The sequence below is a fragment of the Oncorhynchus mykiss genome, chromosome 20 (genome assembly GCF_057628025.1).
Source record: "Oncorhynchus mykiss isolate SJ-2025 chromosome 20, ASM5762802v1, whole genome shotgun sequence".
Lineage (NCBI taxonomy): Eukaryota > Metazoa > Chordata > Actinopteri > Salmoniformes > Salmonidae > Oncorhynchus > Oncorhynchus mykiss.
In genome coordinates this window covers 4938952-5083130 of record NC_143041.1, presented here as the reverse complement: position 1 = coordinate 5083130, position 144179 = coordinate 4938952, and the positions used below count along the sequence as shown (strand labels likewise).

The 144179-nt window shown below is 41.7% G+C and overlaps 1 protein-coding gene and 1 long non-coding RNA gene across 2 annotated transcripts; both read left to right on the top strand.

Moving 5' to 3' along the window:
• Window positions 1-2055: 2055 nt before the first annotated feature.
• Window positions 2056-2542, top strand: LOC149973630 (uncharacterized). The gene is made up of 2 exons (XR_016489284.1): window positions 2056-2286; window positions 2410-2542. It is a non-coding gene; the product is annotated as an uncharacterized LOC149973630 (long non-coding RNA).
• Window positions 2543-57151: 54609 nt separating this feature from the next.
• ablim1b (actin binding LIM protein 1b) lies at window positions 57152-133681 on the top strand. Its single transcript, XM_090212037.1, has 9 exons — window positions 57152-57580; window positions 77542-77667; window positions 85232-85415; window positions 85530-85639; window positions 97540-97666; window positions 106739-106832; window positions 121786-121873; window positions 122326-122384; window positions 133335-133681. The coding sequence occupies exons 1-9, from the start codon at window positions 57262-57264 to the stop codon at window positions 133443-133445; spliced, it is 1218 nt and encodes a 405-aa protein (XP_090068163.1). The 5' UTR covers window positions 57152-57261; the 3' UTR covers window positions 133446-133681.
• Window positions 133682-144179: the final 10498 nt, after the last annotated feature.

Sequence of the window (144179 nt, the reverse complement as noted above, 5' to 3'; positions counted from 1 at the left end):
TGTGAATGCATCTGCACGCACAGTGAGGCGAAGACTTTTGGAGGATGTCCTGGTGTCAAGAAGGGCAGTAAAGAAGCCACTTCTTTCCAGGAAAAACATCAGGGACAGACTGATATTCTTCAAAAGGTACAGGGATTGGACTGCTGAGGCCCAGGGGAAAGGTTATTTTCTCTGATGAATCCCCTTTCCTATTGTTTGAGGCATCCAGAAAAAAGCTTCTCCGGAGAAGACAAGGTGAGTGCTACCATCAGTCCTGTGTCATGCCAACAGTAACGCATCCTGAGACCATTCATGTGTGGGGTTGCTTCTCAGCCAAGGGAGTGGGCTCACTCACAATTTTACCTAAGAACACAGCCATGAAAAAAGAATGGTACCAACACATCCTCCGAGAGCAACTTCTCCCAACCATCCAAGAACAGTTTGGTGACAAACAATGTCTTTTCCAGCATTATGGATCACCTTGCCATAAGGCAAAAGTGATAACTAAGTGGCTAGTGGAACAAAACATTTATATTTTGTGTACATGGCCAGGAAATTCCCCAGACCTTAATCCCATTGAGAATTTGTGGTCAATCCTCAAGAGGCAGGTGGACAAACAAAAACCCACAAATTCTGACAAACAAATGGGCTGCCATCAGTCAGGATGTGGCCCAGAAGTGAATTGACAGCTTGCCAGGGCGGATTGCAGAGGTCTTGAAAAAGAAGGGTCAACACTGCAAATACTGACTCTTTGCATCAACTTCATGTAATTGTCAATAAAAGCTTTTGACACTTATGAAATGCTTGTAATCATACTTCAGTATTCCATAGTAACATCTGACAAAAATATCTAAAGACACAGAAGCAGCAAACTTTGTGGAAATTAATATTTGTGACATTCTCGAAACTTTTGGCCACGACTTTAGGCATGTCTGACTATTTTGCCAAAAATTGCGCAATGTGTGTATTTTGGGTTTTTAATCATGAGAATCTACGCTTTCTAATTATCTAAGCCTGCTAGCTCGGTTGTCATCAAATGCTAGCCCCAAAATACTTTTTGCTCTTGGAACACTGAGCTCCCCCATTGTTTTCCTATGTGGAGAGATGCATGCCGGTGTATTTCGCCAAATATCTCACTGTGTATATATATATTCAAGTCAGGTATAACCAGTGTGAAATGGCCAGCTAGTTAGCGGGGTGCGCGCTAATAGCGTTTCAATCGGTGACGTCAATTGCTCTGAGACCATGAAGAAGTTATTCCCCTTGCTCTGTAAGGGCCGTGGCTTTTGTGGAGCGATGGATAATGATGCTTCGAGGGTGGCTGTTGTCTGTGTGCAGAGGGTCCCTGGTTCGAGCCCAGGTAGGGACGAGGAGAGGGACGGAATCAAAACTGTTACACGGGCAACATTTAATCAGGAGAATCTCCTCTTTGTAAGTCTGGGCAGAGAACTTGTTTGTCATCGAAATAGTCAGAAGTTTATATTTTTTCCCTACTTTTTCATTACGCAGACATAAGCACAGTTGACACCATCGAGGTGCCTAAGTTTACAAGTTATTTTTTTCTCGTCTCGTCCAACAAACAGATTGTAGTCGTAAAATAAAAAGGGATACATTTTTCATGGAATTCTAAGCAATAATAATAATAATAATAACTCCAGTCAAAACAGGCTCTGCGAATGTTCAATTCCATTACTTTGCTATGGGCTCACGCTAGTGTTCCAGTTCAGCCAACGTTCTGAAAGCCATTTTTCAGCCTTGGGGGTCATTTTGACTTGTTCTATTGTCCAGCCTATAGATAGCCAGAGTGAATTTATGAAAACACCCGAATGTCCATTGAGAAAGCAAAAACAACTATACCATTTAGGGCAAATCTGGTCTGTGATAGGAGGGGGGATTTTCACACTTAGCTCAGCTATTAGACTATTCTTTAGTAAAGGTTGAATAGTCTATTGTTCAGCTATTAACCCCCTTCCCAAACTTACAACAATTGTTGTTTTGAAAAGTCATTACTTTATTACATTGAATAGGTCGTTAGGGCAAATCCGGTCTGTGTTAGGGGGGGGGGGGGGGGGGGGGGGTCACACCTTGCCCGGCTATTAGACTATTCTTTAGTATCTCTTTCCTTTCCTTCTTACACGTTTGTATGAAGGTGTGGTTATTCACAGGCAAATTGTTATATGCTATGGAGGTAAATTTGTCTTTTTGAGCAAAACTTTTTTATTCTCAATCAAAATGAATTGTTCTGAAAGCTACTTTTTTCAGATACAAAGGAAGTCAAAGCGGACATCTACGAAGATGGCATCTCAGGTAAGCAGCACTGGGCTGTAATGACATATCTTAAAAATGACATCTGCTGCTTTAGATTGAACGATCATATCTCAGTTATTTTTTTCATATCTAGAAAAAATAAGATGTTTTCTTTACTTTCAGAAAGTGAGTTGATCAAGGGGTCGAAAATGTAGATATTGCCAGATGTTCACTGTTCGAGGACCAGGCCGTGGAAGATTTATTGCTGGCAAAAGTGTCCATAACCAGTGGTAATTAAACTGTTCTGTGATCTTTTTCTCCGTCTCTGCCTGTCTTGTTGTACATGGAACCTCTCTCATGCATTATTTAAAAAACCCTTAAGATGTCAGCTGCTAATTTTCAGATTTACACCCACATAAACACAGCCATTTTCACTGGACTATCTGTTGCTATCTGTTGCTGCCATGTCTGGATTTCCCTGGGGCTAGCCTTTCAATAACCAAGTGCTGAGACATACAGTGGGGCAAAAAAGTATTTAGTCAGCCACCAATTGTGCAAGTTCTCCCACTTAAAAAGATGAGAGAGGCCAGTAATTTTCATCATAGGTACACTTCAACTATGACAGACAAAATGAGAAAAAAAATCCAGAAAATCACATTGTAGGATTTTTAATGAATTAATGGAGTTTGATGTGACTGAAAAATAATGTCGCAAAGAGATTCATACCTGAACCACACCTTTATTTGCCAAGGAAGAGTAGATGATCAGTGAATATATTCAATGTACAGGCTACAATATGGGGATCTCATGCGTGGTAATAACTACAAAACATGTATATAGGACTTGCGTCCTTAGCACAATAAAATGATTATATTCTACTCAATCCATAGGCTTCATTAATGCCACTCAGTCTTGAAGTTTGTTGATGCAACAACTTTGATAGCTGAGGTTCATAGATAGGTTTGAATATTCGTACAGAACCTAACGTTTTAGTGTCCATTCACAGATCGGCTACATACTGTAGCTAGCTACACATCCATAGGCATACAGTTATTTTTATCCTCCACTACACAATAAGCAAGTAAATAGTTAGCTAGCTATGTTACTTCAGCTGCATTGCAAGGCAAGCTTACACAATTGCACATTCAATTTGCTGTAAATGCTTTAGCTAGCTAGATTCTTTACATCCACTGTTTCACAAGACGACAGCCTGGTTTACTGGTTTTCTCAGTAGTCCCTAAAACATTAAACACAAATGACAAATTCATTCTCCTAACACTAGCTAGCTGGCTAATGTTAGCTAGTCAGATAATTTACCAAAATCGCTATTTAGCAAGTGAACTTTGACAGAAAAATATGCACAAACGTTTGTCTCAACATATTCCTCTCAATTGTAAATGTTTTGCTTGACTTGTTAAGACGTAATGTTTTGTCAGCCATCGTTGTTGAAGAACTCCAACAGGCACGGGTGGCTCGCATCAAAATTCGTCATTGGAACAACTCAATATGATTGGTCATATAAAAACCTTGAGACCCAAATGCATAATAAGTGCTCCTTCTACCCCTTGTGTTGGTCTGGAGCAATGAAGCCATGATGCTGGGTACCTCTAAGTCCCGCTGTGTAAGCTCACAACTGTTAAAGGAGGGACCACTGTACACTACCGTTCACAAGTTTGGGGTCATCTAGAGAAGTCCTTGTTTTCCATGAAAACATGCATGAAATGATTTGCAAAATGAATAGGAAATATAGTCAAGATGATGACAAGGTTGTAAGTAATGATATTTTCATTTAAATAATAATAGTGTCCTTCAAACTTTGCTTTCATCAAAGAATCAATTTGCAGCAATTACAGCCTTGCAGACCTTTGGCATTCTAGTTGTCAATTTGTTGAGGTAATCTGAAGAGATTTCACCCCATGCTTCCTGAAGCACCTCCCACGGTCAAGCTGCTCCCACAACAGCTCAATAGGGTTGAGATCTGGTGACTGTGGTGGCCACTCCATTATAGACAGAATACCAGCTGACTGCTAAATAGTTATTGCATAAATAGTTATTGTATAGTTTGGAGCTGTGCTTTGGGTCATTGTCCTGTTGTTGGAGGAAATTGGCTCCAATTAAACACCATCCACATGGTATGGCATGGCTTTGCAAAATGGAGTGATAGCCTTCCTTCTTCATGATCCCTTTTACCCTGTACACATCTCCCACTTTACCACCACCAAAGCACCCCCAGACCATCACATTGCCTCCACCATGCTTGACATATGCCGTAAAGAACTCCTCCAGCATCTTTTAATTTTTTCTGCGTCTAACGAATGTTCTTCTTTGTGATCCAAATACCTCAAACTTAGATTCATCTGTCCATAACACTTTTTTCCAATCTTCCTCTGTCCAGTGTTTTGCACATCTTAATATTTTATTTTTATTGGCCAGTCTGAGATATGGCTTTTTCTTTGCAACTCTGCCTAGAAGGCCAGCATCCCGGAGTCGCCTCTTCACTGTTGACGTTGAGACTGGTGTTTTGCAAGTAATATTTAATGAAGCTCCCAGTTGAGGACTTGTGGTGTCTGTTTCTCAAACTAGACACTAATGTACTTGCTCGCTTGCTCAGTTGTGCACCGGGGCCTCCCAATCCTCTTTCTATTGTGGTTAGGGCCAGTTTGCTCTGTTCTGTGAAGGGAGTAGTACACAGCATTGTACGAGATCTTCAGTTTCTTGGCAATTTCTCGCATGGAATAGCCTTCATTTCTCAGAACAAGAATAGACTGACAAGTTTCAGAAGAAAGGCTTTGTTTCTGGCCAATTTAAGCCTGTAATCAAACCCACAAATACTGATGCTCCAGATACTAAACTAGTCTAAATAAGGCCAGTTTTAAATCAGAACAACAGTTTTCAGCTGTGCTAACATACTTACAAAAGGGTTTTCTAATGATCAATTAGCCTTTTAAAATGATAAACTTGGATTAGCTAACACAACGTGCCATTGGAACACAGGAGTGATGGTTGCTGATAATGGGCCTCTGTACTTCTATGTAAATATTCCATTAAAAAATCTGCCGTTTCCAGCTACAATAGTTATTTACAACATTAACAATGTCTACACTGTATGTCTGATCAATTCAAAGTTATTTTAATGGACAAAAAATATGCTTTTCATTCAAAAACAAGGCCTTTTCTAAGTGACCCCAAACTTTTGAACGGAAGAGTACATATTGTATGCTACAGTACAAATGACAACAGTATATACAGAAATAGGCACTTACATTGATGTTGCAAAGTTATTATTTGTAAGGAAAACAACAACGAAGGCAATGCAGGTGCAAGCCAGAAAATGTGCCAAGGGGAAAAAGTTTGTGCAAGCCTGTACAAATGTCTGCATACTTGATCTGCGAAAACACTGGGGAAGTGCTTGGGCTCTCTTCAAAGAGGTAAGTTTGTCCGAAACAGTGAAGTGGGCTACTTCTATGTGAATTAATAAGGAGGCAGAACACAACTCAATTCAAACTGTTAGAAAATGATTTGAAAGTTGATACATAGACAACTAGCAGGCAGCATGTCTTGGTTTGAAGGCAGTGTGGGTTCATATCAAATCAAATTTTATTGGTCACTTACTCATGGTTAGCAGGTGTTATTGCGAGTGTAGCGAAATGCTTTTGCTTCTAGTGCTTCTAGATCCTCACTGAATTTCTGGAGAGAGTTTGCTGCACTGAAAGTAAAGGGGCTGAATAATTTTGCACGCCCAATTTTTCAGTTTTTGATTTGTTAAAATATTTTGAAATATCCAATAAATGTCGTTCCACTTCATGATTGTGTCCCACTTGTTGTTGATTCTTCACAATTAAATACAGTTTTATATCTTTATGTTTGAAGCCTGAAATGTGGCAAAAGGTCACAAAGTTCAAGGGGGCCGAATACTTTCGCAAGGCACTGTATGTGGATGAGAATGACAGAGCGACATAGACAAGATGCAATAGATGGTATACAATACAGAATATACATATGAGATGAATGATGCAAGACATGTAAACATTTCTTGTTATGGCTGCAATCCTGCTAACGGGATCAATATGACATCTACCAGTGAAAATAGAGGGCGCCAAATTCAAACCACAGAAATCTCATAATTACAATTCCCAAAATATACATGTGTTTTACAGTATATCATTTTAAAGTTAATCTTGTTGATAATCCAACCAAAGTGTCCGATTTCAAATATGTTTTTCAGCAAAAGCACTACAAACGATTATGTTAGGTCTACACCAAACCACAATAAGCACAGCCATTTTCCAGCTAAATATAAAATTCACAAAAAACTGAAATAAAGAGAATTAATCACTAACCTTGAATTATCTCCATCAGATGATACTCATAGGACTTCATGTTACACAATACATGCATGTTTTGTTTGATAAAGTTAATATCTATATAAAAAAATCTGAGTTTACATTGGCTTATTAGATTCACTAGTTCCAAAAACATCAAGTGATTTTGCACAGCCACATCGTTTCAACATAAATACTCATCGTAAATGTAGATGATAATACAAGTTCTACACATGTATTTCTAGATATACCTCTCCTTAATGCAACCGCTGTCAGATTTCAAAAAAACTTTACGGAAAAAGCAACCCATGCAATAATCTGAGACGGCGCTCAGAAATATAATAAAATTAGAAAAATACATGATAAATGTTTTCTTACCTTTGATGAACTTCATCAGAATGCAGTCCTAGGAATCCCAGGTCCACAATAAATGCTTGATTTGTTCGAAAATGTCCATTATTTATGTCCAATTAGCTACCTTGGTTAGCGCGTTTGTTAAACAATTCCAAAGGCACATAAGCGCGTCCACTATAACGTGACGAAACGTCCAAAAGTTCCGTAATAGCCAGTAGAAACATGTCAAATGATGTACTGAATCAATCTTTAGAATGTTGTTTACATATATCTTGAATAATGTTCCAACCAGAGAATTAGAATGACTTCAGATGACCAGTGGAACGCAGGTCCTTCCCCTGTGAACGCGCTTGGTGAAAGCATGGTCAACTTGTGGCAGTCGTGACTATTTCCTGTCTCATTCGACCCCCCTTCACATTAGAGTCATCAAACAAAGTTCTATTGACTGTTGACATCTAGCGGAAGGCGTAGGAAGTGAAAACTCATCCATATCTCGCTGTAATTTCAATTAGAGCTTGGTTGAAAATCTGTCACCCCCAGAAAAAATACAAACAGGAAGTGGAATTTCTCAGGTTTTTGCCTGCAATATGAGTTCTGTTATACTCACAGACATAATTCAAACAGTTTTAGAAACTTCAGAGTGTTTTATATCAAATACTAATAATAATATGCATATATTAGCAACTGAGACTGAGGAGCTGGCCGTTTACAATCGGCACCTTTTCATCCAAGCTACTCAATACTGCCCCTGCAGCCATAAAAGTTCAAGTGGAATTACTGAAGTGTCTAGTGATCCATTTATTAAAGTGGCCAATAATTTCAAGTCTGTATGTAGGCAGCAGCCTCTCTATGTTGGTGATGGCTGTTTAACAGTCTGATGGCCTTGAGATAGAAGCTGTTTTTCAGTCTCTCTGTCCCAGCTTTGATACGGGCTGAACAAGCAGTGGTTCGTGTGGTTGTTGTCCTTGATGATCTTTTTGGCCTTCCTGTCATATCGGGTGTTGTAGTTGTCCTGGAGGGCAGGTAGTTTGCCCCCGGTGATGCATTGTGCAGACTCCACCACCCTCTGTGCAGTTCCTTTACTAGGAGGTGATACAGCCAGATAGGATGCTCTCAATTGTGCATCTTTAAAAGTTTGAGGGTTTTAGGTGAAAAGCCACATTTCTTCAGACTCCTGGCGCCATTTTCACCACACTGTCTGTGTGGGTGGACCATTTCAGTTTGTCTGTGATGAGTACGCCGAGGAACTTAAAACTTTCCACCTTCTCTACTACTGTCCCGTCGATGTGGATAGGGTGGGGTGCTCCCTCTGCTGTTTCCTGAAGTCCACGATCATTTCCTTTGTTTTGTTGATGTTGAATGAGAGGTTGTTTTCCTCACACCACACTCCAAATGCCCTCACCTCCTCCCTGTAGGCTGTCTCGTCATTGTTGGTAATTAAGCCCACTACTGTTGTGTCATCTGCAAACTTGATGATTGAGTTGGAGGTGTGCCTGGCCACGCAGTCATGGGTGAACAGGGAATAGAGCAGGTGGCTGAGCATGCACCCTTCTAGGGCCCCTGTGGTGAGGATCAGAAAAGTGGACGTCTTGTTTCCTACTGTGACCACCTGGGGGTGGCCCGTCACGAAGTCCAGGACACAATTGAACAGGGCGGGGTTGAAACCCAGGGCCTCAAGCTTAATGATGAGCTTGGAGGGTACTATGAGGTTGAATGCTAAGCTATATTCAATAAACAGCATTCTTACATAGGTATTCCTCCTGTCCAGATGGGATAGGGCAGTGTGCTGTGTGATGACAGAAGTGAGTGTAGCCAATATAATTAGAGGTTTACTCTATTAATCTAAGGCAAATATACTTAATTAAAGGTTTTTGCTTTCATCTGTGTCTGATGTTAGCTAGTAACTGGCTATGGAATAAATGCAGAAGAATGGTGGCTCAAAAGGCAAATGCAGTTGTCATGTCATTACATCAAGAGACATGCCAAACTGTATTTTTTTTTTTGTGTCAAATCGTAGTGTCGTCGAATGAGAGTAGGTAGGGGACATATAGCCTGTAAAATGGCAGAACGGAGGAAAGTTTAAGGAGCTTTGAGTGAATATGGATTAGAGGAGGACACAAAACTGTTGGAAGAGCTACAGGAGGAAATTGAATGTGCCTAGATTCAGTATTAATTCAATTCTGGTGGTGACTGCCGAAAAGGAGCTGTATATAGAGAAGCAGTGTGGTGAGGAAGGTTAGTGTTAAGTGCAAGAAGAGGGATTGTGCTCCAGTAGCTCAGAGATGGAACCTGAAGAGAGTGAGAATGAAGTACCTGCGATGACGACCGCTGAGATTGAGCTTCGTCTCGAAGAGGACAAAGATGATTCTGGCCCAGTGGGAGTGAGATTTGTGGAAAGAATGGATCCTTGTATTCTGGCTAATCCACATGTGGTGTCAGGTTGGGTGGAGAAGAGGTTGGGACTGTTTAGTTGTTGAAAGTAACTTGAAGTGGACTTGTGATGATTTATTGTGTTTCTTTGGTCCCAAGGGAGTGGGCGCTCTCTAACACGCGACTAGGGACAAGAACTGTGACTTGCTTTGCTCTTTGAAGTAGGGTGCCATTGAAAGGAGTGATAATAGGGGTGGGATTAAGTGTTGAGGAAGATCATCTTAAATGGAATAATCCTGGTGCCTGTGACGCCCACCATTTGGTGCGACTTTTTCAAAATTTTGAAATGTTACAGCCTTATTCTAAAATTGATTAAAATATATATTTTGATATGAATCAACACCCAATACCCCATAATGACAAGGTGAAAACAGGTGTTTAGAAGTGTTTGTACATTTTTGTTTAAAAAATACAGAAATACCTTATTTATTTAAGTATTCAGACCCTTTGCTATGAGACTCTAAATTAAACTCAGGTGCATCCTGTTTCCATTGATCATTCTTGAGATGTTTCTACAACATGATTTGGAAAGGCACACAAACTGTCTTTCTAAGGTCCCACATTTGACAGTGCATGTCTGAGCGAAAACTAAGCCATGAGGTCAATGGAATTGTCCGTAGAGCTCCGAGACAGGATTGTGTCGAGGCACAGATCTGGGGAAGGGTACCAAAAAATGACTGCAGCACTGACGGTCCCCAAGAACACCGTGGCCTCAGTCATTCATAAACGGAAGAAGTTTGGAACCACCAAGACTCTTCGAAGAGCTAGCTGCCCGGCTTTGGTCAGGGAGGTGAACCAGATGGTCACTCTGACAGAGCTCCAGAGTTCCTATGTGGAAATAGGGGAAGGACAACCATCTCTGCAGCACTCCACCAATCAGGCCTTTATGGTTTTGGCCAGACAGAAGCCTCTCCTCAGTAAAAGGCACATGACAGTCCGCTTGGAGTTTTCCAAAAGGAACCTAAAGACTCTCAGACCATGAGAAACTAGATTCTCTGGTCTGATGAACCAAGATTGTACTCTTTGGCCTGAATGCCAATTGTCATGTCTGGAGGAAACATGGAACCATCCCTACGGTGAAGCTTGGTGGTGGCAGCAGCATCATGCTGTGGTGATGTTGTTCAGCAGCAGGGATTGGGAGACAAGCCAGGGTCGAGGCAAAGATGAACGGAGCAAAGTACAGAGAGATCCTTAATGAAAACCTGCTCCAGAGCACTCAGGACCTCAGGCTGTGGTGAAGGTTCACCTTTCAACAGGACAAAGACCCTAAGCACACAGCCAAGACAACACAGGAGTGGCTTCGGGACAAGTCTCTGAATGTCCTTGAAAAGCCCAGCCAGAGCCCGGACTTGAACCCAGTCGAACACCTCTGGAGAGACCTGAAAGTAGCTGTGCAGCGATGCTCCCCATCCAACCTGAAATAGCTTGAGAGGATCTGCAGAAAAGAATGGGAGAAACTCCCCAAATACAGGTGTGCCAAGATTGATGACTCAAGATGACTTAAGGCTGCAATTGCTGTAAAAGGTGCTTTAACAAAGTATTGAGTAAAGGGTCTGAATACTATTTCATTCATTTTAGAAGAAGGCTGTAACGCAACAAAATGTGGAAAAAGTCAAGTGGTCTGAATATTTTCTGAATGCACTGTATGAACACTGTCTGGCACTCAATATGTATATTTAATTAAGTGTACCCAGATCTCACCCTGTAAAGTTTCAACTTGTCCAAGGTGAACTAGCTAACTTGCTTCATCAACATTGGATGTTGCATACAATTTCAATGTTTTTTGAGTTGCTTTGTGTCAGCAAATTTGCATGAGATAATCTCACTTGCTCACTGTGTCCACTTTGCTTGACAGAAGCATTTTCAAAGAACCACCAGTCATGGTGCTCTCCCCGCCCACTCAGCCTACTAGCTACCATCACAGTCAGTCTTTTCAGACTTCCTGGTAGTTTGACATAAGATACAAATATTTCAAGCAATTTTTATCAGGACAAAATATTATGGCTGAAAATACTATTTTACATGGAAATCAGACTGTTCGGGACCTTTAAATTAGCTCATGTTTGGGTAATTCCAACAACCCAACACGTTGGGTTATTCATGCAACCCAACTGGCTGGGTCAAAATAAAACAGTGTGTTTTGTCCAATATTTACCAAAGAACCCACATTGGATTGTTTGTAACCCAGACTTTAGAGTGTATCTTAGTATCAGACATAACGAATGTATTGAAGAGGGTTGATTTCCTTGGACAGATTTGGCTGCTATGAATCACAGAAAATGGACTTGACAAATAGAGAGAGACACAGCAGGATCCACTCCCAAAGAGACACCTCCAAATGCAGACACATTTATTGTTCTGTGGCGTCTTTCTGCTGCAGCTGCGCCGCCGTGTGTGAGGAATACTGATGTGTCAGAAGCTAGTGTTCCACTCGAACAGCCACTATGTCTGTTGCCTTTGAAGCAGTGGAGGTTCCTCAAAGGAACTTACTAAATGCAGCTAATTTAGCCTACTCAACAACCTGATGCAAACAGAGAGGAAATGCTTTTTATGTTACCTAGCTGGCTAAGGCTATCCAACATGTCAACTCTTCCAAGCCAAGGGAAGCTTTTGGTTTAATTAATTTATTCCCACTGGGTGTAACTACTAAACTGCTTGCTGTACACTGTACCGTGTGATTTTACACATTGATTGGATTGTGGGTTTACTAACATGTTAATTCTATACTGAACAAAAATATAAACACAACATGTAAAGTGTTGGTCTCATATTTCATGAGCTGAAATAAAAGATCCCAGAAATGTTTCATATGCACAAAAAGCTCATGTCTTTCCAATTTTGTGCACAAATTTGTTTACATCTCTGTTAGTGAGCATTACTCTTCTGTCAAGATATTCCATCGACCTGACAGGTGTGGCATATCAAGCAGCTAATTAAACAGCATGATCATTACAGTTACACCTTGTGCTGGGAACAATAAAAGGCCACTCTAAAATGTGCAATTTTGTTACATAACACAATGCCACAGATGTTTCAAGTTTTAAAGGAGTGTGCAATTGGCATGCAGCCTACAGGAATGTCCACTAGAGCTGTTGCCAGATAATTGTATGTTAATTTCTCTACCATAAGCCGCCACTAATGTTGTTTTAGAGAATTTGGCGGTACACGCCAACTGGCCTCGCAACCACACACCACGTGTAACCACACCAGCACAGGACCTCCACATCCAGCTTCTTCAGCTGTGGGATCGTCTGAGACAAGCTACCCGGACAGATGGAGTATTTGTCTGGAATAAAGCCCTTTTGTGGGGCAAAACACATACTGATTGACTGGGCCTGGCCCCCTAGTGGGTGGTGCTGGCCCCCAAGTGGGTGGGCTTATGCCCTCCCATGCCCACCCATGGCTGTGCCCCTGCCCAATCTTGTGGAATCCATAGATTAGGGCCTAATGAATAATTTCAATTGACTGATTTCCTTATATGAACTGTAACATTTTTGAACTTGTTACATTGTTGCGTTTGTATTTTTGTTCAGTACAGTTTGTTAACTATAATATTAACACGGTGACAATGACGTAGGCTGTGTAGCTGTTAGCGGTTATGGTATGAAGATTTGGCTTGGAGAGGTTATTGCGCCCGGTCACATACAGATGTTGTGTTGTGCGCTGAAGTCCACAAGCAAGGGAAAAGGTGAGAGGAGGAGAGCACTAGGATGAGAGGAGGAATTATACAATGAGCAAAGTGATGATGCTGTGTATGTGACTGCTATGAAAGTGAACTGTGTGTGTGGGTGATCAAGAGTGTATTCATTCAGTTGATTCTGTTGCAAAATGTTTCTTAAACAGAAGCAAACAGAATGAAACGGGGAGGGATCCACCTGAATTTGCCCATTATAAACTCTTGTTTTACTGTTTGGACTAATGACCCAGATCAGTCTGTTCAACTATGTTTTAAACATTCATTTGTAGGCTAGGTTGTAGCAACCTCATGATGGTTATAGTGTTCATTTGAGTATCATGTTGTTGCCTATACCTATCGATGTTACATTGTGCTGGGTAAATGGAATATGAATGACAGTCATCCAATATGCTGTAGTAGAAATAAGGCCATGCTCATTAAAAAAAATTGTCCTCCCTAATCTTAAACGGCCCTGATCGCCACAACTTTGAAGTGAGGCTTGTCGAGAGAGCCAGTGACAGAGTGACGTATCCAGTCTGGCAGTGTATCATCAACCCTCAAATAACCCCCTACTCGGCATGAATGAGGAGTAGGGATAAGGTATGCTTCAGTGAGCGGCTCGGCAGGAGACAAGGCCAAAAATAAATAATAAATTCAAATTTTCACTTCTCACATTTCCCCTGTATCCCAGATAATGTCAAAAGAAATAGCAGAAGGCGGCAAACCCATCAAAGATTGAAGAAAACGGTTGGTTTTCCAAACAAGCCGGTGAAAGGGAAACATTATGAGACGTCACTGGAGAATTTGGAAATAAATATTGCATTTTGATACAGATCATGTTAAGTGCATATCCCGAATCCATAACTGTGAACAGTGGTTTAACTGAAACTGTCATTCACTTTAATGTCCACATTGTGAGTTCAGCAAACCATAGCCACAAATAAAGCAGTCGAAGAAAGCTTCAATGTCCTTGCTGTTTCCCCCCAAACAATTGCTCGGCCTCATTTGATATCTGCTGACATAGTCTCTCCACTTCCAGAGTAAGGCCTGACAGCCATCAGTAGTGTTTTGAGACTCATCTCGCTAAAGTGCCTCCTTACAGAAATCCAAGGGCTCGTTCATTTCTCAAGTAAGTTCAAAAATGCACAAGGACTACCTCAGAGACAACAGAGTGTACAGTATGTGTCATTGAGTTTATATAAAAATTGCAGTCTGACTGTCTTTCTGTGTTAGTTAATTTCCTTTTCTGGGAACAGGTCTGGTGAAACTATGGCATGTCATTCAGCGAAAGAGCTCAAAGTATAGTACAGTCGTGGCCAAAAGTTTTTAGAATGACACAAATATGAATTTCCACAAAGTCTGCTGCCTCAGTGTCTTTAAATATTTTTGTCAGATGTTACTTTGGAATACTGAAGTGTAATTACAAGCATTTCTTGTGTCGAAGGCTTTTATTGACAATTACATTAAGTTTTTATTTTACCTTTATTTAACTAGGCAATTCAGTTAAGAGCACGTTCTTATTTTCAATGACAGCCTAGGAACAGTGGGCCTGTTCAGGGGCTGAACGACAGATTTGTACCTAGTCAGCTCGGGGATTTGAATTTGCAACCTTTCGGTTACTAGTCCAACGCTCTAACCACTAGGCTACCCTGCCGCCCCAAGTTGATGCAAAGAGTTAATATTTGCAGTGTTGACCCTTCTTTTTCAAGACCTCTTGTCTTGGAAAATTGCGAGATTATGTTATAGTGCTTGAAATATTATATTATAATCTTTGTATTGCATTAGAATGGTTGTTTTATTTGACAGAATATTGTGTGTTCAGTGTTCCACTGAGGATGGGCCTCTATGAGATAGCACTGACAAAGGAGATTTACAATGTCTTTGGCCAAAGAGCACTCCAGATACTGAGGTAATGTTTTTGTACTATGAAGTACCTGGGATGAGATTATAATCTCGTTTTAGAGACCAAACTGAATGATAAATTATAGTGAATGCAATCTGGCTATGGGATACTCCTCTCTCAAGTAAAAGTATTTGTGAACAGTTCCTCTTATCTGTGGTTTGTCATGTCGACTAGGGGTGGATCTTTGCTATAAAAGATCTCAGTTGCCATTATGTTGACCACTATCAACTTTTCATTAGAGATACTGAAATGTTGAAAGTAAAATGCTATTGCAGAAGCTCATATAATTAAAGATGAAGTTTAAGTATAACTCTGACTGGTGCGTGGTTTGTAAACTCTCCTCATTTAGTAATACAGGAAATTACCACGGCACTGCAATCCACTGAAGCATGCTGTCAATTAACTTCTGGGCCACATCCTGACTGATGGCAGCACATTCTTGCATAATCAATGCTTGAAGTTTGTTAGAATGTGGGTTTTTGTTTGTCCACCCGCCTCTTAAAGATTGACCACAAGTTCTCAATGGGATTACGGTCTGGGGAGTAACTTGGCCATGGACCCAAAATATCGATGTTTTGTTCTCCGAGCCACTTAGATATTACTTTTGCCTTATGTCTAGGCGCTCCATCATGCTGGAAAAGGCATTGTTCATCACCAAACTGTTCATGGATGGTTGGGAGAAGTTGCTCTCGGAGGATGTGTTGGTACCATTCTTTATTCATGGCTGTGTTCTTAGGAAAAATTGTGAGTGAGCCCATTCCCTTGGCTAAAAAACAACCCCACACATGAATGGTCACAGGCGCTCACCTCGTCTTCTCCGGAGAAGCTTTTTTCCGGATGCCCCAAACAATCGGAAAGGGGACTCATCAGAGAAAATTACTTTACCCCAGTTCTCAGCAGTCCAATCCCTGTACCGTTTGCAGAATATCAGTCTGTCCCTGATGTTTTTCCTGGAAAGAAGTGGCTTCTTTGCTGCCCTTCTTGACACCAGGCCATCCTCCAAAAGTCTTCGTCTCACTGTGCGTGCAGATGCACTCACATCTGCCTGCTGCCATTCCTGAGCAAGCTCTGTACTGGTAGTGCCCCGATCCCGCAGCTGAATCAACTTTAGGAGACGGTCCTGGCACTCGCTGGACTTTCTTGGGCATCCTGAAGCCTTCTCCACAACAATTGAACCGCTCTCCTTGAAGTTCTTGATAATCCAATAAATGGTTGATTTAGGTGCAATCTTACTGGCAGCAATATTCTTTCCTGTGAAGCACTTTTTGTGCAAAGCAATGATGACGGCACATGTTTCCTTGCAGGTAACCATGGTTGACAGAAGAAGAACAATGATTCCAAGCACCACCCTCCTTTTGAAGCTTCCAGTCTGTTATTCGAACTCAATCAGCATGACAGAGTGATCTCCAGCCTTGTCCTCGTCAACACTCACACCTGTGTTAACGAGAGAATCACTGACATGATGTCAGCTGGTCCTTTTGTGGCAGGGCTGAAATGCAGTGTAAAATGTTTTTTGGGATTCAATGTCACGCCTTGACCTGAGTATTCTTTGTTTTCTTTATTATTTTGGTTAGGTCAGGGTGTGACATGGGTGATGTTTGTGTTTTTGTACTGTCTAGTGGTTTTGTTTGTTTTTTGGGGTTGGTTTACTATCTAGGTGTTTATATATGTCTATGGTTGCCTAGATTGGATCTCAATTAGAGGCAGGTGTGTATCGTTGTCTCTGATTGGGAACCATATTTAGGCAGCCATCTTCTTTGGGTATTTCGTGGGTTATTGTCTATGTCTATTCTTGCCTGTACTAGTATTATTATAGCTTCACGGTCGGGTTGTTGTTTTGTATAGTTTGTTAAGTGTTCTTCGTCTTCATTAAAGTATGTATTCATCTTACGGTGCGCCTTGGTCTCCTCCGTACGTCGAATGTGACATTCAGTTCATTTGCATGGCAAAGAGGGACTTTGCAATTCATTGCAATTCATCTGATCACTCTTCAAAACATTCTGGAGTATATGCAAATTGCCATCATGCAAACTGAGGCAGCAGACTTTGTAAAAATTTATATTTGTGTCATTCTCAAAACTTTTGGCCACGACTGTATGCTAAGCAGTAATATTAATGCTAGGCAATTGTAACATTTTCACTAATCATTATTGCGTGCTATGAATATGTGACCAAATACTTAACTTTTTACTACTTTTATGTGAATTTGTCGCAATACTTTTGGTCCCCTAAAATGGGGAGACTACAGTATGTACAAAAATTAAAGCTGTTAGTCTGCACTTTAACCTCATAGTCATTGTATCATTTCAAATCCAAAGTGCTGGAGTACAGAGCCCCCCCCAAAAAAATTGTCACTGTTCCAATACTTTTGGAGCTCACTGTATGTGGTCATTAAGGACGTGTCAATCAGATACAAACATCTTCTTATATCACTTGGTGGTTGTACGAGCGCATGCCACAAAGCTGTTTATCATGTCCGCCTTATCCACTGCCCCCATTTTGCAATTATAGTCAAGAACACAGTCTGGTTTTATCTTTCTCTCTCCCGTCAGGTGGCCCTGTGGATCTCTCTCCTCCTGTAACACCAAGGCATAGCTATTGGTCTCCTGCACCGTCTCCCACCAGCTCCTCTGTCAGAAACAGATTGAAATACTCTGCCTCAGAGGGAAATGGCAAGGGGCTTTGCACTCCAGACAGGGACTCATCAAAGCAAACAGCAGCGCCAGGAGGGGTGAAATGGCTAGAGGCCTTACAGCTACCACAGGCCTCCATCAGCATCTTCAGAGGGACCTGGGAATTCGTTGGTGAGCAAACAGTCCTCAGATTCTGGGTTCTCCATGGCCACATGGTTAGAAGGCAGATCCTCACTGTCACTGTCAGAATCTTTTTCCTCACTGTCATACTCAGAATCATTGTCTGAATTGACAAAAATCTCCAGAATTTCTTCACTTGTGAGTTGGCTCCTTTTGAAATAAATTGCTAATGCTACAGCTTATCCCACGAGTTACATACATAAACAACAGCACTGAATGGCTCCAAGTGAGTGTCAGGGGAAATTATCGGCTGTCGGTGTGGTGATGATGCTGATTTGTCTCCAAAGATAGTTTGTTTACATAGCAGTTTAGGATAATTAATGTTGCAGGTTAGGATAATTAACACAGCAGGTTAGGTGAATTAACATTGGAGGTCAAGAGAATTTTGAATTTGTATTTATTATGGATCCACATTAGTCAAGGAAGTAGCTACTCTTCCTGGGGTTCGGCAGAATTAAGGCAGTTACACAATTTAAAAAACATTACAATACATTCATTACAGAATTCACAACACACTAAGTGTATGCCCTCAGACCCATACTACACTACCACACAAAATCCATGTGTACAAGTGTGTATAGTGCGTATGTTATCATGTGTGTATGCATGTGTCTGTGCCTATGTTTGTGTTACTTCACAGTCCCTGCTGTTCCATAATGTGTATTTATACCTGCTTTTTAAATCTCATTCTACTGCTTGCATCAGTTACCGGATGTACTTTGCGCCTCCCATAGTCTGTTCTGGACATGGGGACTGTGACCTTTGGTGGCATGTCTTGTGGGGTATGCATGGGTGTCCGAGCTGTGTGCTAGTATTTTTTAAACAGACAGCTCAGTACCTTCAGCTTGTCAATACCTCTTGCGATAACAAGTATTGATGATGTCTCTTCCACTTTGAGCCATGAGAGATTGACATGCATGTCGTTAATGTTAGCTCTCCATGTACTTTTAACTTATTAAGGTATAGGGGGCAGCATTTTCACTTTTGGATAAATAGCGTCCCCAATTTCAACTTCCTGCTACTCATGCCAAGAATATAAGATATGCACATTATTAGTAGATTTGGATAGAAAACACATAACATAACTTATGTAGCAGGCAAAACCCTGAGGACTAACAGTTAAGCATTTTCTTTTTTGAGGTCTCTGTCTGTTCAGTGAATTCTCATTGGGAAATTGTATATCTTAGGCAGGTGTTTTCAGTTCCTACTGCTTCCACTGGATGTCACCCGTCTTTGGAATATGGTTGAGGTTATTCCTTTGTGCAATGAAGAAGTACGGCCATCTAGGAACTGGGTAACAATGTTGAGAGTTGCGCAAGACTTGAAAAGTAGCGTTGGTTTGTTGTCTTCCTGTATTGAACACAGATAGACCCGTCTTCAATTTGATCGATTATTAACGTTTAAAAATACCTAAAGTTGTATTACAAAAGTAGTTTGAAATGTTTTGGAAAAGTTGACAGGCAACTTTTGAGATATTTTGTAGTGATGTTGCGCAAATTTTAAGCTGTTTTTTTCTGGATCAAACGCGCCAAATAAATTGACATTTTGGATATATATGGATGAAATTAATCGAACAAAAGGACCAATTGTTATGTTTATGGGACATATTGGAGTGCCAACAAAAAAAGCTTCTTATGCTTTCGCCGAAAAGCCTTTTTTAAATCTGACATGTTGGCTGGATTCACAACGAGTGTTGCTTTAATTTAGTATCTTACATGTGTGATTTAATGAAAGTTGGATTTTTATATAATTTGATTGGAATTTGCCGTGCTGCATTTTCCCTGGCTTTTGGCCAAGTGGGATGCAAGCGTCCCTTATCCTAGAGAGGTTAACCTCTTGAAGCTTTAACCTATTTTTATGTTTGGAAAAATAACCTTCCAAAGTAAACTGCCTATTTCTCAGGAACAGATGCTAGAATATGCAAATAATTGACAGATTAGGATAAATGCTCTAAAGTTTCCAAAACTGTCAAGATATTGTCTGTGAGGGCCTCCCGGGTGGCGCAGTGGTTAAGGGTGCTGTACGGCAGCGCCAGCTGTTTCACCAGAGACTCTGGGTTCGCGCCCAGGCTCTGTCGTAACCGGCTGTGACCGGGAGGTCTGTGGGGCGACGCACAATTGGCCTAGCATCGTCCGGGTTAGGGAGGGTTTGGCCGGTAGGGATATCCTTGTCTCACTGCTCACCAGCAACTCCTATGGCAGGCCGGGTGCAGTGCGCGCTAACCAAGGTTGCCAGGTGCACGGTGTTTCCTCCGACACATTGGTGCAGCTTGCAATTCATGCGCGCTGTGTTAAGAAGCAGTGCGGCTTGGTTGGGTTGTGTATCGGAGGACGCATGACTTTCAACCTGTCTCTCCCGAGCCCGTACTGGAGTTGTAGTGATGAGAACTGATATTGAAGGTGAAAGGAAGATTAAACCAGGAAGTGGCTTCTATTTTGAAAACTTCATGTTCCATTTAATGCCTTTGCTCCATTTAAAGGGATTTCAACCATATTCCTTTTCCTATCGCTTCCTCAAGGTGTCAACAGTCTTTAGACATAGTTTCAGGCTTTTATTTAGAAAAATTTGCCAGAAAGATAACATCGCGTCATTGTATGGCCGGGTGCCAGCAACGTTTTGCTTGGCGCAACAGAGTTTGGGCAGCCATTGCCTTTCCCTCTCCTACTGCAAAAGACAGTTGCGGTTGATATGTTATTGATTATATATTTTAAAAACAACCTGAGGATTGATTATAAAAAACGTTTGATATGTTTCTGTGGACATTTCGGATACTATTTGGAATTTGTCTGCGTTGTCGTGATCGCTCTTTCCTGTGGATTTCTGAACATAACACGCCAAACAACCGGAGGTATTTTGGATATAAAATCATCTTTATGGAACAAAAGGAACATTTATTGTGTAACTGGGAGTCTCGTGAGTGAAAACATCCGAAGATCATCAAAGGTAAACAATTAATTTGATTGCTTTTCTCAGTCTCGTGACCAAGCTACTTGATGCTAGGTGTTCATATTGTTTTGTCGAGCGATCGATAAACTTACACAAACGCTTGGATTGCTTTCGCTGTAAAGCATATTTTCAAAATCTGACACGACAGGTGGATTAACAAAAGGCTAAAATGTGTTTTGCTATATTGCACTTGTGATTTAATGAATATAAATATTTTTTGTAATATTATTTGAATGTGGCGCTATGCAATTCAGCGGTTGTTGATGACAATTATCCCACTAAAGGGATGGGTAGCATCAAGAAGTAAAAAAATGCCAACAAAACCCTGAATGCCCGATTGGAAATGCTCGAGTCGCATTCAAGATGCCAGAACATCCAAATATTTGGGATCCAGGAGGATACTGAGAAAGGGGAACCCACTGAATTTGTCTCGGAGCTGATACTGACATTGCTGGGAACACTTCAAAACGGCCATCCTGATCAACCATGCACACAGATCACAGGCAACGAAGCTGGCCAAGGGCGTGCCACCAAGGCCATTCATTATACGGCTGCACTATCCCCAGACCAGGGATCTCATCCTCAAGCTGGCTAGTCAAAAGTTCCCCTTTACCTTATTGACGCTACCCATCCCGTTAGCGGGATAATTTTCGTCAGCAACCGCTGAATAGCATAGAGCCACAGTCAAATGATATTACTAAAAAGTATTCATATTCACAAAATCACAAGTACAGCATTGCAAAACACAGTTTAGCCTTTTGTTAATCCACCTGTCTACTCAGATTTTGAAATTATGCTTTACAGCGAATGCAATCCAAGCGTTTGTGTAAGTTTATCGATAGCGTTACAAAACATTATGTACACTAAGAATTAAGTAGCTATGTCACGAACATCAGAAAAGCAATCAAATTAATCATTTACCTTTGATGATCTTCAGATGTTTTCACTCACGAGACTCCCAGTTACACAACAAATGTTCCTATCAATAACCTAGCATTGCATTTTGTCCAGCTAGCAGCAGGTAACTTGGTCACGGAAATCATTAAAGCAATCAGATTAAATCGTTTACCTTTGATGAGCTTCGGATGTTTTCACTCACGAGACTCCCAGTTAGCCAATGTTCCTTTTTACCAAAAATATAATTTTTGTAGGCGAAATAGCTCCGTTTCTTCTTCACGTTTGGCTGAGAAATCGCCCGGAAATTGCAGTCACGAAAACTGCAAAAATATTCCAAATTAGCTCCATAATATCGACAGAAACATGGCAAACGTTGTTTATAATCATATAATATTGTTTTTTCAGTAGGACCGATTGGAATAATGGCTACCTCTGTATTTACGCGAGAATCACTCTGAGAGCCATCAGGTGACCACTTGCGCAATGTAGCCGCTTACGGGTATTCTTCAACATAAATGCGTAAAACTATGTCACAATGCAGTAGACACCTTGGGGAATACGGAGAAAAGTAATCTGGTTGATAGCCCATTCACAGCTCAATAGGGACGCATTGGAACGCAGAGCTTTCAAAAGATGAGTCACTTCCGGATTGGATTTTTCTCAGGCTTTCGCCTGCAATATCAATTATGTTATACTCACAGACAATATTTTTACAGTTTTGGAAACTTTAGAGTGTTTTCTATCCTAAGCTGCCAATTATATGCATATTCTAGCATCTTGTCCTGACAAAATATCCCGTTTACTACGGGAACATTATTTTTCCAAAAATGAAAATACTGCCCCCTAGTCACAAAAGGTTTTTAAAGGCCATACCAAATATCTTGAATACAAGTGTTTTAATTGTGCGTTAGATCCTCTTTTAGATAAACAGCTATCAAGGTCACTTCTACAATCAAATGCCAGTGTCTGTCTAAATACATTGATGACAAACCTTAACATTGTTCACATTTGGAGACTGACGCACCCAACAGACAGGGATTATTATTTATTTTCATCAGTTCATAAATCATATTCCAGAATTTACTATTTTTTGTTGGACTCCAAACTAATTTCAGCTGCGTCGGTTACCTATCACCCTATTCTAATTACGGACCACTCTCCTCTGTCCATGGTGCTGAAACTCGACAATATGTCGACAGGTCGGCGACCTTGGCGCATACCTTTTGAAAGATGAGGCTTTTTGTCAGTATTTGAAGGAGCATATTGCCTTTTTCCTCGGAGATAATGACACGGGTGATGTTGACGGCTCCACCCTTTGGGAATCTCTAAAGGCTGTGATTAGAGGTTACATTATTTATTTTACATCAGAGAGGAAGAAAGGCGCCAATACTAGGCTGAGAGAAATTGAAAGAGAGTTAGGGGAACAGGCGAACGTTTTTAGGACGAATTTCTCGAATACAGTCCTTGAGAAGATCACAAAGTTGAAATATGAATACAATACCATCCTTTCGAAACGGGTGGGCTCTTTACTTGCTAGAACGCAACAAAGTTATTTTGAACTGGGTGAAAAACCACATAAATGATTAGAAAGACAGCTAAGGCATCTAGAGCTATTCACAAAATAAAAGACAAGAAGGGTAAAATAGTAACAGATCAGCAGGATATTAATAAATGCTTTGCGTTGTTTTACTCAGAGCTATGTCAATCAAAATGCAATGCTACTGGTCCACAAACTATGGAACACTTTCTCGCTGAATGTGAACTTCCTAATCTAGACAGGGGGCAGCTGCTGCACTCGCTGCTGGGATAACTTTAGAGGACATTAACACAGCGATAGCACAATTTCCAAACAGCAAGGCCCCTGGGCCCGATGGATATGTCATAGCATTCTAGTACTGTGCCAGTCTAGCTCCACTTATGTTGCGAATGTTTAAACAATCCAAAGGAAATGCCAAACTCCCGCAATCACTGTATGAGGCTACAATAGCACTGATCTTGAAAAAAGACAGAGATTCCACGGAGATGTCGTCTTATTGACCCGTGTCGTTACTCCCCATAGAAAATAAGGTGTTGACAAAGATATTGGCAAACCGATTGAAAAAATATACACCCCGACCAGACAGGTTTTATCCCTGGCTGACTTATATACTACAATTTGAGACGCCTTTTCAATGTGATGTATCCCCCGGAGTCGGTCCCTCTCCTTGTTCGAGTGGCGGTCGACGTCACTGATCCACTTTTCATTTTCCATTGGTTTTGTCTTTGTTTTTTACACACCTGGTTTCAATTCCCCCATTACATGTTCATTATTTAACCCTCTGGTTTCGCCCCAGTTTGGGTGCGCGTTTGTTTTATTGTACAATACCAGGTTTTGTTATTACGCTCGTTTATTGTCGTGGTACCGGTATTTTTCCAGCACCATAGTATTGTGTTTATACTGGTGTTTTCTTGTATTAAATACCTTGTCCACGCATCTCAGCTCTCCTGCGCCTGACTCCTTTCACCAGTTACCCACAGCCATGACAGTATCATGATCATAAAGTTGAGGCAGTGTTAACTGCTCTTGATGCAGAGAAGGCATTTGATCAGATTGAGTTCAAGTATTTGATGTCGGTTCTGGAGCATTTCGGGTTTAGAAAGGAATTTATTAATTGGATAAGAATTATTTATGGCGTCCGTGCTAACCAATCAGGAAATGTCGCAGTCATTCCGCCTGTTCAGGGGTGCCCTATTACACCTGCTGTCTTCGCTATAGCCATGGAATCCCTTGCTACTCGCATTCGGGAATTTGCCGATATAGCTTCTGTTAAAATAAAAGACACGCAGCACAAAATTTCCCTACATGCAGACAATGTTCTTTTGTTTTTATCCAAGCCTAAACTTCTATTCCCCCCTTACAGCTGTAAAGCACTTACCATCTATTTGTAGGCTGGCTGGGTATTCACACCTATAGATGGCCGTGGGGGGGGGGGGGGGGGGGGGTTGTTGTGGAGTTAGAGAGAGCAGCAGTCAGACTAAGTGGGGGAAGGAGGACTTGAATGTGGTATCTTTGAAGTCAGTCTTTACCACTAAAAGAATTAGAGAAAAGAAAATTGTGCGACAGATATGGGGTTTCCGTAAAGCCCAGCCTAGCTTGGTTTGACCCCAATTGGTGCTCATTTGACAAAGTTTCAGTCAATCAAGTGAAGACCGCCCGTGTCATCGGCGCGCCATGAAGGCGTCGCTCTCTGACCAAATTTGGTGACCTATGGGATATACTACACTCCTAACGATAGTTACCTGCTAGCAGCAGGTAACTTGGTCACGGAAATCATTAAAGCAATCAGATTAAATCGTTTACCTTTGATGAGCTTCGGATGTTTTCACTCACGAGACTCCCAGTTAGCCAATGTTCCTTTTTACCAAAAATATAATTTTTGTAGGCGAAATAGCTCCGTTTCTTCTTCACGTTTGGCTGAGAAATCGCCCGGAAATTGCAGTCACGAAAACTGCAAAAATATTCCAAATTAGCTCCATAATATCGACAGAAACATGGCAAACGTTGTTTATAATCATATAATATTGTTTTTTCAGTAGGACCGATTGGAATAATGGCTACCTCTGTATTTACGCGAGAATCACTCTGAGAGCCATCAGGTGACCACTTGCGCAATGTAGCCGCTTACGGGTATTCTTCAACATAAATGCGTAAAACTATGTCACAATGCAGTAGACACCTTGGGGAATACGGAGAAAAGTAATCTGGTTGATAGCCCATTCACAGCTCAATAGGGACGCATTGGAACGCAGAGCTTTCAAAAGATGAGTCACTTCCGGATTGGATTTTTCTCAGGCTTTCGCCTGCAATATCAATTATGTTATACTCACAGACAATATTTTTACAGTTTTGGAAACTTTAGAGTGTTTTCTATCCTAAGCTGCCAATTATATGCATATTCTAGCATCTTGTCCTGACAAAATATCCCGTTTACTACGGGAACATTATTTTTCCAAAAATGAAAATACTGCCCCCTAGTCACAAAAGGTTTTTAAAGGCCATACCAAATATCTTGAATACAAGTGTTTTAATTGTGCGTTAGATCCTCTTTTAGATAAACAGCTATCAAGGTCACTTCTACAATCAAATGCCAGTGTCTGTCTAAATACATTGATGACAAACCTTAACATTGTTCACATTTGGAGACTGACGCACCCAACAGACAGGGATTATTATTTATTTTCATCAGTTCATAAATCATATTCCAGAATTTACTATTTTTTGTTGGACTCCAAACTAATTTCAGCTGCGTCGGTTACCTATCACCCTATTCTAATTACGGACCACTCTCCTCTGTCCATGGTGCTGAAACTCGACAATATGTCGACAGGTCGGCGACCTTGGCGCATACCTTTTGAAAGATGAGGCTTTTTGTCAGTATTTGAAGGAGCAGATTGCCTTTTTCCTCGGAGATAATGACACGGGTGATGTTGACGGCTCCACCCTTTGGGAATCTCTAAAGGCTGTGATTAGAGGTTACATTATTTATTTTACATCAGAGAGGAAGAAAGGCGCCAATACTAGGCTGAGAGAAATTGAAAGAGAGTTAGGGGAACAGGCGAACGTTTTTAGGACGAATTTCTCGAATACAGTCCTTGAGAAGATCACAAAGTTGAAATATGAATACAATACCATCCTTTCGAAACGGGTGGGCTCTTTACTTGCTAGAACGCAACAAAGTTATTTTGAACTGGGTGAAAAACCACATAAATGATTAGAAAGACAGCTAAGGCATCTAGAGCTATTCACAAAATAAAAGACAAGAAGGGTAAAATAGTAACAGATCAGCAGGATATTAATAAATGCTTTGCGTTGTTTTACTCAGAGCTATGTCAATCAAAATGCAATGCTACTGGTCCACAAACTATGGAACACTTTCTCGCTGAATGTGAACTTCCTAATCTAGACAGGGGGCAGCTGCTGCACTCGCTGCTGGGATAACTTTAGAGGACATTAACACAGCGATAGCACAATTTCCAAACAGCAAGGCCCCTGGGCCCGATGGATATGTCATAGCATTCTAGTACTGTGCCAGTCTAGCTCCACTTATGTTGCGAATGTTTAAACAATCCAAAGGAAATGCCAAACTCCCGCAATCACTGTATGAGGCTACAATAGCACTGATCTTGAAAAAAGACAGAGATTCCACGGAGATGTCGTCTTATTGACCCGTGTCGTTACTCCCCATAGAAAATAAGGTGTTGACAAAGATATTGGCAAACCGATTGAAAAAATATACACCCCGACCAGACAGGTTTTATCCCTGGCTGACTTATATACTACAATTTGAGACGCCTTTTCAATGTGATGTATCCCCCGGAGTCGGTCCCTCTCCTTGTTCGAGTGGCGGTCGACGTCACTGATCCACTTTTCATTTTCCATTGGTTTTGTCTTTGTTTTTTACACACCTGGTTTCAATTCCCCCATTACATGTTCATTATTTAACCCTCTGGTTTCGCCCCAGTTTGGGTGCGCGTTTGTTTTATTGTACAATACCAGGTTTTGTTATTACGCTCGTTTATTGTCGTGGTACCGGTATTTTTCCAGCACCATAGTATTGTGTTTATACTGGTGTTTTCTTGTATTAAATACCTTGTCCACGCATCTCAGCTCTCCTGCGCCTGACTCCTTTCACCAGTTACCCACAGCCATGACAGTATCATGATCATAAAGTTGAGGCAGTGTTAACTGCTCTTGATGCAGAGAAGGCATTTGATCAGATTGAGTTCAAGTATTTGATGTCGGTTCTGGAGCATTTCGGGTTTAGAAAGGAATTTATTAATTGGATAAGAATTATTTATGGCGTCCGTGCTAACCAATCAGGAAATGTCGCAGTCATTCCGCCTGTTCAGGGGTGCCCTATTACACCTGCTGTCTTCGCTATAGCCATGGAATCCCTTGCTACTCGCATTCGGGAATTTGCCGATATAGCTTCTGTTAAAATAAAAGACACGCAGCACAAAATTTCCCTACATGCAGACAATGTTCTTTTGTTTTTATCCAAGCCTAAACTTCTATTCCCCCCTTACAGCTGTAAAGCACTTACCATCTATTTGTAGGCTGGCTGGGTATTCACACCTATAGATGGCCGTGGGGGGGGGGGGGGGGGGGGGGTTGTTGTGGAGTTAGAGAGAGCAGCAGTCAGACTAAGTGGGGGAAGGAGGACTTGAATGTGGTATCTTTGAAGTCAGTCTTTACCACTAAAAGAATTAGAGAAAAGAAAATTGTGCGACAGATATGGGGTTTCCGTAAAGCCCAGCCTAGCTTGGTTTGACCCCAATTGGTGCTCATTTGACAAAGTTTCAGTCAATCAAGTGAAGACCGCCCGTGTCATCGGCGCGCCATGAAGGCGTCGCTCTCTGACCAAATTTGGTGACCTATGGGATATACTACACTCCTAACGATATAGTGAAGTCTAGTTACATACTAGGATCTCTGAGGAATAAATATGAATGTAATTTGACTGATTGAAACAATGTTCAGAGTTAGATTTTTACAGATTCCTTTCTTTGCAAGTTGAACAAGGGGAAATACAAAATCGATCGTGCATGCTATATGGACATATTTAGGATGTTAAAAAGGATTTAATCCAACAAAATGACAGTTCATGTTATCTCTGGGACCCTTGGGATTACAAATCACAGCAAGATTTCAGAGTGTATGTACACATTTCACCTTAAGATGTGAATGTATCAAACCTGTCGAGGTGAAAAAAGTGTTTTGTTGTTTTGAGCTCTCCTCAAACAATAGCATGGCATTTCTTTTCGCAGTAATAGCTACTGTAAATTGGACAACGCAGTTAGATGAACAAGAATTGAAATTTTCAGCCAATATAAGACACTTAAATGTACCGACATTTGTTGTTTCTCTAAAATCTGCGATGATGACACACTGCGCTACATGATTTACAACTGTTAAGTTAACAGGACACCTATCCCGAAGAAGTTTAACCGACAATGCAGTACAAGAAATAGAGTTAAGAAAATATTTACTAAATAAACTAAAAGTAAAAAATGAAAAAGTAACACAATAAAATAAAAATAACGAGGCTATATACAGGGTGTACCGGTACTGAGTCAATGTGGAGGCTATATACAGGGTGTACCGGTACTGAGTCAATGTGGAGGCTATATACAGGGTGTACCGGTACAGAGTCAATGTGGAGGCTATATACAGGGTGTACCGGTACTGAGTCAATGTGGAGGCTATATACAGGGTGTACCGGTACAGAGTCAATGTGGAGGCTATATACAGGGTGTTACGGTACTGAGTCAATGTGGAGGCTATATACAGGGTGTACCGGTACTGAGTCAATGTGGAGGCTATATACAGGGTGTACCGGTACAGAGTCAATGTGGAGGCTATATACAGGGTGTACCGGTACAGAGTCAATGTGGAGGCTATATACAGGGGTTACCGGTACAGAGTCAATGTGGAGGCTATATACAGGAGATACCGGTACAGAGTCAATGTGGAGACTATATACAGGGTGTACCGGTACAGAGTCAATGTGGAGGCTATATACAGGGTGTACCGGTACAGAGTCAATGTGGAGGCTATATACAGGGTGTACCGGTACTGAGTCAATGTGGAGGCTATATACAGGGTGTACCGGTACAGAGTCAATGTGGAGGCTATATACAGGGTGTACCGGTACAGAGTCAATGTGGAGGCTATATACAGGGTGTACCGGTACTGAGTCAATGTGGAGGCTATATACAGGGTGTACCGGTACAGAGTCAATGTGGAGGCTATATACAGGGTGTACCGGTACAGAGTCAATGTGGAGGCTATATACAGGGTGTACCGGTACTGAGTCAATGTGGAGGCTATATACAGGGTGTACCGGTACTGAGTCAATGTGGAGGCTATATACAGGGTGTACCGGTACTGAGTCAATGTGGAGGCTATATACAGGGTGTACCGGTACTGAGTCAATGTGGAGGCTATATACAGGGTGTACCGGTACTGAGTCAATGTGGAGGCTATATACAGGGTGTACCGGTACTGAGTCAATGTGGAGGCTATATACAGGGTGTACCGGTACTGAGTCAATGTGGAGGCTATATACAGGGTGTACCGGTACTGAGTCAATGTGGAGGCTATATACAGGGTGTACCGGTACTGAGTCAATGTGGAGGCTATATACAGGGTGTACCGGTACAGAGTCAATGTGGAGGCTATATACAGGGTGTACCGGTACTGAGTCAATGTGGAGGCTATATACAGGGTGTACCGGTACAGAGTCAATGTGGAGGCTATATACAGGGTGTACCGGTACTGAGTCAATGTGGAGGCTATATACAGGGTGTACCGGTACTGAGTCAATGTGGAGGCTATATACAGGGTGTACCGGTACTGAGTCAATGTGCGGGTACAGGTTAGTAATTTGTACATGTAGGTAGGGTTAAAGTGACTATGCATAGATAATAAACAGCGAGTAGCAGCAGTGTAAAAGCAAAATGGTAGGAGGATGTCAATGTAAATAGTCCGGGTGGCCGTTTGATTAATTGTTCAGCAGTCTTATGGCTTGGGGGTAGAAGCTGTTAAGGAGCCTTTTGGACCATTTGCCGTGCGGTAGCAGAGAGAAGAGTCTATGACTTGGGTGAATGGAGTCTGACAATTTTGGTGGCATGCCTCTAGTATTTAAAGGTCCTGTTTGGCAGGAAGCTTGGCCTCAGTGATGTACTAGGCCATAAGCACTACCATCTGTAGTGCCTTGCGGTCGGAGGCTGAGCAGTTGCAATATCAGGCAGTGATGCAACCAGTCAGGATGCTCTCGATGGTGCAGCTGTAGAACTTTTTGAGGATCTAGGGAGCCATGCCAAATCTTTTCAGTCTCCTGAGTGGGACTAGGTGTTGTCGTGCCCTCTCCACAACTGTCTTGGTGTGTTTGGACCATGATAGTTCGTTGGTGATGTGGACACCAAGGAAACTGAAACTCTTGACCCGCTCCACTACAGATACCCTCGATGTGAATAGGGGCTTGTTTGTCCCTCCTTTTCATGTAGTCCACAATCAACTCCTTTCTCTTGCTCAAGTTGATGGAGAGATTGTTGTACTGGCACCACACTGCCAGGTCTCTGAACTCCTCCCTATAGGCTGTCTCATCGTTGTCGGTGATCAGGCCTACCACTGTTTAGTCGTCAGCAAACTTCATGATGGTGTTGGAGTTGTGCTTGGCCACGCAGTCATGGTTGAACAGGGAGTGCAGGAGGGGACTAAGCACGCACTCCTGAGGGGCCCACGTGCTGAGGATCAGCGTGGCTGATGTGTTGTTGCCTACCCGTACCACCTTGGGGCGGCCCATCAGGAAGTCCAGGATCCAGTTGTAGAGGGAGGTGTTTAGTCCCAGAGTCCTCAGTTTAGTGATGAGCTTTGCGGACACTAAGGTGTTGAATGCTGAACTTTAGTCAATGAACAGCATTCTCACATACAGTAGGGCAAAAATGTATTTAGTCAGCCACCAATTGTGCAAGTTCTCCCACTTAAAAAGATGAGAGAGGCCTGTAATTTTCATCATAGGTACACTTCAACTATGACAGACAAAACAAGAAAAAAAAATCCAGAAAATCACATTGTAGGATTTTTAATGAATTCATTTGCAAATTATGGTGGAAAATAAGTATTTGGTCACCTACAAACAAGCAAGATTTCTGGCTCTCACAGACCTGTAACTTCTTCTTTAAGAGGCTCCTCTGTCCTCCACTCGTTACCTGTATTAATGGCACCTGTTTGAACTTGTTATCAGTATAAAAGACACCTGTCCACAACCTCAAACAGTCACACTCCAAACTCCACTATGGCCAAGACCAAAGAGCTGTCAAAGGACACCAGAAACAAAATTGTAGACCTGCACCAGGCTGGGAAGACTGAATCTGCAATAGGTAAGCAGCTTGGTTTGAAGATGCCCTTTTGATGAAGCTGGTGACTGAGGTGATATACTCATCAATAGCATTGGATGAATCCCGGAACATATTCCAGTCTGTGCTAGCAAAACAGTCCTGTAGTGTTGCATCCGCATCATCTCACCACTTCAGTATTGAGCGAGTCACTGGTACTTCCTGCTTTAGTTTTTGCTTGTAAGCAGGAATCAGGAGGGTAGAATTATGGTCAGATTTACCAAATGGAGGGCGAGGGAGAGCTTTGTATGCGTCTCTCTTTGTGGAGTAAAGGTGATCTAGAGTTTTTTTTCTCTGGTTGCACATGTGACATGCTGGAGGAAATTAGATCAAATGGATTTAAGTTTCCCTTCATTAAAATCCCCGGACACTAGGAGCGCCGCTTCTGGATGAGCATTTTCTTGTTTGCTTATGGACTTATACAGCTGGTTGAGTGTCTGTTGTTTTTAGTTCTCACTGTTCTTTTTTCACTTTTATGATTTGTAAGAGATATGTTACGGGTCTCGTTTCCATTCCCCCTAGGCCAAAGGGGTTCGTAATAGTAATATATTTTAAATTATAAATATTTAGGCTATATTGAATATATTTCTTCACTGTTCTTTCATGCACAATTATTTATTGATTTATTTTATTTCACCTTTATTTAACCAGGTAGGCAATTTGAGAACAAGTTCTCATTTACATTTGCGACCTGGCCAAAAAAAAGCAAAGCAGTTCGACACATACAAGGACACAGAGTTACACATGGAGTAAAACAAACATACAGTCAATAATACAGTATAAACAAGTCTATATACGATGTGAGCAAATGAGGTGAGATAAGGAAGTTAAAGGCAAAAAAAAAAAGGCCATGGTGGCAAAGTAATAAATAAATTAAATACATTAGGGAAAGAGGTAGTTGTTTGGGCTAAAGTATAGGTGGGCTATGTACAGGTCCAGTAATCTGTGAGCTGCTCTGACAGTTGGTGTTTAACTGACTTGTCTAGTTGAATGAAGGTTACACTAAGAACATAACATTTCTGCACACTAATGTTCTAATTCTAGTCTAACCAATACTCAAATGGAGAATCAGTGAAAATAAAAATCACATTGATTTATCAAGACCGGTCCCCATGCTTGTCTCAGAGTAACGCGAAACGATGCTGAAATCTTATTGTTTCAAAAATGTTATTGCTTCAAATCCTATTTCTTCTAACTTCAATATACTTTTTAAATAAATAAGACCTATACCACTTTTAACAGCACATTAGTCAACCCTAGTGAGACTCATTTCACCTATGGAATGCCTACAGTATATTTTTTGCAATGACGTGACTCTCCGCCAATAATAACATTTTGAGGATTAGAGGATTCTAAATGAATATCTAAGGGCATTTTCCATTAGAATCTGTGATTTTATCTAAGGGGTTTTTATATAATTCTAAATTAATTCATAATAATAATTGCTTTGTTTAAAAAGTAACAATATTTTGGAGATTTATTTTTCATTTAACCTGAGAAAAAGGCAATTCTTGAACATGGGGTGAGACATTCTCACTAATTTGTAAATAAAGCCAGTTTGTTATTTAGAATTATTTATTTCTAGAGAAACCTAACTTGATTATTTAGCAGTCATAATTTGCTTATAGTCAGTCAACACTTATATTTTAAGACTATCATGGAATATATTTGAACATTTTAGTTTCTCAATGCTTATCTCAGAGCAGCGCGAAAATGGTGCTGAAATAGACATCCACAGCGGGAAGGCTATATATAGCGATATTTTGGAGATTATTTTATTTCGAAAAAACAAGTGAGCGATTGTGAACTGAATAAAGGCCAAAATAATATGTTATGAAGGCCAAAATATAGCCCTGCTAATAGCCATAATGTTCTGTAGTTTCGACCCTATGATTCGGCTGACAAACAAAGACCCTCGCGTCCTGCAGGCCCAGGCATGGATCAAAGCTGGCGAGATATTCAATGACGTTTTCTACATAGAGGAATCAACCGTGGCCCTTGAGCAATTTGCTCAAAATGGCGACAGGGAAGAAGGAAGAAGATCAAGCAAGCCGAGTCCCAAGCATCTACTAAAACTCCATGTGTGGGGGGCAATTTCTCGCCAGGGACCAGGCCCATGTTAGATTTTTGATGGTAAGTTTGGCTATTTACTGTCACACCCTGATCTGTTTCACCTGTGCTTGTCTCCACCCCCGCTAGGTGTCAGCCATCTTCCCCATTATCCCCTGGGTATTTATACCTGTGTTTTCTGTCTGTCTGTGCCAGTTTGTCTTGTTTTGTCAAGTCAATCAGTGTGTTACGTCGTGCACCTGCTCCCCCCTCCTTCTCTGTTTTTTACTAATCCTCCTGGTTTTGACCCTTGCCTCCCTTGACTCTGAACCCGCCTTCCCAACCATACTGCCTGCCCTGACCTCGAGCCTGTCTGCCACTCTGTACCTCCTGGACTCTGACCTTGTTATGATCTTTTGCTTGTCCACGACCATTCTCAGGCCTGCCCCTTGGATACAATAAGTATTAAAGACTCGAACCATCTGCCTCCCTTGTCTGCATCTGGGTCTCACCCTGTGCCCTTATAATTTACAAAGCAAAAGGTACATAAAATATTGTAGCTTACACCTCAGGGACTGTTGTGTTCCACAATAATTCACTCTTGCCTCCTTTTTCATGTGTGGCTCGAGATTTCTTTGAGGAAGAAATCATCAAGAGACACGCTGGACCCTATGTCAGAGAGGTGTTTCTGGGTACACATTGTTTCTTTCAAGGTAGCATTATAGCAATATTTTGTTATGTTTAGTCCTTTTTACATGTATATTTCTAGTATTGTACCTAATGTTGGCTGTTAGGCTAAATGTATTTTTTTCTTCCCAAATGCAGACAATGACCCAAAACACACTGCCGCCCGGGTTTGCATTGCAAATGAGGCCATAAACTGGGTCAAGACGCCAGCAGAGTAAGCAGACCTTTATGTAGTAAAATAAAGGTTAAATAATAGACCTACAACACCTATGGTAGTTCTGCAGGATATCTGAAAATATTTTTTAAATCTCTTCATGTAGGTCTCTTGATTTAAACTCGATCAAACTTGTTTGGCATCAACTGATAACGTTCATCCATAACTCTGCCAAGCAAAGATTAACTGGTCAAGGCCATCAAGATGTTTTGAGAAATTGACAATACAACAATGCAACAAATACATTGATAATCTCAGCAAGGTTTTACCTGTGGTCGTGGAGCTGGGTGGAGGTGCGACTAAAATATATTTTACATTAACATCCGCTGTTTGAGTTAGAAATGTAACACTTCAGAGTACATTGGATGGAAGTTGAGGTATTTTCACAATAGTAGCCAGGTTCTAAAAGTCTATTGTCCTGCTAATAGGAAGCATTTGCTTGATGGGCTACACTTGCTACAGTACTACAGTACACTTGTGAAAAACAAGTGTTTGAAAACCTGTTTTCAAAATGCCTCCAGTTGTCCATCACTACTGTAAATAAAACCACAGCATCTTGTTTACATTTCTTAACCACAGTGTCACAAATAATTTGTATCTACCTTTCCAATTACTTTCAGAATTTGAGATATACATGGTTAGTTTTTATTTCGAAAGTGCAGACCTTTTTTCTTTAAATGATTGTTATGTAGAATGCTGCATTTTTGACCAGATGCCAGATTGTAAGTAGGCCTAATAAAACAAATCTTACTTCTATTAGGCTGTTAGCCTCATAGCCTTGTCAGCCAGTTAAGTTATATTATATACAGCAGGTCTTGGCTCAGAAGAAATAGACTCTAATTAATACCTATTGTTGTTTATAAAGTCAACTTAAAATGAAGATTATTGTTGAAATGAATTGCTCGACTGGTGTAGGTGTTCTCCATCTGTTGGTGTGCCAGTTGGCTATATTTTCAGCAACCACTGTTCACCTCCTATTGATTGCCACCTGTTTTTATTTATTTAACTAGTCCAGTCAGGTAAGAACAAATTCTTATTTACAATGATGGCCTACCCAGGCCCAACCAAGATGCCACCATATGGCACTCCCATTTGGATGTGATACAGCCTGTATTCAAACCAGGGACTGTAGTAAAGCCTCTTGCACTGAGATGCAGTGCCCTAGACCGCTGTGCCACTTGGGAGCAGTGACATATATATATTTTTTTTTTCTTCTTCCAGAACCTGAGTGGCTCGCTCGTGGGCGTGCTGGCAGGATATGGCAGCACCTTCGGTTGTGCGTCAATAATTCAGCATAGCAAGTTTGTATGAAGGTCTGGTTATTCACAGGCAAATAGTAATATGCTCTAAACCGCTCTGGTGACAAACAAACTTTGCTGCCCTGTTTTCAATCGTTCACATGGCTGGTAGAACCTCAGATTAATGCCAATGAAGGGAGTTAGATATGCAGAGGAAGTGTAGTGTATTGTTTTTTTCAGTATATATGAATTACAAATCAGCCTTTACTTAGATCATGTTTCTAGTCTATTGCATAGTTACAATGTGTAATCATTGATGTCCAAGGACCAGGACTTGTAAACACTGTTGAAATGTATAATTATAATACATACATGCAGACACAGCATCAAGAATGGAGTTTGATTTGAATATATTGGTATTGGTTTTGACTTATTTATTTTTTACTAAATAGCAATTTTCGTAAATTAACTTTGTGCATATTTTTTTAATTATAATCGTTTGTCTCTACATTAACTAACATATTCCTTTCAATATACCTTTTTTTGCTTGACTCGTTATGACGTTATCATTACTTACATTGGGTTCCACCGTTTTGTCAGCCATCTCTGCTGAAGAAAGTCACCAACGGGTGGCTCACGTCAAATTTGTCATTGGAACCACTCGATATGATTGGTCATATAAAAACCTTGGGACCCAAATGCATAATGAGTGCTCTAACTCCCCCTCGCGGTGGCCTGGAGCAATGAAGCTGTGACTCTAAGTCGCGCAGTGTAAACTCGCAACTTTTAAAGGAGGAACCACTGTACATCCAATGCCTGTTTGACGGAGGCTGAATCAACGTTGTTTCCACGTAATTTCAACCAAAATTATGTGGGAAACTGATTGGATTTAAAAAGAATAATCAACTTCAGGCAAGTTTTTTCACCCAACTTTTAACCTATATTCAATTACATGGTGCCATGTTTTTATGATTTCACATTGAATTCACTTTATTTGACAACTACACCAAATGTAAATCTAAATTAGATGCTAAACTTACATCTGTGCCCAGTGGGATCTTAGCGAGCATGTTTGTTAAAAAGGAGCTGTTGATGGCTTAACAAAACACTGCTATGAATAAATCTAAGACATTCAGCTTGATGTTCTCAGGTCACCATCATCAAGAGTTATTATGGCTATTAAGGCCAATTTAACGTGGTTGATCATCTGGTTATACACTTGCATTGATAGCGTAGTGGGTGCGTTGAATGTGTCTGTGTGTGACTCCTAAAACTCGCTCTATAAGCTGTTTTTTTTTTTTGTTCTGACCATTCAACTGCATTTATTGCTTTTTCTGTACTTCTGTTTTTATTTATTTTTGATTTAATGACGTTTAACACGCTCTTCCTCTCTTTTCAGCTTTATTTGCACTAGTGAACCAAAGAGCCAAAACAATGCTTTGAATTTACAGTCAAGTGGAAAGTAAACATTGTGAACTGACCTCTTTTCCCATGTGAAAATGTTCTCCGCTACTGTTCCTGGAGAGCTGCAGTACTTGCAGGCTCTAACATTTCTCATTCAGCTAACAACGGTCTTGAAGTTTAGTTGACTAGTTGAATCAGGTGTGTTATTTGCCTGTCTAAAGCGACAGACTCTGGCGTGGTCTGGTGTCAGCCAGACTAGTGTGTTATACCCTTTTCACACTACCTTGCTGACCCGAATGGTACTTTGCTGGCTCTGAGAATCTTTATTTTTACAATGTCCTTTCCACCATGGATTCAGCATCTATGGTGGATGCCTAACCAGACCAGCTCAACTTAGCTTGGCACAGTGGTGTGAAAAGGGAATTAGTGCTCAGCTTAGACAAAAGCCTGCACATACAGTTGAAGTCGTAAGTTTACATACACCTTAGCCAAATACATTTAAACTCAGTTTTTCACAATTCCTGACATTCAATCCTAGTAAAAATTCCATGTCTTAGGTCAGTTAGGATCACCACTTTATCTTAAGAAAGTGAAGTGTCAGAATAATAGTAGAGAAAATTATTTATTTTAAGCTTTTATTTATTTCATCACATTCCTAGTGGGTCAGAAGTTTACACACACTCAATTCATATTTGGTAGCATTGCCTTTAAATTGTTTAACTCAGGTCAAACATTTCGGGTAGCCTTTCACAAGCGTCCCACAATAAGTTGGGTGAATTTTGGCACATTCCTCCTGACCCAGCTGGTGTAACTGAGTCAGGTTTGTAGGCCTCCTTGCTCGCACATGTTTTCTCAATTCTGCCCATAAATTTTCTATAGGCTTGAGGTCAGGGCTTTGTGATGGCCACTTCAATACCTTGACTTTGTTGTCCTTAAGCCATTTTGCCACAACTTTGGAATTTTGCTTGGGGTCATTGTCCATTTGGAAGACCCATCTGCAACCAAGCTTCAACTTCCTGACTGATGTCTTGAGATGTTGCTTCAATATATCCACATAATTTTCCTCCCTCATGATGTAATCTATTTTGTGAAGTGCACTAGTCCCTCCTGCAGCAAAGCACCCCCACAACATGATGCTGCCACCCTTGTGCTTCACGCTTGGGATGGTGTTCTTCAGCTTGCAAGCCTCCCCCTTTTTCCTCCAAACATATTGAGGGTCATTATGGCAAAACAGTTGTATTTTATCAGAACAGAAGACATTTCTCCAAAAGTACACTCTTTGTCCCCATGAGCAGTTAGTTGCAAACCGTAGGCTGGCTTTTTTATGGAGGTTTTGGAGCAGTGGCTTCTTCCTTGCTAAGCACCCTTTCAGGTTATGTCGATATAGACTCGTTTTACTGTTTTTTTTAACTCATTTTACTAGATACTTTTGTACCTGTTTCCTCCAGCATCTTCACAATGTCCTTTGCTGTTGTTCTGGGATTGATTGTTCGTACAGATGAACGTGTCTTGGCTGATTTCTTTCAATTTTCCCATGATGTCAAGCAAAGAAGCACTGAGTTTGAAGGTAGGCCTTGAAATACATCCACAGGTACACCTCCAATTGACTCAAATTATGTCAATCAGCCTATCAGAAGCTTCTAAAGCCATTACATCATTTTCTGGAATTTTCCAAGCTGTTCAAAGGCACAGTCAACTTAGTGTATGTAAACTTCTGACCCACTGGAATTGTGATAATCACTTATAATTGTGATAATTATAAGTGAAATAATCTGTCCGTAAACAATTGTTGGAAAAATTACTTCACTCTGAACTATCTACCTCTGAGCTCCACTAGCAGGAGGACTTAAGTGTAATTACCACTTCCTGAAGCCGTCTGTCCGGCAATGGAAGTGCAATTACATTAATCACATCTTTACCAAGTGAGTCACTGGAACTCACGAGCAGCAGTACAAGGGATCGTGTAATAGGATTAGATAGTACTGAAACAACCCGCAGGGCCGTAATCGCTCAATGGGCGAGCGGCCCAGCACATTCTTGGCTGAGTATTTGTGAGTTATATTTACCAAACAACCGGGAGGCTTAAGACCTTACAGGCTTTGATGTAAGAGCTTTGGGGGAATACTTTCTCTGTCCACTGTGCTATTAAATGTTTTATTTTTTTTGCGTTCACTCTTGTGTGGGATGCAGTTGGTATGGTAAACTTTTTCAGGCTGTTTTGCTTATCTGGGAATCGTTGTGATCTACAAGCAAACATATTTGATTGTGTTAAATGTGAACCATCCTTAGGGGGGAGTTGGGTTGCAAGAAGATGGTGTTCAGTTATAATGCACATTTGACATGATATTCCAAGACCTTTTTAGGAGTTGGAATTCAAAGGCCAATGTTTAAGTTGGTCAAAAACCTCCTCAAAAGCATTCCTCTGGAGAATGCTTTCAGAGAACATTTCGAAATCATGGTTTCTTTGTATTTTGGTAGAAAAAAACGACAAAACTTTTGTTGGAAAGTGATCAAAAGAAATCAATTATGAACTCTGTTGTAATCTTTTCAGGAGTATAATGCAACACCTTTTTTGCAGTAGGGGTGTGTGGGTAAAATCACTGGGGAAGCCAAGCCAGGAAAAAAAGCCCCATTACAACCTATGTGTTGTGATAATTGCGTTGTTTGCTCTATAGCCTTTTTGTTCATATGCCTTGCCACCATGATATATAAGACCGAAACAATAAGAAGACACAATGTCAGAATAAATTCAACCACACATTTGTTTCATCACAAAACCGGAGAGCAACATTTGTCCGGTGGAGACCACAAAACATATTGCATGTAACAAACAGTTACATGACCTACAGCATTGTCAATCAAGTTAATGTTTACGACATTTTCAGGCAACTGAACAACTGTTCATTTAAAACACCGGAGAGTTACTGCAAGTCACAAAGAAAACAGGAGCTGGCTCCACTTGTCACGCCCTGGTCGAAGTATTTTGTGTTTATCTTTATTTATTTGGTCAAGCCAGGGTGTGGCATGGGTTTTTGTATGTGGTGTGTATATATTGGGATTGTAGCTAGTGGGGTGTTCTAGTTAAGTCTATGGCTGTCTGAAGTGGTTCTCAATCAGAGGCAGGTGTTTATCGTTGTCTCTGATTGGGAACCATATTTAGGCAGCCATATTCTTTGAGTTTATTGTGGGTGATTGTCCTTAGTGTCCTTGTTCCTGTCTTTGTTAGTTTACACAAGTATAGGCTGTTTCGGTTTTCGTTTCGTTCATTACGTTCTTTTGTTTTGTAGTGTTTGTATTAATTCATGTTTACGTTTGTTCATTAAACATGGATCGCAATCTACACGCTGCATTTTGGTTCGATCCTTGTTCCACCTCTTCGGCTAGAGAGACCGGGCAGGCACCGTGTTATGCTGTGGTGCGCACGGTGTCTCCAGTGCGGGTGCATAGCCCGGTGCGGTACATTCCAGCTCCGCGTATCCAGTGCGTCTCCTTGGGCCGGCTTACATGGCACCAGCCTTGCGCTCGGTGTCTCCGGTTCGCCTGCATAGCCCAGTGCGGGCTATTCCACCTCAACGCACTGGCAGGGCGACCGTGAGCATTCAACCAGGTAAGGTTGGGCAGGCTCGGTGCTCAAGAGCTCCAGTGCGCCTGCACGGTCCGGTCTACCCAGTACCACCTCCACACCCCAGCCCTCCGGTAGCAGCTCCCCGCACCAGGCTTCCTGTGCGTGTCCTCGGCCCAGTACCACCAGTGCCAGCACCACGCATCAGGCATACAGTGTTCCTCGCCTGTCCAGCGCTGCCAGAGCCTTCCTCCTCTCCAGCGCTGTCGGAGTCTCCCGCCTGTCTAGCGCTGTTAGAGCCTTCCTCCTCTACAGCGCTGCCGGAGTCTCCCGCCTGTTCAGAACTGCCAGTCTGCAAGGAGCTGCCAGTCTGCAAGGAGCTGCCAGTCTGCATAGAGCTGCCAGTCTGCAAGGAGCCGCCAGAGCTGCCAGTCTGCAGGATGCCGCCAAAGCTGCCAGTCTGCATGGAGCTGCCAGAACTGCCAGTCTGCATGGAGCTGCCAGAGCTGCCAGTCTGCATGGAGCCGCCAGAGCTGCCAGTCTGCATGGAGCCGCCAGAGCTGCCAGTCTGCATGGAGCCGCCAGAGCTGCCAGTCTGCATGGAGCCGCCAGAGCTGCCAGTCTGCATGGAGCCGCCAGAGCTGCCAGTCTGCATGGAGCAGCCAGGGCCGCCAGTCAGCATGGAGCAGCCAGGGCCGCCAGTCAGCATGGAGCAGCCAGGGCCGCCAGTCAGCATGGAGCAGCCAGGGCCGCCAGTCAGCATGGAGCAGCCAGGGCCGCCAGTCAGCATGGAGCAGCCAGGGCCGCCAGTCAGCATGGAGCAGCCAGGGCCGCCAGTCAGCATGGAGCAGCCAGGGCCGCCAGTCAGCATGGAGCAGCCAGGGCCGCCAGTCAGCATGGAGCAGCCAGGGCCGCCAGTCAGCATGGAGCAGCCAGGGCCGCCAGTCAGCATGGAGCAGCCAGGGCCGCCAGTCAGCATGGAGCAGCCAGGGCCGCCAGTCAGCATGGAGCAGCCAGGGCCGCCAGTCAGCATGGAGCAACCAGAGCAGCCAGTCAGCATGGAGCAACCAGAGCAGCCAGTCAGCATGGAGCTTCCAGATCTGCCAGTCAACCAGACTTTTCCAGATCTGCCAGTCAACCAGACTCTTCCAGATCTGCCAGTCAACCAGACTCTTCCAGATCTGCCAGTCAACCAGACTCTTCCAGATCTGCCAGTCAACCAGACTCTTCCAGATCCGCCAGTCGGCCAGGATCAGCCAGGATCTGCCAGGTCAGCCAGGATCTGCCAGTCAGCCAGGATCTGGTAGATTCATCAGCCTGCCTGAGCTTCCTCTCACTCCTGAGCTTCCTCTCACTCCTGAGCTTCCTCTCACTCCTGAGCTTCCTCTCACTCCTGAGCTTCCTCTCACTCCTGAGCTTCCTCTCACTCCTGAGCTTCCTCTCACTCCTGAGCTTCCTCTCACTCCTGAGCTTCCTCTCACTCCCGAGCTGCCTCAGTCCCGAGCTGCCCCTCAGTCCAGTGGGGTTCTGGGTGAGGACTACTAGGCCATGGTCGGTGGCGAGGGTGGACTATCCAAGGACGCGAGGAGAGGGGACTAAGACATTGATTGAGTGGGGTCCACCATGGACAGACGCCCACCCGGACCCTCCCTATGGTTTTGAGGTGCGTTCGGGAGTCCGCACCTTAAGGGGGGGGGGGGGGGGGGGGGGGGGGGGGTTCTGTCACGCCCTGGTCGAAGTATTTTGTGTTTATCTTTATTTATTTGGTCAGGCCAGGGTGTGGCATGGGTTTTTGTATGTGGTGTGTATATATGGGGATTGTAGCTAGTGGGGTGTTCTAGTTAAGTCTATGGCTGTCTGAAGTGGTTCTCAATCAGAGGCAGGTGTTTATCGTTGTCTCTGATTGGGAACCATATTTAGGCAGCCATATTCTTTGAGTTTGTTGTGGGTGATTGTCCTTAGTGTCCTTGTTCCTGTCTTTGTTAGTTTACACAAGTATAGGCTGTTTTCGTTTCGTTCATTACGTTCTTTTGTTTTGTAGTGTTTGTATTAATTAATGTTTACGTTTGTTCATTAAACATGGATCGCAATCTACACGCTGCATTTTGGTCCGATCCTTGTTCCACCTCTTCGTCAGAGGAGGAGATGGAAGAAAGCCGTTACATCACTATTCCAGCCCCATTTCAACTTCAATATTTCAACATCATCTAATCACCTATCCTTAGTTACAGTGACATCTAAAAGCTAAATATAATTTGGCTGTCCATGGTACTGATTTCTGTATCTCTGTGTGTGTGTGCTTAAGTAGAAAAAACATGTTGACGGCAATGCCATCCTCCTCTTTCTATATCTCTTGACACATTGATGAAAATAATCATGGCCTCTAAACCTTCAAGCTGCATACTGGACCTTATTCCAACTAAACTACTGAAAGAGCTGCTTCCTGTGCTTGGCCCTCCTATGTTGAACATAATAAACGTCTCTCTATCCACTGGATGTGTACCAAACTCACTGAAAGTGGCAGTAATAAAGCCTCTCTTGAAAAAGCCAAACCTTGACCCAGAAAATATAAAAAACTATCGGTCTATATCGTGTCTCCCATTCCTCTCAAAAAAATGTGAAAAATCTGTTGCGCCTTCCTGAAGGAAAACAATGTACTATATGGAACGCTTCACTCTGGTTTTAGACCCCATCATAGCACTGAGACTGCACTTGTGAAGGTGGTAAATTACCTTCTAATAGCACCAGACCGAGACTCTGCATCTGTCCTCGTGCTCCTAGACCTTAGTGCTGTATTTTATACCATCGATCACCACATTCTTTTGGAGAGCTTGGAAACCCAAATTGGTCTACATGGACAAGTTCTGGCCTGGTTTAGATCAATCATATCTGTCGGAAAGATATCAGTTTGTCCCTGTAAATGTTGGTGTTCCTCAACACAAATAACCCTATTATTATAATTGTCTGTAGTCCGGCACCGAGACAATTCCCAGAAAATAGCCCTAATTTAAAGGTCCAAGCGTTTCCCCATCGAGGATTCTCATTAATCTCGCTCTCCTTGTCTCTGCCTCCCTCTTTCTCTCCCGCTTGTCACGCCTGTCCTACCCCTTAGTTGAATTACAATTTCGGTGATTGTGTCCCACCAGGTCACATTGTTTACAGGGAGCCTTACACTCCCAGGCGAAATGTCCTGTCTCATTGCAATTGAAACACCACTTCTTATCGCAATTAAAACACTGCTTGTCTCTGTCATCGCATTTCTCTGTTTTTCCCCTTCTGTTTAAAATCTTTCCTGCTCTTTCCTCAAGAGCGGCGATGAAATATTCCGTTCCTGTCTGATCTTCCTTACTTCTCGTTTCCTTGAAGCCTCCTTTATGCTCATCTAAAGTTATTCCGATAGTTACCATTAGGTACTGATCTCCTTTCTTTTCTATTCTGTCTGGCTGTAGGCGCCTGACCTTTTTCTCTCGGTTGTTGCCTTTGACCCTCTCTCCTATCCTTTCTGTCCTTTCTACAGCCTCTGTGATTGTGGCCTACTTTAGTGAAGTGTTTACACGGTGCCTCACAATCTCTAGCAAAATGACCCAGTTTGTGACAGTTAAAGCATCTATCTCCCCCTTTCTTTTGACTGTCTCTATCCACTTTTCTCGACTTTCTCCCTTTCTCTACCTCTATCCACTTTCTCAATAAGTTTGCTAAAGCCTGTCCTAGTTCGGTTAAATCTTTCCTGACTTTCCCTAGGGCAGCTAGCCCTCTCCTTTCCTCCTCCTGCTCTACCCCTCCCTCGGCTCTTTGAGGTTCCCCATATGGGGGTGGTGGGGGTGGGACGGGAAGCCCTGGCTGCCATCGTCTCACCACCACCGTTTCATCATCGGGATTCTCTCTCCACGCCTGATCTATCAGGTTGGGTACAATTTAGGCTTATGAGAGACCTCCAGAGGAGCCGTGGGAGTTATTGTTCCTAGTTGCTGGCTACTTACGCCTTCCTTCTTTTTTACTTCCTTTTTCTTTTCTCCCTCTGCTCTCTTCCTCGCCTCGGCTAACCATACCCTCGCTGTTTCATGCCCCTCGGCCTGCTGTTTATCTGCCTTGTCTCCACATGCCTTACATATTCGTCGTATCATTAGTTCCAACTTTTCTACGTCCAAACTTCCATCAAATTCATACTTCTTCCTCCACGTTACACAAAAATAGACATTTATTTTATCTTTTAACTGCATATACCGTACATCTCCGGTTAATTCCGGAACCTCCTTTGAGGATTTATTACCAATATGCCTATTCTCAAACTCACTCTAGGTGTATCTATTTCTATGATCAATGTATGTGCCTGACTACTACGTGTGTGGTCTCTTTAATCTCTTACCCAATTGCTATCATCCTTTTCTAATGTGTAACTCTCCTTTTCGTTAGTTTACATAGGTAGTAGCCCCTGATACCTCGTGTCATTTACGGATCTTCTAATATATTCTTGATCGAGTTACAATTAGATCTCAATATTCTTTAGTTTAGTTTGGTACTGCAGATACCCGGTGTCATTACGGACCCCATTCTACTGCTGCCTAGGTGGCTCTACACCCAATTCCTACCTTCCATTTGCATAGAATAATTTGTTGCCTTTAAAACTTTTCTCTCCATAAAATTCTAAAGATAGGTCACCGGGTAGGAATGCACTCTGGGAATTTAAAATCAACACCTCAACTACACAAAAACAAAGTGTCAATTCCCCCAATTCATGAATAAAGATTTTCTGACCTTCGTCTCGTAAACCGGGAAAAGCAATGTTGGTTAGATTCTGTCACCGTCTCTGCCGACCTTAGATATATACCGGCCTGTTATAGAGCCCCCATGTCAGGGGACAGGTCTTTAATTTACGAGTCAATGACACGCCCGTGCACCGTTTTCGGCGTGGTACCGTCGGATGGCAGGGACAGGTATTGGAATCTGGCTCTCGAAGGATCAAATTGAAATGAGAATTATGTTCTCATGTTCATTACCCAATTCCATTAAACTACTCAGTCTGCTATATCAGGATTTGTAGGATACTGATAGATATGAAAACAGACAGAGGCCCAGTCTACAGACTCTCCTCCTGTCATTCTCCTCATCAACTTCTGGGTCACTGATGTGAAGCGCCCGTGAGATATTTAGAAACCTTGTAGAGGACATGACAGTGGGGGGAAAGGCAGTTGATAGAGTGGGGATGTTTTCCAGTAATCCTTTAGGGTTTTTAACTTCACCAGCTCCATGTAAATGACCAGTGAAAGGTAGCAGAAAAGGTCTGACATGGAAATGGGATTCCATGCCTCTTTCTTTACTGCTTGCTTCCTAGCCCCATACTTGTTTGTATTACACACCAGGGAATCAACAACTGACGGGATGAAAAACAGCTGAAAAAGTTGCATGGGGCTGTATTTTGAGGTCATGTCCAGCTGAGGTTCTGGTGGCCTTTTTGGTCTGAATATTGGAAAACGTGGCTCCACATCCTCCTCCAGCACAGAGTGCCATTGCCACTCTACCTCTCTGCCAGCAGGTTCCACACTTCCCTTCCTCCGCTTCTTTGTTTGTGTCTTCACACCTCTAGATTTTATTTGTATTTATTTATTTCACCTTTATTTAACCAGGTAGGCTAGTTGAGAACAAGTTCTCATTTACAACTGCGACCTGGCCAAGATAAAGCATAGCAGTGTGAACAGAGAACAACACGAGTTACTCAAGGAGTAAACAATAAACAAGTCAATAAAACAGTAGATTAAAAAAATATATAGTCTATATACATTGTGTGCAAAAGGTATGAGGAGGAAGGCGAATAATTACAATTTAGCAGATTAACACTGGAGTGATAAATGGTCAGGTGGTCATGTGCAGGTAGAGATACTGGTGTGCAAAAGAGCAGAAAAGTAAATAAATAAAAACAGTATGGGGATGAGGTAGGTAAATTGGGTGGGCTATTTACCGATGCAGAGATCGGTTAGATGCTCAGATAGCAGATGTTTAAAATTGGTGAGGGAGATAAATCTCCAGCTTCAATGATTTTTGCAATACCTTCCAGTCACAGGCAGCAGAGAACTGGAAGGAAAGGCGGCCAAATTAGGTGTTGGCTTTAGGGATGAGCGTGTGCTATGGGTGGGTGTTGCCATCGTGACCAGTGAACTGAGATAAGGCGGAGCTTTACCTAGCATGGACTTGTAGATGACCTGGAGCCAGTGAGTCTGGCGACGAATATGTAGCGAGGTCCAGCCGACTAGAGCATACAGGTCGCAGTGGTGGGTGGTATAAGGTGCTTTAGTAACAAAACGGATGGCACTGTGATAAACTGCATCCAGTTTGCTGAGTAGGGTATTGGAAGCTATTTTGTAGATGACATCGCCGAAGTCGAGGATCGGTAGGGTAGTCAGTTTTACTAGGGTACGTTCGGCGGCGTGAGTGAAGGAGGCTTTTTTGCGAAATAGAAAGCCGACTCTAGATTTGATTTTAGATTGGAGATGATTGATATGAGTATGGAAGGAGAGTTTACAGTCTAGCCAGACACCTAGGTACTTATAGATGTCCACATATTCTAGGTCGGAACCATCCAGGGTGGTGATGCTAGTCGGGCGTGCGGGTGCATGCAGCGAACGGTTGAAAAGCATGCATTTCTTTTTACTAGCGTTTAATCACCCTGTCATCTCAGATTTTGAAAATATTCTTTACAGCCAAAGCAAGACAAGCATTTGTGTAAGTTTATCGATAGCCTAGCATAGCATTATGCCTAGCTAGCAGCAGGCAACCTGGTCACGAAAATCAGAAAAGCAATCAAATTAAATAGTTTACCTTTGATGAGCTTCGGATGTTTTCACTCACAAGACTCCCAGTTAGATAGCAAATGTTCCTTTTTTCCAAAAATATTATTTTTGTAGCCGAAATAACTCTGTTTGTTCTTCACGTTTGGCTGAGAATTCGACCGGAAATTGCGGTCACGAAAAATATTCAAAATTAGCTCCATAATATCGACAGAACCATGGCAAACGTTGTTTATAATCAATCCTCAAGGTGTTTTTCAAATATCTATTCGATAATATATTAACCGGGACAGATGGCTTCTTAGTAGGAAAGAGAGAAACAATGGCCGCATTTGTCTCTTACGCACAAACACTATGAGAGACTCCAGCTGACCACTGACGTTCAGGCTCATTTTTCAAAATGAAAGCCGGAAACTATGTATTGTGACACTAGACACATTAGGGAAGCAATTGAAAAAGGAATCTGGTTGATATCTCATTCACTGCTCAATAGGGACGCATAGGAACTCAGAGCATTCTAAGAGTCCCTTCTGGATTGGATTTTTCTCAGGCTTTTGCCTGCAATATCAGTTCTGTTATACTCACAGACAATATTTTTACAGTTTTGGCAACTTTAGAGTGTTTTCTATCCTAAGCTGTCAAGTATATGCATATTATAGCATCTTGTCCTGATAAAATAGCCCGTTAACTTTGGGAACGTTATTTTTCCAAAAATGAATATAGTGCCCCCTAGATTCAAGAAGTTAAACTAATAACACACAAATTATAATATTTTTCTTGTCGATATTGAAAATATAATTTAAACATTTATAGTGTAGGTTGGAAAAAATATGTGAACCCATAGACTAATGACTCCAAAAACTAATTGTAGTCAGGAGTCAGCTTACCTGGAGTTCAATCAATGAGACGAGATTTTAAATATTGGTTAGAGCTGGCCTGCCGTATAAAAACACTATTCTTGGTATTCCTCAAGAAGCATTGCCTGATGTGAACCATGCCTCGAACAAAAGAGATCTCAGAAGACCGAAGATTAAGAATTGTTGACTTGCATAAAGCTGGAAAGGGTTACAAAGTATCTTAAAAAGCCTTGATGTTTGTCAGTCCACGGTAAGACAAATTGTCTACAAATGGAGAAAGTTCAGCACTGTTGCTACTCTCCCTAGGAGTGGCCGTCCTGCAAAGATGACTGCAAGAGCATAGTGCAGAATGCTCAATGAGGTTAAGAAGAATCCTAGAGTGTAATCTAAACACTTACAGAAATCTCTGGAACATGCTAACATCTCTGTTGACGAGTCTACGATACGTAAAAAACTAAACAAGAACTGTGTTCATAAGAGGACACCACGGAAGAAGTCACTGCTGTCCAAAAAAAACATTGCTGCACATCTGAAGTTCGCAAAAGTGCACCTGGATGTTCCACAGTGCTACTTTCAAAATATTCTGTGGACAGATTAAACTATATGTGGAGAAAAAAAGGCACAGCACAGCACACCAACATCAAAATCTTATCCCAACTGTAAAGTGTAGTGGAGTGAGCATCATGGTTGGGGGCTTCTTTGCTGCCTCAGGGCCTGGACAGTTGCTATCATCTATGGAAAAATGAATTCACAAGTTTATCAAGACTTTTTCCAGGAGAATATAAGCCCATCTGTCCGCCAATTGATGCTCAACAGAAGTTGGGTGATGCAACAGGACAGTGACCCAAAACACAGAAGTAAATCAACAACAGAATCGCCTCAACAGAAGAAAATACGCCTTCTAGAGTGGCTCATTCAGAGTCCTGACCTCAACCCGACCTGACCTCAAATTCCTCTTGACCATTGTGCAGGTCTGATATGCAACTACAGAAAATGTTTGGTTGAGGTTATTGCTGCCAAAGGAGGGTAAACTAGTTATTAAATCCAAGGGTTCACATACTGTTTACACTGTGTTCAATAAACACATTAAAATGTAATATTGTTTGCGTGTTATTAGTTTAAGCAGACTGTGTTTGTCTATTGTTGTGACATAAATGAAGTTCAAATTTTATGACCAATGTATGCAAAAATTCTGGTAATTGCAAAGGGTTCACAAACTTTTTCTTGCCACTGTACCTTCCAAAAAAGAACACAGCTTTTGGCTATTCAACACTCGCATTATAACATTGGCGTATCTTTTTGTACTTTTTACCACCTTTTTCCTCAGTTTTCATGATATCCAATAAAAAAATATTTTACCTTTAATTAGCTAGGCATGTCAGTTAAGAACAAATTCTTATTTACAATGACGACCTATCCCAGCCAAACCCTGGCCAGCTGCCTCAAAGCCTGGGATCAAACCAAGGTCTGTAGTGACACCTTAGACACATTAGACCGCTCTGCCACTCGGGAGGCACTCATGCACACGTTTCTAAATCATTTCTTTATCCAGACGAAGGGTACTGCTATGGGATCTTCTATGGCTCCTAACTATGCTAATTTGTATCTGGGTTGCATGGAGAAACAGTCAATTCTCAACCCTCTTGCCCCATGCTTTTCTTAACTATTGTTCTGGGCACCTGAGATTTACTATGCAATCTGACACACGTCAAATCAGCTTTAGATTTGGAGAGGAATTTGAGATGCAACGAAATTTCAAGGAGAGGGGGTACAAAAATGGTCGGATTAATACTGCCATTGAGAAAATCCAAAAAAGACCTGATCTCTTTCAAGGACAATTTTGTGTTATTCACTATTCAAAGTGCTCTGAACAAATTAAGGGAATCGTTCACAAACATTGGCACATCCTATGATCCGATGACAGTATCGGTATTACTCTCCACCCCATGGCAAAATGGGTAGATTGAAATGATAAGGCGTCGTTGTGCCATTTTTTTTGATTGCCATAAACAAATGAGGGCAGATATGTTAGCGTCATGGTTTCACCATTACTAGAGTGAAAACGGTGTCTTTAACCATTAGTTTACATTTGTTCAGTGATGTTACCTCATTGGCTAGCTAGCTAACAAGCTGTTAATTTTACCAGTATATCCAAATATTTGTTGCCACAGAAAGAAAGGAAAAGGGATAGCTTTTTCAGGACATCAATGATAGATGTTTATAAAGAAAATAGGAAAATAGTGCTTTTACACAATGTAGAAACCTAATATATACAGTGCCTTCGGAAAGCATTCAGACCTCTTTACTTTTGCCACATTTTCTTATGTTACAGCTTTATTCTAAAATTGATTAAATCATTTTTTCCCCTGATCAATCTACACACAATACCCCAGGATGACAAAGAAACAACAGATTTTTAGACATTTAGCAAATGTATTAAAAATAAAAGACAAACATCACATTTACATAAGTATTCAGACCCTGTACTCAGTTCTTTGTTGAAGCACCTTTGGCAGCAATTACAGCCTCGAGTCTTCTTGGGTATGACGCTACAAGCATGGGACACCTGTATTTGGGGAGTTTCCCCATTCTTCTCTGCAGATCCTCTCAAGCTCTGTCAGGTTGGATGGGGAGCATCACTGCACAGCTATTTTCAGGTCTCTCCAGACATGTTAAATCGGGTTCAAGTCCAGGCTCTGGCAGGGCCACTCAAGGAATTTCAGAGACTCCTGTGTTGTCTTGGCTGTGTGCTTAGGGTCGTTGTCCTGTTGGAAGATGAACCTTTGTCCCAGTCTGAGGTCCTGAGCACTTTGGACCAGGTTTTCATCAAGGATCTCTATGTACTTTGCTCCGTTAATCTTTCCTTCGTTTCTGACTATTCTCCCAGTCCCTGCTGCTGAAAAACATCCCTACTGCATGATGCTGCCACCACCATGCTTCACCGTAGGGATTTTGCCAGGTTTCTTCAAGAAGTGATGCCAAAGAGTTCAATCTTGATTTCATCAGACCAGAGAACCTTGTTTCTCATGATCTGATAGTCATGCACCTTTTATTGAGGAGTGGCTTCCGTATGGCTACAATACCACAAAGGCCTAATTGGTGGAGTGCTGCAGAGATGGTTGTCCTTCTGAAAGGTTCTCCCATCTCCACAGAGGAACTCTAGAGCTCTGTCAGAGTGACGATTGGGTTCTTGGTCACCTCCCTGACCATTGCCCTTCTCCCCCGATCGCCGGGCTGCCAGCTCTATGAAGAGTATTGGTGGTTCCAAACTTCTTCCATTTAAGAATGGAGGCCATTGTGTTCTTGGGGACGTTCAATACTGCAGAACCTTTTTGGTACCCTTCCCCAGATATATTCCTCAACACAATCCTGTCTTGGTGCTCTATGGAGAATTCCTTCGACCTCATTGCTTGGTTTTTGCTCTGACATGCACTGTCAACTGTGGGACCTTATGTAGACAGGTGTGAACCTTTCCAAATCACGTCCAATTTATTGCATTTACCACAGGTGGACTCCAGTCAAGTTGTAGAAACAACTCAAGGCTGATCAATGGAAACAGGATGCACATGAGCTCAATTTTGAGTCTCATAGCAAAGGGTCTGAATACTAATGTAAATAAGGTATTTATGTTTTTATTTTTAATAAATGTGCAAACAATTCTAAAAACCTGTTTCTCTTTTTCCTTATGGCGTATTGTGTGTAGATTGATGATGAAAATGATTTATTTAACATCTTTGGGACTGGGGGGCAGTATTGAGTAGCTTAGATAATAAGGTACCCATAGTAAACTACCTGAAACTCAGGCCCAAAAGCTAGAATATGCATATAATTTGATTTGGGTATAAATATTAGATTTGGATAGACAACACTCTAGAGTTTTTTACACTGTTTGAATGATGTCTGTGAGTGTAACAGAACTCATATGGCAGGCAAAAACCTGAGAAAAAATCCAACCAGGAAGTGGGAAATCTGAGGTTTGTAGTTTTTCAAGTCATTGCCTATATAATATACAGTGTCTATGGTGTCATATTGCACTTCCTAAGGCTTCCACTAGATGGCAACAGTCTTTAGAACCTTGTTTCAGGCTTCTACTGTGAAGGGGGAGAGAATGAGAGCTGTTTGAGTCAGGTGTCTGGCAGAATGCCATGAGCTCAGTCTCGCACGCTCACGTGAGAGAGCTGAGTTCCTTTTCCTTTCTAAAGACAAAGGAATTGTCCGGTTGAAACATTATTGAAGATTTATGATAAATCATCCTAAAGATTGATTCTATACATCGTTTGACATGTTTCTACGAACTGTAATATAACTTTTTGGACTTTGTCTGAACTTTCGCCTGGACTTGCCCTCGCATCGTGAGTTTGGCTTTGTGATCTAAACGCGCGAACAAAAAGGAGGTATTTGGACATAAATTATGGACTTTATAGAAAGAAAAAAAACATTTATTGTGGAACTGGGATTCCTGGGAGTGCATTCTGATGAAGATCATCAAAGGTTAGTGAATATTCATAATGCTATTTCTGACTTTTCTAACACCTCTCCTTCTTTGGAAAATGCTGTATGTTTTTCTGTGACTTGGCGCTGACCAAACATAATCGCAAGATGTGCTTTCGCAGTAAAGTATTTTTGAAATCTGACACAGCGGTTGCATTAAGTAGAAGTTTATCAGTAATTCCATGCGTAACACTTGTATCTTTTATCAATGTTTATTATGAGTATTTCTGTCATTTGATGTGGCTCTCTGCACTTTCACCGGATGTTTGTTTGAGACAATGCATTTCTGAACGTAACACACCAAATTCCAATTAGGTTTTTGGGTATAAAGATTAACTTTATCGAACAAACACACATTTATTGTGTAACATGAAGTCCTGTGAGTGCCATCTGATGAAGATCATCAAAGGTTAGTGATTAATTTAATCACTATTTCTGACTTTTGTGAGGGCTCTCCTTGGCTTGAAAATGGCTTTATGCTTTTCTGTGACTAGGTGCTGACCAAACAATTGTTTGGTGTGCTTTCGCCTTAAAGTCTATTTGAAATCAGACACTGTGGCTGGTTTTACAATAACTGTATCTTTAAAATGGTGTAAAATACTGGTATGTTTGAGGAATTGTAATTATGGGATTTCTGTTGTTTTGAATTTGGCGCCCTGCAATTTCACTGGCTGTTGGCGAGGTGGATGCTAGCGTCCCACATATCCCAGAGAGGTTTTCATCCATAAGTCTGCAACATAACGAAATGTGAAAAAAATACATTTCCCGAATGCAATGTGTGAACTAATAACTTGTAATTCAATGACATTTTAGCTTTTTTAATAAACAAACATATTTACAGTGTTACACATTAGTTTCTAAGGCACAACATAGTCTTAAATATTAGCTAGAATTCATATTGGCTGTATATCAATCAATTAAACATAAATTATTTTTTTGGTGCTCCTAAACGTAATGTGTAAAAAATAAATATAAAACAAAGCAGATATTGAATATCCCTTTGAGCATGATGAAGTTATTAATTACACTTTGGATGGTGTATCAATACATCCAGTCACTACAAAGATACAGGCGTCCTTCCTAGAAGAAGACAATTGCTCAGAGATTTCACCATGAGGCATATGGCGACTTTAAAACAATTACAGGGTTTAATGGCTGTGATAGTAGAAAACTGCATATGGATCTATAGCATTGTAGTTACTCCACCGTACTAACCTAATTGACAGAAAGGAATGAAAAGAAGGAAGCATGCACACAATAAAAATATTCAAAAACATGAATCCTGTTTGCAACAAGGCATTGGGCAATTAACTTTTGTCCTGAATACAAAACGTGTTTTGTTCGAGGCAAATCCAATACAACACATTACAGAGTACAACTCTCCATATTTTCAAGCATAGTAGAGGATGCAATCATGTTGTGTGTATGCTTGTGATCGTTAAGGACTGTGGAGTTTTTATGGATTAAAAAAAAACTGAATGGAGCGAAGCACAGGCAAAATCTAAGAGGACACCTGCTTCAGTCTGCTTTCCACCAGACACTGGGTGTCACGTTCTGACCATAGTTCTGTTATTTTATTCTTTGTTTTATTATGGTCAGGGAGTGAGTTGGGGTGGGCAGTCTGTTTGGTTTTCTATGTTGGTTTTTGTGTTCGGCCTAGTATGGTTCTCAATCAGAGGCAGGTGTCGTTAGTTGTCTCTAATTGAGAATCATACTTAGGTAGCCTGGGTTTCACTTTTGGTTTGTGGGTGTTTGTTTCCGTGTGAGTGTTTGGGCCACACGGTACTGTTTCGGTTTTCGTTTTGTTCACATTGTTTATTGTTTTGTATTTCAGTGTTCAGTTTGTTTTGAATAATCATCATGAACACTTACCACGCTAAGTTTTGGTCCGATCCTTCTTCCACCTCTGAATGCCGTTACACTGGGAGATGAATTCACCTTTCAGCAGGTCAATAACCTAAAACACAAGGCCAAATCTACATTGGAGTTGCTTATAAAGAAGACAGTGAATGTTCCTGAGTGGCCGAGTTACAGTTTTGTCTAGCAATGATCAACAACCAATTTAACAGAGCTTGACATATTTTGAAAAGAATAATGGGCAAATATTGTACTCTCCAGGTGTGCAAAGCTCTTAGACACTTATCCAGAAAGACTCACAGCTGTAATCACTGCCAAAGGTGATTCTAACATGTGTTGACTTAGAGGGGTGGATACATATGTAAATGAGATATTTCTGTATTTAATTTTCAATGCATTTTCACTATGGGGAATTGTGTGTAGATGAGTGAGAATTTTAAAAAAAATCATTTTGAGTTCAGGCAAAATGTGGCATAAGTCAAATGGTATGAATACTTTCTGAAGTCACTGTACTGCACAGTAATAAAAAAACGTGTCATGTTTCGGCTGCAACCTCAGTATGCAACCTATGTTGACCTCCGGATAAGGTTACCTTTGATCTGAGGAAATGGCTTACATAAGGGCTGTGAGATCACTGCTCTCTGCACTTCCCTCATAGGAATTAATATAGAAAGTTGCACTCCCTGACGTGAGACAGCGAGAGATACAGTATATATGAAATAACTCAGGGAAGGGGCATGTGTGTTTGTGTGTTATTTGTTATAATACATTTTTATTTGTTTGTGTGGATCCCCATTAGCTTTTGAAGAGGCATCAACTATTCTTCATGGGCTGTACAAAAAACACAAAACATGACAAGTAACAGAACACTGACACGCTGATAGACAAGGACAGTCACACGTGTAAAATACACGGATATGCAAACAATACATCAACAACAACAAATATTACAACAACACAACTCCCCTCACAGTCCCCAACGTTCCTTGAGATGTTGTTTAATATTTGTTTTTAAGGTAATTTTGCTGTTTGCTTGAGTAATTGGGTACGGAAGGGATTTCCATGCGCGCAATCATGGCTCTGTATAATGATGTGTGTTGCTGTGAATTCGTTTTGGACTTGGGGACTGTGAAGATACCGCTGGTGGCATATGTATAGATGTCTGAGCTGAATGTTATTTGATTATGCAAACAATCTGGAATTTTCCTTAGAGTAATAATTTTCATTAAAAACTAGAAGAGAAGCAGTTAATCAACCCTCAACCAGGAAAGACTGGTGTGCATGTTATGTTAATTCTGTTTATGCAGGTAAGGGCAAGGCATGCTGCTCTGCTTTTAGCCAGCTTCAGCTTTGCTACTGTACAGTAGGTCTTTCTTTTCTCTACTTGACCATATTACCAGACAGTAATCAAGATAGGACAAGACCGGAGCAGGAACAACTATTACAGTTGGTTTTTGTCTCAAAAACCCAGAACATCTTTTTATAGCAGACATACCCCTCTCCATCTTCACAACAACTTTTTCGATATGAATTGACCATCTAATGTTATACCTAGGAGTTTAGCTTCCTCAACGGTCACACCCTTTATACACAACTCCAGTTGAGGTTTAGGTCTTACAGAATGTTTTCAACCAAATACAACGCTTGTAGTTTTATATGTATTTAAGGCCAATCTCAGCCTCTTGGGTGCCAGGGTAAATGTGGAAACCTCCCTGTCCCAGCCTTAGAGGGCAAAATGTCCTTGTCAAAGAACTAGCTTCATAACTTTTTAAAAATGTTTTTATTTAACCTTTATTTATCCAGGCAAGTCAATTAAGAACAAATTCTTATTTACAATGACGACCTGCCCAGTGACAACTTTAACCAATCCAAAAAAAATTGAACTCAAATCTGCAGCAACAACATCTGAAACAGGGTTTTGATTGTAGATACTGCTCCCGATCAAATGTAATCTAAGTAGTAACATGGAATTACACCACCAAGTCCCCTCTCCCTCCAACGATAAATGATTCACTTCTCTGCTTGCCCCTAGATTGTATCCCATTCAATTCAAGAATAGAGAATGGATAGGAAAATGCATTGACCTGTGATCTAGCTTAACTGTGGCTTTAGCTATAAAGAGATTCATTTTAACTGTAATACATGTGATGGTAAAAAAACAAGACTGAAGTTCATAATCTTCTTAAAGATTCCCCCAATCACAGGAGATTACCATAGATGCATGCTGCTCTTGTTTTGATATGCCTCAGGGGCATGAAATTGGATGAGGGGGAAATGCAGGATGATAGAATGACTGTACCAGCCATTTGACTTGACTTACTGCGTCACGGCTCCACTGCTATACCTTCCCTGCAGATAAACACTAAAAATACATCCCTCTTAATCTTCTTAAGGGAGTGAGTAGGAGTTAGTCTTGCAGTGCTTGACGGACAACACAAACACACACACACACATACAATGTTACAAAGTCTTAGAGGTCAGCTTAATACCTGAGACGGTTCAAAGGGTGTTTGCGGTTTTCGCTGCTTTAACTGTTTGGCCGCCCTACCGTTCCTGTGTTCTGCTTTGCCATACGGCCGTCCTAGTGTTCCTCTGGTTCTTGCAGTCCTTCTGCATGGTTTCTAATTTTCAGTCAGTTTGCAACCCTCGTTGCTGGGCCGAGACCTTTGTTAGTATCGACATGCCAAACCTCAGCAGCCTGGGCAAGATCTGTGGCTCCAGCCGGGGCGAGGATATGGTGGTGATGGACAGGGCTAAGCGCAAGAATTCGGTTAGGCGCATGTCGATCATTGAGGATGGTCAGATTGCTGAGGTTCTCTACCTGATTCCGAAACAATCAATGATGGAGCAGCTTCCCTTCCTGAACCCCAACGACTATATCCTGTGTGAGCGGATGGTAGGCATGCCGCCAGACATGGGATCAATTGGACCAGGTAAGGGATTGCTCATCTGCCTAGTGTTGCCACCATTCCGATTTGGTCTGGAGACCAGGCTTGTTATTCTGAAGGCGAGCGATAATGCTATTCAGTTAGATTGTCTTTGAAATTAATTCCTGTAATGTCAAAAGTTTTAGGACAATTTGGTAACACTTTATTTGGTGAGTTGAACTTGTTCAACTTTTAACAAAATGTTCTATTAACTATCCACTAACCCTAACCTTAATCCTTACTCTTACCCTAACCCTAACCCTAAGAAGATGCATATAAATAGAGTGTCAGTTTTCAAATCTGTAAAGGGAGTCACCAAATAATAACATTACCTTCAATCTCCCAGATTGAGTTTGGTCTGAGTTGGCAGCCCTACTGGAGTGGTGGAGTTTGTTTTAGTATGGTCAGGGAGTGAGAAATTAGTGAAGAAAAGAGATCGGGACAGTGGAAGGGGAGAAAACATTGAGAAATAACTGCTGCCACCATCATGCGTCACTGTGGGGATGGTATTCCTGGGGTGATTAGATGTTGGGTTTGCGCCCGACATAGCGTTTTCCTTGATTGCCAAAAAGCTCAATTTTAGTCTTATCTGACCAGAGCACCTTCTTCCATATGTTTGGGAAGTCTCCCACATGCCCTTTGGCGAACACCAAAAGTGTTTGCTTATTTTTTTCTTTAAGCAATGGCTTTTTTTCTGGCCACTCTTCCGTAAATGCCCAGCTCTGTGGAGTGTACGGATTAAAGTGGTCCCATGGACAGATACACCAATCTGCTTTGCAGCTCCTTCATAATATAATGAGATCATGTGACAGATTATGTAACACTTAAATAGAGTCCACCTGTGTGCAATCTAACTACACTGCTCAAAAAAATTAAGGGAATACTTAAACAACACAATGTAACTCCAAGTCAATCACACTTCTGTGAAATCAAACTGTCCACTTAGGAAGCAACACTGATTGACAATACATTTCACATGCTGTTGTGCAAATGGAATAGACAACAAGTGGAAATTATAGGCAATTAGCAAGACACCCCCAATAAAGGAGGGGTTCTGCAGGTGGTGACCACAGACCACTTCTCAGTTCCTATGCTTCCTGGCTGATGTTTTGGTCACTTTTGAATGCTGTTGGTGCTTTCACTCTAGTGGTAGCATGAGACGGAGTCTATAACCCACACAAGTGGCTCAGGTAGTGCAGCTCATCCAGGATGGCACATCAATACGAGCTGTGGCAAGAAGGTTTGCTGTGTCTGTCAGCGTAGTGTCCAGAGCATGGAGGTGCTACCAGGAGACAGGCCAGTACATCAGGAGACGTGGAGTAGGCCGTAGGAGGGCAAAAACCTAGCAGCAGGACCGCTACCTCCGCCTTTGTGCAAGGAGGAGCAGGAGGAGGACTGCCAGAGCCCTGCAAAATGACCTCCAGCAGGCCACAAATGTGCATGTGTCTGCTCAAACAGTCAGAAACAGACTCCATGAGGGTGGTATGAGGGCCCGACATCCACAGGTGGGGGTTGTGCTTACAGCCCAACACCGTGCAGGACGTTTGGCATTTGCCAGAGAACACCAAGATTGGAAAATTCTCCACTGGCGCCCTGTGCTCTTCACAGATGAAAGCAGGTTCACACTGAGCACATGTGACAGACGTGACAGAGTCTGGAGACGCCGTGGAGAATGTTCTGCTGCCTGCAACATCCTCCAGCATGACCGGTTTGGCGGTGGGTCAGTCATGGTGTGGGGTGGCATTTCTTTGGGGGGCCGCACAGCCCTCCATGTGCTCGCCAGAGGTAGCCTGACTGCCATTAGGTACCGAGATGAGATCCTCAGACCCCTTGTGAGACCATATGCTGGTGTGGTTGGCCCTGGGTTCCTCCTAATGCAAGACAATGCTAGACCTCATGTGGCTGGAGTGTGTCAGCAGTTCCTGCAAGAGGAAGGCATTGATGCTATGGACTGGCCCGCCCGTTCCCCAGACCTGAATCCAATTGAGCACATCTGGGACATCATGTCTCGCTCCATCCACTAACGCCACGTTGCACCACAGACTGTCCAGGAGTTGGCGGATGCTTTAGTCCAGGTCTGGGAGGAGATCCCTCAGGAGACCATCCGCCTCCTCATCAGGAGCATGCCTAGGCATTGTAGGGAGGTCATACAGGCACTTGGAGGCCACACACACTACTGAGCCTCATTTTGACTTGTTTTAAGGACATTACATAAAAGTTGGATCAGCCTGTAGTGTGGTTTTCCACTTTAATTTTGAGTGTGACTCCAAATCCAGACCTCCATGGGTTGATACATTAGATTTCCATTGATCATTTTTGTGTGAATTTGTTGTCAGCACATTCAACTATGTAAAGAAAAAAGTATTTAATAGGAATATTTCATTCATTCAGATCCAGGATGTGTTATTTTAGTGTTCCCTTTATATTTTTGAGCAGCGTACTTATGTGACTTCTGAAGGTAATTGGTTGCACCAGATCTTATTTAGGGTGTGAATGCAAAGGGTGTTAATGCATATGCATGCACCAATTTATCTGTTGAACATTTTTTGAAACAAGTCATATTTTTTCATTTCACCTCACCAATTTGGACTATTTTGTGTATGTCCATTGTATGAAATCCAAATAAAAATCCATTCAAATTACAGGTTGTAATGCAACAAAACAGGAAAAACACCAAGGGGGATCAATACTTTTGCAAGGCACTGTATACTTTTTTCTCTATTTTGTACCAGTTTAAGGTCTACAACTGTTTTTTGTATAAAATTAAGAACAGTATGTAAATCAAGGTTATTAATCAGCTTTAGCGGACAATTAAGAAATTGGAATTGTGTCACCGGTGACCAGGGCTCAAAACAACAAATGATATTTGGTAAAATGGTGTTGCCAATTTACAAAAGTTAGGATCACCACATGAAATTTAGGAGCACCAGAAAATAAGAATTTTAAAATGGATTGAGAAACAGCCTATATTGGGCCAATATTAAATCTAGCTACTTTTGAAGCACATGTTGTGGGTTAGAAACTAATATCTAACACTGTAAATACATTTCTTTATTATACAAGCAAACATTTTGACATGAATACCTGTGATTGAAATTACTAAGTGATTTGTGGAATTTTAGGTTTCTACATTGTGTAAAAGCATTATTTTCCCTATTATACTCTCTCTTTAAAAATGTCATGTTTGTGATGATGACGGGCAAGAGATCTGTCATTCACTCATTGCTATCTATGATCATACGTAGATCTCCTGAAGAAGCGATCCCTTTTTTTCTGTGCCCCCACATGTTTGAATATACTGGTAAAAATGGCCAGGTTGTTAGCTAGCTAGTTAGCCAATTAAATAACATCATTGAACAAATGTAAACAGATGGTGAACTACTTTGCCGCGCAAGTAGTTTTAGAATGGCCCACTACATGGTTTATGAATGTAAAATGCGGTCCGGTAATCCGCTACAGAAAGATAAAATGTTGTGCCGGTAATATGGGTCAGATGTTTTGACCTGGTTGGAAGCAAGCCATTTTCAGTGTAGTCAGGGTGCAAACCATGACGCTAACGATCTGCACTTGCCTGTTTCTCTAGAGCACTCAGAAACAACAGTACAGCGGAGCCTTATCATTACAGCCATTATTATTTGGCAGATTGTTTTTCATAGTAGCACAACAAAATATTCTGCATGCAACCAAATTAGTGACACTTTAGAGCCCTGCCGGTGACGTTACTCAAATTCAAATGTATTTCTATAGCCCTTCGTACATCAGCTGATATCTCAAAGTGCTGTACAGAAACCCAGCCTAAAACCCCAAACAGCAAGCAATGCAGGTGTAGAAGCACGGTGGCTAGGAAAAACTCCCTAGAAAGGCCAAAACCTAGGAAGAAAACTAGAGAGGAATCAGGCTATGTGGGGTGGCCAGTCCTCTTCTGGCTGTGCCGGGTGGAGATTATAACAGAACATGGCCAAGATGTTCAAATGTTCATAAATGACCAGCATGGTCGAATAATAATAAGGCAGAACAGTTGAAACTGGAGCAGCAGCACAGCCAGGTGGACTGGGGACAGCAAGGAGTCATCATGTCAGGTAGTCCTGGGGCATGGTCCTGGGGCTCAAGTCCTCCGAGAGAGAGAAAGAGATTGGTGTTACTGCTGCCTATCTGTAACAGGTTGGTGTTACAGTATCATATTTTACTCCCTGTGGTTGTGGACACCGTTGCGCATTGCGGCTACTGGAACGTGGCGTGGCGCAGATCACCCCCCTAACACATGGGCCGAAGTCTTGACAGACAGAACATTTTATTTGACTATTTTCATTTGTTAAAGCCAGTGGAGGATGTAACTAATCAACTGTTAAGCGACACTGTTAATATTTGAGTTTAAAGAATTTAAAACTGGCGTTGTATATATTTATGTCAATAATTGAGAGCCCTCTTGTGTAGGGTACGTTAAGTGACAGATGGTTTACTGGGAGTTTGACCCTATTTGGGGAAGCTTGCATTCCACCTTAGAGGCGAGCATAGGACAGTTTCATTTTGTACTGTGTTCATTATTTTGTTTATTATTTTGAGGGTTTTATGTCAGGGGGGTGGTGGGATGTTGTTTGTTGTGTTATTTTGAGGGTTTTATGTCAGGGGGGTGGGGGGGATATTGTTTGTTGTGTTATTTTGAGGGTTTTATGTCAGTGGGGATGTTGTTTGTTGTGTTATTTTGAGGGTTTTATGTCAGGGGGTGGGGGGATGTTGGTTGTTGTGTTATTTTGAGGATTTTATGTCAGGGGGGTGGGGGGGATATTGTTTGTTGTGTTATTTTGAGGGTTTTATGTCAGTGGGGATGTTGTTTGTTGTGTTATTTTGAGGGTTTTATGTCAGGGGGTCGGGGATGTTGTCTGTTGTGTTATTTTGAGGGTTTTATGTCAGGGGGGTGGGGGGATGTTGTCTGTTGCGTTATTTTGAGGGTTTTATGTCAGGGGGTGGGGGGATGTTGTTTGTTGTGTTATTTTGAGGGTTTTATGTCAGGGGGTGGGGGGATGTTGTTTGTTGTGTTATTTTGAGGGTTTTATGTCAGGGCATGGGGGGATGTTGTTTGTTGTATTATTTTGAGGGTTTTATGTCAGGGGGTGGGGGGATGTTGTTTGTTGTGTTATTTTGAGGGTTTTATGTCAGGGCGTGGGGGGATGTTGTTTGTTGTGTTATTTTGAGGGTTTTATGTCGGGGGGTGGGGGGATGTTGTCTGTTGCGTTATTTTGAGGGTTTTATGTCAGGGGGTGGGGGGATGTTGTCTGTTGCGTTATTTTGAGGGTTTTATGTCAGGGGGTGGGGGGATGTTGTTTGTTGTGTTATTTTGAGGGTTTTATGTCAGGGCGTGGGAGGGATGTTGTTTGTTGTGTTATTTTGAGGGTTTTATGTCAGGGGGTGGGGGATGTTTGTTGTGTCATTTTGAGGGTTTTATGTCAGGGGAGGAGGATGTTGTTTGTTGTGTTATTTTGAGGGTTTTATGTCAGGGGGTGGGGGGATGTTGTTTGTTCTGTTATTTTGAGGGTTTTATGTCAGGGGGTTGGGGGATGTTGTTTGTTGTGTTATTTTGAGGGTTTTATGTCAGGGGGTGGGGGGGTGTTTGTTGTGTTATTTTGAGGGTTTTATGTCAAGGCGTGGGGGGGATGTTGTTTGTTGTGTTATTTTGAGGGTTTTATGTCAAGGGGTGGGGGGATGTTGTTTGTTGTGTTATTTTAAGGGTTTTATGTCATGGGGTGGGGGATGTTGTTTGTTGTGTTATTTTGAGGGTTTTATGTCAGGGGGTGGGGGATGTTGTTTGTGTTATTTTGAGGGTTTTATGTCAGGGGGTGGGGGGATGTTGTTTGTTGTGTTATTTTGAGGGTTTTATGTCAGGGGGTGGGGGGATGTTGTTTGTTGTGTTATTTTGAGGGTTTTATGTCAGGGGGTTGGGGGATGTTGTTTGTTGTGTTATTTTGAGGGTTTTATGTCAGGGGGTGGGGGGGGTGTTTGTTGTGTTATTTTGAGGGTTTTATGTCAAGGCGTTGGGGGGATGTTGTTTGTTGTGTTATTTTGAGGGTTTTATGTCAGGGGGTGGGGGGATGTTGTTTGTTGTGTTATTTTGAGGGTTTTATGTCAGGGGGTGGGGGGGATGTTGTCTGTTGTGTTATTTTGAGGGTTTTATGTCAGGGGGTGGGGGGATGTTGTTTGTTGTGTTATTTTGAGGGTTTTATGTCAGGGCGTGGGAGGGATGTTGTTTGTTGTGTTATTTTGAGGTTTTATGTCAGGGGGTGGGGGGATGTTGTTTGTTGTGTTATTTTGAGGGTTTTATGTCAGGGGTGGGGGGATGTTGTCTGCTGTGTTATTTTGAGGGTTTTATGTCAGGGGTGGGGGGATGTTGTTTGTTGTGTTATTTTGAGTGTTTTGTGTCAGGGGATGGGGGGGATGTTGTTTGTTGTGTTATTTTGAGTGTTTTGTGTCAGGGGGTGGGGGGGGTGTTGTTTGCCTTCATTAACCATTTGATTCTTACACATTCTACTTCAACAGTATTTTGACTAACTTTTTGGTACATGCTTTTTCTTTTGTCACAAGATATGATCGGTGATCTTATACAGGGTTTTCATCTCTATTTCAGTCTTCATTTAGAAATCTCAACTTTTAATGACTGACCATTCAGATTTTGGGGTGGGAGTTGGGTGATCAGCTATTAGGTTTACAAGCTGGAACATCAAGGCAATGAACGTACTGGAGTATTTAGTTATCTTAAGAATTTAATAACCGATATAGCATTCTTACAAGAAACACATCTGTGTGCAGCAGATCATGGTAGACGCCGTAAATCTTGGGTCGGACAAATATTCCACTCAAAATACAATGCTAAGGGCAACAGCAGTACTTATTCATAAGAAAGTACAATTTACCGCTGCTGACATAATCTTGGATCCACAGGGGCGTTTTGTCATGGTGTCTGGTTCTCTCTTTCACACCTCTGTTTTGCTTGTAAATGTTTATCCTCCCAATTTCAGGAACAAACGTATTTCTTTGCTGCCCAATGTCAACTCACACCATTACATTTTTGGAGGTGACTTGAATTGTGTGATCCACCCAGGATGTGTAGATCCATGGAGATTCATTTTTCCCCGTAACAAATAATTATATTTATTTTCACGTGCACAACTCCTATTCTACAATAGACTACTTTTTTGTAGATAAAGCCCTTCTCCCCTCTGTTAAGAAAGTAGAATACTCTGCCATTGTTATTAGTGATCATGCTCCTCTGTCACACGACTTCTCATTCTCATTGAACAGATTTGTCTTTGTTGAGACAATTAAAACTGATTTGATCTCTCCATCTACACTTTGAGAAACACTTAAAGTTGTTTTTAGAGGAAACATTTTTTTTTTCTCTTCCTCTCCTCAATAAACAACCAAATATAACAACAACAGCTGATCAACTCAATTCTGGAATTAGAACAACAGTGCTCCACCTCTCCATCACCAGAACTTTACAAAGAAAGGCTGAGTCTTCAAACTTAGTACAATTTAATATCCACCAATAAGGCTGAGCAGCAGCTACTCCGTGCACGCGGTTTTGTTTACAAACATGGAGAAAAGGCTGGTCGACTTCTAGCTCATCAACTCAAGTGAAAATCTGCCGCACAGCTGATCCCTCAAATTCACAACACCTCGGGTGTCTTAAGTTAGTCCCACTGAAATCAATAATACTGTCACCCCCCCCCAAAAAATTTTTTTTGATCTTAACACATCTGAATCACCTGAAGACAATTCAATTATGAATGACTTCCTTGACAATTTGGAAACTCCTACCAGTAATATAGAGAGGAGACCTTTGAAGCTAGAGGATATTATTAATTAAATTACAGCAATGCAAAGTGTGAAATCTCCTAGCACAATCAAATTTATACAATACGTTTTCTGCCAAACTATCCCCTCTCCTGATTGAAATGTTTGAAAATTCCCTGGACCTGGGTGTTTTACCCCAAACCCTGACAGAGGCGTCGATTACATTTTTGTTAAAACCCGGCAAAGATGCATCTGAGTGTGGCTCATACAGACCAATCTCTCTTTTAAATGCAGGTGTAAAAATATTAGCGAATTTGCATGCCTCTCGAATAGAATCAACGGAGCAGACAGGATTTATTAAGGGTCGCCACTCCTTTTCTAACATTTGCCGTCTGCTTAATGTCAGGGGAGAATGGGAATATTTATTCTCTGTACTGGGAAAATGTGGCTTTGGTGCAAATTTTCATTTCTGGGTACAACTGTATTCATCACCCAAGGCTTCAAACTTTGTTCACAGTATTTCCCATTATCAAGGGCCACACGCCAGGTGTAACCGATGTGAAATGGCTAGCTAGTTAGTGGTGGTGCGCGCTAATAGCGTTTCAATCGGTGACGTCACTCGCTCTGAGACCTGAAATAGTTGTTCCCCTTGCAAGAGCCGCTGCTTTTGTGGAGCGATGTGTAACGCTGCTTCGTGGGTGTCAGTTGTCTATGTGTGCAGAGGGTCCCTGGTTCAAGCCTGGGTAGGGGCGAGGGGACGGACTAAAGTTATGCTATTACACAGGGATGTCCAATGTCCACTCTGTTATTTGCCCTGGCGCTAGAACCCCTCTCTATTATGCTAAAGACAACACATGTTATCTACAGATGGGGACTGGAACACAAAGTTTCCTTGTATGCAGATGACTTGCTTTTATCTCAGACCCTGAAATGTGGGTCCCTGAGGTAGTGGACCTATTGCATAGGTTTGGTGTGTTTTCGGGTTATAAATACATTTTCCTATTAATTCATTAGCATTACAAATTCCGTGGGATACTATTCAATTTCGTATGTCCAAGGCTGGCTTTAAATATTTAGGGAACAATATCACATGTACCTCGTCTTCCCTCCATGATGAAAACTTTATTTCTCTGTTCAGCAAACTTAAACTGGACTTTCAGAGATGGAGTATTCTCCATTTTTACTTTAGCTGGTAATGCGAATTGTATCAAGATGAGCGTATTGCCCAGATTTCTATATTTGTTCCAGTGTCTCCCTCTTTTTTTTCTCCACTTTATTGGATAAGCTTATGTCTTTTTTATGGGGTGGTGGTATCAAACAGAAGCCAACTCATGTTTCTCTTAATCTTTGTCAGCTTTAGTCACCTCCACCATCTCCCTCTTTCTGTTTACGCTACACATGCAATCCAATTGTTGTCAAAACTCTTGAAATTTGGACTCAATTCCATCAACATTTTAAATTCTGTGATTTCTCTATTGAAGGTCCTTTATTTAATAATCACCTATTCCTTCCAGGCAAACTGAATTCAGCTTTCAGCCTTACTAAGTTTAATGATCGGATGGCCTGTTGCCCGGATCTCTGGCAGTTTATGGGGGTGCCACAGGGTTCAATTCTCGGGCCAACTCTCTTCTCTATATACATCAATGATGATGCTCTTGCTGCTGATGATTCTATGATCCACCTCTACGCAGACGACCCCATTCTGTATACCTCTGGCCCTTCTTTGGACACTGTGTTAACTAACCTCCAGACGAGCTTAAATGCCATACAACTCTCCTTCCATGGCCTCCAACTGCTCTTAAAAGCAAGTAAAACTAAATGCATGCTATTCAACCGATCGCTGCCCGCCCTTCCAGCATAACTACTCTGGACAGTTCTGACAACTACAAATACCTGGGTGTCTGGTTAGACTGTAAACTCTCCTTCCAGACTCACATTAAGCATCTCCAATCCAAAATGAAATCTAGAATCGGTTTCCTATTATGCAACAAAGCATCCTTCACTCATGCTGCCAAACATACCCTCGTAAAAACTGACCATCCTACCGATCCTCGATTTCAGCGATGTCATTTACAAAACAGCCTCCAACACTCTACTCAACAAATTGGATATAGTATATCACAGTGCCATCCGTTTTGTCACCAAAGCCCCATATACTACCCACCACTGCGACCTGTACGCTCTCGTTGGCTGGCCCTTGCTTCATATTCATCGCCAAACCCACTGGCTCCAGGTCATCTACAAGTCTCTGCTAGGTAAAGCCCTGCCTTATCTCAGCTCACTAGTCACCATAGCAGCACCCACCCTTAGCATGCTCTCCAGCAGGTATATCTCACTGGTTACTTCCAGTTCTCTGCTGCCAATGACTGAAACGAACTGCAAAAATCTCTGAAGCTGGAAACTCATATCTCCCTCACTAGCTTTAAGCACCAGCTGTCAGAGCAGTTCACAGATCACTGCACCTGTACATAGCCCATCTGTAAATAGCCCATCCAACTACCTCATCCCCATACTGTATTTATTTATTTATCTTGCACATTTGCACCCCAGTATCTCTACTTGGACATTCATCTTCTGCACTTTCTACCATTCCAGTGTTTAATTGCTATATTGTAATTATTTCGCCACCATGGCCTATTTATTGCCTTACCTCCCTTATCCTACCTTATTTGCACACACTGTATATATACTTTTTCTACTGTATTATTGACTGTATGTTTTGTTAATTCCATGCGTAACTCTGTGCTGTTGTATTTGTCGAACTGATTTTCTTTATCTTGGCCAGGTCGCAGTTGTAAATGAGAACTTGTTCTCAACTATACTACCTGGTTAAAATAAAGGTGAAATAAAATAAAAAATATCCCATCACTCAATAAAATCCAATCTGAGAGGAGAGTCTGGAATACTGCCTTACTTACTGTAAATGTTAGCTCGTCTTGTGCCCAGCTAAGCATTATACAGTATAAGGTACTTCACCATATCCATTTCAGCAAGGCCAGATTGTCCAAATTCTACCCAAATTTTGATGGAACATGTGACAGGTGTAAAAGCTCCTTGGCGGACTTGACCCACATATTCTGGTCCTGTCCTTATCTGGCAGATTATTGGTCCACTAGATTTAAAACCCTTTCTGAAGCATTTGGTATAAAGTTGCAGCCATTCTTCAGAAATTGCTACTTTTCGAGTACCAAACAACAATCCTTCCTGGGAAAAATGTACAATGTCTTTACATTTTTATATTTTTTTAAGAAACCTGTGTGTGTGTCTGTTTGCTTGCATGTGTTTGTGTGTGAGTGTACTGTGTACACGTGTGTATGTATCCATGTGTCCCATATGACAACTTGAAGTACATGTTTACTTAAAGACGATTAGCTCATTGAGTGTGTTGTACCTACACAATAAAGATTTAGATGTGTTCTTAATGGGGTACAACCACTTGGCTTGGGGTGATACCCTGTAAAGGTCATCCTTTGAACTTTTAGTTGTAGGTACATTATTGTACCCCAGTTTATATCTCAGATATTACCTTACTTACATGTAGTCCACAGATACAAAACCATGTACTAAGAAAAGGTACACTTTGCCATTGTAGGGAACTACCATAGTGACAAAAGCATGTGCTCCAAAAGTGACAAAAAAAGTCAGCAAAATATAAAAATGCTTTGCTGGATGACTAGCTTGCTAGATAGATATAAAGTATGATTGTATAGTTGAGAGGAATAGCTTGTAAGCCAACAACAGTTTTGAGTATATTATATATCATTTTTGGGGAGGGTTTGGTGGGATTTTAGAAATTCTTCTGCGACCCCATTTTGGGGTGGTGTCACATTCGTCATAATGATTGGACCAAGGCGCAGCGTGCGTAGAGTTCCACATATTTTAATTAATAGAGACTCACCAGACAAAACAAACAAGCACAAACGAAACGTGAAACTACTGGTGTGCACACAGGCAACTATCTGTAGACAGAAGATCCCACCAACAACGGACCAAGCAGCGTGCTCGGGAGATAATGGCATCCTGGTCTGTGGAGGAGATTATGGAGAGAACATCCTGGACTTGGGACGACATAATAGCAGTAGAGAAGAGCCTGCCATGGAGGCAGGCGGAAGCAGCGAAAGCGACGAAGTCGGGGAGGTAGGCCACAGAAACCCCAATAAAATCAATGGGGGTGCACATGGAGCAGTCGGCGGTGCAGAAGAGTGAACCAGAGCCAGTCTGGGAGAAGAAGGAGAATTTGGAGGAGATAGAAATGGGAGAGTTGTTGAGTTGGTGGAGGATGCACGGATTTGAAATGAAGGAATGTGTTGTCAGTTTGGTGCCACTTGAGTCAGCTCCCCGTACTCGTCCTGAGAAGTGTGATAAAGTTCCGGAACAATTGATGCCGGCTATACACACCAGGTCTCCAGTGCACCTTCACAACCCAGTTGGCTATGACCCACGGTCCGGTGTCCCCGGCGACGATCCAAGGACCGGAGCATCCGGCGACGATCCCAGCACCAGAGCCGCCATTGAAGATGATGCCGTATCCACAAGCGGAGTAGGTACTGCTCCCCTTACTGCCCCTCACCAGGACCTTCCTCTATTGAGTCAGGTTTTGCGGTCGGAGTCCACACATTTGTGGGGGATACTGTCACACCCTGACCATAGAAAGCTTTTCATTCTCTATGTTGGTTAGGTCCGGGTGTGACTAGGGTGGGTTTATAGGGTTTATTAATTTATAGGGTTTATTAATTATTAAACATGTGGAATTCTACGCACGCTGCGCCTCATTATGACTAACGTGACAGGTGGCGACTCCTAGTTTGGGAACCACTGAACTAGACGATATCAGCGTTTTTTAGCTAGGTTTTTTAGCCCATAGATATCAGCGTTTTTTAGCTAGGTTTTTTTAGCCCATAGATTTTGTTTTGAGTAATGTTTGTCACTCAAATATCACATGAATACACATTAGACATGGCGAAATGTATAGAAATGCAAGAGAATTAGCTTTGAAACAGCTCAATGTTTTCGGCATCCCATGACAAAAAGTGTATAAATGCAGGAAATAAGCTGTATGCCTGGAAATGTTTCTCTCTGGCAACAAGAGGGTGTGAAAGGTTTGTGGCATGATCAGTGCTTGTGCCCATAGAAATAGACGTGACGTGCACGCAAAGGGGGGTGTGGGATGTTCCCCAATGTCAGAAGGGGGACCTGAGTCAAACATTTTGGAACCCCTGATCTAATCGCTAATCTAGTGTTAGAAAAAAACATTGTGTTTAGCATGATTTTTGAATGCCTACCTCATCTCTTTACCCCACACATACAATTATCTGTAAGGTCCCTCAGTCGAACAGTGAATTTAATAAACAGATTCAACCATAAAGACCAGGGAGTTTTTCCAATGCCTCACAAAGAAGGGCACCTATTGGTAGATGGGTAAAAACTAAAATAAAACAGACATGGAATATCCATTTGATCATGGTGAAGTTATTAATTACACGTTGGATGGTGTATCAATACACCCAGTCACTACAAAGATGTGTGTCCTTCTTAACTCAGTTGCCGGATAGGAAGGAAACCACCGGTATTTCACCATGAGGCTAATGGTGATTTTAAATCAGTTACAGAGTTAAATGACTGTGATAGGAGAAAACTGAGGATGGATCAACATCTTTTCACTATTTGTCCTGAACACAAAGTGTTATGTTTAGGGTAAACCCAATACAACACATTACTCAGTACCACTCTCCATATTTTCAAGCATTGTGGTGGCTGCATCATGTTATGAGTATGCTTGTAATCGCTAAGGACTGGGAAGTTTTTCAGAATAAAACATTTACGGGATGGAGCTAAGCACAGACAAAATCCTAGAGACAAATGTGGTTCATTCTGCTTTCCACTAGACATTGGAAGATGAATTCACCTTTCAGCAGGACAGAAAAATCTACATTGGAGTTGCTTACCAAGATGACAGATTGGCAGGTTTTTGACTTAAATCTGCTTAAAAATCTATGGCAAGACCTGAAAATGGTTGTCTAGCAATGATCAACAACCAATTTGACAGAGCTTGGAGAATTTTGAAAATAATAATGGGCAAATGTTGCACAATCCAGGTGTGGAAAGCTCTTAGAGAGTTACCCAGAAAGATTCACATCTGTAATCTCTGCCAAAGGTGATTCTAACATGTTGTTGGGGTTGAATACTTACACTGTATATACAAAAGTATGTGGACACTCCTTCAAATTAGTGGATTCGGCTACACATGTTGCTGACAGGTGAATACAATCACGCACACAGCCATGCAACCTCCATAGACAAATATTGGCAGTAAAATGGCTCAGTGACTTTCAATATGGCACCGTCATAGGATGTCACCTTTCCAACAAATCAGTTTGTCAAATTTCTGCCCTGCTAGAGCTGCCCCGGTCAACTGTATGTGCTGACATTGTGAAGAGGAAATGTCTAGGAGCAACAATAGCTCAGTTGCTTATGGTAGGCCACACAAGTGTGGTAGGCCACATAAGCTCACAGAACGGGACCACTGAGTGCTGAAGTGCGTAGCGCATAAAAATCATCTGTCCTCGATTGCAACAATCACAACCGAGTTCCAAATGGCCTCTGGAAGCAACATCAGCACTATAACTGTTCGTTGGGAGCTTCATGAAATGGGTTTCCATGGCCGAGCAGCAGCAAAAAAGGGTTTGGCGGATGCCAGGAGGACACTACCTGCCCGAATGCATAGTGCGAACTGTAAAGTTTGGTGGAAGAGGAACAATGGTCTGGGGCTGTTTTCAAGGTTCGGCCTAGGCCCCTTAGTTCCAATAAAGGGAAATATTAACGCTACAGCATACAATGACATTCTATATGATTCTGTGTTTCCAACTTTGTGGCAACAGTTTGTGGGAGGCCCTTTCCTGTTTCAGCATGACAAGCAAGGTCCATACAGAAATGGTTTGTTGAGATCAGTGTGGAAGAACTTGACGGGCCTGCATAGAGCCCTGAACTTAACCCCATCGAACACCTTGGGTATGAATTGGAAAGTCGACTGTGAGCCAGGCCTAATCGCACCAACATCAGTGCCCAACCTCACTAATGCTCTCTTGTGGCTGAATGGAAGCAAGTCCCCACAGCAATGTTCTAACATCTAGCGGAAAGCCTTAGACTTTTTCTTCCACTTTGACATTATAGAGTCATTTGTGTAGAAAAGACAATTAAATCCAGTTTAATCTTACTTTCTCAAACGAGACACTCTAATGTACTTGTCCTCTTGCTCAGTTGTGCACCGGGGCCTCTCACTCTTCTTTCTATTCTGGTTAGTGCCAGTTTGTGCTGTTCTGTGAAGGGAGTAGTACACAGCGTTGTACGAGATCTTCAATTTCTTGGCAATTTCTCGCATGGAATATTCTTCATTTCTCAGAACAAGAATAGACTGACAAGTTTCAGCAGAAAGTTCTTTGTTTCTGGCCATTTTGAGCCTTTAATCGAACCCACAATGCTGATGCTCCAGATACTCAACTAGTCTAAAGAAGGCCAGTTTTCAGCTGTGCTAACATAATTGCAAAATGTTTTTCTAATGATCAATTAGCCTTTTAAAATTATAAACTTGGATTAGCTAACACAACGTGCCATTGGAACACAGTAGTGATGGTTGCTGATAATGGGCCTCTACACCTATGCAGATATTCCATAAAAAATGTGCCGTTTCTAGCTACAATAGTCATTTACAACATTGACAATGTCTACACTGTATTTCTGATCAATTTTATGTTATTTTAATGGACAAAAAATGTGCTATTCTTTCAAAAACAAGGACATTTATAAGTGACCCCAAACTTTTTATCAGTAGTGTATATTGTATATGTTTTAAAGTAACACTTTTCAAAGTGTTGACAAACTAACGTCTTGGGTGTTGCAAATAGCAACTTAAATTAACACTTAGTGGTCTTTTTTGGGAGTGTTATTTTAACATTGTAGGTAGAGCCTTATTTGCACATTTCCCAGCATTCCTTTCAAGTGAAAATAAGAGATACCCACCCTTGATTGTTTTTGTTCATGACAGAGACATGGTTTTTGCAGTGATACTTCTCTGTTTCTGAAACCTTCACAAAATGAAAGTGTAATCCATGTTTTTGAATTAAACGCAAACGATTCATGACTATAGATTATACATGTCGTAAGGCCCTCCGTTATGGTATAGTTTCCCCCCAACATTTTGGTCTGATGATCCTGATTCTTTGGCCAAATCAAATCACAATATGTTGGCTTGTCGTGATGTGCAATTCGTGAACAATTCTTTCATTTTAACAAATCTTTTTTACTGACAAAGGTCATGATTTGTTTTTCTGAGTGACTCGTTCATTGTAGACATTCATTTGATCTGCTGCCTGAAATGAATTCTACTGTAGGATTATTATACGCTCCTCTGTTGACTCCAGATACTTGCACCGACCAAAAACTGTCTGTCATTTATGCGCACAGGCAATATATATCATGCTGCAGGCAGCATTGAGAATAAAAAGACATGCAAATTTAAGTGGGTCTATGGTGTAAGGTAGAGGTGATATGATCCTTAACTTCTAGTGTGATAGAAAAATTACATATTTACCTTGTGTATTTGATATTAAAACCTTTTATGGGCAGGTGGGACGGTAGCGTCCCACCTGGCCAACATCCAGTGAAATTGCAGAGCTCCAAATTCAAAATACAGAAATACTCATGATAAACATTCATAAAATATACAAGTGTTACACATCGGTTTAAAGATTAACTTCTTGTTTTCCAGCCGCTGTGTCAGATTTCAAAAAGGCTTTATGGCGAAAGCATACTGTGCGATCATCTGAGGACAGCCCCCAGCTTACAAAAGCATACAAACATTTTCCAGCCGAGTAGAGGAGTCACAAGTCAGAAATAGCGATACATTTATCACTCACCTTTTATGATCTTCATATAACAAGACTCCCTGTTACACAATAAATGTTTGTCTTGTTCGATAAAATCCCTCTTTATGTCCCAAAAACTCTGTTTTGTTGGGGCGTTTTGGTCAGTAATCCACTGTCTCCAGGGAGGTCAAAAATGAAGACGAATAAATCCTAACCGGTAAAGTTCGTCGAAACATGTCAAAAGATGTTTATAATTAATCCTCAGGTTGTCTATTGTTTAAATAATCAATAATATTTCAACTGGACAATAGCGTTTTCAATAGAAAGGAAAAACAACGAACGGCGCGTTATCGGTCACGCGCGCAAAGCAGCTCTGCATTCTTCCCTTGTCCTCTGACCAAAAGGTATTTTTACTCATCGTTTTTCAAAATACAAGCCTGAAAGCATGTCTAAAGACTGTTGAAGCCATAAGAACTGCAATCTGGGCCCTAACCTATAACAGAGTCAATAGGCATTCAATGGAAAACAATTCACTTCAAAAAAGTCCCACTTCCTGGATGGATTTTCCTCGGGTTTTTGCCTCAGTTCTGTTATACTCCCAGACATTATTTTAACAGTTTTAGAACCAGAGTGTTTTCTATCCAATAGTACCATGCATATGCTTATCCTAGCTGCTGGGCCTGAGTAACAGGGAGTTTACTTTGGGCATGTTTGTCATCCACACTTCAAAATACTGCCCCCTACCCAAGAGAGGTTTTAATGGTTAACAATTAATATTTAACTAATATTAAGACATTTCTGTCCTGCTAGTGTCTGTGTTTACATGGGCTTCACTGGAGATGGCTTGAGCTGACAAATGGGTTAAAGACAGCATTACATAGAAAATAATGTGTTTTACTAGAGATAGTTTAGGAGTAGAACAATCCCTCATTGTCTCAAAATCATCCTCGCATCTGGGAAACTAAGTCAGGGTAGTGTTAAGACAACAACCCACGTGCAGATAACGACAGGACGAAGCCACAGTGGCCTCTGATGCTCTTTGGTCTGCATGAGGGGGCTGTTTAACCAACCATGACTTGTTGGTGTCAGCTATATATAGTACTCTGCATTTGTGTAAAGGTTAGGTTACTCGGTACAACACTCAAGGGTGGGCGGGTCGACCAGCCTCATTATTGCAATAATTAATCAATATTAAATAAAGATGATTGTTTGAAGAAATGGCCAAATCTCTCTCAGTACTGAATTTCCACAACACTAGCCACTCAAAGCAATTTATGATGACAGAAGTGCTAAGGGGTAATAGTAATTTAGTTCAGTTACCTTTGCTTTCTTGGGTACAGAAACAATGGTGGACATCTTGGGGCAACAAGTGGGGACAGCAGACTGGGATAGGAAGAGATTGAATATGTCCATTAACACTCCAGCCAGCTGGTCTGCACATGTTCTGGGGACGCGGCTAGGGATGTCATCTGGTTCGGCAGCCTTGCGAGGGTTAACACGTTTAAATGTTTTACTCACGTCGGCCACGGAGGAGAGCCCACAGTTCTTGGTAGTGGGCCACTCCGGTAGCATTGTGTTATCCTCAAAGCAGGTGAAGGTGTTTAGCTTGTCCGGAAGCAAGATGTCGGTGTGACTTTCTATAGACCCTGCCGCATAAGTTTTGTGTCTTAGGCCTTGAATTGTGACTCCACTTTGTCTCAATATTAACATTTTGCCTGTTTAATTTCGTTACAGAGGGTATAACTACACTGTTTGTATTCGGCCATATTCCCAGTCACCATGACATGGTTAAATGCGGTGGTTTCAGTTTTGCGTGAACGCTGCCATCTTTCCACGGTTTCTGGTTAGGGTAGGTTTTAATGGTCACAGTGGGTACAACATCTCCTATACACTTCCTGATAAACTTAGTCACCGTATTCGTCAATGTTTTTCTGTGAGTCTACCCGGAATATATAATTGTACTTTTTTTCCCACCTTTATTTAACCAGGTAGGCTAGTTGAGAACAAGTTCTCATTTACACCTGCGACCTGGCCAAGATAAAGCAAAGCAGTGCGACACAAATAACAACACAGAGTTACACATGGAATAAACAAACATATGGTCAATAATACAATAGAAAAAGTATACAGTGTGTGCAAAGAAGATAGGATAAGGGAGGTAAGGCAATAAATTTGTTCTTAACTGACTTGCCTAGTTAAATAAAGGTTACATTTAAATTAAATTAATGCTTATCACTCCCACAGCAGGCAAGCAATGCATTCCGCCAAGAGTCGCTATTAATCTGGCGATGAAGAAGAGGAAGGAAAGTAGGGAATCCGAGCTAGGCTGAAAATATAGGCTACACCGCCTCCTCATCCTAGTATCCTGATGGCTAATATCCAATCGCTGGAAAATAAACTTTGTGAACAATTGCAGAGGGACATCAGGGAATGCAGTGTCTTTGTTTTTGCTGAGTTGTGGTTTACGGATAATACACTACACTCTACTATTCAACCAGACGGCTTTTCCATATTTCGAATGGATCAGATGGCGATGTCTAATAAGAGTCTATGGGGAGGGGTATGTTTCCTCAAACAATTCCTGATGTACGGAAGTTGAAAACATTGCAAGCTCCTGTTCACCCAACCTGGAGTTTCTGATGTTAAAACACCAACCCCACTATACGCTGAGGAAACTCACGTGTTATTATCACAGCAAACACCAAGACGACACTCAGTGAACTGTACAAGATCATTAGCCAGCAAAAATCCTTTTACCCGGAAGCAGTCTTTATTGTCGCAGGTGACGAGAGTCAAAGATGTTAGGGGACTTGGGGTATGGAATTGTTTTAAGATGGTCAAACTATGGATCATCTAAATGTTTGATTTTGAATTTTTAAGACCTTGTTTGGTATAAAAAAATGTATTTGATAAAATGTTGATTTTGGCCTTTACTACTAAAGCCTATAGAAACATCATAAATGGCAAAAAGGACAGACCAAAAATAAATAAGAAACATGGTTGTCATAAATCTAGGAGATATTTAAAAAATATATTTCGTACACATATTTAACGGAAATGAACTCAACACAGTCAAGTAACAACACCCCGCAGTGTTGATTCCACTGTGATTGAAATAAAACTTCATTTATTCACTGCAGTTGGTGTCAATTTCAATCGCACTGGTGTTAACCCCACTAGAATCAATAATTGGATATAACACTCACAACACTTTTAACACCCGCATGTTTGCTGTGTGTACACGCACCCCGTTTTGAACACAGTGATTTAAATACATTTTAGGTGGCCATGCTCATGCCTGTCTGTTCTCTCCTCCAGTGGCCCATGTTCAGGACCCTGCAGAAAAGCTGTGCATCCAGTGCTACAAATGTGGGGAGCCATGCAAGGGAGAGGTGCTGCGGGTCCAGTCCAAGCACTTCCACATCAAGTGCTTTAACTGCAAGGGTGAGCATGTATATATGTGTGTTTGTGTGTGTGTGCGCTCGCACGTACATGTTTGTCTGTGCGCACATGTGCGTCTGTCCCCGGACCCAAATCTCACTATTATTCCCAGTCTCTTTTCCTTTTCAACTTTGAGGAATTTGCGGTGCATGCCCTTTGGTTCAATGCACAGGGAAGTCTTCAGAAAAGGTAAGATGTGGAGGATGGTTGGAACTCTTGCAATTTTTGTCACTTTGTGGTTACTGTCTTGAGTGAGTAGTGTGCCCTTGAATGATTCATTGAATGGTAATGAATTGCATTTACATGGCACCTTTCACCTGGTCTCAAAGGGTATACATTTCCTTACTTGAGATAGGTCACGTGCTATTCTCACCCAGAACGGGAACTATGGAATTTTCATTCCAAATGATCCCACTTACTATTTTCTTTATAATATATTTTTATTCACAGAAAATTGAAGACGAAACATTCAGAACTTGTAATCCCACAGTGACATTATCGCCCCTCAAGCCAGGGTTAACTCTAGAGGACTTCTTGTTAGTTTGTATTGTGGGCTGAGAGAGGACATTGAAGGAAAGGCTAACATATGTAATGTTTTTTTCAGTAATAATAATCAAAGTAATACAAATTCATCAGTTTAGTCAATTGTCAATCAATAGTATGACACAATATCAAATGTTCACTTCTTATAAACTATAATAATTTGTCTTATGCTAACAGCTGTACAATGCGCACAGTAGCAGCATCAAACAATGCCACTAAGACATTGCTCGTCCTAATAATTATATATTTATATATTTTTTAATTCCATTATTTGACTTTTAGATGTGTGTGAATTGTTAGATACTACTGCACTGGTGGAGGTAGGAACACAAGCAATAACATCTGCTAAATATGTGTATGTGACCAATAACATTTGATTTGATATGAACCACCTTTACCAAAGACTGAGATCCATAACTAGCTGCCCAACTTGTAAGTACAACTACCTCAATATACTCACAAGTCAAGCAGATATTCAGCATCCAAAAGAATAAGAATGTTCTATCATTCTCCTCTCTTTTTGAATCAAATTGAGCTGCTTCCTATGGAAACCCCCTATGAAGCGCTAACCACACTCCACTGTCTTCACAAATTTCGAAGTGATTGCTTTACAGGATCTTGACAGAAATAAGATGATATTTGCCTGTGATAGAGAAGTATTTAGTCTGCAACTAACTCACTCCTCTGGTATCCATAGAAATTACAATTAGTATTAGACCAAGAACATTGCTCAAACCACCTTTATACTAACAAAACCTTGTCTTGCTCTACAAATCTTCCTTACTGCTTACAAAAAAAGAGCTCAGTGTTGTTGAATTTCATATATTGAATGAAAAACTACCAAATACATTTCATGTTCACATTTTTTCTTACGTTTGTGAAAGATTTTTGGAAAGACTGCATACGCCAGACTACGCTCATAAAGCTTTGTCTGTCCATTTTCATGGCAACCTCATGAACAAATCCTAAGAGTCTATTGACGCACCTGTGCCGAGCAACAGCAGTGTTTGTCATACCATGATACATGCCGAAAACCGGTCATCTCAAAAAAAAACGTCAGTAGCATCCACACGGCTAATATTACACCACTCAGGAAAGAGGACACTCTCACGAACTCGGCAGGTGTTCTCCGTTTTGCTCTACATTTCACGGGACATGTCTGAAGGTAACCCACACAAATGAACGGAGGTAGTTTAGTGGCAACAAAAATAAAAAATATGTGTCCAAAAAAACATCAGAAAATCATAAATATTCCCTGAGCTTTCTTATATCCTCCAGATATAATATAGACACTTCAAAACCACATTCCTTATGATTTATTTTTAACTTTCTTGCCATTTATGAATGTGTTTCTATGGGCTATAGTAGTAAAGATCAAATGCAACATATTATCAAATAACTGTTTATATTTTTTCATACCTAAAGGGGTCCTACAATTCAAAATCAAATAGCTAAATGATCCATGACATAACCATCGTAAAACAATTCCATATGTTAGCTTTTAGGTTTTAAAGTCCCATTCTTGTGGGCAGATTCAGGAATTTAGACAGTACTGTTGGAGCATATATGAAGATGGCTAGCATTTCACCTCCAGAAATCTTTCTCTCTCTGTGTGTGTGTGTGTGTTTCGTGTGCATGCCTGTCTAAATCCACAGAGGCAAAGTCTATTTGTGTCCTTCTGGGCCCCTCGACCTCCAGGGCTCTGGGAAGCCTGCCATAATCCCTCTATCATAATACCAGTGGTTGGTGTGACCTGCATTAGCAATTTCCGCTAATGGCTGACGTGTCGTCCTTCCACACAAAAAATATGTGCATTCCTCTGTGAACAAGTAATTTACCCTGAACTTCCAGAGAGGCACTAGCGCATCCAATTGTACACTGTAACGGAAAACTGTAATTCATATGATCATTTTGGGTATTATCAACAGTAAAATACTCTGAAACATATTACTGCAGCATACTGTAAATTATGGTGCATTGTGGGAAAATTGTGTATAAATGATCAACATTTGGAAACAATTACCTTTCCTGAAATGTCAAACTACCTGGAAGTCTGAAAAGATAGAGTGAGTGGGCGGGGAGCTAACCATGACTGGTGGGTCTTTGAAAATGCCTATGTTATGCAACATGGACACAGTGAGCAGTTGCAGTGAGATTATCTCAAGCAAATTTTCTGATACACAAAGGAATTCAAAAACATTGAAATGGCAACATCCAATCCTGTAATACATCACATCATGGTTTCATAAATTACTTGTTTACAGTGCATTGCAAAATTGTTCATCCCCTTTATGTTTTTCCTATTTTGTTGCATTACAACCTGTAATTTAAATTGATATTAATTTGGATCATATAATGGACATACATAAAATAGTCCAAATTGGTGAAGTGAAATTTAAAAAATAACTTGTTTCAAAAAAATGTAAACGGAAAAGTGGTGCGTGCATATATATTCACCTCCTTTGCTATGAAGGCCCTAAATAAGATCTGGTGTAACCAATTACCTTCAGAAGTCACATCATTAGTTAAATTAAGTCCACCTGTGTGGACTGTGGCTGGCTCTTCGAGCATGACAATGACCCGAAACACACAGCCAGGGCAACTAAGGAGTGGCTCCATAAGAAGCATCTTTAAGGTCCTGGAGTGGCCTAGCCAGTCTCCAGACCTGAACCCAATAGAAAATCTTTGGAGGGAGCTGAAAGTCCATATTGCCCAGCGACAGCCCCGAAACCTGAAGGATCTGGAGAAGGTCTGTATGGAGGAGTGGGCCAAAATCCCTGCTGCAGTGTGTGCAAATAAAAGTGCAATAAAATGCAAATTAATTACTTAAAAATCATACAATGTGATTTTCTGGATTTTTATTTTAGATTCCGTCTCTCACTTTTTAAGTGCACCTATGATAAAAATTACAGACCTCTACATGCTTTGTAAGTAGGAAAAACTGCAAAATCGGCAGTGGATCAAATACTTCTTCTCCCCACTGTATAAGGGGGCCAGTAGCTCATGCCATCTTGGACCCATGATGGTCTCCTTCTTCTCCACAGATATAAAGTCCACAAGGTGAAACATACTGTGTAAATTGAAAATGAATATGCATAATTTATAATGCTGACCAGCCAAACGCAAGCTGTGGTGTCGACTGTAACTGCTGACCCTCACTGATTCTGAATGTCCCACATTTAGCCCACTAGATTGTGTATTTGTGTCATGGTTATTTTTTTTAGACATGTCTTACTTTTCCATGCTAGTTGGTGACTTATGTATGCTCACAGGTGCATAGAATAACTTTTGTATACCTATTTGGGAGTTTCTGCCAAAGCTTGTCAATTGTGTCAGAGAACCTAGAATACCAAAGTTTTAAAAAGTGCCACCAGCAGCTCTGTCAACTCTGTTGGTATTGAGGGTTCTTGCATCTTTGCATCAAGGTTGGATGGTGGAACCTCAGAATCGAAAACAGGGCTTTTAACGCAACTAATGTTATTCCATATTCAAGAACCCAATTCACCAAGTAGTCTTTGAAACGGTCCGTTTGACTTTCAACCTCATTGTCAACCATCTCCTCGACATCACTCTCATTATCAACGGTTCTCCTCAGCCTCATCAAACTCACCCTGACCTTCACCTTCTCCTACACCTGCAGTGTCCATCAAAGCATCCACAAACAGTTCTTCCTCAAAGTCCTGACCAACATTTCCTCTGCGCTCTCATTGGACATATAAAATATCGAAGGAACAGCAGCATTTTCTACATTATGTGTAGACAGCTCTTTTTAAATAGAGTCAGAAATCTTGACACGTTTGCAGTACTCCTTCGCCAGATGTTTGAAGTCACACTATACTCTGAATACTTCTCAGTCATTTCTGGCTCACTTTGAGGGCTGCAGCTCTGAAACACATATTGCTGAACTGAATTACTAAAGGGCAGCGATTTGCATTTACATTAATTCTTAGGAACCTTAATCATCTTTGTTGGCTGAATAGCTGCAGGAGGAAGAACTGGGGCTGGAATTAGCTGGCAGGCTAGAGAGACAGAGAAGAGATTTTTAGGTGTCGAAGTGACTGCATTAACATTCAAAAACTTGTCATTTTCAGGAAACAATCACCTTGATTAATCAGAAGAGGTTGTTTAGCAATTTTCTGTAAGTTAATAACATCACAGACAACACAATTTGATTGCTGATTTGAAACGGGCCTTGAAATATGTTAGAAGTCCCGTTATGTTAACGTTGTCGTTTTATGTGTCGATATCCTACTCAGTCCAATAAATTAACGTTAAGCTACATTTCACCTGCCTTTTTACACTGGTAACTTAAGCAGAAGTAAAATCATTTTAACATACTTTTCTACGGAATATTATTACAAAAATTATCCAGTTACTTAATGTCCAAATTGGATAAGAAATATAATTTACCATTGAAGTTTAACGTTGTTAACAAAATCACGGCACGAGCTCAATTGTCACATCCTAGCCATACGTAATCCTGCCGAAGGCGGGACAGACTCGGGTCACATGACATCGGCTGAGTCTGACTCTCAGCCGAATGGCCCGACTCTCAGCCGGAATCAATGTGCTAACTGGGAGTACAATATGGGTTTCAGTCGATAAACTAAAGTTAGCTAGCTAGGTGGCTTGCCGGAAACTTACTTAGCTAGGCACCATATTTGTCATCTGCCCTCTTGATGCTGGCATCGGCTGTAGCTGAGCTTCTAACGTTAGCTATCCCAAAAATGTCCAGTTGAAACATGTATGGTTGAATGTCACAATGTAGATAATAGAACATCAAAAATACTCTCTGGTCGAATTCGTGTTGATGAGAGAAATCACTTGAAGCCATTGCGTCTGGTCAGTTCTTTCAGTTTTGCCCAAAGGATGTTGTTGTTAGTGGTGCCTCTTGGAGGAGTGCCGGAGGCTAGAACAGGAAGCACCACCCAACACAAGTTGTAGTCTTTCAGAGACTGGAAGAAAATATGTGTGCTTGTATATTTAGCAATGAATCCGCTGATTGGAACATCGCTGAAAGACGTCCAATGGCTCTATCGAACACGGACAAACATATCTACATGCACAAAAATGTATAGTATACAGCTGTAGTTGGAAGTTTACAAACACTTAGATTGGAGTCATTAAAACTCATTTTTCAACCACTCCACAAATTTCTTGTTAACAAACTATAGTTTTGGCAAGTCGGTTAGGACATCTACTTTGTGCATGACACAAGTAATTTTTCAAAAAATTGTTTATAGACCGATTACTTCACTTATTCATTTTATCACAATTCCAGTGGGTCAGACATTTACATACAGTACACTAAGCTGACTGTGCCTTTTAAACAGCTTGGAAAATTCCAGAAATGTATGTCATGGCTTTAGAAGCTTCTGATAGGCTAATTGACATCAATTGAGTCATTTGGAGGTGTACCTGTGGATGTATTTTAAGGCCTACCTTGAAACTCAGTGCCTCTTTGCTTGACATCATGGAAAAATCAAAAGAAATCAGCCAAGACCTCAGAGAAAAAATTGTAGACCTCCACAAGTTCGGTTCATCCTTGGGAGCAATTTCCAAATGCCTGAAAGTACCACGTTCATCTGTACAAACAATAGTATACAAGTATAAACACCACGGGACCGCTCAGGAAGGAGACGCGTTCTGTCTCCTAGAGATGAACGTACTTTGGTGCGAAAAGTGCAAATCAATCCCAGAACAACAGCAAAAGACCTTGTGAAGAAGCTGGAGGAAACAGATACAAAATTATCTATATCCACAGTAAAACAAGTCTTATATCGACATAACCTGAAAGGCCGCTCAGCAAGGAAGAAGCCACTGCTCCAAAACTGCCATAAAAAAGCCAGACTACGGTTTGCAACTGCACATGGAGACAAAGATTGTACTTTTTGGAGAAATGTCTGAAAAAGCTTGTGCGAGCAAGGAGGCCTACAAACCTGACTCAGTTACACCAGTTCCGACAGGAGTCATGGGCCAAAATTCACCCAACTTATTGTGGGTAGCTTGTGGAAGGCTACCTAAAATGGTTGACCCAAGTTAAACAATTTAAAGGAAATGCCACCAAATACTAATTGAGTGTATGTAAACTTCTGCCCCACTGGGAATGTGATGAAAGAATTAAAAACTGAAATAAATAATAATTTCCACTATTATTCAGACCATGCACATTCTTAAATAAAGTGGTGATCCTAATTGACCTAAGACAGGGAATTTTTAACCAGATTAAATGTCAGGAATTGTGAAAAACTGAGTTTAAATGTATTTGGCTGTGAGGTGTATGTAAACTTCTGACTTCAACTGTATTTTGTCCAAATCGTGCAGCCATGTTCTGACATACTTCTGGAATCCTCCATTACTCAAATTGGAGCTACTGTGTAAATCAAATCACATTTTATTTGTCTCATGTGCCGAATACAACCTTACAGTGAAATGCTTACTTACAAGCCCTTAACCAACAATGCAGTTTTGAGAAAATACCAACAAAAAAGAGATATGAATAACTAATAGTTAAAAAGCAGCAGTAAATAACAATGGCAGTTCAAAACCGGGCACCGGTGTCGGGGTAATTGAGGTAATATGTACATGTGGGTAGAGTTATTAAAGTGACTATGCATAGATAATAACAGAGAGTAGCAGCAGAGGAAAGGGGGAGGGGGATTCCAAATAGTCTGGGTAGTCATTTGATTAGCTGTTCATGAGTCTTTTGGCTTGGGGGAAGAAGCTGTTTAGAAGCCTCTTGGACATAGACTTGGCACTCCAGTACCGCTTGGCGTGCGATAGCAGAAAGAACAGTCTATGACAAGGGTGGCTGGAGTCTTGACATTTTTTTTGTCTGAGATTACTAATTAATTGCAGCATAATGCTACCTACAGACATTTTATGTGGGAAGAAATTAAATGTTTTATTTTGTGAAGAAATGAAGGCAAAATTTTGATGAAGATGGATGAAGATGGATTCTGAGATAACTTTTCTAATTTTAGCATGTATGCTAAGCGAATACATGTTGTGTTTGTGTGTTCAGTGTGCGGGTGCGACTTGGCTCAGGGAGGTTTCTTCATGAAGAACGGGGACTACCTGTGCACGTTGGACTACCAGCGGCTCCATGGCACATGCTGCAATGGCTGTGGGAGCTTTGTAGAGGGAGAGGTGGTCACTGCTCTCGGCAAGACGTACCATCCGGCCTGTTTCGTCTGCACAATCTGCAAGTAAGATCATTGTGCTACCACATGCACATGCATATACACACACAGACACAGACACGCACATACACATACTGTAGACGTATCTCTTCTCTCACTCTCTCTCTCTCTCACTCTCAGACGACCATTTCCTACTGGAGATCGTGTCACCTTTAATGGGAAAGACTGTCTCTGTCAACACTGCATCCACCCTATGTCCCCTACCCCCAAAGACATCAGCAGCTCCAGCAGTAAGTGTGTGGTGTCCGTGCATGCGTGCAACTGTGTGTGTCCATACGTGCATGTGTGTGTGTGGGTGAGTGAGGGGTGTCCAAATCATTTTTGAGGATCCCTTACCACAGGTGTCATAAATTTCATCCGGCTGTGGTGAGTTTTTTTTTTCTCGTGGGATGATTGTTTCTGTTAACATGATTTAGGTTGTCTCATTTATCAACCCTCCCTTTCCATCATTGTAAATAAGAATTTGTTCTTAACAGACTTTCCTAGTTAAATAAAGCCTAAATAACATTTTTAAAATCCAATTGTTGGATATCTTCACTCTAGCTGGATTCCAATAGGAATTACACATCACTTTGCAAGCCAGCATAATGTGACTTGTAAACCAGGAGTTTCCGACCACTGTGTTAGGCTATAACTAGGCCCTCAAAGAAAGTCCATATGATTTATGTAATGTCATAAAGAGTTTCATTTTAAAGGTTAATAAGGCTGGTGGAATAATTCATAGATGGTTCTAGGAAGAACCCTTCAAAGAGAGTTCTAGGAAGAACCTTTAGATGATAAAAAAAGTGTTTGGTAGAACCATTTATAGAGGGTTCTAGGCAGGACCCATCATAGAGGAGACAAGCCAAAGAACCTTACTTAGTAGCTTTTTTTTATCTAAGAGTGTATAACCTCTCTAACATTAGTCTATCCTAGACCGCTTCCTGGGAGAGGTGTCCATAGTTCACTGGACAAATGGAACAACAATGGATCCACCCAAGTAAGGAAAATTATGTTGAAAAATAATCTGTCTTATATGGATGTTGAAAAGACGCCTTATACGTTCGTCAAAAATATGTAGTTTCCAGACTTTGAAAATGTGTATTTTCCAGGCATTAAAATCCGGTGCGTTTTAGGTGCTCAATGAAACGTGAAAATACATATTTTTTGGTCATTGATTCTAAGGCCAAATTTCAACTTGCTATACATGGTCAATTAAGTAAGATTATATGACAATAATAATTTTAACCCCTTTCCCACCGATGAAGTCCCCGGTCATTCTGGAGATTATGGTGGTGATGGAGGCAGACCAACAGTGGGTGAAGTACGGCAGGTCTGCGGTAGCTGGAAGGCAACCAGCCATTTCACCCCTCCGGCCCTGCTGAGTATCAGTCTGGAGTGCAAAGCCCCTTGCCATCTCCCTCTGAGGCAGAGTGCTTCAAGCTGTTTCTGACAGAGGAGCTGGTGGGAGACATATTAGAGGAGACCAATCAATTTGCCTTGGAGCTACAGGAGAAGAGAGAGCCAAGAGTGAGGGGCGGCTCGCTAAATGGGTGACAACCACAATTAGTGAAATGTATACCTTCCTGGTGACAGTCCTTCTCATCTGAATAGTAAATAACACCATAAGAGAACACTGGAGCACAGATCCTATGTTTGCAACTCCCTTCTTTGTCACTCTCTTTTCCCTTCCTAGTTCTGCTGTGATGCCTGCATTTCGTAAACAAGGCTACTGCCAACCTAAATGACCAATTTTATACAAATCAATGTTCTTACCAGCATGACATCAGCATTTGGTCTGGTCTTTGTGCCATACAAAAACCTATGCATTGACGAGTCCCTGATGTTATGGAAGCGTAGGCTAGCTTTCTCTCAGTACATTCCCTCCAAAATGCACAGGTTTGGGGTCAAGTTCTTTGTTATGTGCGACGTGAATACAGGATTTGTCTAGGACAATATAGTCTACACAGGGTCCATCACTGACATCCAACATTGTGAGGGGCTTGGGGTGTCCGGGTCCATGGTGTTGACCATGCTGGCTCCACTTCTTAGGAACGGACACACTTTGTACGTGGACAATCGGTACAGTCCCACACTCTTCCAGCATCTGCTCTTCAACTGCAAAGTGGCCTGTGGCACAGTCCTGTCAAACATGAAGGGGATGCCAGTATTTCGGAAGCAGGAAGATGAGGAAGTGGAGTTCAATGAGAACGGTCAACAGCTGACAGTAAAATAGCATGACAAACAAGACGTCCATGTCCTCTGCATTGTCCATACAGCAACCCTGTCGGCCACAGGGAAGGTCGACCACCTGACGGGAGAGGGAAAGATCAAAGCAGACTGTGTACTGTAACCTCAAAATGGGGGTAGTGAATAAGGTGAACATGATGAACAGTTTTGTGGAATGCGCTGAGAAAACTACAAAGTGGTATAAGAAGATATTTTTCCATCTGATCGGCATTCATTTCTCAATAGCCACATACTTCAAAGTCATCTTACAGCTGAAAATATTACTGAACTAGTTTTTTATTTTATTTTAGAATTGGACATAAAGTTCCAATATGCAATTATATTGACAATAGCTCACCCACCTACCCCCTCCCACTTCTTCATTCTCCCCACTCCATTTCCCCATAGGTGGGATGATTACCTACTGAAAGTACAAAAAGAACCTCATGACAGAGCTGCTGGAGGATTACTTGGAGGGTGGGAGTGCAGTTTTGGTTGTTCAATTACTATATGAATATTGAAATATGGGTTATGCATATTTATAATGAAATGACAGTTGTCAGTCTTTTCTTGCCGTTTTTCTTTCTTCTAGTAAAACTAGTTAGTTTGCTTCAACCACTACTACTACTTCAATTAAATGAACAACCATTACATATAGGTTCAAACAGTATGTTACTAGCATACAAAAGCTGGCCACAATCTTCGGCAAGAAAGATGTTCAGTGTATTTATGTGTGTGGTTTCTGAAAGTACAGAATAAAGAGGAATTATTAGTAATTACACAGAACAAAAAGATAAACGCAACATGCAACAATTTCAAAGATTTTACTGAGTTACAGTTCATATAAGGAAATCAGTCAATCGAAATAAATTCATTTGGCCCTAATCTATGGATTTCAGATGACTGGGAATACAGACATGCATTTGTTGGGTTCAGATACCTTAAAAAAAGGTACGGGTATGGATTAGAAAACCAGTCAGTATCTGGTGTAGCCACCATTTGCCTCATGCAGCATGACACATCTCCTTCGCATAGGATGATCAGGCAGTTGATTCTGTCCTGTGGAATGTTGTCCCACTTCTCTAAGTATCAGACCCTTTTTTTCAATTTTTGACTAAAATGACATACCCAAATATAATTGCTCAGGACCTGAAGCAAGGATATGCATATTTGTTCTACCGTTTGAAAGGAAACACTTTGGAGTTTGTGGAAATGTAAAATTAATGTGGGAGAAAAAAACACATTAGATCTGGTAAAAGATAATACAAAGAAAATAAACGTTTTTGTAATTACAATCATCTATTAAATGCAAGAGAAAGGCCATCATGTATTTTTCCAGCCCAGGTGCAATTTTGATTTTGGCCACTAGATGTGCAACATTTTAGACTGATCCAATGAACCATTGCAGATCTGTTCAAAATGTTGTATCGAGACTGCCTAAATGTGCCTAATTGATTTATTAATACAATTTCAATTTCATAATTGTGCACTCTCCTCAAACAATAGCATGATATTCTTTCACTGTAATAGCTTCTGTAAATTGGAAAGTGTAGTTAGATTAACAGGAATTTAAGCTTCTGCCCATATCAGATATGTCTATGTCCTGGGATTTTATTTTACTTACAACCTCATGCTAATCACATTAGCCTACATTAACTCAACCGTCCTGCGGGGGTGGCACCAATCCCATAAAGGCTAATGGTTGTGCAAAGTTGCTGGTTATTGGCGGGAACTGGAACACACTGTCGTACACGGCGATCTAGAGCATCCCAAATATGCTGGCCATCTGGCCGGTACAGTAGAAACCAAGATTCTTCCCTGAAGTGCACACTTCTCTGGCATGCCAGTGGCCATAGAAGGTGAACATTTGTCCACTGAAGTCAATTACGATGCCGAACTGCAGTCAGGTCAAGACGCTGGTGAGGACGAGTATGCAGATGACCTTCCCTGGGACGGTTTCTGACAGCATGTGCAAAAATTATTTGGTTGTACGAACCCACAGTTTCACCAGATGTCTGGGTGGCTGGTCTTAGGTGAAGAAGCCGGATGTGGAGGTCCTGGCTGGCGTGGTTACACGTGCTCTATGGTTATGGAGGCCAGATGGCGTATCTGCCAAATACTCTAAAATTACGTTGAGGCGGCATATGGTAGAGAAATTCATTCAACATTCAATTATCTGGCGACATCTCCGGTGGATATTCCTGCAGTCAGCATGCCAATTACATGCTCCCTCGAAACTTGAGACATCTGTGGCATTGTGTTGTGTGACAAACTGAACATTTTAGAGTGGCCTTTTATTGTCCCCAGCACTAGGTGCACCTGTGTAATGATCATGCTGAAAATGGCACTGGGCAGATAGGGCTGCCTTGCTCCTAGCTCTTAGGAAACTTTGCAGTATTTCTTTTTTTTATGTGTTATTTCTTACAGGATTTTTGGGGCGTTTCTACATAGATGATCTGTTGGATATTAGAGCGACGGTAACTCACCAGCATTACAACCAGGAATAGGACTTTCCCAAATCGGATCCTTTGTTCGTACCCCACAGGGCAAATTAACTGATTCCTATTCTCATCGGTAAAAGTCACAGCCGTGTATATTCCCCCTCAAGCCGATACCACAACGGCCCTCAAAGAACTTAACTGCACTTTATGCAAACTGGAAACCACATATCCTGAGGGCGCAATTATTGTAGCAAAGCACATTTGACAAAAATGCGAGTGAATTTCTATCGACAAAAACTGTAGTACAGTGCCTTGCAAAAGTATTCATCCCCCTTGGCATTTTTCCTATTGTGTTGCATTACAACCTGTAACTTAAATAGATTTTTATTTTGATTTCATGTAATGGACAAAATAGTCCAAATTGGTGACATGAAATTAAAAATATATTGTGTTAAATATTCTAAAAAATAAAAACAGAAAAGTGGTTCGTGCAAATGTAATCACCCCTTTGCTATGAAGCCCCTAAATAAGATCTGGTGCAACCAATTACCTTCAGAAGTCACGTAGTTAGTTAAATAAAGTCCACCTGTGTGCAATCTAAGTGCCACATGATCTGTCACATGATCTCAGTAAAAATATACTCCTGTTCTGAAAGGCCCCAGAGTCTGCAACACCACTAAGCAAGGGGCACCACCAGGCAAGTGGCACCATGAAGACCAAGGAGCTCTCCAAACAGGTCAGGGACAAAGTTGTGTAGAAGTACATATCAGGGTTGGGTTATAAAAAAATATCCGAAACTTTGAACATCCCACAGACCATTAACTTCTCTGGGATATGTGGGACCCATCTGGCCAACATCCAGTGAAAATGCAGAGTGCCAAATTCAAATAAACTACTATAAAAATTAAACTTTCATGAAATCACACATGCAATACACCAAATTAAAGCTACACTTGTTGTTAATCCAGAAAACAATGCTATTATCTGAGGACAGCACCCCAGCAAACAAACACAGACAATCATATTTCAACCCGCTAGGCACGGGGTCCATCACATCAAAAGTAGTTTGGGCATGTTTTGGCAAAATGTACAGGTAACTTTTGAGATATTTTGTAGTCACGTTGCGCAAGTTGGAACAGGTGTTTATCTGGATCAAACGCGCCAAATAAATGGACGTTTTGGATATATATGGACGGAATTTATCGAACAAAGGACCATTTTGTGATGTTTATGGGACATATTGGAGTGCCAACAGAAGAAGCTCGTCAAAGGTAAGGCATGAATTATATTTTTATTTCTGTGTTTTGTATCACGCCTGCAGGGTTGAAATATGTTTTCTCTCTTTTGTTTACAGAGGTGTTATCCTCAGATAATAGCATCGTTTGCTTTCACCGAAAAGCCTTTTTGAAATCTGACATGTTGGCTGGATTCACAACGTGTGTAGCTTTAATTTGGTATCTTACATGTGTGATTTCATGAAAGTTTGATTTTATAGGAAATTATTTTAATTTGGCGCTCTACATTTTCTCTGGCTTTTGTGGGACGCTACTGTCCCAACATATCCCAGAGAGGTTTTAACCCTCCAGACGAGCTTCAATGCCATACAGCTCTCCTTCCGTGGCCTCCAACTGCTCTTAAATACAAGTCAAACTAAATGCATGCTTTTCAACCGATCGCTGCCTGCACCTGCCCGCCTGTCCAGCAACACTACTCTGGACAGTTCTGACTTAGAATATGTGGAAAACTACAAATACCTAGGTCTCTGGTTAGACTGTAAACTCTCCTTCCAGACTCACATCAAACATCTCCAATCCAACGTTAAATCTAGAATTGGCTTCCTATTTCGTAGCAAAGCATCCTTCACTCATGCTGCCAAACATACCCTCGTAAAACTGACCATCCTACCGATCCTCGACTTCGGCGACGTCATCTACAAAATATCCTCTAATTCTCCATAAATTAGATATAATATATCACAGTGCCATCCGTTTTGTCACCAAAGCCCCATATTCTACCCACCACTGCGACCTGTACGCTCTCATCGGCTGGCCCTCGCTTCATACTCGTAGCTAAACCCACTGGCTCCAGGTCATCTACAAGACCCTGCTAGGTAAAGTTCCCCCTTATCTCAGCTCGCTGGTCACCATAGCAGCACCCACCTGTAGCACGCGCTCCAGTAGGTATATCTCTCTGGTCACCCCCAAAACCAATTCCTCCAATTTCGCCATTGTAAATGCGAACTTGTTCTCAACTTGTCTCCCTGGTTAAAAAAAGGTGAAAATAAAAAATTTACAAATCTTGTACATATGGTATATTATTTTGTTCTTTCTCTACTGGCATTGACACATTTTGTTATTGTTTTTAACGCTTTCTATTTTTGCTATTGCTACAATCTAAATATGCAAGTAAGCATTTCACTGTGCCATTTACAGCTTCTGTAGAGACCCATTCACTTAGCTAGATGTGGCTGTGGGGTGGCTATATCCTCTCTTCCACATGACCCATCAAGTTAGCCAGGTGTATCTGGGGGGATTACAGCCATCTCATATAGCATTTCAATAGCAGCTTCTGTAGAGACCCATTCACTTAGCTAGATGTGGCTGTGGGGTGGCTATATCCTCTCTTCCACATGTGCCATTTGCAGCTTCTGTAGAAACCCATTCACTTAGCAAGATGTGGCTGTGGGGTGGCTATATCCTCTCTTCCCCATGACCCATCAAGTTAGCCAGGTGTATCTGGGGGGATTACAGCCATCTCATATAGCATTTCAATGTGCCATTTGCAGCTTCTGTAGAGACCCATTCACTTAGCTAGATGTGGCTGTGGGGTGGCTAGATCCTCTCTTCCACATGACCCATCAAGTTAGCCAGGTTTTACTTGGGGGGATTACAGCCATCTCATATAGCATTTCACTGTGCCATTTACATCTTCTGTAGAGACCCATTCACTTAGCTAGATGTGGCTGTGGGGTGGCTATATCCTTTCTTCCACAGGTGCCATTTGCAGCTTCTGTAGAAACCCATTCACTTAGCAAGATGTGGCTGTGGGGTGGCTATATCCTCTCTTCCCCATGACCCATCAAGTTAGCCAGGTGTATCTGGGGGGATTACAGCCATCTCATATAGCATTTCACTGTGCCATTTACAGCTTCTTTAGAGACCCATCCACTTAGCAAGATGTGGCTGTGGGGTGGCTAGATCCTCTCTTCCACATGACCCATCAAGTTAGCCAGGTTTTACTTGGGGGGATTACAGCCATCTCATATAGCATTTCACTGTGCCATTTACATCTTCTGTAGAGACCCATTCACTTAGCTAGATGTGGCTGTGGGGTGGCTATATCCTTTCTTCCACATGACCCATCAAGTTAGCCAGGTGTATCTGGGGGGATTACAGCCATCTCATATAGCATTTCAATGTGCCATTTACAGCTTCTGTAGAGACCCATTCACTTAGCAAGATGTGGCTGTGGGGTGGCTATATCCTCTCTTCCACATGACCCATCAAGTTAGCCAGGTGTATTTGGGGGGATTACAGCAATCTCATATAGCATTTCATGAACATGTCTAGACAATAGTGACCCATCCACTTCGATAGATGTGGCTGGGGGCGGGGTGGTTATAACATTTATTTCACATGACCAATCAATTTAGACAAGTGTGTCTGGGTAAGCATCATCTATTTATTATAAAATATTTGTATCTAGACACTTTCTAATTTTGATATTGCTACTATGCAAATAACCATGTCACTGTACCGTTTACACCTACTGTATCATGTGACAAATAAACATATATTTTATTTGAAATAGTGTGCATTTACCAGAAATGGTAGTGTGAAGAACAACGTGACCTACACCAAAGTCAGATTAGAATATAGGACAAGGACTAGATAAAGTGTATTTTTACCTGGAGTTTTTCCTTATTGTAGGCTACTATTTTCACCACTTTTAGTATTTAAATCTTTGTTATTAATACACTACCTTAGTCACTCTGTTTAACACATGGGCACAGGGACTATGTTGGTCTGCTTGAAATGTAGGTATTACAGACTGGGTCAGGGAGAGTTTGAAAATATCAATGAAAACACTTGCCAGCTGGTCAGTGCATGCTCTGAGTATGTGTCCTGGTTATCCGTCTGGCCCAGCAGCCTTGTGAATGTTTAACCTTTACATGTGTGAGTTCTAAATATCTCCATCGGTAGCCCCAGCGTGAGTTTTCTATGTATGTGACGGCAGAACGCATTCACTGTTCCAAAATGTGATTGTTACGCAACAGGACATTTAACCCACACTGCCCTCAAACCAAGGCATTCTGCCTGCTAATTATCAATAGGCTATATTTCATCTAGTCAATTTCAAATTCTTTTTTAACAACAGTTTGAATTGAGGTGTGTTCCTCCTCCTCATTAATTCACATAGAAGTAGCCCATTTCACTATTACGCACAATTTATTTTTATACTGAGCTTTACTGAGCTGGACAAACTTCTCTCTTTGACTAGAGCCCAAGCACTTCCCCAGTGTTTCCCCAGATCAGGTATGCAGACATTTTCCCCCCTGGCACATTTTCCGCCTGCATTGCCTTCCTTGTTGTTTTCCTTACCACCAATAACTTTGCATATGGGTGCGTTCTTATCAAAGTAAGTGCCTTATTACAGTATCATTATAGTTTCTGTATATGATGTTGTTGTTTCTACTTTAGCACACCGTATGTGTGCGTAAGGCGTAATGTATTTACTGTTTAATCACATTTTCAAGGACTGGTGACAAATCATGTGACAAATCATGCATTCCGATAGTTTCATGGATTGTAATGGACAAATATAATGTGTGTAAAATACTTTTTGGAAGGTTGTACTGATTATGATGTGTGACCCCATGTTTGTTGACGTCATACAATGTATTCTGGTTGTCACGTAAACATCCAAAGATGTTATAACAAAATGAGGTGAAGGGCTGAAATTCCCCTCAAATTAAATGAACCCCCCCCCACAAACCCCACAAAAATGGTTACATCCAAATCTGGCAACCCTGTTTAGCATTCATGCTACGGTAAGGCTAGGAAGTAGACTTGTATTTGGGGTGATGATCTGTGAGGTGATAACATTTTATTTGCTTTGTGATTTGCCAAAAACTGTAAATGACTTATTAAGTCATGTGCTCTGGTTCTTGTATACACTGTAACACGTACGTTGAAGATTTGTAATATGCTGAAAAGTGGCCAAACTCAATTCAGATTTTTCAGGCAATGGGTGCAGCCATCTTTGACTTTTTTTATTTGCATTTTATAGTGAATGGCATTCTGGGATCAGGGAGTTTTTGCTTGTCAAATATAAACATGGCTGCCATCATAAAGAATTAGCTGTTAGATTAGCTGTCAAGCATCTCTTTTCAAAACAATATACATCTCTCCCTTGTGGTCACGAGAGATCAAATCAAATTCTATTGGTCACACACACATGGTTATCAGATGTTATTGCGAGTGTAGCGAAATGCTTATGCTTCTAAACTCAGCCAAAAAGAAAGGTCCTCTCACTGTCAACTGCATTTATTTTCAGCAAAACTTAACATGTGTAAATATTTTTCTGAACATAGCGAGATTTAACAACTGAGACATAAACTGAACAAGTTCCACAGACATGTGACTAACAGAAATTGAATAATGTGCCCCTGAACAAAGGAGGGGGGGTCAAAATCAGAAGTAACAGTCTATCTTGTGTGGCCACCAGTTGCATTAAACACTGCAGTGCATCTCCTTCTCATGGATTGCACCAGATGTTCCACTTGCTGTGAGATGTTACTCTACTCTTCCACCAAGGCACCTGCAAGTTCCCGGACATTTCTGGGGGGAATGGTCCTAGCCCTCACCCTCTGATCCAACAGGTCCCAAACGTGCTCAATGGGATTGAGATCCGGGCTCTTCGCTGGCCATGGCAGTACACTGACATTCCTGTATTGCAGGAAATCACGCACAGAACGAGCAGTATGGCAGGTGGCATGTCAGGATGAGCCTCCAGGAAGGGTACCACATGTGGGAGGAGGATGTCTCCCCTGTAACGTGCAGCGTTGAGATTGCCTGCACTGACAACAAGATTGCCTGCACTGACAATCATCCAATGATGATGTGACACATCACCCCAGACCATCCACCTCCAAATCGATCCTGCTCCAGAGTACAGGCCTCGGTGTAACACTCATTCCTTCAACGATAAATGCGAATTCGACCATCACCCCTGGTGAGACAAAACCACGACTCGTCAGCAAAGAGCACTTTTTGCCAGTCCTGTCTGGTCCAGCGACTGTGGGTTTGTGCCCATAGGTGACGTTGTTGCCGGTGATGTCTGGGGAGGACCTGGGGAGCTGTCTTACAACAGGCCTACAAACCCTTAGTCCAGCCTCTCTCAGCCTATTGCAGACAGTCTGACCACTGATGGAGGGATTGCGCATTCCTGGTGTAACACGGGCAGTTGTTGTTGCCCTCCTGTACCTGCCCCACAGATGTGATGTTCGGATGTACCGATCCTGTACAGGTGTTGTTACACGTGGTCTGCCACTGCGAGGACGATCAGCTGTCCATCCTGTCTCCCTGTAGCACTGTCTTAGGCGTCTCACAGTATGGACATTGCAATTTTTTGTCCTGGCCACATCTGCAGTCCTCATGCCTCCTTGCAGCATGCCTAAGGCACGTTCACGCAGATGAGCAGGGACCCTGGGCATCTTTCTTTTGGTGTTTTTTCAGAGTCAGTGGAAAGGCCTCTTTAGTATCCTTAGTCTTCATAACTGTGACCTTAATTGCCTACCGTCTGTAAGCTGTTAGTGTCTTAACGACCGTTCCACAGGTGCATGTTCATTAATTGTTTATGGTTCATTGAACAAGCATGGGAATAGTGTTTAAACCCTTTACAATAAAGATTTGTGAAGTTATTTAGATTTTTATTAATTATCTGTGAAAGAGAAGGTCCTGGAAAAGGGATGTTTCTTCTATGTTGTTATTACTGTCATGTGTGCTTCCTCTCCGACCTCTAGGTCACCAAGCTGCTCATTAGGACACACACCTGTCACCATCATTACGCGCCCCTGCGCGTCATCAGACTCACCTGGACTCCATCACTTCCCTGATTACATTTTGGTTCCTTCCCCAGGCGTTATTTTTTTTCATGTTTTGTATTATGTTGCATTTATTTATTAACACTCAGTCCCTGAACTTGCTTGACGACTGTCAGCAGACAACGTTACAATTACCTTCATGTATTTATATAATCAGTATTTTATGGGTAAAAAAACCTGGAGCCTCATGTATTGAATGTTATATTGAAAACATAAATCACTTTGTGCCCTTGGACAATGAGGAGTTTTCTATTAGCTCACATCGCCACCTAATGGTTTAATTTGAAAGATAAATCATAGGTGTGTGTGCGCTTTTGTGTATGCCATGTCTGCTCTGTCTTTCTGATCATGCTAAAAGTGTGTTTGTGTGTTTCAGACTGTGCAGGCTGTGGTAGGGACATTAAGAATGGCCAGGCCCTATTGGCTCTGGAAAGACAGTGGCACCTTGGCTGCTTCAAGTGCAAGGCCTGTGGCAAAGTGCTGAGCGGGGAGTACATCAGCAAGTGAGTAATCATCAACTGCAACACACTCAAGCCTCTCTTAATCTCTATACCCTCCCCCCTCTCTCTTTCTCTCTTAGGCTGTGTCCGAAAACCTGTGCTTCCCTTCTAAATAGTCAGCTGATTGGGAATATGAAATTACAACCTTATAATAGGTGAAATTTCAAATATTGGGGCACAAAGGGGGGGTGTTCTACTAAACTATATGGAATTGTTTTAAGGTCACAACACCGGTCTGAAGTGAGCTTCACCAGGGCAGTCCCGTTATCTCTACTATACTGCTTACACAGACAAGTTATATTTGCATGAATTAAAATATTCATAATGAATTAATCGTTAACGTTTGGTTCATGCATGTGACCCAACAATACCCCACAAAGCTTCTTCTCTCCAAGCTGAGAACTTGAAACTGAGATATCCCTTTCATTCTCAAAACAAGGTTCTGGGCGTACTGCCAAATTGCAGATACTGATAGTGAGGATTCCTCTCAGGCACATTCAATCAGTCACTTGCATGAACACAGACATTTTTTTATAGAAAAGGACAAACAAATGTTCCACTACATTCCCTACTCTTATCACTCACTCTGATAATTATCATAACAATTTATTAATTTAGTTATTACTTAAACTATCAAATGAGTAAGTAAACAATGAATGCATACAACCATAGACACTTTCAAACCCTTCATTCTGGAAATTTCTGGTTTTTCTTGCAGACCCTCACTAGAAAGCTCGACAGGCAGAATCAGTCATGCAGTTTGTGACGCCAAATTCTTGTGGAAACTCTACACGAGACACTCGAAGTCAATCTTAAATGAATAACTCTTTAACCTCTAGTGACTCCCCATCCCGGGTCCGGGAGCGTAATCATCGACTGATACTAATTAGCATAATGCAACGGACATAAATATTACTAGAAAATATTCCTATTCATGAAAATCACAAGTGAAATATGTTGAGACACAGCTTAGCCTTTTGTTAATCACCCTGTCATCTCAGATTTTCTAAATATGGTTTACAGCCAAAGCAAGACAAGCATTTGTGTAAGTTTATCGATAGCCTAGCATAGCATTATGTCCAGCTAGCAGCAGGTAACTTGGTCAGGAAAATCAGAAAAGCAATCAAATTAAATCGTTTACCTTTGAGCTTCGAATGTTTCACTCACGAGACTCCCAGTTAGATAGCCAATGTTCCTTTTTTCCCAAAATATTATTTTTGTAGGCGAAATAGCTCCGTTTGTTCTTCACATTTGGCTGAGAAATCGACCGGAAATTGAGGTCACGGAAACGGAAAAATATTCCAAATTAGCTCCATAATATCGACAGAAACATGGCAAACGTTATTTATAATCAATCCTCAAGGTGTTTTTCAAATATCTATTCGATAATATATCCACCGGGACATATTATATATCCACCGGGACAGGTTTTTTAGTAGGACCGATTGGAAAAATAGCTACCTCTGTATTTTACGCGAGATTCACTCTGAGAGCCATCAGGTGACCACTTACACAATGTAGCCGCTTACGGGTATTCTTCAACATAAATGCGTAAAACTACGTCACAATGCTGTAAACACCTTGGGGAATACGTAGAAAAAGTAATCTGGTTGATAGCCCATTCACTGCTCAATAGGAACGCATTGGAACGCAGAGCTTTCAAAACATGAGGCACTTCCGGATTGGATTTTTCTCAGGCTTTCGCCTGCAATATCAGTTCTGTTATACTCACAGACAATATTGTTACAGTTTTGGAAACTTTAGAGTGTTTTCTATCAATTATATGCATATTCTAGCATCTTGTCCTGACAAAATATTGTTTACTTAGGGAACGTTATTTTTCCAAAAATGAAAATACTGCCCCCTAATAACAACAAGCTAAAAAGGTCGCAGTGAAACTCAGATGCATAAAGTCCAGGCTGAAGTGAGCTTCACCAGGGCAGTCCCATTCGTTCTCTTATATACTGCTTACACACACACAAGTTATATTTGCATGATTTACAGTTACAGTTGAAGTCGGAAGTTTACATACACTTAGGTTGGAGTAATTAAAACTCATTTTTCAACCACCGTCATTTTTCCAACAATTGTTTACAGACAGATAATTTCATTTATAATTCACTGTATCACAATTCCAGTGGGTCAGAAGTTTACATCCACTAAGTTGACTGTGCCTTTAAACAGCATGGAAAATTCCAGAAAATGATGTCATGGCTTTAGAAGCTTCTGATAGGCTAATTGACAAATTGGAGGTGTACTGGTGGATGTATTTCAAGGCCTACCTTCAAACTCTGTGCCTCTTTGCTTGACATCATGGAAAATCAAAATAAATCAGCCAAGACCTCAGAAAAGCAATTGTAGACCTCCACAAGTCTTGTTCATCATTGGGAGCAATTTCCAAATGCCTGAAGGTATCACGTTCATCTGTATAAACAATAGTACGCAAGTATAAACACCACGAGACCACGCAGCCATCATACCGCTCAGGAAGGAGACGCGTTCTGTCTTCTAGGGATGAACGTACTTTGGTGCGAAAAGTGCAAAACAATCCCAGAACAACAGCAAAGGACCTTGTGAAGATGCTGGAGGAAACGGGTACAAAAGTATCTTCATCCACAGTAAAAACCTGACCTGAGTTAAATGTCAGCAATTGTGAAACTGAGTTTAAACGTATTTGGCTAAGATGTATGTAAACTTCCGACTTCAACTGTATACTGTATTTTGTACAATCTGTTGCATCTTGCCTATGCCGCACGGCTATCGCGCATCAATATACACTGCTCAAAAAAATTAAGGGACACATCCTAGATCTGAATGAATTAAATATACTTTTTTCTTTACATAGTTGAATGTGCTGACAACAAAACCTGCTTTCATCTGTGAAGAGCACAGGGCGCCAGTGGCGAATTTGCCAATCTTCGTGTTCTCTGGCAAATGAAAAACGTCCCGCACGGTGTTGGGCTGTAAGCACAGCCCCCACCTGTGGACGTCGGGCCCTCATACCACCCTCATGGAGTCTGTTTCTGACCGTTTGAGCAGACACATGCACATTTGTGGCCTGCTGGAGGTCATTTTGCAGGGCTCTGGCAGTGCTCCTCCTACTCCTGCTGGGTTGACGTGGCCTTCTCCACGTCTTTTGATGTACTGACCTGTCTCCTGGTAGCGCCTCCATGCTCTGGACACTACGCTGACAGACACAGCAAACCTTCTTGCCACAGCTCGCATTGATGTGCCATCCTGGATGAGCTGCACTACCTGAGCCACTTGTGTGGGTTGTAGACTCCGTCTCATGCTACCACTAGAGTGAAAGCACCGCCAGCATTCAAAAGTGACCAAAACATCAGCCAGGAAGCATAGGAACTGAGAAGTGGTCTGTGGTCCCCACCTGCAGAACCACTCCTTTATGTCTTGCTAATTGCCTATAATTTTCACCTGTTGTCTATTCCATTTGCACAACAGTATGTGAAATTTATTGTCAATCAGTGTTGCTTCCTAAGTGGACAGTTTGATTTCACAGAAGTGTGATTGACTTGGAGTTAAATTGTGTTGTTTAAGTGTTCCCTTTATTTTTTCGAGCAGTGTATTTACATGTACATATTCTTATTCCATCCATTTACATTTGTGTGTGTATAAGGTAGTCATTGTGAATTTGTTAGATATTACTGCACTGTAGGAACTAGAAGCACAAACATTTCGCTAGACTCGCATTAACGTTTGCTCACCATGTGTATGTGCCCAATACATTTTTATTTTATTTCGTCCTTCGTGGGTATGTTTTTGTCATAAAACTTTGTCATCCAAGTCTGGCATTCTCTGGATTCATGGCGCTTTCAAGACAACTGGGGACTCTGGAAAAAAACAAGGTTGAATCATGATATCTGATCTTCAGGTCGGAGCGCTAGAAAGAGGCCCGAGTTCCCAACTTGGAATTCCGAGTTGGATGGGCATTCAAAACGTATTTTCCCTGTCTGAGCTTTTTCTCTGAGTTCGCAGTTGTCTTGAACTCACTGAAGCCTGAGAGTTCCGAGTTTCCAGTACGGCAGAAGTCATACTGGATTGACAGCATGGCCAATGTTGAGTGTTTATCATTTTAAGCTTGGAAAGGAGACCCTTAAACACAGACTTGGACCACACACCCACTCCTCTGAATTGCTGGCTACTGATTGCTTTGCAAGACTTGCAGGTAGCCACTGATTCCTTCCAAACCACTCATTGTTGAATTTGCGGTTTCCAACTTGTTGTGTAATGTTAATGTCCAATGGCAGATGAGCACCGATAATTTGATATACCATTTCTCTTCATAATTTCTCTCTTCATATGATAAGGATGGAAAAGGATTTGCCAGTAGATTGTCTATTTGATTCATGATGACTGCTAGCTAAGATTTTAAAAGTATGATGTTGACATGATCAGTCCAATTATGTCAATATACGGTAGATATAGCGTGATTTGATGTAATTTTATCTGTGCCCAATTACCTTGAGCCTCCTTGGATGGGCACTTCTAATGGAACTCTATGGCAGCACACAAGGGGCTTGAATTTTCAAGCTCTAGCCATAGATTTTGCGGTGACATGAGTGACAGAACACTTAGCCAATCATGGTGCAACTAGACAACATTACCAACCCCTATGCTCCATATTTTCCATATTTTCCACTGGCTGCCCCTTTACCACTTTTTTTTCCACCAGAATTCCTTGAGACCAATGTTCCCTCTAAGTTGTTTCGTCACTGAGAAAATTTCAGTTCTGCTGAGCAAGAACTTGAAAGTTGTGAGATATGTGCAACTTCCTGCGCATTTACTTTGAACACTGAGGCTGTACCTGCTTTAATTTAGTAAACAGTGGTCAAGTAGGTTATTGTGGCTATTTGATCATAATGTAGACCTGCCAGAGTGGCCTACCATCAAAACAATGGAGAAAATGCATCCCGTAACATTTAACATGGAAATAGCTGTTCTATCGTTCAGCCTACAGTAGCAGCCAATGTGTGGTGTTCAACGTAGGCTTACTTTCCATGAGACTTTTGAAAAAACTATGCAGGGCTTGGCATAACCTGTTTACCCACTTGTCCTTCAGACAAAGAGATTACTGAAAATGTTGTTTAATGCAAGAAACCACTATCATTATTCCCATACCATTATTACAGAGAATCAGACAAATTATGCTACCCTCTTCTTATTGGCTACTTCGCTTATTCAAGCCTGTCTCAAAATACAACACTGTCCCTCTGACTCGCTTTTCAAAGATGTCTAGAAATGCAGACGTTTTGTGCTTTTGTAGGAAGCAATCACTCCCCCATTGCTGACTACAAATGATTCATAACTGTGCTAATAACTCACTATCTAGCAAAGAATATGAACGAATGTACACACGTAGTAGCTCTCGCTTTGGTCTCAAAACAAGCAAATTCCCGACTGCTCATGTTGTAAACACAGTCCAGTTCAAAGGGAATGGTACAGATCCATATATGGCAATGGCCTATTTGCATATAGGCCTGTGTAGAGTAGGGACCTGAGTCATCCCTGTCAATGCTATTATGATGCATTCTGCACACAACAAAATCTCTTCAAATCAAATTTATTTATATAGCCCTTCGTACATCAGCTGAAATCTCAAAGTGCTGTACAGAAACCCAGCCTAAAACCCCAAACAGCAAGCAATGCAGGTGTAGAAGCACGGTGGCTAGGAAAAACTCCCTAGAAAGGCCAAAACCTAGGAAGAAACCTAGAGAGGAACCAGGCTATGTGGGGTGGCCAGTCCTCTTCTGGCTGTGCCGGGTGGAGATTATAACAGAACATGGCCAAGATGTTCAAATGTTCATAAATGATCAGCATGGTCCAATAATAATAAGGCAGAACAGTTGAAACTGGAGCAGCAGCACGGCCAGGTGGACTGGGGACAGCAAGGAGTCATCATGTCAGGTAGTCCTGAGGCATGGTCCTAGGGCTCAGGTACTCTGAGAGAGAGAAAGAAAGAGAGAAAGAGAGAATTAGAGAGAGCACACTTAAATTCACACAGGACACCGAATAGGACAGGAGAAGTACTCCAGATATAACAAACTGACCCTAGCCCCCCAACACATAAACTACTGCAGCATAAATACTGGAGGCTGAGACAGGAGGGGTCAGGAGACACTGTGGCCCCTCTTGCATAGTTAGTTTTGTTTCGGTCTGTTACATTGAAAGTGAATCAACGCAGTATTATTCAATCACAATTCCCACAGTAAAGGGAAACGTTGATAGTATTAACTAACAAGAGAACTCTAGAAAGTTGAGTGACGTTGCTTTTCTGCGTGCGCTGATATGTATTATGTGCAGCAGGCCCTGGGAACTGTGTGCACGAGCACAGCTTAAAGGGAAAATTGCAAGGGACACCATTTTTTCCCCCCAAGAATTCCCCACCCCAAATCAAATGACACAACCTTAAAATCTGTAATTTCCTTTTTTGAAATTAACAAATAACCTGCAATTCATTGCATTTTCATCTCTTATCAAAATGAAAAGAAACCAATAAATACATTTACTCAAAGTTTAAAACAAAAGTGAAATGATCTCTCAAATATTTGTAAATCCCATACAATAATCTGTACTCTAAGAGCAAGTCTCATCTTTCCATAGAGGGGTCATAATAGTTTTGTCGGCCTGTTCGGAGATGCGACAGACGATTTTGAGACGCATCCAATGCAGATATGTGACTGAGCGCCTTGATTCGGTCTCATGTAGCAACATTTCAACATTTTGTTTTTTACATTTGATAAAAGTACAGACACAGAGCTACAGACTGGTATATCATACCCTGCATTTGAGGAACAATAGGGAAGAAATTCTGCTTTGAAAGTTGAGAAACTTGTAACCTCAAAAGTGGCCTTTTGGTACCTACGGGATAGTTCTTCTTTGTCTACACCCATTCAGCATCGTTCACACCCTCAAGTTTTAGCCCGACCCATGTCTTTAAAGGTTGATCCAAGCGTTAACAGCAGTCAAGCACCCAAGCTAACTGGCTAGCGTTGGCCAGCTTGCTAGCTACAATTTACACTTTTTTGCCAACTGACTACGGTCATATTCAACAGGTGTTGAGCGTTCGTAAATTCTTCAGTTATTCTGCGCTCTGGCACACTCAGACGAGAGTGCCCTGAAATCGGAGTAGATAGCCAGAGCGAATTTACCAGCTACGTCTATCAACAGTCGTCGCAGTGGCATTCTAATGAAATGGTTACTTGTCTTTTGCTTGGACATGTAGGTAGCTAGGTATTTAACCATAATCCCACATTACTAACATTACTACCATGCATGAATCTGTTAGCTAGCTAACATTAGGCTATAACTAGTAAAGCAAACGGGTCTGAGATACGAATAACAAGATCATACACGTAACGTTAGCTAGCGAGCCTACCAGCTAATGTTAGCTAGCTAACAGTACACTTTAGCTTGAAAAATACTTTCTATCAAAATTAGAAACGTGTAATATCTGAAAATATAACTTGTTAGACTATTTTACCCTTGCTCTGAAATCGGCTTGATAGCCAGAGTGAATTTACCAGCTACGTCTATCAACAGTTGTCGCAGTGACATTATATTGAAATGGATACTTGCATGGTGGATTCTTTTAAGACATGCTAGCTAAACAATGAACCATAATCCCAACTCATGACGACACTACCCTGCATGAATCTGCAGTTACTTAACCAACCAGGTTCAATGTTAGCTAGCTAACATTAGGCTATAACTAGCAAAGCAAATGGCTCTGAGATACGAATAATAAGATCATACATGTAACGTTAACTAGCGAGCTAGCTAACTAACAGTACACTTAACTTGAAAGTGTCTTTTGTCCAGGTGTGAAAGGGCCGTGTGGAGTGCAATAGAGATTCCATCATCCTTGGATTTGTTGGGGCAGTATGCAAATTGGAGTGGGTCTAGAGTTTCTGGGAAAATCTTGTTGATGTGAGCCATGACCAGCCTTTCAAAATACTTCATGGCGACAGACGTGAGTGCTATGGGTCGGTAGTCATTTAGGCAAGTTACCTTGGTGTTCTTGGACACAGGGACTATGGTAGTCTGCTTGAAACATGTTGGTATTACAGACTCGGACAGGGAGAGATTGAAAATGTCAGTGAAGACACTTGCCAGTTGGTCCGAGCCTGCTCACAGTACACGTCCTGGTAATCTGTCTTGTGGATGTTGACCTGTTTAAAGGTCTTACTCACATCGGCAGCGGAGAGCGTAACACTGAAACATGCATGGTGCTCTCATGCATATTTTAAGTGTTTGCCTCGACGCGAGCGTAGAAGTAGTTTAGCTCGTCTGGTAGGCTCGTTTCACTGGGCAGCTCTCGGCGTTGCTTCCCTTTGTAGTCTGTGATGGTTTGCCACATCTGACGAGTGTCGGAGCCAGTGTAGTACGATTCGATCTTAGTCCTGTATTGATTCTTTGCCTGATAGATGGTTTGTTGGAGGGCATAGTGGGATTTCTTATAAGCTTCCGGGTTAGAGTCCCGCTCCTTAAAAGCAGCAACTCTAGCCGTTAGCTAGCCGTTAGCTCAGTGTGGATGGTGCCTGTAATCCATGGCTTCTGGTTGAGGTATGTACGTACGGTCACTGTGGGAACGACGTAATCAATGAACTTATTGATGTATCCAGTGACTGATGTGGTGTACTCCTCAAGACCATCAGAGGGATCCCTGAACATATTCCAGTCTGCTAACAAAACAGTCCTGTAGCTTGGCATTTGCTTCATCTGACTACTTTTTTATTGATCGAGTCACTGGTGCCTCCTGCATTAATTTTTGCTTGTAAGCAGGAATCAAGAGGATAAATACAGTATCCGCCCCCCTTTGTCTTATCAGACGCCGCTGTTCTATCCTGCTGGTACAGCGTATAACTAGCCAGCTGTATGTTGATAGTGTCGTCGTTCAGCCACGACTCCGTGAAGCATAAGATATTACAGTTTTGACTTCTCAGACGCCATCTTATATCACAGCCAATATCTAAGTGTTTATTGACTAGAAATGTTCAGATCTTGCCCTCTCTGTCTGCCTGACTCTCTTGTTCCCCCAACCCCCCTCTTTTCTCTTAGGGATGGCACCCCCTATTGCGAGAAAGACTACCAGATCCATTTTGGGGTCCAGTGTGAGGCCTGCAATCAGTTCATCACAGGGAAGGTTCTGGAAGTAAGAAACATTTCCTCATCCCCTTGCTCCTCCCGTCTCATGACTTGAAATTATAAATCATTGTTCCTTCAGTCGTTGCTGCTCATTGCTTTGAATGAACAGTGTGCATAGTCAAGTTCTATATTATTGGATTTATCCATTAATCCGGGAATCTATATGGCATGCTCAATTTTTTTTTACAGCCCAGCAGTAACGCATCGCTTCATGTCAGATTGGTGATTAATTCAACAAAACGAGGAAGGAATGATGTTGAAGAGTATACAAACATGCCCATAGGTTTCATCCTAGCCTTTAATCTACCTTAGCCAAAGACTTGATGACCCCTGTGTAACAATGGATTTTTATTTAACATTTATTTAGCCAGGGAGTCATGTTTAGACCACAATCTCTTTTGCAGATGAGCTTGCATGAACACATCAATAAACAATTACACTATGCATACAGTACCAGTCAAACGTTTGGACAAACCTACTCATTCAATGGTTTTTCTTGACTTTCTACACTGTAGAATAATAGTGAAGACATCAAAACTATGACATAACACATTTGGAATTATGTGCATCTTTGCCTTGATGACAGCTTTGCACACTCTTGACATTTTCTCAACCAGCTTCACCTGGAATGCTTTTCCAACAGTCTTTAAGGAGTTCCCACATATACTGAGCACTTGTTAGTTGCTTTTCCTTCACTCTGCAGTCCAACTCATCCCAAACCATCTCAATTGGGTTGAGGTCAGGTGATTGTGGAGGCCAGGTCATGTGATGCAGCACCCTCACTCTCCTTAGTCAAATAGCCCTTACACAGCCTGGACGTGTGTTGGGTCATTGTCCTGTTGAAAAACATGTGATAGTCCCACTAAAGCGCAAACCAGATGGGATGGCGTATTACAGCAGAATGCTGTGGAAGCCATGCTGGTTAAGTGTGCCTTGAATTCTGAATAAATCACAGACAGTGTCACCAGCAAAGCACCACCACACCTCCATGCTTCACTGTGGGAACTTCACATGCAGAGATCATCCATTCACCTACTCTGGGTCTCGCAAAGACACGGCGATTGGAACCAAATATCTCAAATGTTAACTCATCAGACCAAAGGACAGATCATCCTTTCACCTACTCTTTTTACCAAGAAGGCTGGATCATGTTGTATTGTACCTTTTTTATATATACAGTGCTGTGAAAAATTGTCCCCTTCCTGATTTCTTATTTTTTTGCACATTTGTCACACTTAAATGTTTCGGATCACACATTTTAATATTACTCAAAGATAACTGCATTTTGTGTTTACTTGGGTTAAGTGATGTTATTTAAGGGGGGAAAAAAAGCTATCCGAACCTTCATGGCCCTGTGAGACAAAGTAATTGCCCCCCCCCCCTTGCTAAATCATGAATTTACTGTGGTTAATCACATTTTTTGTAAAGCTGAGTTCAATTTCACTAGCCACACCCAGGCCTGATTACTGCAAGACCTGTTGAATCATGAAGTTACTTATGAGACCTGTCTGACAAAGTGAAGTAGGCCAAAAGATCTCAAAAAGCAAGACATCATGCCGCGATCCAAATAAATTCAGGAACAGATGAGAAACAAAGTAATTCACATCTGTTACGAATCCCTTTTGGCCCGACAGTCTAGGGGGGGTGGTAACGAGACCCATAACATAACTCATGCAATTTATAATGGTGACAAAGTAAGTGAGAACCAAATAACCACGACAACTGAAATCTACCGGCAAACTCAGGGTTTACTGGTAAACACACGGTAATGGGGGGTCAGGAAAAGGGGCTGAGCTGGACCCAAGGAAAGAAACAAATATACAAAAATCCCCTAAGCTAGACAAGCCTATTACAAACACAGCTAACTAACTATCCAAAAATACAGTGGGTGGTCCACCCAGTTCTAACTAGGGTATTTAACAAAGTTTACCTACGGGTAGTGTATGGCCATGGGCGACTTGTCTTAGTACCCTTTTCCCACCATCAAACAATATAGCAAAACCAATACTCAAAGGTGGGGACAAAGTGATACGGAGGTGCTCAATACATAAAGAGAGTGAGATAGAGAGACATAGTAGGAGAGAGTGAAACACAGAGCGATCTACAGACATATGGCATTGACAGAGAGATTAAGCTCTAGAGAAAACAACTGACAGGGTTTTTATACCAAGGGAAAGGAACTGTGATTGGGTAGGAAACCGGAGGAGGTGTGTCTTCTGATTGATGATTGATTGGTGACTGATTGGGGAGTGATGATTGTCACCTGTAGGGGGAGAAGGAGAGAAAATAAATACACACACACACAGGATACTTGTATCCGTAACAACATCTATCTACAATTTTTCAGTTTTTGATTTGTTAAAAAAGTTTGAAATATCCAATAAATGTCGTTCCACTTCATGATTGTGTCCCACTTGTTGTTGATTCTTCACAAAAAAATACAGTTTTATATCTTTATGTTTGAAGCCTGAAATGTGGCAAAAGGTCGCAAAGTTCAAGGGGGCCGAATACTTTCGCAAGGCACTGTACTTATTATGCACTGATCTATGGATTTCACATGACTGGGAATACAGGTGACAGATACGTGACAGTTTTTTTCTTTTCTATTGGTGACAGATACGTTTTTTTTTTTTTTTTTTAAGGTGGGGGCGTGGATCAGAAAACCAGTTAATATCTGGTGTTACCACTCTTTGTCTTATGTAGAGTTGATCAAGCTGTTGATTGTGGCCTGTGAAATGTTTTCCCTCTCCGATCAATGACTGTGTGAAGTTGCTGGATATTGCTGGGAAATGGAACACGCTGTCGTACATGTCAATCCAGAGCATTCCAAACATGCTCAATGGGTGACATGTATGCAGGCCATGGAATAACTGGGCCATTTTCAGCTTCAGGGAATTGTGTATAGATCCTTGCCACATGGGGCTGTGCATGATCATGCTAAAGCATGAGGTGATGGCGGCGGATGAATGGTACACCAATGGGTCTCAGGTTCTCGTCACGGTATCTCTGTGCATTCAAATTGCCATTGATAAAATGCTATTGTGTTCATTGTCCGTAGCTTATGCCTGCCCATACCATACACAGTTGCTTTGTGTATCACCAAATGTGCATGAGATGATTGTGCTGCAACACTGCATCCAAGTCTTTTGACATAGGCATTTCAAATACCTGTCAGTCAAGGCGAGCTCATGAATATTAGCTCCCTGCCCACTCAACCTGTCTTTTTTAAACTTCATGGTAGTTAGCCATGAGAGAAAGTGTTTTTTCTAAGATCTTGTGCATTTCTATACCCCCAAAATTATGTGTGATATTTTAGTCACTCAAATGGCTACTAACTCACTGCCAACTAACTGCCAGTATACATACATACTGGCAGCTCAACTGGCAACCTTACTGTCAATAAGATTGTTGAAGATAGTAGAACTGGGAGTAGACAAGTGCTCAACCTTAATTATACATATAATGATAAAACCTGTACAACAATAGCCTCTAGTTACGCCCACTTGGCAACACTTCCGCATTCCAATTAGCCAGCTTCTCAACTTCCATTGCAAAGTCAACAACAACATTGACATCAAGCTAGCTACCAGTATGGCATTTTACACCTGCTATCTGCAGGATCTCCCACAAATGACTGTGAACGATGTTAATCGGAATGTTAAGGCTTCTTCTGTTACCTCTATGAGCAAGAAAGAAGACGGTTTCAAAATGTATGTGTCGCGCTACATTGACAACTTTGCAGGTCAGTAGCTACTGAAGTTACTACCATAGCTAGCTAGCTAACATTATCTTGCATTATCTTTTCATATTGATTGTTAAACCCTTTCCTGCATGGCCATTCAAATATCCAAAACACGTTCTGTTTTGTTCTGTTTATATTTCTCTTATTTTCTCAGTATCAAACAAAGATAATAAGACAGGAGATGTTAGCGTGAGTGTGAACTGGTTATAGGTCAATGAGAAACCCTCAACATGTGCATAAGGACATACAATTGAATCTAGCAGAGGGTCCCCAGACACTGTTTTGAGGATTTCTGTATAAACTTAAAACTTCCACTCATTTTCCACTCTTTTTCTAATTTGAATTAACAATACTAATCACTTGTATTTTTTGTGCTTTTAAATTCGTCATTTGAGACAGTTTTTCAAGTTTGGCTACAAATTAGATTGAATGTTCATTAAATAGTAATGTACAGTGGATTTGTAAAGTATTCAGACCTTGTCTTTTTCCACATTTTGTTACGTTACAGCCTTATCCTAAAATGTATTAAAGCACACCTGTATTTGGGGAGTTTCTCACATTCTCTGCAGATCCTCTCAAGCTCTCAGGTTGGAAGGGGACCATTACCCCACAGCTATTTTCAGGTCTCTCCAGAGATGTTAGATCGGCTTCAAGTCAAGGTTCTGGCTGGGCCACACCTGTGTGCTTAGGGTCGTCGTCCAGTTGGAAGGTGAACCTTCGACCCAGTCAGAGGTCCTGGGCGCTCTGAAGCAGGTTTTCATCAAGGATCTCTCTGTACTTTGCTACGTTCATCTTTCTCTCAATCCTGACTAGTCTCCCAGTCATTGCCGCTGAAAAAACATCCCCACCGCATGATGCTGCCCCCTCCATGTTTCACTGTAGGAATGGTGCCAGGTTTCCTCCAGACGTGAAGCTTGACATTCAGGCCAAAGAGCGGAGATGGTTGTCCTTCTGGAAGGTTCTCCCATCTCCACAGAAGAACTCTGGCGTTCTGTCAGTGACCATCGGTTTCTTGGTCACCTCCCTGACCAGTGCCCTTCTCCCCCGATTGCTCAGTTTGGCCTGGCGGCCAGCTCTAGGATGAGTCTTGGTGGTTCCAAACTTCTTCCATTTAAGAATGATGGAGGCCACTATGTTCTTGGGGACCTTCAATGCTGCAGGTTTTTTTGGCACACTTCCTCACATCTGTGCCTCGACACAATCCTGACGTGGAGCTCTACAGACAATTCCTCACGGCTTGGTTTTTGCTCTGACATGCACTGTAAACTGTGGGACCTTATATAGATATGTGTGTGCCTTTCCAAATCATGTCAAATCAGTTGAATTTACCACAGGTTGACTCCAAGTTGTAGAAACATCTCAAGGACGATCAATGGAAACAGGATGCAGCTGAGCTCTATTTCAAGTCTCATAGCAAAGGGTCTGAATACTTACGTAAATAAGGTATTTCTGTTTTAATTTTTGTTAAATTCTAAATTCTATTCTATTGTGTGTAGATTGATTAAATACAGTGCCTTGCGAAAGTATTCGGCCCCCTTGAACTTTGCAACCTTTTGCCACATTTCAGGCTTCAAACATAAAGATATAAAACTGTATTTTTTTGTGAAGAATCAACAACAAGTGGGACACAATCATGAAGTGGAACAACATTTATTGGATATTTCAAACTTTTTTAACAAATCAAAAACTGAAAAATTGGGCGTGCAAAATTATTCAGCCCCCTTAAGTTAATACTTTGTAGCGCCACCTTTTGCTGCGATTACAGCTGTAAGTCGCTTGAGGTATATCTCCATCAGTTTTGCACATCGAGAGACTGACATGTTTTCCCATTCCTCCTTGCAAAACAGCTCGAGCTCAGTAAGGTTGGATGGAGAGCATTTGTGAACAGCAGTTTTCAGTTCTTTCCACAGATTCTCGATTGGATTCAGGTCTGGACTTTGACTTGGCCATTCTAACACCTGGATATGTTTATTTTTGAACCATTCCATTGTAGATTTTGCTTTATGTTTTGGATCATTGTCTTGTTGGAAGACAAATCTCCGTCCCAGTCTCAGGTCATTTGCAGACTCCATCAGGTTTTCTTCCAGAATGGTCCTGTATTTGGCTCCATCCATCTTCCCATCAATTTTAACCATCTTCCCTGTCCCTGCTGAAGAAAAGCAGGCCCAAACCATGATGCTGCCACCACCATGTTTGACAGTGGGGATGGTGTGTTCAGCTGTGTTGCTTTTACGCCAAACATAACGTTTTGCATTGTTGCCAAAAAGTTCAATTTTGGTTTCATCTGACCAGAGCACCTTCTTCCACATGTTTGGTGTGTCTCCCAGGTGGCTTGTGGCAAACTTTAAATTAAACTTTTTATGGATATCTTTAAGAAATGGCTTTCTTCTTGCCACTCTTCCATAAAGGCCAGATTTGTGCAATATACAACTGATTGTTGTCCTATGGACAGAGTCTCCCACCTCAGCTGTAGATCTCTGCAGTTCATCCAGAGTGATCATGGGCCTCTTGGCTGCATCTCTGATCAGTCTTCTCCTTGTATGAGCTGAAAGTTTAGAGGGACGGCCAGGTCTTGGTAGATTTGCAGTGGTCTGATACTCCTTCCATTTCAATATTATCGTTTGCACAGTGCTCCTTGGGATGTTTAAAGCTTGGGAAATCTTTTTGTATCCAAATCCGGCTTTAAACTTCTTCACAACAGTATCTCGGACCTGCCCGGTGTGTTCCTTGTTCTTCATGATGCTCTCTTCGCTTTTAACGGACCTCTGAGACTATCACAGTGCAGGTGCATTTATACGGAGACTTGATTACACACAGGTGGATTGTATTTATCATCATTAGTCATTTAGGTCAACATTGGATCATTCAGAGATCCTCACTGAACTTCTGGAGAGAGTTTGCTGCACTGAAAGTAAAGGGGCTGAATAATTTTGCACGCCCAATTTTTCAGTTTTTGATTTGTTAAAAAAGTTTGAAATATCCAATAAATGTCGTTCCACTTCATGATTGTGTCCCACTTGTTGTTGATTCTTCACAAAAAAATACAGTTTTATATCGTTGTGTTTGAAGCCTGAAATGTGGCAAAAGGTCGCAAAGTTCAAGGGGGCCGAATACTTTCGCAAGGCACTGTATGTGTTTTCCTCATTGATGTTTGAATAAGACTAACGTAACAAAATGTGGAAAAAGTAAAGAGGTCTGAATGCACTGTATAATAATATTTATAAACTGAGGGGTTTGATCCCTGAATGTTGATTGGCTCACAGCCGTCCTATGTCAGACCATATACCACGGGTATGACAAAACATGTATTTTTACTGCAATAATTACATTGGTGACCAGTTTATGATAGCAATAAGGCACCTCAGGGTTTGGTGGTATATGGCCAATATACCACGGCTAAGGGCTGTATCCAGGCACTCCGCGTTGCGTCGTACACAAGAACAGCCCTTAGCCGTGGTATAGTGACCATATACCACACCCCCTCGGACCTTATTACTTAAATATACATTTCTCCAAACTATGTGATAATGCTAATGTCACATATACATGTATATGAGGCATGATAACACTAATGTAATATGCCACTATGAGTCCATTGATTATCATTGTATCAACTTGTTCCGTTTCCTAAATGAATCATATCTTAACTTAACTCTCTGCCTACGTTATTTCTATAACATTTAAAATGTGAATTGTTCTTGGCATCTTTGTAGAGTGTGTTTCTGTGTAAAACGTAGTTATTAATCTCACAGGCAAATCATTTCCTGTAGCTGTTGTAAAGGTTTTGTGGGATTTACAATTCAGATTTTATCTATAGTAATTCCTTCAGCCATTGTCCTATATTTCAGTTTGTCTGATAAGATTCCCATCTTGTTCACATGGCCTGGCTTCGCACCCTATTTGATTGAAATGGGACACAATTGTTTAGATTTTGACTTCACATGTGCATGTTTATATTTATATTGGACTGCTCATAAAAATAAAAGTATTACTCTACCATGTTTTACTGATGGTTCATTAACGTCTATAAATAGATTAAAATCGTCGTTGCAGCTCCCAACATATTCCAAAACCAACTTTTGGAAAATTAGGAAAAATATTTTTTCTTTCAAATGTTCTAATAATGTGCAAGCTATCAGGGGGGGTAGTCACCACTTGCCCGCTAATTAGTGAACCTCCACCTATAAATGGATTGATCTCTGACCTCAGCAGCGATACCAACCCTAATTATGCCGTTAGCGGGAAAACAGCAGAAATTACGAACAAAGCTCTCCAAAATCAACCATCGGGTGCAGGCCTCGTAAAGTTTCTCTCCAGTGTAGCCCTGATGTCTTGCCGTCCAAGATTGCCATTGGTCCAATACTGCAGTGCACAGCTGAAGCACAAGCAGGTAACAGTAGACCTAAAGGGACAGGTGGAGAGAACCGGGAAACCAATGACAAATGCAGAAAAGGGAAAGATTCTGCTAGCTATGGAACTGCACCTGAAAACTGACCAATTAAATGTAATTGCAAAAACTTATGACGATGAACAAACTCTTCAACAAAATCGTATTCAACAGGAACAAAATCATATGCTACAGGAACAACTCAATTTAGCCAAAACTTAATACGATGATGTCCACGCCGAACTAGATAAATCTGGAAAGTTATCTACAAACGGGAGCGCTCAACTTGATAACATGCATACAGTTTTGTTGAACGCTACTCAAAGTAACAATGTTCTACTCAACATGCTGCACACCAAAGACGATCAGTTCATGAACACAATGACTAAGTTGGATGTCAAATCAGCAGAACTCGTTGAAGTTGCTGACCAAATGAATGATTACTGAACTCGGGTGATGAAGATGGAAATATTGATTTCTAAGCAAGCGGAAGAAATCTCATCACTGAATCTCTTTCTCCGTACTCAGGACCTCTATCTGCAAATATGAGACCGAAAGGAGCAAGTGCGACATTCACGTGTCCATAATCAGTACTCTAAGCATTCAATTGGACTCTGCAATGCAGCAGAATACCACCGTTTGGTACCTTCTGGAGGAAGTCCAGAATGGTCACGCTTTACAGCGTGACTACCCATCCAAGCAACCAGAGCCCTGTACTCAAAGGAGTAAAGACGATCGGTTTCAGACCTTGCCTCCCTCGTGGCCCTCAGTCTTCTCCTCTTGACCATTCGGCACTGAGTAATATGGTGTCTCTTGGCCAACAAAGCCCACGCTTGGCTTCTCCTCTCCTTTCGGCCCCAATTTCCCCAAAGGATAAAGACATCCCTCTCCACCCGCTTTGACACCCCACCTTTGACACCGTTCCAAACGATACTGAGACGTCCCTAGCTGACATAGAGGACGTATTGGATGGCTACCCGAATGATACGGTTTCTGACAGGGTTTACCTGTTGATGTGAACGTCAAATAGACACATAACGAGGTTCATTCGTCTACAACAGAAACACGTGCTAAAAGACTACGCTAAACTTGCCACAGAGTTGAAATTAGAATGCAGTGGTTCTGCGACTCGCAAACATGATAGCTCACTGGCTAACACCGTCAAACAAGCTTGGAATGAACAAGCTTGCTGTCATAGGCTTCGTTAAGCTTACTTTGGTCTACTCACTGAAACAGGAATGGAAGAGCTGTTACCACTCAAACAAATGTTTCTGTCGAACATGTATAACACCTTCATTACCTACTTGGGCCCTGCAGCCCACGTTGGCTTGCCTATCTTACAACTCAGAGAGCTCGCAAGCACAGCTTTTGAGGCATCAAAAGTTCACAACGCTAAGAGCCCTGACCACTCGGTTTTGAAGTTTGACCAGGAGCACTCACTCCAGTTAGAGGATGCATTATCAGGTATTGGTGAGTTGAGAGATGACGCACAACTACGGTTTCTACCACGAAACCACGATTCCAATAACCTCCGCAGTCAAAATAACTGTAAAGTACGTCACCATCGAAACGACTACCGATACAATCAACCTGTTCGCTATGTTCCTGCTCCCAAACCACAAGGGTAACAAATAGTTGAAGGACAATCAAAACTTAGACCAATGTTCTCCAGAAGTTCCACTACTTGAAGAACTAAAGCAAGAAAAATGTAAGAAAAAGGTAAAAGATAAGTCACAAGGACTAGATGGGGAATTACCGGACACTAGTTCCACAGGAATTAACACCCATAGCAAGGACATTAAAATTCTAATTTCTAGATGCTATAAAGGGCCCGCTTGATCAAGGAACAAGCCCACTGTCTATAGACTCTGATACAAAGGTAGCGAAGAAAAAGGTCAAACGCTTTGTTAAAGCCAAGCCCACTCAAAAGTCGATCTGCTTTCACCTTGAACAGAAATGGCACATCACGTTGTTGCAAATGACCACTCCACTTTGTGGGGAATATGTCCTCTAAACACGAATCTAAACACCCATACCTGGAAACCGTCCTGGAGGACTGCTTAAAACCTCTAGTGACTCCCCATCCCGGGTCCGGGAGCGTAATCATCGACTGACACTAATTAGCATAACGCAACAGACATAAATATTCCTATAAAATATTCCTATGTCCTGGAGGATTGCTTAACTTGTCATGCGCTAATTGATCCGGGTGCGACAATATTGCTCAGCTCTAAAACATTGTTCGATAATCTCAAAAGGGCTTTGAAACCAACTAAACGTTGGTTAAAAGTGGAACGATGCGACACTACACTTCGAGGTGTCACTCAGACTACCTCGCCTCTCACATTGAGAGTCATGCTGAAACTACACTTCCAGGGCGTATCGCTCGTTCACCCTGTGTATGTTACCAGCCTCAAATCTGTACCCTGCTACTCGGAGCAGACTTGATGGATAGGTTACTCCCACTGATGGATTGGAAAACCAACCGGGTATGGTCTTAGGCCACAGTGCCTTCTCCACTGACCACACTGTTACCGACTTCCGCCGAAGTCGGTCTCTCTCCTTGTTCGGGCGGTGTTCGGCAGTCGACGTCACCGGTCTTCTAGCCATCGCTGATCCACCTTTCATTTTCCATTGGTTTTGTCTTTGTTTTCTACACACCTGGTTTTCATTCCCCAATTATATGTTCCTGTATTTAACCCTCTGTTTCCCACCTGGTTTTTGTGAATGATTGTCGGTACATGATAGCTGGTTTTTCAACGGGTGCTGTTTTCACCCCTGCATAATATATTTACCGTTTGTATTTGGTAAAGTGTATTTGTTACCATGTGCCTATATTTTTGAGTAAAGTACTTTGCTCACTCATTTTGCTCTCCTGCGCCAGACTTCATGCACCAGCTACACTCACCCTCCGACACACACTGTCTTCCCCTAACGTTAGCTGCAACGCAGTCATTCACAAGGGGTATCTGTCGAAAGTACCCCTTGATAAAAAGATGTTTAGAAACCTCTTGGTGCAGAATCTGATCCAAATAGATATTATGATATCTTGACACATGCCATCAGAAAACCTGTTTGACCATTCTTTTTATGATTTCAAGCCACTTGTCTCTGTGAATGAGAAACTTTCCTCCTCCTTGCAGTCGTCCAACACCAACCGTTGGTGGGGGTGTAGTCCCGAGACAGAAAGGGGGAGAATAGTAGCCCAGACCCATGATGAGCCTCGTCGAGGCCAGTATGGGGGGGTTGAGGCTATGTCCTTTTTTCTATGTTTTGTATTTCTATGTCTTGGCCTGGTATGGTTCTCAATCAGGGACAGCTGTCTATTGTTGTCTCTGATTGAGAACCATACTTAGTGGGGCAAAAAAGTATTTAGTCAGCCACCAATTGTGCAAGTTCTACCACTTAAAAAGATGACAGAGGCCTGTCATTTTCATCATAGGTACACTTCAACTATGACAGACAAAATTAGAAAAAAAATCCAGAAAATCACATTGTAGGATTTTTTATTAATTAATTTGCAAATTATGGGGAAAATAAGTATTTGGTCACCTACAAACAAGCAAGATTTCTGGCTCTCACAGACCTGTAACTTCTTCTTTAAGAGGCTCCTCTGTCCTCCACTCGTTACCTGTATTAATGGTACCTGTTTGAACTTGTTATCAGTATAAAATACACCTGTCCACAACCTCAAACAGTCACACTCCAAACTCCACTATGGCCAAGACCAAAGAGCTGTCAAAGGACACCAGAAACAAAATTGTAGACGTGCACCAGGCTGGGAAGACTGAATCTGCAATAGGTAAGCAGCTTGGTTTGAAGAAATCAACTGTGGGAGCAATTATTAGGAAATGGAAGACATACAAGACCACTGATAATCTCCCTCGATCTGGGGCTCCACGCAAGATCTCACCCCGTGGGGTCAAAATGATCACAAGAACAGTGAGCAAAAATCCCAGAACCACACGGGGGGGACCTAGTGAATGACCTGCAGAGAGCTGGGACCAAAGTAACAAAGCCTACCATCAGTAACACACTATGCCGCCAGGGACTCAAATCCTGCAGTGCCAGACGTGTCCCCCTGCTTAAGCCAGTACATGTCCAGGCCCGTCTGAAGTTTGCTAGAGAGCATTTGGATGATCCAGAAGAAGATTGGGAGAATGTCATATGGTCAGATGAAACCAAAATATAACTTTTTGGTAAAAACTCAACTCGTTGTGTTTGGAGGAAAAAGAATGCTGAGTTGCATCCAAAGAACACCATACCTACTGTGACGCATGGGGGTGGAAACATCTTGCTTTGGGGCTGTTTTTCTGCAAAGGGACCATGACGACTGATCCGTGTAAAGGAAAGAATGAATGGGGCCATGTATTGTGAGATTTTGAGTGAAAACCCCCTTCCATCAGCAAGGGCATTGAAGATGAAACGTGGCTGTGTCTTTCAGCATGACAATGATCCCAAACACACTGCCCGGGCAACGAAGGAGTGGCTTCGTAAGAAGCATTTCAAGGTCCTGGAGTGGCCAAGCCAGTCTCCAGATCTCAACCCCATAGAACATCTTTGGAGAGAGTTGAAAGTCCATGTTGCCCAGCAACAGCCCCAAAACACCACTGCTCTAGAGGAGATCTGCATGTAGGAATGGGCCAAAATACCAGCAACAGTGTGTGAAAACCTTGTGAAGACTTACAGAAAACATTTGACCTCTGCCATTGCCAACAAAGGTTATATAACAAAGTATTGAGATAAACTTTTGTTATTGACCAAATACTTATTTCCCACCATAATTTGCAAATAAATTAATTATAAATCCTACAATGTGATTTTCTGGATTTTTTTTCTAATTTTGTCTGTCATAGTTGAAGTGTACCTATCATGAAAATTACAGGCCTCTCATCTTTTCAAGTGGGAGAACTTAGACAGCTGTCTATCGTTGTCTCTGATTGAGAACCAGACTTTGGTACCCTTTTCCCCCACCTGTTTTGTGGGAAGTTAACTTTGTAGTTGTTCAGGGCACATAGCCCAAAGCTTCACGGTTGTTGTTTTTTGTTCTTCGTTTTGTCGGCGTCATTGTTAAATAAAGTTAAAAATGTATGCTTACCATGCTGCACCTTGGTCCAGTCCTTCAGCCAGCCGTGACAGTCATGTTCACTCCCGCTCCTGCTCTCCAGCACTCGACATTGCCAGTCCTCATTATTAAGCACACCTGCCACCATCACAATGCGCATCTGCGCCTCATGAGATTCACCTGGACTCCATCACCTTCCTGATTACCTCCCCTACATCTGTCACTCCCCTTGGTTCTTTCCTCAGGCGTTATTGACTCTGTTTCATGTCTATACGCTATTCGTGTTTATTGTTTTGGTCCATGTTCGTTTATTTATAAAAATTATTCACTCCCTGTACTTGCTTCCCGACTCCCACTAGACAATACAGAATACAATTGTATGACTTACGAACTTACTTGGAAATCTGATTTGTAGCCTGTCGCTAGATAGCCTTCCTCGCATGCATTATCAATTGATAACGTTACATAACCAGCATTATCTAGACAATAAACAATACACTTGTATGACCTATGACTTAACTAAGTTGTAATGAGGTAGCTAATTACCTAGCTACGCTAACATTAGCTAGCCAACGTTAGCTAGCCTGCCTAGCTTGATCAAAAGATAGCTACCTACATAACCAACAATAATGTCATCTAACATCGTTAGCTAAATTATACCAGAAAGGTCATAATATTCCAGTATTTCTCATTATACTCACCACCACTGCTTGGCAGAAGGGGGCATGATTTGTTCACATAATTGTAATTCAAACACAACCTTCATTTACTCATTTTTTATTTAACTAGGCAAGTCAGTTAAGAACAAATTGTAATTTACAATGACGGCCTACCCCAGCCAAATGTACACCACCCTACGGGACTCCCAATCACTGCCGGATGTGATTCAGCCTGGATTTGAACCAGGGTCTGTAGTTATGCCTCTAGCACTTAGATGCAGTGCCATAGACTGCTGCGCCCCTCATGAGCCCTCATTGTTGAGGTTTCAAGCTCCATTTTAGAATTTACGACCGAAATGATCCTATTTACACTATGTAGTCAATTTTGACACTATAATGAATGTGTCTGACTCATATCAATGCCACATAGGCTGTTTTCAAAGGGAAATGTTAAAATGTTGGCTATCCTAACCCTGGCTGGATTCCAATAGAACTCAGACATTACTTTGCTAGGCAGAAAAATCTGAGTTGCAGGTAGAGTTGCAAAATTCTGGTAAATTTCCTGAGGTTTTCTGGAAATCCTTTAATCATGATTTTTTTTTCTTTCTGGAAATTCTGCAACCCTACTTCAAAGCCTGATGTGGATGTGATCTGTAAACCGTTTTATTAGAATAAAGCTAGGCCTCAGCAGAAGGTCTCCAAGCTATGTATTTCATGAAGAGTTTTATTATAATGATAACATTGCCTAGGAACTTACATGGTAAAAGCCACTGGAACGAAAATGAACAAATTCAACAATCTGTCACTAACAAATACAGTTGTGGGTTGGTAACTACAATTAACTCGAAAAAGCAAGGCACACTGGGAAATTACATTGGAGGTGAGGCATAGTGGGGGCATTACTCAACCATTTTAACCTGATACAACTCAAATCTGGACCCTTTACAGGGTCACAGTGACTTTATCGGTTTGTGTAATAACTACAATATCCTTTTAAGTAACTATACTCTGTTAAGTGAAAGGGGTTTCCTCAAGAGTTTTGAGTATTGACAGCACATTGCGGTTTACAGTGCATGCTACTGTGTGACGTTTGACTCCCTTCTCCAGGCAGGTGACAAGCATTACCATCCCAGTTGTGCAAGGTGCAGCAGATGCAACCACATGTTCACAGAAGGAGAGGAAATGTACCTGCAAGGTGGGTTTCCAGGGCAAGTACATCGTGTGGAATTTCAAGTACTGTAAACATTTGTGTATGTTCACACAGGGGAGAATACTAACCTCCACTTCAGTGGAAGTTTCAATTAGTCATGCACTGAGTCAAGGTTATTTAGAATGTTGTTGTATGCACTTTGTAAAAGCATGAATGGAATGGAAAATTCAAGGAAGTCAAGATTTACAGATGCATGCCTTCAGATGTAGCTATGCATCCAGACCTGGGTTCAACTAGTATTTATTTTCTTTCGATAACTTTGAGCTCTTGATTGAGCCTGCCTGGAGTGCCTGATTGGCAGAGTTTGCACATTGGTGTAATTGTGTCAGGCAAGCTCAATCAAGCACAGCAAAAGTATTTCATCGAAAGCAAATAGTATTTGAACCCAAGTCTGTTACACATTTAGGCTCTTCTGAGCTCTTCTTCTCTCTCCACAGGATCTACAGTATGGCATCCAGACTGTAAGAACAATAGCAGAGCTGAAGAGAAATACAGGGTAAAATTGATCAACTCCATCAAACACACTGCCAGCTTGAATTCTCTTGTTCACTTATCACGTCAAGACTGTTTGGAATCAAGACAACTGTTTGTTTCATGATAGTGAAGTTGATGTTCGACAAAAGTTCATAAGGCCTTCATGTTTCACAAATCATTCATAAGCAAATATTCTGGTAAATGTGATCGTAAAAGTCTTGTGGTAATTACAATTTAGTTCTCTGTTCATTTGGATGACAACTATAGTCAGGGTGAATCAAATGGTGAGTGGTATGGGTATAACAGAGAATATCATGGGCGTGGCAGAGAGTTTGCTATGGTTATGACAGAGAACATTATGGGTGTTACAGAGAGTTTGCTATGGCCATGACATACGTATAGAACATCATGGCTGTGCTTCTTGCTCCTAGGCAATTTTGCAGTATTTTGTATTTTGTATTATTTCTTACATTATTTGCCCAGAATTATTTTGTGTTATTACAAACCTCCGGGAAGAACTTTTGGATATCAGAGCTGCGGTAACACCCCAGCATTACCAGCATTACGACCAGGTATACGACTTTCCCGAATCGGATTTTTGTTTGTACCCGCAGGACAATTGAACTGATTCCAGAGGCTGATCCAAAACACTGCCGGTGGAGAAGAGGTATTCAGAGTGGACTTTTAGGAGGCGCGCACACTACCCACCGCTTCCGAGTATATTACTCACTAATGTTCAGTCTCTGGATAATAAAGTTGACGAGCTCAGGGCGATGATTTCCTTCCAGAGAGACATCAGGGATTGTAACATACTCTGTTTCACAGAAACATGGCTCACTCAGGATATACTGTCTGAGAAGATGGCCCCGACAGAGAGGGCTGCCTCGCTTCTAGCTCTTAGTAAACTCTGAAGTATTTCGTTTTTTTATGCATTATTTCTTACATTGTTAGCTCAGGATCTTATCTGTTATTACATAAATACATACATACATACACTCGGGAAGAACTATTGGATATCAAGCAGCGTCAACTTACCAGCACTACGACCAGCACTATGATTTTCACGAAGCGGATCCTGTTCGCAACTGATTCCAGAGGCAGACCCAAAACAATGCCGCCGGAGAAGAGCAATTTGGAGCAGTCTTCTAGTCAGACTTAGGAGGTGCGCACACCACCCACGGCTACCAGGTATATTACTCGCTCATGTTCAGTCCCTAGATAACAAAGTTTTTTTATTTTATTTTACCTTTATTTAACCAGGCAAGTCAGTTAAGAACAAATTCTTATTTTCAATGACGGCCTGGGAACAGTGGGTTAACTGCCTGTTCAGGGGCAGAACGACAGATTTGTACCTTGTCAGCTCGGGGGTTTGAACTCGCAACCTTCCGGTTACTAGTCCAACGCTCTAACCACTAGGCTACCCTGCCGCCCCGAAGTTGATGAGATCAGGGCAAGGGTTTCTTTCCAGAGAGACATCAGGGATAGTAACATACTCTGTTTTACGGAAATATGGCTCTCTCGGGATATACTGTCAGAGTCGGTCCTGCCGACAGGAATCTCTCCGGGAAGAAGAAGGGTGGGGGTGTATGTTTCATGATTAACAACTAATTGTGTAATTGTAATAATATACAGGAAGTCCTTTTGTTCACCTGACCTAGAATACCTCACAATCAAATTCAAACCGTATTACTTCCCAAGAAAATTATCTTTGGTTATTGTCACAGCCGTGTATATCCCCCCTCAAGCCGATACCATGACGGCCGTCAAGGAACTTCACTGGACTTTATGCAAACTGGAAACCATATATCCTGAGGGAACATTTATTGTAGCTGGGGATTTTAACAAAGCAAATTTGAGAAAAAAGCTACCTAAATGTTATTAGCATATCAACTGTAGCACTCGCGCTGGAAAAACACTGGACCATTGTTACTCCAACTTCCGGGATGCATACAAGGCCTGCCCCCGCCCTCCTTTCGGCAAATCTTAGCATGACTCCATTTTGCTCCTCCCTTCCTATAGGAAGTACCCATGCTAAGGACTATTCAACACGGGTCTGACCAATCGGAAGCCATGCTTCAGGAATGTTTTGATCACGCGGACTGGGATATGTTCCGGGTAGCTTCGGAGAATGATACTGACGTGAACACTGAGACGGTTATCGAGCTTATCAAGAAGTGTATAGGAGATGTTGTACCCACTGTGACTATTAAAACCTACCCTAACCAGAAACAGTGGATAGATGGCAGCATTCGCGCAAAACTGAAAGCAATGAACCACCGCATTTAACCGTGGCAAGGTGATAGGGAATATGGCAGAAAACAAACATAGTAGTCATTCCCTCCGCAAGGCAATCAAACAGGCAAAACGGCAGTATCAAGACAAAGTGGAGTCGCAAATCAATGGCTCAGACATGAGACGTATGTGGCAGGCTCTACAGACGATCACGGATTACAAAAGGAAAACCAGCCACGTCGCGGACACCGACGTCTTGCTTCAAGGCAAGCTAAACACATTCTTTGCCCACTTTGAGGATAACACAGTGCCACCAACGCGGCCCGCTACCAAGGACTGTGAGCTTTCCTTCTCTGTGGCCGATGTGAGTAAGACATTTAAAAGTGTTAACCCTCGCTAGGCTACCGGCCCAGATGGCATCCCTACCCACATCCTCAGAGCATGAGTGTGTGTTTACGGACATATTCAATCTCTCCCTATCCCAGTCTGCTGTCCCCACATGCTTCAAGATGGCCAGCATTGTTCTTGTACCCAAGATTGCAAAGGTAGCTGAACTAAATGACTATCGCCCCATAGCACTCACTTTGTCATCCTGTAGTGCTTTGAGAGACTAGTCAAGGATCATATCACCTCCACCTTACCTGTCACCCTAGACCCACTTCAATTTGCAAAGCGCGAGTGCTACAGTTGATATGCTAATAACATTTAGGTAGCCTTTTTCTCAAATTTTCTATTGGTTCACAGATGACGCAATCGCCATCACACTGCCCTGGGTCTCAACCCCGCCCTGTGCAATTCGGTCCTGGACTTCCTGACGGGCCGCCAGGAAATCTCCACTTCTCTGATGCTCAACACTGGGGCCCCACAAGGGTGGGTGCTCAGCCCCCTCCTGTACTCCCTGTTCACACATGACTGCGTGGCCATGCACACCTCCAACTCAATCATCAAGTTTGCAGATGATACAACAAAAGTAGGTCTGATTAACAACAATGACGAAACAGCCTACAGGGAGGAGGTGAGTGCCCTGGGAATGTGGTGCCATGAAAACAATCTCTCACTCAACATAAACTAAACAAAGGAGCTGATCGTGGACTTCAGGAAACAGCAGAGGGAGCACCCCCCTATTCACATCGATGGGACCCCAGTGGAAAGGTGGAAAGCTTCAAGTTCCTCTGTGTACATATTGCTGGCAAACTGAAATGGTTCACCCACACAGACAGAATAGTGAAGATGGCGCAACCTCAGGACGCTGAAGAATTTTGTCATGGCACCTAAAACCTTCACAAACTTTTACAGATGCACAATTAAGAGCATCCTGTCGGGCTGTATCACCACCTGGAACGGCAACCGCACCGCCCCGCAACCACAAGTCTCTCCAGAGGGTGGTGCAGTCTGCCCAACGCATCACCGGGTGCAAAATACCTTCCCTCCAGGACACAGGAAGGGCAAAAAGATCATCAAGAACAACAACCACCCGAGCCACTGCCTGTTCACCCTGCTATCAACCAGAAGGTGAGGTCAGTACCGGTGCATCAAATCTGGGACCCCTTGAGACTGAAAAACAGCTTATTTTTTAAGGCTATCAGACTGTTAAATAGCCATCACTAGCACATTAGAGGCTGCTGCCCCATACAACATGTACATAGACTTGAAATCACTGGCCACTTTAATAAAGGAACACTAGTCACTTTAATAATGTTTACATATTTAAGATTTCTCATCTCACATGTATATACTGTATTCTATTCTACTGTATCTTAGTGTATGCCGCTCCGACATTGCTCGTCCAAGTATTTATATATTCTTAATTCCATTCCTTTACTTTAGATGTGTATATTGTGTGTTGTGAAATTGTGCGATATTACTTGTTAGATATTACTGAACTGTTGGAGTTAGAAACACAAGAATTTCACTACACCTTCAATAACATCTGCTAAACACGTGTATGTGACCAATACAATTTGATTTGATTTGCAGCGTTACGGAATCACTAAAGCCTCGGGTTCGTGACCGAGAGTCCCATAGGGCGGCGCACAATTGGTCTAGCGTCGTCCGGATTAAGGGAGGGTTTAGGGGTGCTTTACTTGGCTCATCCCAATCTAGCGACTCCTTGTGGAAAGCCGGGCACTTGCAGGCTGACAACGGTTTTCAGTTGAATGGTGTTTCCTCTGACACATTGGTGCGTTTGGCTTCAGGGTTAAGCGACTTAAGAAGGGTGGTTTGGCTGGTCAATTCTAAATATTAAAAGTGTGTTACGGATAGTGCTGAGCAATTAACCGAAATGACGGTTATTTTTCGGTTTTTAAACAACTAATTGACCAACATTGGTCCAATTATTTGAATTCCATTTATTTCAGTTCATGCATGGGAGTAGTAGTTTCCAACAGGCCAATGTTTTATATAGTTTAGCGCAGATAATTCACCCCAATGACCATAATCCATTGCTCGGCTCCTTGTACGGTCTTTTACGCCTGCTATATAAGAGACAGAATAATTGTTATTTATTTAACCTTTATTTTGACAGGTCATCCTGAGAGTAGGGCCTATTTCACAGATGAGCCCTGTTTAAATACATCAAACATACAATAGACAAAATTACATAAATTACACAAAACATACATTTATCAACGTAGGTCTCCAATCATTACTCTGAACTGACTAAGGGGGAACAGAACATCTCATTTCAGAGAGCTCTGTAAGTTGTTCCACATAAAGGGCACAAAAAAAAGCAGCTTTACTGTGGAGACCGAAGGGGCCTCCAGTGTTATCCAAGCCTGAGACCGGGTTTGGTCATTTGTTAGTCTAAATTTAATTATTGATTATAGGTACATACGTTTCTGCATGAGTGTTTTGTAGATAAACACAAGAAAATGCTGCTCTCTCTTTGCATACAAGGAGGCCCAACAAACTTTTTGATACAAAACACAATGATGAGTTCTATGACCGTCAACAGTAATTAATCTAAGAGCACAATGGAAATCTGCATCTAGTGGTTTAAAATGAGAGAGCAGTTGCTCCGTTAGGTATTTGTGTTCAGCAGTCCTAAAAGTATCCCTTATTTACTTGGAACAACTACTAAAATAGTGATTTTGTCAGACAGTATAGGCAACAGCTCTATAGAATTGAGATGATGACTTGGAATAAAATAATAAAGTTAAATTAAACAAATATAATATACACAACTGAAATATTTTATTAAAGTAAAGTAATTTTATTAAATGATGGTTAATAAGTGATAAGCAGAGTCATTACCATCATGGAACTTTTATGAATTGTTTTATTGTGTTGTTACAGCATTCAACCCACATAATGCATTTAAATTCGAAACCAAAATCAAAAATCATAATAGTTTTTTTCAGAATCGAACCAAAACCTCAAAAGTAGACACTCAGCACTAGACAATCAGCACTAGTTACAGATTGTCCTCTCTTTTAGGGTTCTCATCCTAAAACACTGCAGCGGCCCAGATTAAGGCCATCCCCTCGTTATTTTTTTTATACCAAACACAGCTGCAAGACTATAAGCAGGCCAGATGTTTGCAGCTTTTTAGCTCCTACAGTAAATGTGCAGTAGTCTGCTATGCACTGCTTTACACAAAAATCAAATAGAGGATTTGCAGTGTTAATTTGTATTTGCTTGAGTACCCAAGGTAAAAGCCTACACCGACAGGTTCATTCACAACACAGAAATAGAAACCTGGAGGACTGACTCACTGTTTTTGCCCTTAGGGGTGAGAACAGTTTCTGCAAAAGTGTAGTGGTTGAGTTTCTTCTGTATATGGCTGTGTGTTGGACATCTTAATGCTATCTTCTTAAAAGTGATGATCTTGCATTGACACTGCCTTTTCAGAAGGAAATTACTGCAACAGATTGTAACGGTATTGTTTGTGTCACGACTTCCACCGAAGTTGCTGCCTCTCCTTGTTCAGGCTGCTGTTGACGTCCCTAACCCTAACCCTAACCCTACATTTCTTTTTCCATTTGTTTTGTCTTGATTGTACACACCTGGTTCCTATTACGTTTTAATTATTTCCCTATTTAACCCTCTGGATCCATCATGGTTTTGTGCGTGTTTATTGTTGTCAGTTGTCTCGTTTATGTGATTCTGGATTTTTGTTCTCCTTGTTGGAAGATAATTTCAGAGTAAAGTTACTATTATTACTCATCTCTGTGTCCTCCGCCTAACCCACATCACCTAGACCCTGACAGTTTGCTGTTGTTCTTAAAATTCTAATTCAATATTGCACCAAATTTGCACTCACCGCATGTTCCATAACATTATCATGGAAAATATTAATGTTGTTTCCAACTACCAATCAACAACTGTGCCGTAAATCCGGCTGCATCTTGAACGTTGAGATTTCCAAAAGTCCAGTCTGACAAGCAATTACAAGGAGTGGCAAGGAGTGGAATGTTAGCTAGAGGCTAGACTTACTGATCAAGCTATTCAAAGTCAAAACAAAGAGACATTTCTGAAAGGTCTGGTTGCACCTGAAAAATGACCTAATTTGAAAGGCATTTACAAACTGTTAACAGATACTTTTAAGAAGATATCTTTAAGGTGTCCTTCTTAAAGGGAAAGAGGGCATTTGGGGAAAGGGAAAGGCTGATGTTTGTTTGTGTGTTGGGCACAAATGTTTGAATGCGCTCCAATTCCTGTCACACTCATTTAAACTAAACTAAAATTAAGCGCAACATGTAAAGTGTTGGTCCCATGTTTCATGAGCTGAAATAAAAGATCCCAGAAATGTTCCATCCACACAAAAGCTTATTTCTCTCAAATCTGGTGCACAAATTTGGTTAAATCCCTTCTAGTAAGCATTTCTCATTCTCCAAGATAATCCACCCACCTAACAGGTGTGGCATATCAAGAAGCATGATCATTACACAGGTGCACCTTCTGCTGGGGACAATAAAAGGCCTCTAAAATGTGTAGTTTTAGAGAATGTGGCGTCCAACCCACGTCACAACCATATGTTGTGACGTGTAACCACATGTAACCAGCCAGCCCAGGACCTTCTGACTGTAATAAAAATAAAGCCCTTTTGTGGAATAAAACTAATTCTGATTGGCTGAAAAAAAGAAGAAGAGGATTTCACATGACTGGGCAGGGGCACAACCATGGGTGGGCCTGGGAGGGCATAGGCCCACCCACTGGAGAGTGACTGATTTCCTGTATGAACTGTAACTATTTTTGTTCAGTGTCATCGGAAAGTATTCAGACCTTTTTCCACATTTTGTTAGGTTACAGCTTTATTCAAAAATGTATTCAATAGTTTTTTGCCCCTCATCAATCTACACATAATACATCATAATGACAAAGCAAACAATGGTTTATAGAACTGAAATATCACATATATACAAGTATTCAGACCCTTTACTCAGTACTTTTTTATTCAGTACTCAAGGACATTCAGAGACTTCTCCTAGAGCCACTTGTCTTGGCTGTGTGCTTAGGGTCATTGTCCTGTTGGAAGGTGAACCTTCACCCCAGTCTGAGGTCCTGAGCACTCGAGGTCCTTTGCCTCGATCCTGACTAGTCTCCCATACCTTGCCACAGAAAAACATACCCAATGCATGATGCTGCCACCACCATGCTTCACAGTAGGGATGGTGCCAGGCTTCCTCCAGACATGATGCTTGTCATTCAGGCCAAAGATTTCAATCTTGGTTTCATCAGACCAGAGAATCTTGTTTCCTTTAGGTACCTTTTGGCAAACTCCATGCGGGCTGTCATGTTATTTTTCTTGAGGGGTGGCTTCTGTCTGGCCACTCTGCAATAAAGGCCTGATTGGTGGAGTGCAGAGTAGGTTGTCCTTCTGGAAGGTTCACCCATCTCCACAGAGGAACTCTAGAGCTCTATCAGAGTGACCATGGGGTTCTTGGTCAAGGCCCTTCTCTTGGCCAAGGCCCTTCTCCCCCGATTGCTCAGTTTGGCCGGGCGGCCAGCTTTAGGAAGAGGTGGTTCCAAACTTAACTTTAAGAATGTTGGAGTCCACTTTGTTCTTGGGGACCTTAAATGCTGCAGGCATTTTTTGGTACCCTTCCCCAGATCTGTGCCACGACCCAATCCTGTCTCGGAGCCCTACGGACAATTCCTTCGACCTCACAGCATGGTTTTTACTCTGACATGCACTTTCAACCTCATATAGACCCGTGTGTGCCTTTCCAAATCACGTTAAAACAATTGAATTTACCAAAGGTGAACTCTAATCAAGTTGAAGAAACATCTTGTCATGTCCGTCATAAGGAGTAGACCAAGATGCAGCGTGGATATGTTTCCATCCTTTATTTTGGAATAGAAAACTTCAAAGAACAAAACAACAAAGCGAACAAATGAAACATGAAGCTATAATAATACTCAACGGGCAACTAAACATACAGTAGACAAGATCCCACAAAGCACAATGGGGAAATGGCTACCTAAATATGATCCCCAATCAGAGACAACGATAAACAGCTGCCTCTGATTGGGAACCATACCAGGCCAACATATATATACAATTCCCCTAGATAACCCACCCTTAATCACACCCGACCTAACAAACATAGAGAATAAACAGCTCTCTATGGTCAGGGCATGACAGTACCCCCCCCCCCCCCCCCCCCCCCCCCAAAACCTGACTCAATAGGGGATGCGGCTCCGGTGCGGGGTGAAGTACCCACTCCGCTCGTGGATACGTCATCGGAGGAACCGGACTGTGGGTCATCGCCGGAGGCTCCGGACCATGGATCTTCGCCGGGGACTCCATGCCGTAGATCGTTGCCGGGGACTCCGGACCGTAGATCTTCGCCTGGGACTGGGAACCCTCGCAGGAGGCGCTGGACTGGGAACCCCCGCTGGAGGCTCTGGACCGCAGACTGTCGCTGGAGGCTCTGGACCGCAGACTGTCGCTGGAGGCTCTTGACCGCAGACGGTCGCTGGAGGCTGTCACGAACCGGCTCAAAGCCCGTAACAAAAGGGAGACCACATGGAGATAAGGAGTAACAAAATGTATATTTATTAAATAAAGTAACTAAGTATAATATACAATGGTGTGTGTAATCAGTAATCCGTAGTGTAAGTGAGGTTCTGGACCGCGTACCGTCTCAGGAGGTTCCAGACCGTCGTAGGAGGTTCCGGACTGTGGACCGTCGTTGGAGGTTCCGGACTGTGGACCATCGTTGGAGGTTCCGGACTGTGGACCATCTCCGGAAGCTCTGGACTGGGAACTGTAGTCGGAAGCTCTGGACTGGGAACTGTCGCCGGAATCTCTGGACTGTAGAGGTGGCACCAGGCTGATGACACGCACCTCAGGGCGAGTGCGGGGAGGGGGCAAAGGACATACTGGACTGTGGAGGCGCACTGGAGGTCTAGAGCGTAGAGCTGGCACAACCCATCCTGGATGGATGCTCACTTTAGCCTGGCAAGTGCGGGGCGCTGGCACAGGACGCACTGGGCTGTGAAGGCGCACTGGCGACACAGTGCTTAGAGCCGGCGAAGGATATCCTGGACCGAGGAGGCGTACTGTAGACCAGAAGCGCTGAGCCGGCACAACCCGTCCTCACTGGATGCTCACTTTCGCACGGCAAGTACGAGGAGCTGGCAGAGAACGCCCCCTGGCTGTGGATGCGCACTGGAGACACATTGCGTTTCTCCGCAAAACATGGTGACAAACTGATCCCACGCTCCTCATGGCGACTGTCTTGCTCCAGACACCAAACCATCCACTCTACCTCATCACTCCCCTCAACTATCTCACAATACTCCTCGCTCAGTCTATCCCAATATTTCTCTTCGCTCTCAGACTCGCCCCTTGGCCTCGCCGACCACTTCGTGTGCCCCCCCAAAAATGTTTTTTGAGGCTGCCTCTCGGGCTTCCGTCATGGCCGCAAACCCCGGTGCCGTCGTTGTCCGTCCTTCACCGCTTGCGTCTGCTTCCATGGAAGGCTTTCATCTCCTGCCATTATCTCCTCCCAAGTCCAGGATGTCTTTACCTCCTGGATATACTCCCAGGCCCAGGATACCTGCTCCTCCTGGCCACGCTGCTTGGTCCGTTTGTGGTGGGATCTTCTGTCATGATCATTACAAGGAGTGGACCAAGATGCAGCGTGGTATGTTTCCATCCTTTATATTGGAATGGAAAACTTCAAAGAACAAAACAACAAAGAGAACAAACGAAACGTAAAGCTTTAATAATGCTCACAGGCAACTATACATAGACAAGATCCCACAAAGCAAATGGGGAAATGGCTACCTAAATATGATCCCCAATCAGAGACAACGATAAACAGCTGCCTCTGATTGGGAACCATACCATACCTTACCCGACCTAACCAACATAGAGAATAAACAGCTCTCTATGGTCAGGGCGTGACACATCTGAAGGATGATCAATCAATGGAAACAAGATGCACCTGAGCTCAATTTCATAGCAAAGGGTCTGAATACTTATGGAAATAAGGTGTGTATATATCAAAATAAATTATATACATTTGCAAAAACTTCTAAAAACCTGTTTTCGCTTTTTCATTATGGGGTATTGTGTGTAGATTGCTGAGGAAATGGATTTATTTAAACCATTTTAGAATAAGGCTGTAACGTAACAAAATGTGGATAAAGTAAAGGGGTCTGAATACTTTCTGAAGGCACTGGACATCGTCACCATCGACGCTCCTTCTGTGTGCAAATGTGGCAACTATGTCATTGTGCCATTATGGGAAGTTGTTAGTGGCTGACACAGTCTCTCTTTCGCCCGCAGCCTACCAGGTCCTCATCTGAGAGTATCTGCTCAAGACCTGGCTCCAGCATCTCAGGGTCCCCTGGTCACACATTCTATGTGAGTACCTACAGCAACTCTGCACACTACTAACTGGAGATGCAACTGAAGGTTACACAACTGACTGTGGACTCCAATGAAACAACAGTGTTATTCTTCTACTTTATTATTGATTGATATCACTCCAAGGTGTTCCCTACTTATTGCGCTGTATCATCTATGTGTTTGTTATGTTGGGAGTATTGTCATGTACACTGTCCTGAGTTATTTATGGTTGTCTTGTATTGTCCTGTATGTATTTTGTACAATAAAAAAATGTATTAAAAGCATCACAATTCTGGCTAAATACTATTATATCGTTATTAGGTAGTGTAGGGCTTTTGAAGTCTTGGTAGCTCTTTAGTTGAACCCTCAGTCATAAAACAGGCTTAACAACACTCACTGATCACCATATTTTGCACAAACGGAGCTGTAAAATATTCGGACCAATTCAATATTGCTGTTGAGGAACCTGGCTAGCTCTGTCGGTAGAGCACGAGACTCTTAATCTCAGGGTCGTCGGTTTGAGCCCCACGTTAGGTGCTTATTTTCTCTGTCGAAGTACCAACTCACTTCGCAAACAGCCCTCCGCTTGGACTTTCGAGCAGGCTTGCCACCCTGCATTGCTGATGTGTCAGGCATAGCTGGTGATTCAGAAGACTATGGATTTGAATCCTAGCTGTGCCTGCACTCTGACCTGTTATCTCAATGACATACCTATTACCTATGAAAGGTCCTCCTAAATGGATTGAAAAAGTGCTCCTTTTCTGGACAAGAAATAGACAGGGAGAGGGTTCAAGAAGAAAACTTGTTCATGGCGAGGCTTGAACTCACAACCCTTTCAGCAATTTGCTGCATGGGGCTGTATAAGTACAACACGCTAACAGATTGCACCATGGGATCCATCAAGAACACTCTCACTAATCACCATATTTTGCACAAACGGAGCTGTACGATATTCGGACCAGTTCAATATTAACGTTGTGGTGCATAGCTAGCTCAGTTGGTAGAGCATGAGACTCTTAATCTCAGGGTTGTGGTTTGAGCCCCATGTTGGGTGATTTTTTTCTCTGTCGCAGTAACAACTTACTTTGCGAACAGCCAACCACTTGGTCTTTCGAGCAGGCTTGCTGAAGTGTCAGGCATAGCTGGTGATACAGAAGACTATGCATTTGAATCCTAGCTGTGCCTGCACTCTGACCTGTTATACCAATTACTTATGAAATAGATTGAATAAATCCTCTTTTTCTGGACAAGAAATAGACAGGCAGAGGGTTCAAGAAAAGAAGTTGCTCCTGGGGAGGCTCAAACCCACAACCTCGGCAATTGCTGCGCTGCATACTGCTGTATAAGTACCAGGCGCAAACCGACTGAACCACAGGAGCTATGCAAAGCATGCTTACTGATCACCATATTTTGCACCAACAGATCTGTACGATATTCAGTCCAAGTCAGTACTACAATTGACCTGCCTGGCAAGCTCAGACATTTGAGCATGAGCCTCTTAACCTCAGAATCTCAGGGTCGATACCACAAATGGGGTGATTCTTGTCTGAGCCGAAGCACCAACTCACTTTGCAAACAGCCATTCACCTGGACTTTCGAGCAGGCTTGCCACTTTTATGGTATGACAGTGAATGTAATGTACTAGGTAGTTCGGCGAAGCTACTGGTTTATGTGAGGGTGGGTTGGCGAACCTACCAGTGTGAATGTGAGGTGAACGGCAATATAACTGTGAATGTAATGTACTAGGTAGTTCGGCGAAGCTACTGGTTTATATAAGGGTGGGTCGGCGAACCTACTTGTGTGAGTGTGGATGAACGGCAATATAACAGCGAATGTAATGTACTAGTTTGTGTGGGTGAGTCGGCATACTTACTGGTGTGAATGAAGATTTCATAAGGACAAGTCGAATGATTGTGGTACATTAGTTATCAGTCGGCGTACTGATGACGGGCTGAATGATCTACGGATAATAGTACAGGCAAGAGACCTGTGTTATATTGGAAATAAGATAAGTTCCTCTAGTGACTGTGGTACATTAGTTATTCTTCGGCGTGCAATAACAGGTGAATGACCTAAGGGTAATGAGATGGGTTTTATTGGAAATAAGATAAGTTCACTGAATGAATGTAGTACATTGGGTATTGAGTGGGAATAGCTAATACCAGTTTGAACGACCTACGGGTATTTCTTGAAGTCATACTGTTAATTGACTAAGGAGGTAGCAACGTTGACATGAAAAAAAGTGGCTAATTGGTATTGGAAATAATTCTAAAAATTATATGATACACACCTCAAATGTACCTAACAATGACTAGTCAAGAGGCTGAGAAGGTGTTGAAATCATTGAAGTCCACTTTAGAAATAAATGGTGGTAGAAGCGGGGAGAAAAGCTATACAGGGAGTGGACAAAAGAAGGCAGCATTGCCCAACGGGCTCCCAGTCGACGGGGAGCCTGGTTGGATATTGGAGACGCTAAAACGGAGAATAAGGAGAATACTCGCTGGGGAAAAGCTTGGGCCTTTGAATTGTAATGTTTTCTGGGAATTGTCTCGGTGCCGGAGTTTGCAAGTATAGACAATTATAATGGTATGGTTATTGGCTGGGTACCTCAATCATTTGAATGGCTTTGGGGTAAAGTTTTTGCCTTTGATGCGGGGGACTGGGGTTCGTGTCTCAGCCTTGACATTGATAGACTAAAATTCATTCTGATTGTAGTTCAAATATTTATGGGTTTTGCCCGGATTGATACGGTTATTAGTATTTGTTCAAGATATGACTGAACGTTTTGATAGTTTGTTTAGGTTGAATTGAGAGACTAATTTGTTCGAGATAATGGCGAGGCAATTTCTATGTAATACATTGTGTTTCCCAAATGATCACTGGAATAGCCTATTGGGAATGGAGGCATATTTTTTTATGTTTTTTTAAAGGTGCTGGGTCATGGGATGAGACAGTTATCTAAATCTGATGAATTCTAAATAATAATAAAGAGACAATTACGATAGATTTGTGCCCATCAAAATGTTCTTATGAATTTAGCGAAGTACATGGTACGTTTACATTTTGGGGTAGAGGAAGTTGGAAGGTAAAACTGCGTAATTACGTTGACTACACAATAACATTCCTCAAATTATGACAGAGAAAATTGGTTGTGTCATTTAGAGGGAAAATGCGTGCATTATAGCTTTGAGTCACTTTACAGAAAAAAAAAGTTCCAAATACATTTTTTAAAAGTAGCTGAATATCATTTTACAATAATTCCTGGTTATTGATTTTTGGTTTGATTGTTCAGATAACACCATTTGAAGTTAAACAGGAGGCTGATTTTATTTTATGTTAAAGGGACGGTGCACGTTTATCACAATTGTGGGAGTTTATTGGCAGGGTATAAAGCATTTTGGGGAGACAATCCTTTAAAGACTGAATGAGTTACATGAAACATTGAGGAAATTTAAAACAAATTATTTGAGGGTATTGTTACAATTATTAGGTTTTGTTTGTAGCAAACGTTTTGGGTTTAAGGGGATTTCAATGTTCCCAGAGACAAGATATCTTAAAGGGGTACACTCACATATTAAATATGATCAGTTTTTATTTTCTGAGTCTTTATTAAATAGGTGAAATCTTTTGATAAAGGAATGTTGTTTAATATAGTAAGAAACACTTCTTTGGAGGGGTGGTATGACTTATGACCTCCATTGTAACTTTCCTTTGTGGTCTGATCAGCCTCATTGGAAAGCCATTTGGATGGATAATCTAGGGTAATTTGTAATACTGATATTAAGGTAATTTAATCCAAAAAGGCAGTGAAATTGACATTATAGTGTCATTATATTTTCTCTGATGAACGTGGTGTGAAAATTAGCTAGGATAAGTTTTAATTATGGTAGACTCATGTTAAGTATTTGGGACATATTTTGAGCCAACAGGGAAGGGACGAAATTGAGATATTTGTGTTTGGTTTTAACACCTGTGTACAGGAGTGCCAGTGTACCTGTGTAATGGGGGAGGGTGTCCGTATGGGGATTACATGATAACCAACTTGGAACAGTTCTGGGATTGGAGAAGAGGGTATCCTTATAGCATAGGGGATACCACAAAGGTGGATATGTTTTCCATGATATGGGGGAAACCTGGGAGCACTGTTGAACTATGTAAAGGTGATGAAATCCTACTAACCATCAAAACCATTAAGCTCTCTGATGCAGGCACCAACACCCTCGGACTACAAAGGACCGGGACAGACACGATGGGTGTGTTTTCTATTAAGGTGCTGCCAAAACCATAGAGGTCCCAGACGAACCAGAGCCAGACACACTCCTCTACCACCCCTGGACTGAACCTGCCACCTACCACCACTGTGTCAAATCTCATTCTGTCAGGTGCGTGAATGAGGACCCAAAAGCGAATTAACAAACAGAGTTTCTTTAATGATGAACACACGTGGGCTCAGATGGACAGGTCGATTCCGACAGGACAGGACAAGGTTGCAGCAAACACGATGATAGTCTGGTTCAGGCATGAGACACACAAACAAGAATCCGACAAAGACAGGAGCAGAAACAGAGAGAGATATAGGGACCTAATCAGAGGGAAAAAGGGAACAGGTGGGAAAAGGGGTGAATGAGGTAGTCAGAGAAGACAAGGAACAGCTGGGGGAAAGAGGGACAGAAACGGTAACCTAGTACGACCAGCAGAGGGAGACAGGGTGAAAGGAAAGGACAGAAAGACACAACATGACAATACATGACACATTCAGGTAATTAACGTTCTAGACTATTCAGCTATTGATCAATTCGGCACTGAGACTGGTTTTGATGGTAGGGACAATTTGTGGCTGTCTTATATGAGGTATACAGCTAAGACCCTGAAAAGAAAGGCAATTACAGTTGCATCACGAGTACAGGTAATGGCATAGACTATGGGAGATTGCCTGAAGCTGATTGCAGTAGTAACATGACCATCAATGCCACTTGGCCAGTTGCAGGCCTAAACCAAACGAGTGGTCTGGCTGATGTGTGGTGGATATGTGGACCCAAAAGAGTACTGAGACCCATTCTTAGAGGAGACTGGCAAGGTACGTGTGCTCTGACCAGTTTGATAATTCCACTGACCATTGTTGATGTTACTGCTGAACAGCTGTTGGGTTCTGTATCCAGGGGGCCTGAAAACATTACATCCCATGGGAGATATAGACGTAGTGCTCCATGGACGGAGGATGCAGTTGACATACACACTAATCTGTTGGGGGTGCCTGTTGGGGTTCCTCATGAATTTCAGGCATTGGGTAGGAATGACTGACTCTGGCACTTACTACCTATTATAGGCCCAGCCATAGTGGATGCAAGACAGACTGCATGGATTAATTATATCTAATATAATCAACAGCGTTTTGTGAATTACTCTCGTGATGCACTCACTGGTATGTCAGAACAGTTGGAGGCTACATCTAGAGTTGCCAGACAGAATAGACTTGCTTGGATATGCTTCTTGCCAGTCAGGGGGGTGTCTGTAACATATTCGGTGAACAATGTTGCACGTATATTCCTAATAACACCAGTCCAGATGGTAGTATATCTAAGGCCCTTAGTGGGCTTGATGCACTATCTGCTGAGATGAGGACCATGGCGGGGGTGAAGGAGTCTGGACTGTTCTCTTGGTTGGGAGCCTGGTTTGGTAAGTACACTGGTATGGTGGTTACTGGATTTCTGACCCTAATTCTTGTATTTTTGTTATTGATGTGTTGTGCTGCTTGCATCATACCTTGTTTTAAGAAGTCTGTTACAGATGTGGTGAAGGCTTCAGGCATGATGCCTTTGCTTGATGCTCCAGTTGGAGATGCTGATACTGAATCAAGCTTTCAGGGGAGGATATGGCTGACTGAGGATGACCCCTGGTTTGCTGTGGGTGAGGTTGTGGAATAATAACTTCTTAAATACATAACGTGTACGATATAACTTGTCCTCTCTTATGTGAAGGTTTAGAGTCCCTGGGTGGCAAGGAACCCACCTGGTACATGATAGGAGTAGCTGAGAGGACCAGATGGTTTATAATAATGCTTTGCTCTGCTTTACTCTGTTTTCCATGACCAAAGTTATTCTATATCTTACATGTCAATAAACAATAAAGTTTTATCCTGTTTTTGATAAGTGACACCCTTTATGGGTGTCAAAAGGGGGAGACAAAAGCATATAACATTTGTTGATTTTTTTTCCTATTTTTCTTGTTTGATTTTTCTTTTCTGTTTTTCTGTAAAAAAATTTAAAAATAAATGTTTTATTAATAAAAAACGTTTTATTATTTTCATGAAATGCTATTAACATATTACTATGTTGGGACCGCTGAAATAAAGGATAATGAGTGACACCCTTGTGGGTGTCAAAAGGGGTAATCAAAAACTCCAGTTTATATATATGTTAATCAACAAAGGGACGTGCATCACTTCATACATTCACAAAATAAAGGTTTAAAGTTCCTGGGTTCATCAGCAACCTAGTATATCGGATGGTATGGTTACACCCCATAGGGGGATTATGAGGTTTCTGTGTTATTCACTATAGCCCGTTACCATATACAATGCCTTGCGAAAGTATTCGGCCCCCTTGAACTTTGCGACCTTTTGCCACATTTCAGGCTTCAAACATAAAGATATAAAACTGTATTTTTTTGTGAAGAATCAACAACAAGTGGGACGTGAAGTGAAATCATGAATCATGAATCATGAAGTGGAACGACATTTATTGGATATTTCAAGCTTTTTTAACGAATCAAAAACTGAAAAATTGGACGTGCAAAATTATTCAGCCCCCTTAAGTTAATACTTTGTAGCGCCACCTTTTGCTGCGATTACAGCTGTAAGTCGCTTGGGGTATGTCTCTATCAGTTTTGCACATCGAGAGACTGAAATTTTTTCCCATTCCTCCTTGCAAAACAGCTCGAGCTCAGTGAGGTTGGATGGAGAGCATTTGTGAACAGCAGTTCTCAGTTCTTTCCACAGGTCTGGACTTTGACTTGGCCATTCTAACACCTGGATATGTTTATTTTTGAACCATTCCATTGTAGATTTTGCTTTATGTTTTGGATCATTGTCTTGTTGGAAGACAAATCTCCGTCCCAGTCTCAGGTCTTTTGCAGACTCCATCAGGTTTTCTTCCAGAATGGTCCTGTATTTGGCTCCATCCATCTTCCCATCAATTTTAACCATCTTCCCTGTCCCCGCTGAAGAAAAGCAGGCCCAGACCATGATGCTGCCACCACCATGTTCCAGGTTCTGACTCCACGGGTCAGAACCTGGAATCGGCTGGTACCTCACCATCTATTGTCATCGATTTCCTCAGAGTCCTGGAAATAAGGCCTCGTACACAGGGAATTAGACAACAGCCCCATAAAACTAAAACATTCACACAGGTGAATGTGGCCCATAATACAGTGATCATAATATTTTTCAATTTTCCAAACGTACTATCAAACCAATTATTAAGATAAGTATCCACCCCAGAGTTTTCAGCCAAACCGTGAGCCAGGGTGGTCAAACCAGCTGAGGCTTCGGTCACTGATTTGTCCGAAGCTGTGTTATTTGGGATGTAAGCACAAACATGGTCCCGAAAATCACGCATACTCCTCCCTTTTCAGCCAATAACATATCTAATGCAATTCTATTCTGCCAAGCCATCAGGCTGGTTGCTTCAGTCTGTTCAGCAAAACCTTTAATAGCATCTCTGGTACAATTGGTAAAGCGCTGTTGATTATAATAAATATAATTAATCCAGTCCACGTTCTTATTGAGAGTAGACCACCCGGAAATGCTTAACTCTAATCCTGCTAGGATCTGATTTCTTGCTTTGAACTCATCTGGCACCCCCCGTGGAACCCCAATGTTATTAATGTATACTTTGTCATCAAAAGACCCAGATGGAGTAGCTCTTTTCCTCCCGTTTGGCTAAACTTCATGTCTTGGTGTTGAATGAGTGTGAAAGGCATTCTCAAATGTACAAGGCAGCATAATCCTGTCCAATCTGCCGGTAAAACCTCGCCCTGACATCATTTCCCAAGAGTACTGTACCGGGTCAAACGGTAATAATCTCCTCCGGTCACTGTAAAGGGAGGAACCTGTGGATATAAATAGTGCAAATCAATGCAACTGTCATTATCTGGCATTCCTGCTTTCGTGAACAGCTTTACCATACTGGCATAACCTCCTCTACCCGGAACCGTACTAGGGTGTCGACCAAAAACTGGTCATATCCATCATACCACAACCCTAGATCCTCCTTCATTACTGTTTAAAGGGTAAGGCGTATCTTTATGCAATACATCCCTCTCTCCGGATTACAGTCAAAAACTCTCACCTTCACTATACTCCACCTCCTTCCATTCTGGGTGAGTTGATTCATATAGCCCTCTCTCTCCATATGAGCTATGACCTGTGTCCACGATCAATATGGGGACCTGCACCAATATATACCATAATGGCTCAGAGTCCTAGACTGCCATGGAGTTAGAGACCCCATTTGGTCTACATAAAACTCCATTGAAAGATCCTTCCCAAAGTCTACACTAACTTCCTGTCTACCCAGATCTAGGGATCTCTTATGCTTGTTTTGGAACAAAATCCTCATCGTCTAAACCATGGGTCAATTTACCACTCTCCGCATACTCAGGTAGAACGTGCTGTATCAGGAATATGGCACCCACGATAAGACCCCATGTTGTTCAATTCTTTTCTCTGCTGAAGCAACAACTCACTTCGCAAACAGCCCTCCGCTTGGACTTTCGAGCAGGCTTGCCACCCTGCATTGCTGACGTGTCAGGCATAGCTGGTGATTCAGAAGACTATGGATTTGAATCCTAGCTGTGCCTGCACTCTGACCTTTTATCTCAATGACATACCTATTAGCTATGAAACGTCCTCCGAAATGGATGGAATAAAATGCTCCTTTTCTGGAGAAGAAATAGACAGGGAGAGGGTTCAAGAAGAATACTTGCTCCTGGTGGGGCTTGAAGTCATACCCTTGTCATCTAATTGCTGTATACTGCTGTATAAGTACAACACGCTCACGGATTGCACCACAGGATCCATTAACAACACTCTCACGGAGCTGTACGATATTCGGACCAATACAATATTATCATTGAGATACCTGGCTAGCTCAGTCGGTAGAGCATGAGACTCTTAATCTCAGGGCCGTGGGTTGAGCCCCACGTTGGGCGAGTATTTTCTCTGCCGAAGTACCAACTCACTTCGCCAACCGCTTGGATTTTCGAGCAGGCTTGCCATCCTGCATTGCTGATGTGTCAGGCATTGCTGGTAAATGCAGAAGACTATACATTTGAATAGTAGCTGTCCCTGCACTCTGACCTGTTATCGCAATGACATACCAATTACTTATGTAAGGGAATACCCCCCTGAAATGGACAAAAATGAATGGCAAAACATTGGCATTGGACAAACCATATACATGATGTCCAATATCACCCAATGTGGCGTTGATTCGTGCAAAGTTGATGGCAACTGCCAGTTGTAACACTTCAAAAATCCAACAGGGGGCGAGTGCGCTCCACCGGGGTTTTTCATATTGGAAATGCAACCCAAGTCAACATCCAAAAGCAACATTTTTAAAAAATGATTTTTTTGTCAAAAACGTATCACCCCTTAAAAAAGTGCTTTCTGGACCGTTTTTCGAAATTCTTTTGATTTTTTTTGTCAATTACACATGTGTAAGAACTGTATGAAAATACTTTTGTCCAATTTTATTATCATAATTATTATTTTTTTAATTACATGCGCATAAGGCATATGTTTTCTCCATTTGGAATATGATTTAATAGGAAGTCAAAAGTCAAAAGTAAAAAATGTCAAAATTTTATAAAAAACTTCACACACCCTTAAAAAAGTGCTTTCTGGACCGTTTTTCAAAATTCTTTTGAATTTTGTGTCAATTACACACGTATAAGAACTGTATCAACATACTTTAGTCGTATTTTATTATCAGAATTTTTTAATTTTTTTTTACTTGTGCATAAGGCATATGTTTTGTCCATTTGCAATATGATTTAATAGGAAGTCAAAAGTCGAAAATGTGAACTTAAAAAAAAAAAACGTATCACCCTCGTAAAAAAACTGCTTTCTGGACCGTTTTTCGAAATTGTTTTGATTTTAAGTCAATTAATCATGTGTAAGAACTGTATGAATTTACTTTTGTAAAATGTTATTATCAAAATGTTTTTTTACTTGTGCATAAGGAATATGATTTGTCCATTTGCAATATGATTTCATAGGAAGTCAAAAGTCAATTTTTTGGGGGCCAAAATTGACTGAACTGATGAACTCGGGATGGCCGGGCAGTGATAGTTGTTCATTTCCATCACTTGTTGTGTTGATTTCATCATGTCCATTTGGTGATGTTTTTTCACCATTGAATCATATTGCAAATGCACGTGCATTTGCAATATGTTTCAATGGGCATTTACCATCACGAATTTGTCATGCTATAAAAATCCTGCAGAAATGTGAAATTGACTGGCCCGATGAACTCGGGATGGCTGGGCAGTGATTCTGGTTCATCTCAATCGCTCGTTAGGGTTGATTTCAGAATATCACTTTGGTGATGTTTTTTCACTATAGAATCATATTGCAAATGCACGTGCATTGTTGTGCAACTGGTAACCCAAAAATTTAAATATGGTGATTTCATTATGTCCATTTGTTTATGTTTTCTTACTTTTTCAAAGTCACTGTGCATTTGCAATATGTTTTAATGGGCAAGTACCATCACGAATTTG

What these genes read in the sequence shown, in the direction of transcription:
- ablim1b (XM_090212037.1), top strand. Translation starts at nt 57,262, where the DNA reads ATGGTTTCTAATTTTCAGTCAGTTTGCAACCCTCGTTGCTGGGCCGAG. An exon ending in CATGGGATCAATTGGACCAG is followed by an intron (nt 57,581 to 77,541) that starts GTAAGGGATTGC and finishes TCTCTCCTCCAG; the next exon opens with TGGCCCATGTTCAGGACCCT. An exon ending in AGAGGAAATGTACCTGCAAG is followed by an intron (nt 121,874 to 122,325) that starts GTGGGTTTCCAG and finishes CTCTCTCCACAG; the next exon opens with GATCTACAGTATGGCATCCA.